The sequence below is a fragment of the Hydra viridissima genome, unplaced genomic scaffold (genome assembly GCF_058129835.1).
Source record: "Hydra viridissima isolate aposymbiotic clone 2 unplaced genomic scaffold, HvirCarnegie_v1 scaffold_5, whole genome shotgun sequence".
NCBI lineage: Eukaryota > Metazoa > Cnidaria > Hydrozoa > Anthoathecata > Hydridae > Hydra > Hydra viridissima.
The window spans coordinates 11630629-11769918 of NW_028324304.1; the positions used below are offsets into that span (position 1 = coordinate 11630629).

The 139290-nt window shown below is 30.7% G+C and overlaps 10 protein-coding genes, 1 long non-coding RNA gene and 6 pseudogenes across 23 annotated transcripts; 6 read left to right on the top strand and 11 right to left on the bottom strand.

Annotated features, from left to right (window-relative positions):
* The first annotated feature begins 989 nt into the window (after positions 1 to 989).
* LOC149888691 (uncharacterized) lies at positions 990 to 3211 on the top strand (annotated as a pseudogene). The gene is made up of 2 exons (XR_016452973.1): positions 990 to 1214; positions 1412 to 3211. The product of XR_016452973.1 is annotated as an uncharacterized LOC149888691 (transcript).
* LOC149888692 (uncharacterized) lies at positions 2985 to 5469 on the bottom strand (annotated as a pseudogene). Its single transcript, XR_016452974.1, has 3 exons — positions 5180 to 5469; positions 4902 to 4926; positions 2985 to 4786 (listed from the first exon to the last, which is right to left on the bottom strand). The product of XR_016452974.1 is annotated as an uncharacterized LOC149888692 (transcript).
* Positions 5470 to 6299: 830 nt separating this feature from the next.
* Positions 6300 to 10645, bottom strand: LOC149888693 (uncharacterized). 3 transcript variants are annotated; one of them, XM_090088754.1, is made up of 4 exons: positions 10521 to 10645; positions 10178 to 10415; positions 9264 to 9295; positions 6300 to 7372 (listed from the first exon to the last, which is right to left on the bottom strand). In XM_090088754.1, the coding sequence occupies exons 2-4, from the start codon at positions 10407 to 10409 to the stop codon at positions 6563 to 6565; spliced, it is 1074 nt and encodes a 357-aa protein (XP_089944880.1). In that variant the 5' UTR covers positions 10410 to 10415; positions 10521 to 10645; the 3' UTR covers positions 6300 to 6562. The 3 variants fall into 3 exon arrangements, with proteins under 3 accessions (XP_089944880.1, XP_089944878.1, XP_089944879.1); XM_090088752.1 differs by having other exon boundaries at positions 10178 to 10427; positions 10506 to 10619; XM_090088753.1 differs by having other exon boundaries at positions 10506 to 10618.
* Positions 10646 to 16310: 5665 nt separating this feature from the next.
* Positions 16311 to 20171, bottom strand: LOC149888694 (uncharacterized). Of its 5 annotated transcripts, XR_016453068.1 has the most exons (5): positions 19392 to 20171; positions 18044 to 18105; positions 17383 to 17564; positions 16954 to 17143; positions 16314 to 16482 (listed from the first exon to the last, which is right to left on the bottom strand). It is a non-coding gene; the product is annotated as an uncharacterized LOC149888694 (long non-coding RNA). The 5 variants fall into 5 exon arrangements; XR_016453069.1 differs by lacking the exon at positions 19392 to 20171 and having other exon boundaries at positions 16311 to 16479; positions 18044 to 18198; XR_016453067.1 differs by lacking the exon at positions 19392 to 20171 and having other exon boundaries at positions 16315 to 16482; positions 18044 to 18194.
* A 5266-nt stretch (positions 20172 to 25437) lies between these two features.
* LOC149888695 (protein GVQW3-like) lies at positions 25438 to 26126 on the bottom strand. The gene is made up of 2 exons (XM_090089105.1): positions 25551 to 26126; positions 25438 to 25458 (listed from the first exon to the last, which is right to left on the bottom strand). Exons 1-2 carry the CDS (start codon positions 26124 to 26126, stop codon positions 25438 to 25440), a joined length of 597 nt encoding a protein of 198 aa, XP_089945231.1.
* A 1695-nt stretch (positions 26127 to 27821) lies between these two features.
* Positions 27822 to 29269, bottom strand: LOC149888696 (zinc finger MYM-type protein 1-like; annotated as a pseudogene).
* Positions 29270 to 31351: 2082 nt separating this feature from the next.
* LOC149888697 (uncharacterized) lies at positions 31352 to 34353 on the top strand (annotated as a pseudogene).
* Positions 34354 to 41975: 7622 nt separating this feature from the next.
* On the top strand, positions 41976 to 63117 carry LOC145186406 (uncharacterized; annotated as a pseudogene). The gene is made up of 7 exons (XR_016452395.1): positions 41976 to 42128; positions 49382 to 49420; positions 53798 to 54526; positions 55124 to 55347; positions 55524 to 55741; positions 59697 to 59811; positions 60305 to 63117. The product of XR_016452395.1 is annotated as an uncharacterized LOC145186406 (transcript).
* LOC149888698 (uncharacterized) lies at positions 44992 to 46759 on the bottom strand. The gene is made up of 4 exons (XM_090089106.1): positions 46612 to 46759; positions 45864 to 46419; positions 45657 to 45754; positions 44992 to 45581 (listed from the first exon to the last, which is right to left on the bottom strand). The coding sequence occupies exons 1-4, from the start codon at positions 46757 to 46759 to the stop codon at positions 44992 to 44994; spliced, it is 1392 nt and encodes a 463-aa protein (XP_089945232.1).
* On the top strand, positions 49427 to 53640 carry LOC149888699 (uncharacterized; annotated as a pseudogene). The gene is made up of 2 exons (XR_016452396.1): positions 49427 to 53299; positions 53409 to 53640. The product of XR_016452396.1 is annotated as an uncharacterized LOC149888699 (transcript).
* Positions 63118 to 65697: 2580 nt separating the features above from the next.
* Positions 65698 to 66941, top strand: LOC145191597 (uncharacterized). 2 transcript variants are annotated; one of them, XM_090086971.1, is made up of 4 exons: positions 65711 to 65797; positions 65914 to 65959; positions 66264 to 66436; positions 66583 to 66941. In XM_090086971.1, exons 2-4 carry the CDS (start codon positions 65956 to 65958, stop codon positions 66631 to 66633), a joined length of 228 nt encoding a protein of 75 aa, XP_089943097.1. In that variant the 5' UTR covers positions 65711 to 65797; positions 65914 to 65955; the 3' UTR covers positions 66634 to 66941. The 2 variants fall into 2 exon arrangements, with proteins under 2 accessions (XP_089943096.1, XP_089943097.1); XM_090086970.1 differs by having other exon boundaries at positions 65698 to 65959.
* A 978-nt stretch (positions 66942 to 67919) lies between these two features.
* On the bottom strand, positions 67920 to 68492 carry LOC149888700 (uncharacterized). The gene has a single exon (XM_090089107.1). It carries the CDS (start codon positions 68490 to 68492, stop codon positions 67920 to 67922), a length of 573 nt encoding a protein of 190 aa, XP_089945233.1.
* A 566-nt stretch (positions 68493 to 69058) lies between these two features.
* On the bottom strand, positions 69059 to 69763 carry LOC149888701 (uncharacterized). The gene has a single exon (XM_090089109.1). It carries the CDS (start codon positions 69761 to 69763, stop codon positions 69059 to 69061), a length of 705 nt encoding a protein of 234 aa, XP_089945235.1.
* Positions 69764 to 78096: 8333 nt separating this feature from the next.
* On the bottom strand, positions 78097 to 79122 carry LOC149888702 (uncharacterized). Its single transcript, XM_090089110.1, has 3 exons — positions 78920 to 79122; positions 78484 to 78817; positions 78097 to 78390 (listed from the first exon to the last, which is right to left on the bottom strand). Exons 1-3 carry the CDS (start codon positions 79120 to 79122, stop codon positions 78097 to 78099), a joined length of 831 nt encoding a protein of 276 aa, XP_089945236.1.
* Positions 79123 to 90174: 11052 nt separating this feature from the next.
* Positions 90175 to 110726, top strand: LOC145188721 (uncharacterized). 2 transcript variants are annotated; one of them, XM_090087039.1, is made up of 11 exons: positions 90175 to 90446; positions 94844 to 94917; positions 96451 to 96637; positions 106296 to 106496; positions 106854 to 107261; positions 107450 to 107664; positions 107831 to 108460; positions 108727 to 109104; positions 109232 to 109456; positions 109539 to 110483; positions 110606 to 110726. In XM_090087039.1, the coding sequence occupies exons 1-11, from the start codon at positions 90422 to 90424 to the stop codon at positions 110720 to 110722; spliced, it is 3405 nt and encodes a 1134-aa protein (XP_089943165.1). In that variant the 5' UTR covers positions 90175 to 90421; the 3' UTR covers positions 110723 to 110726. The 2 variants fall into 2 exon arrangements, with proteins under 2 accessions (XP_089943165.1, XP_089943164.1); XM_090087038.1 differs by having other exon boundaries at positions 90308 to 91800.
* A 4407-nt stretch (positions 110727 to 115133) lies between these two features.
* LOC145188761 (V-type proton ATPase subunit H-like) lies at positions 115134 to 135093 on the bottom strand. Its single transcript, XM_090087704.1, has 13 exons — positions 134785 to 135093; positions 133951 to 134126; positions 127588 to 127896; positions 123259 to 123356; positions 120013 to 120120; positions 117650 to 117734; positions 117278 to 117346; positions 117088 to 117188; positions 116865 to 116943; positions 116591 to 116637; positions 116377 to 116478; positions 116163 to 116276; positions 115134 to 115401 (listed from the first exon to the last, which is right to left on the bottom strand). Exons 1-13 carry the CDS (start codon positions 134840 to 134842, stop codon positions 115368 to 115370), a joined length of 1380 nt encoding a protein of 459 aa, XP_089943830.1. The 5' UTR covers positions 134843 to 135093; the 3' UTR covers positions 115134 to 115367.
* Positions 135094 to 135564: 471 nt separating this feature from the next.
* LOC149888703 (uncharacterized) lies at positions 135565 to 136551 on the bottom strand. Its single transcript, XM_090087705.1, has 2 exons — positions 136427 to 136551; positions 135565 to 136306 (listed from the first exon to the last, which is right to left on the bottom strand). Exon 2 carries the CDS (start codon positions 136296 to 136298, stop codon positions 135813 to 135815), a length of 486 nt encoding a protein of 161 aa, XP_089943831.1. The 5' UTR covers positions 136299 to 136306; positions 136427 to 136551; the 3' UTR covers positions 135565 to 135812.
* Between the last annotated feature and the right edge of the window lie 2739 nt (positions 136552 to 139290).

Below are 139290 nucleotides of genomic sequence, written 5' to 3' on the forward strand. Positions count from 1 at the left end.
TAGTAAATCTATTTTGAGCGAAATTTTTTGTAATCTTCACAGCTTTTTAATGATAGATGAAATTTCCAAAACCTGCAAACTTTAAAAGTTCACTTAAAAAATGACAAGAAACATAACCTTTTTATTTATCCACAGATCAATCTGGCTTTCAAAACAAAAAAAATTTTATGGATTTTTGCGTTTGAAAAAAAACCATTTACTTCCAAAAGAAACTGTTCCAAAAGAAATAGCAGATGATCATTTACTTGATGCGCTATGAATCACACTGGTCAACACTGTTTTTGTCATACAAACTTTGTGATGATCTTTGATTATGCATCCTCATTAAAATATATAATAGTTTTTTTTTAGTGACAGCTACATATTCATTTCTGATCTCATTTACGTGTCTTCTTTTGAATGACTTCTTTAAAGCTACTGAATAACTATTGCATTCAGCTAACTTACATTTTATTTACGTTAGCTACATGATAAATATGCAACGAATATGTTCAAACAACCCCGACAATTTTTGTTATGTGCGTGGAAAAATAACTTTTTCATCTCAACTTCATCACAGCATTAATTGAACAGTGCAATACGACATCAATATAAATGCTGGATTCAATATATTGTGTTGTGCACGTGTAACTCCTATTGATTTATACCAACCGAACGGAAGCAAAGGATTATTTAAGGATTATTTAAGTGATTGTTATTTTTGTTTGACTCAAACAAAAACCATTACAACCAACTTCAAACACACTATCCAATATCCAAACTTGTCTTCAGCCAACAGACTCATCCTACATAAAGTTAATTGATCAGAAATTCGGAATTCTAGTCCGGAACCTGTTCTAGATTCGTCCGGAACCTGTTATCGCTTCGCATAAGTTATCTCAAGATAGTGATCCAAGTTTTAAACCGTCTTTTTTAATAGAATCGCACATGTTAATACAAAGTTACTTAAATGATTTAGTACTTGAATACACGATTTGCGAAATTGGATAGTTGACATGCGCAAATATTTATAAATGTCATGCGCAAAAATTTGGGAGGTAAACAAAACAATTGTGCAAGTTTAGTAGAGAAAATTAATGAAAAATGTCGACTCACTGTGCAGTAAAAGGATGTTCTAATGGTCAATATAAATTAATAAAATGGAACGAAGCTATTTGTGAAGAACATGGGGTGTGTAGGGACGATCCTAAATGTTCTTGTGAAGCGCCGTTCAGGTAAAAGTATATATATTTTTTTGTTGTTTACTCTTTAGAAAATATAATAGTGCAAAAGCTTTTAAAATGTAAGAACATTCCTTGTTAAAATATTTATATTATTACATATCAAATTCAAAATGAAACGAAATGTTAAATATATTGTTGCTAGCCAACAATATCTGTTTACAGCTGAAATAATTTTAATTTTTTTTTAGGTTGCATACCTTTCCAACAAAAAAAAAAAGACCTGGATAGAAGAAATATATGGAAACTACTCATCAATAGAGAAAATAACAAAAAGGTTTGGAGTCCTGGTGCAAAATCCAGAGTTTGTTCTCAACATTTTTTAAATAAATCAAGTATAGACTAACCAACATTGAATCTTGGATATGATGCTTCTCAAAGAATTCAAAGATTAGTGCCAAAAGATTCGCTTTTGTATAGCTGTAAAAGAAAAATGACTTTTAAATCAATAGACTTTAATCAAATTGAAAATACATATGAAGTTCCTGAGAGTGTGACTTTGTTACCGGAAAGAAATCAAAATGAGCCAGCACAAAAGAAAGTAAAATATGATTCAGAAATATTGCACAAGCTTAACATAGACAATATTACAGTAAAAAATAATGGGAATACTGATTCATTTTTGATAGAAAAAAATAAAAAACTTATCAATAAAAATAAACTGCTAAATGAGCTTAGTAACAAAAATAAACTTCTAGATGAGCTTGTAAATAAAAATAAACTGCTTCAAGAAAATAACAAAATTTTGCGTAGAAAACTAGCCAAATATGAATCCCAAGAAGTTTACCGAAAAATATTGAATACAAATGAAAATGTGTTATTTTACACCGGTATTCAAAATAAAGAAATTTTCAATGCCATACACAATATTGTGTTTCCAGTCATAAAAAGAAAATGGAATGGCTCTTATACAAAATTAATAATAAAAAGAAAATTTAAAAAGTTTCCTAATAAACTTGGAGCAAAAACAAAGTTATGCACTAAAGATGAAATGTTACTAACTTTAATGAAAATAAGATTAGCATTAACAGAAAAAGATTTATCTCATAGATTTAATATATCGGTTTCTCTAGCAAGTCGCATATTTGTAACATGGGTTAAAGGATTAGCTTCTGTTTTACACCATTTAATTTTTATTCCTGATAAAGGAGCATTAAATTTTACAAGACCAAAACGATTTGATCATATCAAAGATATACATTCAATTATTGATGCAACAGAATTATTTATTGAAACACCCAAAAATCCTGACTTGCAAAAGTTGACTTGGTCTGAATACAAACATCATAACACAATAAAAGTATTAGTCAGTATCACACCTAATTCGTTTATTAACTTTGTATCAAGCTCATACCCAGGATCAATTTCCGATAAAAAATTGACAATAGATTCCCATTTTCTTGATTTGGTTCCACAATTTTCTTATGTTATGGCTGATAAAGGTTTTAACATTCAAAATGAATGTTTGATGCGTAACATAACATTGTATGTACCGCCTGGAAAAAGAGGTTTATATCAAATGCTACCATCGGAAATAAAAAAAACTAAGAAAATAGCTAATCTTAGAATCCTCGTGGAACAAGTAATAAGACAATTAAAAACATTCAAGATTCTTGCAAATGAACTTCCAATCAAATTAATTTCTTCTATAGATGATATTGTTCTAATATGTTGCGCATTGTGCAACTTATTACCACCAATATTTGGTGATTGATAAATTTTTTGTGGTGTTTTCTACTAGGTGCATATGCGGCAAAGCCATTGTTAATTTTTTTTAGGAATATCAGATTTAAACAATATTCCCACACGAAAAAAATGATACCATCTTGAACACAACGAGCATGCAATAGAACTTCTATCAAAAGATTTAGCATCGTCTTCACAGTTTTCATGGCATACATCACACAGATATAACAATACTTTAGTTTTAGATTTTTTAACTGCTTTTTTATTGTTATTTTTTTTTATTGGAATAATTTTTAAACCAGTAATAGTGGTATTAATTGATTTTGCAGCAATGTTTTCAGCACAATCTGATTTGATGGCAGAATTCTGGTTGGTGCCTTTCAAAATTCGAATTGCCAAATGGTTTTCCCAAAAGTAAATTAAGTTCTTAATAACTTTATTCCAGTAAATGAAGTCAAAGTTAATTTTTTCTAAATAATGTCCATGGTGAGTGTAAACAAAAAACCAGCCTATTTGAACATTCTTTATTGCCATTTGGCCTTGAATTTGTGTATAATATGTGTGATATGGCTTTAAACTCACAATGCCATTTTTTTCAACTAAGTAATCAAGGTTTTCAACTGAAGGTTTTGTTTCACAAATGGAATGAGGACATTTGATTTCTATTATTCCATTTCCACAGCAATCACAAAAGGTTTCTAAATCTGGAGATACTGATATATAAGGATACTTAAGGTCAATTGTCATTCCAGGATTGACAGTTTTAAAATTTTTGTGATTTTTTTTCAAAATTTTTGTAACTTCAGTTTTTGCATGTGGCTCCATTGCAATACCATGTTTAGTAGAAATAGTCTCAAATGTCTTTTGTCCCAAAATTTCATCAAAAATATTTCTCAAGTCATATACCTCTTTTGTTTGAACTGTGTTTACTTTTGTGTAAATTTTATGAAATTTAGATGCTGTAAGTCTACCTTGGCGCTGGTCAAACCATGCAGTAGAACTTGATTGTTGTTTTGTTTGCATATATATTGAAGATATTTGATCACTAGTCAATTTTATTTTTTGTGTAAATATATCTATGTTAGATTTAACTTCTAGCTCGTTGTTCCAAATAAATTCTTTTGCAATGTTTAATATGTTAGGTGGAAGTTCTGTGAATGATTGCAAACTTGAATGTTTCTGGGTACATTCTATCAACTCGACAAAGCGACTGTTTGGCGCATGTTCTTTGATTGCACCATATAGCATTTTTTAAATTTTTTCATGATTTTTTAATTCTAAATCTTGTTCTTCATAAAATGGTAAGAAAGCATTAAATTTTTTCTTGTTTGCCATAGCATCTTCTTTATGACACCTTTTTCTGTAATGATCTTTCACAAATACCAGTTCACGTAAAGGTTTTAGTTCTAAAATTTTTTTATTTGTTTTTGGTATGTTCCATGAGCAAAGTTTATCGGTACATATTGGTTTTGTTACTCCCGTTGAAACTGCTGCTTCTACTCTAAAAAGCATAGCTACAACATGATTACAACTTCCAAGAAGGCCTGCTGTACATGAGCAATATGCACTGGCAATATAACCACCTGGGTTGTCTTTTTTTACTATTGCCCATACATTATATTGTTGATCAGAAGTTCTTTGTGAAGGAGTAACTCTAGCTTTAAGCATGCAAAATTTTGAGTTTTTGTCTATACCTGACCAAAATATTTCTTTCACAAAGTCACATTTAAAATAACGAAAACCTTTGCCTTCTTTATATTCACAGTCTAATCTGTGTAAAAGATCGCTTGAAGTGTTTATTTTTTGGAGGTAGTTTGAAATATCGTTGTAATAAACAGGAGGCCATTTTAACATACCGTTTTGAGATTCGCTTATCCATTCTTTTTTTTTTTAATGATAAAGGGCTGGCATGACGTGCCCATCAACAATAAGTTTTTTCTTGTATTCATTTTATGACATTCTATAATGCTCTTCTGCTTCAATGTTTACAGGAACCTTTTCTTCCCACGATGCCATAGCTCTAAAAAATGTATAAGCTAATTTTACAGATCATATTATCAATATTTATTGATTATATAATAAACAATTTCTTTAAAATATATTTCATAACATAACATATATTTTTTATATTAACATATTTTCAATTATAATTATTGAAAATATGTTAACATATGATGAGAATATGAAAATATGTTAATCATACATATATGATAATCAATTTATCATTTATTTGAATACCAATTGTATAGATGAAAAAATAATTACCTATATACTAAAGTTTCGTGATCACCTTCAGACGATTTTTTTCTTAACGACAGAAATACTTGAAGTGCTTCAATAGACATAATTTTAAAGTCTTCCAATGTCATTTTGATTAAAGGCGTAGCTTCCTCAGGATCGTTTAATACTGTTTCCGACATTCTTAAATATCCTTTTCCACGAATAAACAACAAAAATTGGAAAAAGGTGTTATCAGTAGTCAATACTTTGTTAATTAATACAAAAAATTAGAAGAACATTATTGTTTGTTTACTTCGCTAAAATGTTTGTTTACCTCCCAAAACCTAGCGCATGTCAACTATCCAATCTCGCAAATCGTGTATTGAATCAGTCTAAAAAACAACTAGAAATTTTACTGTTTTGTTTGCGAATGGGACAGTAGAGACAGAAAAAGTCACTATCTATAAAAGAAAGTGTGCCACTAGCGTGAATCAATTACACCAGACCATAAAAATGTTAAAATAGGTCCTTTAATGAACCTCGATGACATACTTTTACCACCTATATATGTAAAGCTCAATCTAATGAAAAACTTTGTAAAAACAATGCCTAAAGATGGCAGCGGATTTTTTATATCTGAAAGAGAAATTTCTCAAACTCAAAGAGACAAAATTTGAAGAGGGTAAATTTGAAGGTCCACAAATACATGAGCTGATAAACGATTTAAGCTTTGAAGAAGAGCTGAATGATCAGGAAAAACTTATCTGGAAATCTTTCGTGAATGTTGTCCAAAATTTTCTAAGAAAAATTAACTTAAAATGTCATTCAAAGGATAGAGGTGTAGTATGTCCTTAAAATAGATATGCTGGTCTCACATTTAAATTTTTTTCCGGGAAACTCAAGCGCTCTGAGTGACGAAGAAGTTTCATCAAAGTTTTTTTTTAATGAAGAAGCGTTAGTAGATTTTTGTTGGAGATTTAGAAGTAACCTACCAAAAGCCTAATATTCACAAAGCTCATTTATTGTAAGTATTTATTGTACATCAAGCAATAATTTCTCTAAGTGTAGCTGTTTTTTGTACTTATGTTTTTATGTGACAAGCAAACCTGATGCGTTAATTTTCTTTCATTGATATGCATTTAGTTAATTGAATCCAACAAATAACAAAAAATAAGGACTTTGAAAAGTCTTATTTTAATATTACAGTTATTTTTTCTTACTATAAAAACACTAACTTATAAATTATGTTATACAATTTTTGAAATTTGAGCCATTAGAAACGAAAGTAACAAACAAGGGAAACAAGATTTAAAAAAAAAAATTAATTTCGAACAAAAATTATAAAAAAATTATAAAATAATTCTTCATAAAAATAAAACTTATCAAAGTTTTTTGTAATTTTTTTTTATATCATTAAAAAAAAAAAAGCCTAATTTTCATACTATCTGATCACAGCGATCAGTTAAACTTTCGGGCTTCAACAAAACCACAAGATTTCCTATGCGCGACCACAATGCTGCATTTTTATTTTCATCTTCACCCCAAAGATTAGAAACAAAATGTTTGCGTACTTTTATCTCATCAGCTTTTCTATCATAAGGATCGTCTGAAGAAAATGGCATCTCAGCTGTCATAATTATGACAGATAGAGGAAAACTTACTGCAGAATTATCCATGTGTTCATCAGCATATGCCATAAACAAACTGGCTGCATCATACGACATCTTATGAATATCTCTCACCACAACATACTTCTGAAGCTTACTTAAACTTTGGTTTATCTTTTCATCAAGACTTTCTTTACTAATTCCTTCAGAATACAAAGTTTCATACGATTTATTTGTAAATGAGTGTCCTAATTCTTTTAAGAAGCAATTCATGGTTGAATTTGTACCATTATAACCAGCTATAAATATCGTAGATGGAACTACTGTTTTTCTACTTTGATTAAATGCACGCTTTAAATGTATAAAACCACGTGTTCTAATCTGTCGCCAAAACATTATATCTTGATTTTTAAACTTTTGATTCATTTTGGCTATTTTTAAATCAAACTCTTCAGGTTTTATAAAACTATGATCTTGTGAAATGTCAGGAATAACGCTTAGATAAAGAAATGTACACGCAAAAGTAGCGATAATGGGGATGACAATAATGGAGAAAATTAAAAAATTCCTTTTCCATGCTATTTCTGTGTTTGTCTGCTTCTCCTGTGCTTTCTGTGGTTCTTTAGAACTGTTAGGTTTCTAAAGAATACAAAAAATATCAGTTACTAAATGAAAAAACCTAATAAACCAAAAAAATGAAGAGCAAAAATAAAATTCTTTTCGAAGCAAAGCTGCGCTAACATTTATTTCTATTGTTACAAAGGTTTTGATAAACTCTGATTAAAAAAAAGATTTTTAATGATTTTTTATATCAAGTTTTTCTAAAACTTTCTCAGAATTAATTAAACAGCTGATATTTTCACCATTAAAAACATCCATTCAAAAAGTAATCGCCGAAAAATCAGAGATAAAACTCCCTATGTTTTTCAAACTACAACTGGTACAAAAGGTAAAATTTCAAACCAGAAAGTTTGCATTCTTTGTGCATCTTTTGATTTTTTATTGTTGTAAGGTTTCATTTTCGATTAAGTTTTGTGAATTATATGAAGCATGAAGTAAGTTAAAAATATATTCCTTTTTTTTTTTAATTACCACGGCAAAAAAAGTTAACTTTTTCAAATTATGATTAGAACACTGAAGAAGATTTTTTTAAAAATATATATATTAATTTTTTTTTAAACATATTTTTGAATGTATTTACAAATTTTGATTTTTGGCTTCCCCTTCATATAGTTGAGTGCATAAAAGAACAATTTTTCATTGTGTTTTCAAAAGTTACTTGAAAAATCCTATCATAAAAATTCTTTCAGTTTTAAATCCTCACCATTTTCTCACATGAAACTTTTTACCTATTAACATGTGACATTTAAAAAACAGCCACTCGATTTTTCATTGGTTGCATTGGATTCTAACTATGATTCAAACAATGCCATTAAAGAAGTCTGATACCAATATTTAAGATGATGTTTTTTACAAACTTTCAGTATTTTAATACCAACGCTTTTTGGATTTTAAACATAAACTTTTGTATTAGGATTATTTATTTAGGTATCAAATCATTATGTAAAAGAGTATCCAATTCTGTAATTATGAATTGCATGACTGAGTATGTTGAAGTGGAATTGCACTGTATATTTAAGATAGGTTTCATACGCAATATTTCTGTTTCTTTGCATCGTAATGTTATCTCAAAAATAACCGATGGTTTTATAGTGTTTTAAAATACCATCTCCCATAGCTTTGCTCTTTATAATAGCAAAAAAATCAGCTACAGTTGTATAACTAGCTTTAGCATAGAAATTTTATCAAGTTGTGACAGCAAAAAGATTGGTGAATTATTAACAGTGTTGTTTTTCCCTAGATCGCTAAAAGAATATCTCATTGAAGCATGTTGATGAATAATGTTCTTTTCTTGCTTCAATAAACCGGTTTTCTTGCTTCAATAAACCGGTTTTCTTGCTTCAATAAACCGGTTTTTTAATCATGAAACGAACTTTTTTAAAAAATTATTTAAACAGCATCACATTTTCTTAATGTTTTTGGAATCAACTTTCATTTTATTTGATAAGCAAAATATTTGTCTAACTTTTCTAATAAAACAGAACTTCTTGATAAAATCAAGTTGAACAAGTTGACATTTACAAAATGAAATTGAAAGAATAATCTTAACAAACTAATAATACATAGAAAAAAACATCAAAGTTTAGTTTAAATTACTATACTTAAAATTTTGTTACAGATGACTTTAACAATTTGTTACATGTAGAAATTGCCAGGCTTTCTTTATGAACTTCCCGAGACGTTTTTTAAACATAGCACATCCCAAAGTTTTATATTTAAAAATTTACTTATTAGGATTTCTTAAAACGGTTTGTCCTGAGTTAACACCAGGTTGTTTTTAAGGTGAACTGAATTTCCTTTATTATTTCAAACTATTTTTTAATAACCCCAAGATAATATCAGAGTTTCAACTAAAACAATTCAAACCATAAATCTGACCAAAATTAACAAAATAAAAAGTAATAATCACTTTGTAATCATCCGCTTTGTTTTCACTGGACTCTAAAACAAAAATAGTAAAAAGTTTTATTAAAGACAACAGCAACAAAATTATTAACTCTAAATATTAGGGAGAGTGGGGGTGTTTGAACAGCTATAAGTAAAAAAAATATATTAGCTTGCTGAAATTCTTTTCACAAGTATGTTTTGTGAAGAATAACCTTACAAAAAGTTGCATTATTGAAGCAGGTATTGGAGTGTGCCATTTTGTGATAAAACTGCTTTTTGAAAATAATTCTATCCACTCCTAATTTCATTACTGTGTTATTTTAACTAACAAGCTATTGTACTTATAAGCAATTTTGATTGCATGAGTAAATGAATGCTATTCACTTGTTTCGTCAAGACATTTCATTATGAAGTAATAAATCACCATAATCTAGCTTCTGGAAATATGGTAAAGAGTAAAAAAACACTAATAAACCAAATCATCTGTGGTTACTGATCAACTATTTATGGTATTTTTTTGGGGAATGGAATGTTTTTTTTAAGATGAGATATTTAAAAAATGGAACTGGGTTATGCAGGAAACTTTCATCCTAAAGATGAACAACCACAGTAAGATAATATAGAACTGTATGCATTAGTTGGACAAATCCCAGAAAAAAAAGTTCTATTTTCCGATTGAAACTTTGATCAAAGTATAAAAATTTTAAAAAGTGTTAAAATCTTTCTTAATTCTTCTGTCACGTGTCTGATAAACTTAAGGATACAAGCAAATGAATACATGGCACAACCAGCTTTTTGTTTTTTTTTTAGTTATTTAAAAAAATCTATGTTAATGGAAGTGCTGTTTCAATCAGAAAAAAAATTGTAACGATTGCACTATTTAATGTTAATCAGAGATTTTAGATATGACATATTTTAGTTTTTCTTTTTAATTACCTTTTGTAAAAGTCAATACATCATCTACATCTTGTTTTTCTAAAGCTGAAACCGTATCTTCAGAACCATCAGCGTTTCTGCTTTTCAATTTTTTAATGGCATATTTCTTTGCTCTTGAGTCTGAGAGGGAGTCAATTTTATCATTTTCTTCATCTTCAATGTCAGATTGATTTGCTTCACAGCTTTCACTTTCGAGCTTATCAGGTAACAAACCATTATTGTTCTTTGTCATTTTATCCTGAAAAAGAAACTAAAAAAATGCCAAAAAGAATTATGAATTTAATTTAATATAAAAGAATTATAAACTTAAATTCTAATAAAAACTGACTGGTTGCAGCCCTACTTGGCCAAGTTTTCTTTAGGAAAGTCCCGAGAAATCTGTTTATTTCTACAACGTGACATTCGAGTTCCTAGAAAGAAAGATGATCTTGAACAGCGTCAATGTTTTTGTTTTCGATTTGTTTGTTTGTTTAGCTACGTTTTTTATGTTTTTCAAAAGCGAAAGGTACGTCTTTGTTCTGAACTTAATGCAATCTTTTATGTTTTTTTTGAGAAAGTTTTTCAATCGTTGCTGTTTAAAATTTGTAATGATTAACTAATTGTTAAAAAATTATTTAATTCAGTTGGTTTTAGCTGAAAAGTCTTTGTTTAACTTATCAAGTCTTAAGCATAACTTGATAAATTAAACAAAGTTAAATTTACCAAGTTATTTTAGACTTGTTTACATTAAATAAAAGAATATTTTTTATTGAAGTGTGACCATCAGCTATGACTAATCTATTTACGCATGTCTACAATAGAAGCTCTTTTTGTGTTAGTATTTATTTATGGCTGTGCTTCTTTTAGTTTATCTTTCGTCTAATAATAAGAAGTTCTACTTTTTAACAGGGTGTATTTTTTTGATCCCTTTGGTTACTATCTTTAATTTAATTGTATTCTATTTAATGGTATGCTTTTATTTAAAAGTTCTTCGTGAATTTACATAGTGTCCTCTACATTTTCTTAGGTGAAAATGGAAAGGACACTATGCAAATTCACTAAGCTATTATGGGAAAGAGAACTTCCCTTTATAGTCTACACGGTTAGTAAAATATTTATAAGAGAGCCGAGGAAGGTTATAAATATGTGTGTATATATATACACCCATATACAGATATATACACTTACACACAAAATGTTTCTAATAATGCTTCTAATAAATATATATTGATTAATAAGCTTTAATTTGCCGCGCTATAAACAACCAGTAACATAAAGTATGTTACCGAATTTACGGTTGAACCGTTCGCTCCAACATTTTATTGGTCTATTATATATTTAAAATTGTATCGGGCGAAATCTTTTCACTAACTCAACTTGTGGTAATGTCCACGAATTGAAGAATTAAAAAATTAATAAAAAGTTTGTTTATTAACGATATCTACTCCATTAAGAAATTTGTATATTTGGATGAGGTCACCCCTAAGTCTCCTAAATTGAAAACAAACGTGATTTAGTTTATTCAAGTCGCTCTGAACAACTTAGTCTTCTGAGAGCTTGAGCCCATTTGGTTTTTTTTCTCAGTAATGACTCGAGCTTGATTTCTCCTCTAAGCTAGGACGAGTAAGTTGATACGGCAAACTCAAAACGTGCTATTTTTAGACAGATTAAAATCACGTACTAAATCATTAAAAATATATTGTGTCTATAAGTGCAGTTCTTTGGTCACTATCTTGAGATTTTTATGCGAAGTTAGATTAATTTCCAGACTAGAATCCCAAATTTCTAATCAACTTGGAGGCTTTTGCATACGCAGTGTTGCGCTAATCAAATCATGTTACACGTTTTGATTGGTTAGTATTGTATAAACAATAAATGTTCCCCTTGGGAATATGTTTAAATATCTTTGTTATCAAAGCATCTCTCTATTGCAGTCAACTATTTAACAACAACAGAGTCGACCCAGTAAACATCGAACAGTTGGTAAGTAGTTGGCCCGATCCTGATAACCAACTATTAGCTACAGTTGGGCCAACAGTCGGCTATTTAGTTGGTACCGTGAAAAAAACGTAACGCTTTTACCAATACTTAGCCAACTGTTTTTAAACAATTGGTTGCCATTAACGGCCCAACAATAATAAAACAGTTGGCTAACAGTTGGTACCATTACCGGCCCAACTATATGATTTTTTTTCGCGATTTTTTAAATTCGCTTTTGCGCTTAAATTGAAAGTGCAAAAGTTATAAATCATGTTTTGAATATTGCTTAATAACAAAGTATAACTTTGCTTTTTAATATTTAGTTTTCTATTTAATAGTGTCCACACAAAATATTGTATTATAGCGCGGTCGGTTGATGTTTTTTGACGTAACAATATTTCACTGCCGGACACCAACAAATCCTTTTGCACAACTAAAGTTTATATATTCCTGTATGTAAAACAATCGAGACACAAACCGTTAAGCTAATAAAATTTGTTTAATTGATCTTTAAAGATAAGAAAAATTTGTGTCTTGTTGACGCCACTATATAATATATACGCCATAATAACCAAATTCGGACGAATAAATACAAACATGACAGGTTGTTAACGATTGAACTTTGCAATGACATCGCAATTTATTACGCTTTTTATTAACGACTATAATTAATTTTTTAAAGAGTGAAAAAAGAAAAATCAATAAATCAGGAGAAGTTTTCCTTTAGTTTTTGAAAAATAAAATCAATTATAAAGAAAAAACGAAATATCTAAAAAGAAGAAAAAAGAACGAAATATTTGAAGGAATGTTTAAAATAAACTACAAAAGTAACGAAAATAAAAGTAAACAAAACAAAGTTTAAAAATGAATGAAAAAGGAAAGAAAACATTCGAAAATTTGGGAAAACTCGGCATAACAAGATTTTATGTTGTTTTTACTTTTTCATATTTTGTAATTACTCTCGCTGGTTGCCGGTTTTCATCAAGACCTTGGAAGAGCTACCTGTCCGACACCCTTATGTGTTTGGGCCACTTCACAAGTAGGAAAACTAACGCGGACTTTTCCGCCATGTCTGATGACCAGCTTCACGAACAGAACAACAAATTGATCAAAAGTGACGGAGGAGCAATCAATGTACTTCATAACGAAGATGCTCTTCTTAAGTGGATGGTGGCTGGTCCAGAAATTTCTCGAATGATCAATGAGTTTGAGAATGAAGTTCGCAGTTCTGTTTCTTTAGGTAATCAACACCGTCGCCATCATGAAGACAAAAATAGTTTTCAGACTCGTTATCTTCATCACGTGTCTGAAGTGGTGAAATCTATGCGCGATGATGGGAATCCTTTTGCGGAGCAGTTACTGCAGACAGCAGACAACCATAAGAATATAATGTCCAATTCAGCCAAAAAAAATGTTAAAGAAGCCAAGATCACAGGGCAACAGCATTACAACAAGTACTTAGCTGACCGTCTTGTGTCCAGGCAAAAGTCAATCCATAAGCCTTTGAAAAGAAACAAGTTTGAATTGTTCCACAGTTTGAAAATTCCAGGTTCCAAACATAAAACTAAAATCACTGATCTTAAACATGACTCCTTCGTACTTTTGTAAAATGTATGTAGCAAGTCAAAATCGAGGATGTCGATTTGATGTCAAGGATTTCTTTTCACACGAAAACAACCGTTATCCGCCGTCAATTTCTGAATTCGGAAGGAAGCGTAAGGCCAACAGCAAATCAGATGTCCTCATTTGTTTGGAACTGTATGGTAGTAAGAAACAATAAGACATCAGACCTGACTATAAGGTCTCTGCTCTGATTGTTGATGGTGCAGCACTCGTACACATGCTTCACCTGAGATCGTCAAAGACATTTTCTGAAGATTTAGATGTATCGTCCATATCGCCATGTAGTGCTGAAGAGGCAGATGGCCGTCTTTTGCTCCATGCTAATCATGGACTGAAAAATGACAACTTAATTATAACTATACGCACTGTGGACTCCGATATGATCATTATAGCTCTCTCTGTGTTTAGCCAGATGATTGGAGTGATAGAGCTGAGGATTGATTTTGGAGTTGAAAAAGGAAGACGAATGATAGGAGTTCACCATCTCCATCAACACATTCCAGATGGTGTATCATCAAATTTACCATTTCTCCATGCCTTCACCGGATGTGACACAGTATCAACATTCTGTGGGATTGGAAAACGAACGGCATGAAAAGCGTGGATGAACTACCAAGTAGTTGATGCTGCATTTCATAATCTTTCATTTTCAGACTTAAAAAATGATGTCTTAACTGATACGGCAATGAAGGCCATTGAGCGATTTTTAGTATTGATGTATGTTCGATCATCAACTGCTGCTGGCGTTAACGAATGCCGCCGTATCCTCTACACCATAAAGAATAGAGCAATTGAAAACATTCCGCCGACTGCAGACGCTCTTCTGCAGCACACAAAGAGACCAACACTGCAGGCACACTTATGGAAACAATGCTTGTCTGCTGTTACTCCAGGATATGTAAACACTGAATGGAGTTGGAAAGATACTACTGATGACTGCTATACACCACTTTTGGTGTAAAATATGTTCATGTAAATGACACGGTTTACCATACACTAAGCTGCGTGCATGTAACAGCTATTGTTACAAAGAAACAAATGGTGATTCTTATGAATAGCAAGAAGTTGAAGAAGACCCGGAATTCAACCATGTTCTCCAGGTCTCCTTCCATGACAAATAGTAATCCAAAAGTGTATTGTAAATATGTAAATACTTGAAAACGTTATTCTGTTTACAATACTGCTATTATACTTTACCAATTCCCTCTACCATTACACTAAAGAAGTTCGTTTATGTCTTATTGGCGACCAATCTTGCTCACTTTTTAATTCTTAATTTTAACACATCTAACAAGATTTGAGATTTTCTATAAAAAATGATGAGTTATGTAATTGTTTGATCAGCATTCCAGTGTGTTGTTTTTCCATAATTGTTAACGATACCAAGACCTGATTATCTTAAGATGCCTCCTCTGCATATTGTCAACTCCTTCCTTACCCACTGACATTGTCATAGTAATTTATCGCTGTTATCTTTTAATTGATTTCATTAAGTATTTACTGCAATTTACTTGAAGTGCATTGCTTGAATACTGTGAGTATGTAGGTAATAAATGTGACACTATTATAATGTGATGATAAACAAAGCCATAGAAAAACCGTTATTTGATGACTTATGTTTCAACAGATGTCTGTCATTAACTGGGGAATTACAAGAACCTTGGAATCCTGATGCTATATTTCTTATCGATTATACTTATTCGTTGCTGTTGACAAGTGAACGATTTCATTGTCAGTAGACTTTTTATCGGCAAGAACCAAGAACATTTAACAATTTCATTTACGAAGTACGTATGTATCATGAATTTTAATGTATTATTACTTATTCATTTCCATATAAATATGAGCTTCTTGTTATATCATCGAACAAGACGGCTTTTATTTTAAGTGGATGTCACTACTAGTTCTAAAGTTATGACCATTTAATAACTTTCTAGATGGCCGATGGCAGCCATCTTGAAATTTCAAAACATTAATTTCAGTCAGTTTTATGTAACTTTTATCTTAGAACAAATCGACGTTTATTTGGAGTGGATATCACTACTGGTTCTACAGTTATGACCATTTAGATACATTCAAAATGGCCAATGGCGGCCATTTTGAATAATTCATCTGTAAAACGTTTCAAGATGCATTACAAGTTTGTGTCTCGCTATTTTTTTGTAGCTCATGCCGTCCACTATCACTATGCAAAGTTACACGCTGGTGTCCAGAAGTGAAATATTTTTATAATAGCCAGCTGCACTATTATATTTATAGATAACTTAGTTGAATACACAAAATGAACAAATTTTTTATCATTACACTTTTATTTCCAGATCATTAAAAAAATACATTTACAAATAAAAAACTAAAAATATTCTATTATTGTAGTTAATATTATTAAAGGTTTGAAATTAATATTGGCAGCTTTAATTAAAAACAATATTTTAAAACGCTAGTATTTAAAAACGTGGCGATTTATTAGATAATTATCAATAATAATTAAGAAAAATTAGAATTATAAATAAAATTAAGATAAATAAACTTTTATAAATTTGCAAAAGAAAATAATAACTAAATATTCTTTTCATTGACTAACTGCAACTGATTTTTTATAACCTTGGTTTTCGTCTATCTATTTATTCGCCCATCTCCTTGATCAATTGCGCCCTGAAACCATCTTGAAACAATCGGGTAAATATCTTTATCCTTGGAATTAAGATACTGAATTCTTACTGCTGCTAAAAGAATAAAATGAAAATAAATTTAAAAACTCAATTTACTTTTTGTTTAAATACAAATTATTTTTAAGTTATTTTTAAGTTCTTATACATATACTTTGCAAATCGAGAATTACATTAACTGGTTGGCAGTTTTAAAAATATGTGCATATGATAACCAAAAGCAATTAGCTTATAGGTTCAAGAAAAACTTCTATATGCTCTTTAAGAATCATATAGTTGAATACTAATAAATCATAGTTTACATTGGCAATTAACATCTCTAGTTAAGAATAAAATACGACATTGATAAGTTCAAGTCACCAAGGGAGAATATAATATTTTACAAATTCACAACTAATGACAACACTGGTAATTGTCATAAGTACTAACATATTATATTCTTTCTTAGTGTTGTAAACATATTTTTGTAAATATAATAATACAGTTGACTTTAATAGACTAAAAATTTACATAACTAGTAATACTTACATAGTAAGCACTTTAACACAAAATGATAACATCGCAACTTAATCTTGCCCATTCCAGTAGCTATCATCTTACTTGAAGATCCATTTAGATTACATAAAATGCTAAAATTTTTAGAAAACATGGCACCCAACACACGTCATATGTATTCTGGATGTTCAACTTTACCGCCAATAGAACGCAGATATTCTAACTAAAAGCAAATAATGCTACATATTACAACTTTTTTTATTTAAATTATTTTTTCAAAGGTAAATGAAAATGTAATGCGGTATAATATAACTAAGGTATTATTAAATTACCTTTGATAAATTACAATTATAAGACTTATAAAAAAACTTATCTTTGATCTTATAAAATAATAATTACTAGTTTAAACTCAACCTGTAGACTGCTACAAACATTATAATATAGAAAATAATTTCAAATTACATAGAGAGCCAGCTCAGATTTCATCTGTAGCATAAGGTTAATCCTCTCCAAATCTTCCTTACTTTCAATTGGAAGGCCAGGGGGAACAACAATGTCTTCATTATCCAAAAAACTTTCAACTTCTAAAAACTTATTTTTTTGCTCCAGTTCTGTTAATCTTAACTCCAAAGCTGCTAACTTCTCTATAAACATACTTAAATTATTAAATAATATTTGATTGCATTTGAATCTTATTGGAAAACTGGTTTCAAAAACACAATCTAGTTATTAAATTGAAGACATACATGGATGAAGGTGTTATGGAACTCAAATATTTGGAGTTAAAGTTTTAAATATTCATGTTATTTATCCCTTTAGGTAAATTGATTGCTGTAAAAATGGTATTCTAGCACATTTTTGTGTTGTGTTATTAAGGTCACAGGAAAGAGCTTTATTTAAAACCTTTATCTGCATAACAAAGTAGAAATGTGTATTTTTGTAAAGCCTTCATCCATTTATGACATTAATTAAAACACAATTTTTTTTTTACAAAAAATATAAATAGTTTTCTTTTGTCAATACATGTCAGCATCATAATCAATGTATGTATGCGCAACACATATATAATGTATAACAAGTAGTAAAACAAAAAAAAACAACAAACAAATAGTTTATCCAAAACCTTTCTTTCCTGATCCCCAAAATTTTGAACAGTTTTCTCATAGTTTTTAGAAGTTGATGTCCCTTTTAATAAAATGCTATAATTATATGCATTATATGAATATGTATATATATATACACACACATATACACACACACACACATATATATATATATATAATATAATATAAATGTCATATATGCTTAACATGAAATGTTTATGCCATATTGTATATGCAATTGCATATACCATTTATTTATATACTGCATATATTATGTCAATATTGTATATATGGCATATATTTATGCAATATATACAAAATACATACATATAAACTATTTTACTATAACATATATATTAGAATATAACAACTTTTACGCATGCATGTTATATACAGGATGTCTGCCGATATTTTAAGGTGGATTTCCCTGACTTTTTCCTCATATTTTCCTGATCTTCTACCTGTTTTCCTTGATTTAATTTAAAGTTACCCAAATTCAACTTCACAAAAATTGACCTAGATTCATTTAGAAAAATGCTCTTCAACTGCAAAAATGTAAACAACAATACAACCCACACTAAATGTATCAAGTATTGATACATTTAATGTAAGCAATAATACAACCCATATTAAATGTATCAAGTATTGATACATTCAAAATGGGTTGTATTATTGTTTACATTTTTGCATGTGAAGATTCAAGATTCGCTCGATGCAAGAAAAGTTCATAAAACTATTTGCCAAATAAACTTTTATATTACATGTACTAATATACAACTTATTTAAGTTATGTAAGTTTGAAGAAGAGCCATTTTCCCTGATTTCTCCCTGATTTTTCTAAAATTCAACCTAATTTCCTAGATTTTTTGCAGATATCTGATTTCCCTGATTTTTCCCTGATTTCCCCTGATCTGGCAGACACCCTGTATATATATATATATATATATATATATATATATATATATATATATATATATATATATATATATATATATATACATACATACATACATATACACATACATACATACATACATACATACATACATACATACATACATACATACATACATACATACATACAGAAATACATACATACATACATACATACATACAGAAATACATACATACATACATACATACATACAGAAATACATACATACAGAAATACAGAAATACATACATACAGAAATACACACATAAACATACTACTATACACGCACATATACATTTTAGCTGTATTTTAACTTTTAATAGTAGTTAAAATAGAGCTAAAATGTCTAGTACAAATACAACAATGGTGTCATCATAAAAATAAATTCACTTAGACCATGCGACTAATTATTAAAATACGTTTATAAAACTTACGGGAAACTTTTACGATTCAAAAACACGCGGTACACAGTCGGTTAATGGTTGGCAAGAAATGCCAACAGTTAGCCAACTATAGCCAATACTGGCCCGTCAGTTGGACCAACTAAAGCGTGTTTAATGGGGAGTACTTCATATACTCCTAGCTGTGATCTATGGTATCTTCTTTGTGTTTAAATATACTGTATATTAATATTTGTAATAAATAATTGAATTTGTTTTACAAATCCATTTTTAAGTAAAACATTAGGCAGTTCGGCACTATGTAAGATAAATATGTTGTCCGAAGACAAGTTTGGATAGTGTGTTTTTAGTTGGCTGTAGAGGTTTTTTTTTGAGTCAGAAAAAAAAAAAACAACCACTTAAATAATCCTTTGCTTCCGTTCAAACAATTGGTATAGCTCAACCAAATATGAGTCATACACACGTGCATAACACTTATGTTGAATCCAGCATTTATTTTGATGCCGTATAGTACTGGTCAATTAATGGTGTGATGAGGGTGAAATGAAAAAGTTATTTTTCCACACACATAACAAAAACTGTCGGATGTAGCTAACGTAAACAAAAGACAAGTTTGGATACTGGGTAGTATGTTTGGACTTGGTCGTAGTGGCTTTTATTTGAGCAAAAAAAAACAACAAACAATCACTTACATGATCCTTTGGTTCCATCCAAATCATTGGTTTAGTAAATGGAATAGGTTTTGTTTAGCTCAACCATGGCCTACTCAATCATATATTAAGAATAACTAGATGTCTAACTGCCGTAAATCGGCATAAGAAAAAGTGAAGCAAAAATCGGCCATTATGGGGGGCAAAATCTTTACGCTATTTATCAAAACAAAACAAATACGAGGCTTTTGATTTGTTAAATTAGCCCCCCATAATGGCCGATTTTTTGCTTCAAAAAATACGCGGAAGTTAAACATCTTGTTATTTTTAATATATCACGGCCGTCTACATTTTAAAGGCCGATCCTGAGAGGCCTATTCATAAAAAAGATGGCTGCGCAATTACAGAGAAAAAACATCTCATGCGAACTAAATATAATATTACGAGTACAAATAAAAAGTATTCACAGAAAACTGGCATTTTTTGTTTTCATACTAGCGATTTATGTATTTATAAACATATATATCTATGTATATTATATATATTCAGGGTGGCCAGCGGTCCTTGAAATCCTTGAAATCCTGGAAAAGTCCTGGAATTTTATAGGTCCTGGAAAAGTCCTGGAAAAACACCCCTTTTTACAAAAAATCCTGGAAATCCTGGAAATTTTTTTTATAGAGTTATATATTCCTTTTATTATGAAAACAAGAAAATGGATTATTACATATTCCGTTTTCTTGTTTTCATCTTTTACAAAGTTTTTTAAAAAAAAAGTTAAAAAAATTTAATATTTAAAAAATTAAAATTGAAAAAACGCAATCCAAAAAAGAGATAAAATAAAAGAGTTGTTATATATATATATATATATATATATATATATATATATATATATATATATATATATATTAGGGTGTGACAGTTGCCCCACCTTTGTCGTATGAGGCTGTTCATAATTTTGGTATTGTATTTAGTCATAAAAATAAGATTTATAATGTTTTTTTTAAGATTAATCCACAATTGAATGAGCACTGTCAAATTTAAAATACAGAATTTAGCCTAAAAATCACTATTTTTCCTACACTCTAATACCATGGTGGAGCTTAGAAAATAAAAACGGCTTTCTTATATTAAATACAGCTATGCAAAGTACAAGATGATATGAAAAAGTTTTTTTTACATGGTGTAATAAGGTATAATTGTCTAAATGAAACTACTCGTTTTCCTGGACTAGAAACCATGATTTCTCTTTTTGTGTACGAAATCGCTTTCGCTGATTAGGAATCCGTTGTCTATCAGATTCTATTACTTGGAGAACATCTTTAAAGTGCTTCTCATCCCTAGTTACACCTAGAAAGTCATGGCACACCTTTACACTACGCTCTGCTGCCTCATTTACCACCTGAAGTTTGTCGACAATCAGCTTCATGTTTTGATAGTCTTCCCTATTAATCCAATCATGTGCTGGAGCATAGAGGAATTTATAGGGCATACCAAAAATGCTAAAAAATCTGAATGAATCCGGCCTAATTAGGTCAACTAAAGAAGTACCACATTCTATTGAAGGAGGAAGATAGGGCTTGCCATATCCCCCAAAGTTAAGCCCATCTCTCTTTGTGACAGAAATCTTTTCAAAGAAAAGAATGGATTTCCTCATTTCCTCTTTAGTTTCTACGGCTACCATAGATGAGAACAGAGCCAATGGAATCAACTCCTCAGCTAAGTACCAAGTGTGCTGACTGAATGCCATACAAGCACTTTCAACTAGAGTTGAGTCATGCTCAGCAAATTTTACCAGCTTTTCTACTAAAATCAAGTCATTAACTGGTGCACTAGCTGGTACAGGACAAACAAGCCACCACTGCACATATACTGAAACTGTGAACACAACAAATCGTTCCAATTTTCTTATTTGGTTCCTAGTAACAATTTCAGCTTTTTGAAAATGTTCTTTAATCTGTCCAGACAGAAGCACAATCTTTAGAGAATAAAGGAGTTTACTCATCCACCTTGCTTTGTGAAGGGCACCACGATAGCGCATCTTGAAGTTCTTTGGTTCAGATCCCTTAGTTATTATAAGCAAACAAAGCTGAACCAGCTCTTTGTAGTCACCTTGTGTGAAAGATTGTGTTAATAATTCACGAAAAAAATTAGCCATCTCTTGCTGGTGTTCTTCTTTTATAAACATCATATTAGGGTAATGATACTTCGCTTGTTCATCTGATGATAGTTGAGGGAAATGTTTTTTGAACCTAGAAAAGTGAAAAAGATAGTAAATAAATGTTAGCTTGTAAGTTGAAAATATAAAGAGTAAGTTCACTCATCCCAATTTTTAAAAGTAGCTTTTTACTATATGTGTCTCTTCATTGATTGAAGGTAACACTAATGGTATTTTCAATTAGACTCACCTTTGAAAGATCAAAATATTTGGACTAGCTGATGTCTCAACTTTCAAACCTTCCCAGCAATGACTCAAAAGTAATTCACCCACATGCCTTTGACAAGGAAACCAGAATAGGGCACGATCTAATTCCTTCTGTAAAGATACACATGCAGCAGTTCTCTTTCCTGAAAATGCATACATCTACAGTGTAGATGTAAGATCTTTATTCATATATTCTAAATTTAATTAATTAAGTTTACCTGTATTTGATGAAGTTGTATCAAAAACCATACCAATAACATTTTCTTCACAATTCCATTCTCTAAGAAGTTTTTTAGTTGCTTTTGATTTGATGTCTCCAAGAACTTTACCAGTTTCTTTAGTTGATTTTGGAAGTGGAGGAACGCCAAGGAGCTTTGTTCCATCAGCCCCAGACACAAGAATTGGCAATCGGTCATCTGTTCCTTTGGAATCAAGAGTGTCCATAAGTTTTCCATCCCAATGCACAAGCATTATAGGCGATGACATCCAATTTTCTTTGATCTTCAAACTTATTTCAGGTACAATTGCGGTTCTATACCGATGGGCTGTCCTTACATTTAGACATAGCTTGTAAAGGTCACCCTCACATGCCGCTACAAGGGAATGCACAATTGCACTAAGTTGGGTTGATGAGATGTTGTTACGGATACTGCATGAAACAAGATCAGGGTTTTTCAATATATCATGAGGAACAAAGATATCTACGCCACATTTAACTAATCTTCTGTGTTTCCTACTTTGTGCTATGGTGGTAACTTCTTCAATATTCTCATCCTCACAAGAGCTAGTGCCTAGTTCAAGATTTATCATTTCAAAAGTACGTTTACACAGGTTTAGTTCTTCTCGCTCCAGATGATGTTTTTGTCTTTCTATTCGCTTTTTTGTCTTTTCTGTGACTACTTTATCCAACCCAGAATATGTAGCTACTCTATCATTCAACATGCTTTTCATAAATTCAATATCAATATCGATGGCGTCTTGTTCAACTTTAATTAACCCCTTTTTCTTTGCAGCCATGTCCTTTAGAACTGTGTTCTTATAAAATTTCATTGTCAAATTCAATTCTGATTTAAATTTTATTATTCTAGGTTCATCCTCTCGTCTTCTATAATCTTTCAATTTCATCAAACTAATGAATTCCTTTTCGTAGTAATCTTTGATTACTCTACCAATATTGTTTCTGCCTTCTAGAGTTGGGATATTGGCTTTCTGATAGTGTAAGAGCACATTTCCTATAGTTGCAGATAAAGCTTGATCCCAGTGCAAATCCTTCAGGTTTGATAAAAGGCATAACAATTCTTGTCTCTGTATTGGCAGTTTAGAACCTTTAATTTTCTTGTCATCATCTGCAGGATTGGTGCCAAGTAACAATTTTATATATTTTTTGTGTACTTTTTTATCCATTATTGTATACTACAAAATACAATAACAGTAATATGTAATAACATATAATAATATTTATCTGAAAAAATATCAATATATATATTTTTCTGAAAGGAGTTCAAGTTACAGTTCAAAGTCATTAACAAATGGTAATAAACATCAGGGTCAAACTAGGGTCGAAGGGTTGGGAGTCTGGGGTATATGGTCCCTGCCAGACACGAAGGTCCTGGGCCTAACTATAAAAAAAATCAACAAGTAAAACACACAAAAAGACATAATAATAATAAATGTTTATATGCTTCAATTTTGTAAAAACAATGCAATAAATATTGTAGTTATTTCTAGAATTAAACTGTCACATTTTACTGAATAACATTATCAGAAATATCTTCTACCCTTATCTTCAAATAACCAAAATTAAACCCTTAAGTGATTAAGGGTTTAATTTATTTTGTGCTTAATTTTTTGCTACCATAAGGGCCTTATCTATGTCTTGCCTCCAGACCCCTTACTGCCAGTCGGATCCTGCCCAATATATTGGATAAAAATGATAAAAAAAAAAACTTTGCAAGGTCGGAGCTACCTCAAAAATTGCACAATCTTGAAATTTCACATAAATGCTAGTTAGACCAATATGCAATACTAAAATTATGAACAGCCCTCTACAATAAAAATTTAATATTTTAGGGGCAACTGTCACACCCTAATATATATATATATATATATATATATATATATATATATATATATATATATATATATATATATATATATATATATATATATATATGTTTCTATGAGTTTGAAAAAACTTTACATAAATATATGTATGTATATATGATTTATATTTAACACACAAACAATTATATGTATGTATGTTTGATTTATATGCATATTCAAATATAAATATTTAGTTGTTTTGTTCTAGGACATTATATTTTGCATTTACTGGTCCATTTTATTGTCGAGAAAAAATAAATATATCCTTGAATAACCCAAAAGTTCCTTGAAAAATCCTGGAAATATCCTGGAATTTTAAATTTTCTTTTAGCTGGCCACCCTGATATTTGTGTCTAATATATATTTTTATATCTGTTAATAATACATTAAAATTGACAACAACGTTGGGAATTTATAAAGAAGTCAGAGGTTAAGATTTATGTTCTTTTATATTTTTATCCATTTCTATGTTTTACTACTGTGATCAAAAAGTAAGGTGAATTTTTTTATAAAATGAAAAATCTTTCTTTATTCTTCCAAATCTGTATCGTCCCCCTCCAAATAATCCCCCCCGGCCCCAATGCACTTTTGCCAACGTTTTTTCCAGTCTTCGAAGCATGCCGAAAAGTCCTCGGTAGGGATAGCCTTCAATGCGCGTTCCGATTCACGTTGGATCTCTTCAATGGACTCAAAACGATTTCCCCGGAGTGGTCTCTTGAGCTTTGGGAACAGCCAGAAGTCACACGGTGCTAAGTCGGGCGAATACGGTGGTTGTGGAGCAACATGGGTAGAGTTTTTGGCGAAAAACTCACGAAGAACCAGTGCTGTGTGCGAAGGCGCATTATCGTGGTGCAAAATCCAAGAGTTATTGGCCCATAATTCCGGTCTCTTTTTGCAAATAGCTTCATGCAAACGTCGCATAACGCTTAAATAATATTCCTTGTTGAAAGTTTGGCCAGTTGGAAGGAATTCGTAGTGCACGACACCACAATAATCAATGAAAACAGTCAGCATGACCTTGATTTTTGAGCGACTTTGACGTGGTTGCTTCGGTCTCGGCTCGCCTTTTTCACGGTATTCACTCGATTGGTCGGTTGTTTCAGGGTCGTATGCATAGACCCAAGTCTCATCGCCAGTAATAATTTGTTTGTAGACGTCTTGATAGTCAGAAAGCATTGCTTCACACGTTTTAACGCGACGCCCTTTTTCAAAGAAATTGAGAAATTTCGGCACCAAACGTGATTTGAGTCTTCTGAGGCCCAAATGATCCTTCAAAATCGCTTGCACCGACCCAAATGATATTCCAACCATGTCAACAAGGTCTCGAATGGTTAACCGACGATTTGCAAGCACCAATTCTTTGATTTTGTTGATGTGGCGATCATCTAACGAAGTCGATGGTCGTCCGGAACGTTCCAATTCATCAACACGTTCTCGGCCTTCTTTGAAGTCTTTGTACCACTTGTAAACATTTTTTTGAGACATAGTCTCTTCACCGAAGGCCTTTTGCAACATTCGATACGTTTCAGCAGCAGAAATATCATTCCGCAAACAAAATTTAATAGCACTTCTTTGCTCAACAAAATTAGACATCGTGAAAATCGCCGAATGCACTTTTGGTACTTCAGAAACAAGCGTAAACAAAAAAAAATAATTATGAGTTTGACATGTACTTTTGTCTCTGTCTACTTTTAAAACTTTTAACAGCATCTTTTCTTACAGTGGCATTGATTAGGTTCTGCTTATTTTTAAAAAAGATATTAATTATAATTTTAGAAGCAAAACTTGTTGGGAAGTATTCTGATAAAACAAAGGTTGACTTCTTTAACATTAGCCCCTTGTTTAGTTGTTAAATTTGAAAGTTTACCTAAGACTGCAAAACATCTACATGTAAAATCCTTGAGTGAAAGTGAAGGTACTGTAAGACCACCTCTTGATAGTAATTGTAGATATGGACAAATAACTATATTGCTTGTATCTGTAGCTAGCATAGATTTGCAATAATTGCATTTGCTTCTTTTTATCAATTTCTTAGCTATATAACCAGCAATTGTTGTTGCAACCTCTTCTGTTTCAGGTAGGAGAGTTGATTCAGATATCTCATTTGAGTTTAAATGTAATATTTCCAGTAATTCTTTATTAATTGGGTTATTATGGTCTTTCTTTAGATCATGTTCCCAAAAATTTACATTCTCCTTAATTAAAGACTGACATACTAAGGTAACTTCTAAATGTTGAACTACTAGTAAGCTTACTAGAAATCTCCACCCACTCATCTGTCTATATTATGAAAATCTACGCTCAAAAACAATTGCCCCTGCTAGCACACAACGTTGAAAAAACGTTGAAATAACGTTGATCGACGTTGATCAACGTTGTTACAACGTTGTTTCAACGTTGTTTCAACGTTATGTGCTTGCTGGGGCATTACCAAGTTTATTTGGATTAAATTGTTGTTTAGAATTTGAAATAGTCCACCACTTTTGAAAAATAGTAAGAAAACCAGAAATGTCTTTTCTTCCTGGAAAATAACTTTTAAAACTTGTAATTGTTGTTTAATCAAAAATGGACAGTGGAAGAGAAACATTTTGCTTTCTGTTACCAGGGTGAAGACTTTGATATGTGATTTTTGGAACTTTTCTTAAATTACCCTGAGGTTGTTCATCTTTAGAATGTAGATGATGAAAATCTCCCTAAGTAATATAACCAGCTGGACAACTATATTAGAATCATCCTTTATATTGTATGTGAACGATGGAAAGACTAATTTTTTACAGTGTAATAAATTATTTCTGATATTTTTAACTAAGTGAACACTATCATAAAATAAGTATATTTTATTATTTGGACTATCAGTATGATAAATAAATAAACTTGATTGGTTACCAAATTTAGAATGAAGCAAACTAAAAGCAGTTACATTTGCTTGATGATTGTCAGTAACAATTCCTCGAATTTTAAAACCAGATAGAGAAAGAGAACTAATAGAATCTGATATTTGATCTGAAAGCCAATTATCACTTATAGTAACTTCAAGTATTACTTTTATAATAAAAGGAATAGATTTCTTTAAAATATCATAAATGCAACAACTCATTTGTACAGAGTACCTTTGTCATCTGCACCCACATAAACACCACTACAATATTGTGCTTGTTTCTGAAGATAAAATTCATCTACCATAGGCGTAGAGTTTTAGTTTTCCCGGATGGGGCATAAACTATTTAGTAGGAGTTGAAAATCTATAATAAAAAATAAAAAGTTTTTTTAATGGGTATAAAAATGTAATCATTTTTTCAAGTAAAATGTGTTCATGCGTATGGAGGCACGCATTATAAACTTATCGATCAAATGATCTAGATCAAGAGTGTAGGCAATATCGCGATGGCAATTTAAAATAGCGAGATGATTCAATCGCTCCTGAGACATTGTAGAACGAAAATAAATCTTTAGCCTACGAAGACAAAAAAAAGAGCGCTCACACGTAAATGAGGTGACAGGCATACATACTAAAATTTTTACCAGCTTCACAAACTCGGGAATCAGTGGAATTAATTAAGAAAGGACACCATCATGTTCTACAAGCTCATTCAAAACTGATTCAAAAACAATTAGTTGAATATTCTTGTACTTTGCATGATCCATAAATATGTCGCGATGGAGTTGTAGCCTTCTGTAATCTTCAAAGTCATCTTTGTAAAAAGCCTCAACGAATCCAACTTCCAAGCACCAACCAATGAGAAATTTTTCTACATTTGCTAAATGCTCACTGGTCTCAGTCGGTTCGAAACGGGTGGCAAGTCCCGTTATAACACAATCCAGAGATGCATAGAAAAGCTGGCGGTAGTGGTCCTCTGGAGTCGTAGCAAAGTATGGAACTCCACTTCCAGTAAATTTTGATGTAATTTTACGTTTCCGTGGCATCTCTGGTTTGTCAAGTAAACTATATTCTGCTGCTACAACGGCTGCATCCCATAACACTTTGAGGCGAGTATCACCCCGTGTTGATGGTATTTCTTGCTTTGCAAGAATTAAGCTGCATGCCTAAAATGATTTTCAATAAACGTTTAACATTATAATTTGCTTAAAATAATATGTTAAAAAAAAACACTATGAAATAAAACAAAATTTACCTCGGAGTGCTGTATTAGCACCCTCGATTATCGTGAAGATCATGCGCAAAATTTCCAATTTGAAAAATGGGTCAAACTTACAAAAAGATTCCAGATAACCCGCTGCTTCTGACTTATTTTTGGCTGAATTATCAGAATGGTTTTCAAAATCCTCTAAACAGTTGGTAATGGCAGAATAGTTACTCGTAATAGATATAATGGACGGTTTTCTAAGGATCCATCGAGTGTGGCAAAATGGCCGTAGTGTTGTTCCACTTTCTACATCCTCTACATTTCAAAATTTGTTGAAACATGCCAATCGTTTTGGAGATCCACGGGTAAATGCGATGAATGATTGCACTAAATTCATAATATTCCTGATCTCTGTTTGAATTTCAACAGAATCTTGTGCTACCAAGTTGAGATTATGAGCGCGGCAGTGCACGTAAACTGCCCGCTCTTCTTTCCCCCTCAATAAAGTCTGCAATCCATAGATACTTCCAGACATGTTAGACGATCTGTCAAAATATTGGCCCCAACAATTTTGAATCAACAGGCTAAATCGACACAAAACGTCCATCAAACAGTTTAACAAAGCTGCGCTCTAGATGTTCTCGGTTTGCTAAAATCCCATTAAAAGCAATTTTAAATTTTTCATTAACACGCCGAATGCAGATCGAAACTTGTTTTTTCGCGGACATGTCCGTTGTTTCATCGGCCATCAAACTATAGAATCGTGATTCCCTTATACTTTCGCATAGCTTACGAAGCGTTGCATGAGCAAAGTCTTGTATGATTTCGTTTTCAATTTCAAGCGAGAGCCACTTTTGCTTTTCAGGACGATTCAACCATTTCTTCAGTTCCAGAGAATCGTCTGCTCGTAGTTTGAGTAGCATGCGAAAGTTTGAATTATTTTCAACCTTTCCACGAATGACAAGGCCTTGCGTTCCCTTACACATTAAGAAGAAACATTTATTAATCCAGTAAATAAATTTAATGATTGATAGTTAATCTAAATTTTTCTTAAAGGAAATTGAGGAATAACCAAAAAAAGAAGTGTTGTAAATATTTTTGATAAATCCGTACGATTATGATGACTGTCTTGAACAAGGAGGTCTAGGCTCCTCTGTAAAAAACGGCGACTCAACAACAGCAGTTAGATCAGTTGCATAATCTAACTGAACAAATGATAAACTTTCATCAGTATTATCTTGGAAGTTATTAGCATTTTGAGATTCAGAAAATAATGCAATTGTTTCAATTTGATTTTCTTTTTTTGAAAAGTATTCACTAATCTTCTTTATTCTACAACATCGTACAAATTATTACTTAAAAGTCAACGTAGAACAATTAAAAAATTTCTTCAAAAACTTAGGTTTTTTTAATTCAAATGATTTTTAATTCAAAACTTTTAAATAATTAATACAAATAATTCTGCCATATTTATCAAAGAAAGAAAATACTGAACGAACTTTTAACTCACACAACTCTTTAGTTTATGTAGTTCCGTTAATTTGCTTTTTGTTACGTTTTTACCGATCCCAAACGCCCTTGAGACTCAATCAGAAGCGTGGAATTTCTGAAATTCGAAAAATAATTAAAACTTTTGAAAGGTTAAACTTTTGAAAGGTTAAACTTTTGAAAATCACCATAGGTATTTGCGGAAATATTACAATCGTTTTTAAATTGTTATATTTGTTAATGTTTAAGTATATTATGGTTTTTATTTTTTAAATATTTTTGAAAGCTTGGTGAATTTCCCCGGGTGGGACAAAGCCCCAGCGACAAATTTCCGGATGGGAAATTGAGATGTTTTTTAAATTCAAAGCCTTCTGGTGAATGTTTAATATTTAACATGTTCCAGTCAGTAATTTTATCATTTTTAGAAAAAGAACTAAGTTCATCTTTTTGATAAATCCGAGTTTCAGGTGGTTTTCTCATAGCAATAGGTGATGGTAGTGTGGAAGAATGTTTTAAGCATTCACTTGAAAAAACTTAAGAAATAGGATCCAGATTCCAATTTAACTTGCATTTTATACCACGGATATGGTACTTTTCATTAATATGCTTTTCACACAAAACTGAGTCAGGTGAAGGCACCCAATCACTACAACTTACAAAATGAACCCAATAATCTAGTAACTCTTCATTTTTTAAAGGAAAATGAAAAGAAGCAACTTTTTTTTATCTTCCAAAGAACTGACGTATCCAGTTTTACAACCATATGCAACACACTTGCTAACCATGATATGATACTTTTTTAACTTTTATTAACTATCTATCTATCTATCTATCTATCTATCTATCTATCTATCTATCTATCTATCTATCTATCTCTCTATCTATCTATCTATCTATATATATATATATATATATATATATATATATATATATATATATATATATATATATATATATATATATATATATATATATATATATATATATATATATATATATATATATATATATATATATATCTATACATAAGTCATACATATATTTATCATACATCAGAACGCACTTTTTTTTGCGTATTGCGTATTGAGTATAATACTCATATCATACTCAATACGCAACTCAACGTACGCAATTTCTTTGAGTATAATACTCAATATGCAACTCATAGTACGCATTTTTATTGAGTAGCAATACGCAATACGCAACTCATAATACGCATATTTTTTGAGTATTTTGCGTAAAAAATACGCAATTTTTTTTAGTGTAAAATATAAATTAGCTGTTAAAGTATATATTTTTTTACAAATAACAAACAAAAACACTAAATTATAATTTAACCATTATAATTTGTTTTTTAAGATAAATTATTAAGGTTTGCGTGTCGAAAATCACGTCTTGAAGCCTCTAGGGAGTAAGTAGCATTGCTTTTAATGACTTTATGAGCTTGTTTCAAATAACAATTTACAATTTGCTGTTTTACAAGTTGATAAACTTTGAGTTGATTTGTTTTGTAAGTTGATAAACTTCTTGCGTTTGTATTTGAAATAATGACTTTTTTTATAATTTTTTGTTACTTTTATGAGGCTATAGATGTATATAAGATGCAAGTATTTATCTTTTTATCTATAGTAAATAAGTTAGATAAATAAAATAAATCATTTTAATCTTTTATCTTATATAAACTAAAGTAATTTATATATGTAATGTAATTTAAACTAGTTTTATAATATTGCTTATTTGCTTAGCAAAAGTTTTATTTTAGATTTTTTGCTTTAACATGTATGGAAGATCCGCCAAACGAAAATTAGGTTCAGACTCTAATGTAAAGAGTTTGAGAAAAAAAAAAGAAAAAAGTATAAATAAAGAAGATAAAGAAAATCAGTCTGTAAATAAACAAATAAATTCTGACAGAAGTAATCGTGCCTTATTGTCGATTGAAAATAGTCAACCATCGTGCAGCGAAAGCATAAGCAATGCTTTATTAACAAATATAAGTATTAAACGATATGTTAAAGAGATTAATGAAATTAAACATAACTTGAAAAACAATAAATTTCCGCGTAAAATTTTCAAATTTGGTGACACTGAAAAAAATTACAGTTCGGTTTTAAACTTTTTTCATTGCCAAGCCGAAATCAATTTTAAGCCCGGAAAGAAAGAAAAATTACATTTTACCTGCATTTATTGCTATAAGGTATTACATGAACCACTAGGTAAAAGTGGTAATTTTTTTAAGCATTTTAATTCCACACAATGTAAGGGCAAAGACGATTTTATGGCTTGGAAAAAGGCTTATGATGATATAAGTCTTGATAATGATGATGACTCGTTGTTAGATGACAATATTATGGATCTAACTAAATATGTAATGTCATCCAATATGGCAACACAAGAGCTAGGTAACATTCATCTAAAAAGACTTTTAGAGCGTCATAAAAATCATTTACCATGCGAGAAGTCTTTTGTCTATAATATAGTTCCTATGGTAGTTGAAAAGGTAAAAAAAACAATCACTAACTGCCTTAGAAAAGCCAAAACTATTACATTAATAGGTGATATCTGGGATGGCCGCCAACTGGCTGATTTTTTTGCCTTATGTTGCCAGGTTACCTTTGCTGATTTCAGTAAAAAGCTAATAGTTCTTGGTCTTCAACGAATGAGTGGCCCACATAATGCTGAAAATATTATATTGGTTTCAGAAGAAATGTTAAATCAATATGATTTCGATAAATCTAAAGTTGACGGTTATGTGAGTGATGGTGGTAAAGCTTTTCTTAGAGCTTTTCCACAAATGCTCAACTATGAATTGGAAAACGGCAATTGGATTGAAGAAGACTTTTGGGAAGAATTGTTTGAGAATGACGACAGTGATGAGAATGATCAGGAACTAAAAGATTCACCTGAAAACAAAATTGTACCTGAAATTAACGAATTGCTTACTGAAGAAATAAATCCAATCCAAAATGATATTAGATTTAGCAAACTATCTAATGAGATTGATGCTGAGATTGATGCTACTGGAATTGATGATGCTGATAATTATGAATTTGGGGATCATAGTATAGTAGATCAATTAGAGTTTGAACTCGGCAGCAGAAAAGTACCTCGTTTTGCATGCACAAACCACAAATTTAATATTTCAATACGTAATACTGTGAGGTCATGCAAACGATTGAAAACTATTTTGTCATTGCTTTGTTCATTTGCTAAAAAAACTCATCAGACAATTCAAATTGCCCGAATATTTCAACAAAAAAAAAACATAGATTAAGAAACGAAAATTTAACTCGTTGGTCATCAAGTTTTTTAATGTTGATTTGTTTTTACAAAGCATATAAAAAAACATTGCTTTGAAACTATTAAATGTCCAGTTACTCAAGCAGAGATTGAATTCTATTTATCATTGATGCTCCCAGCATATAGATTTACGCTTTTGAATCAAAGAAATCGCGTACATATTGGTGACTTGGTACCAAGTTTACATTTATTAATCATGCAATATGAGGAAATGGCTAAAAAAGATGATAAAAAGAAAAAATTTTGCGAATTGCTGATAACTAATGTAAAAAGACAGTTTGAGCATGAGCTAAACTCTGCTGTTTATGCAGCTGCTGCAGTTTTAAATGTTTCTAAACTTTATCTATGGTATCAAAGACCGATTGCAAAAGCCACAGTCAGTTTGGGACTAAGTTCATTAGTAAACTTGGCAATTGAATTTAATAAAAAAAAACGAAAAAAACGATTTGACAGCAAGTGGTTCTATTAATAGTTTCTCTCAAAAAAGTGTTCCTGACGATGAAGCCTTTGATCAGTTTTATCAAAGCATAGAATTGGATCAGGTAGAGTACAATAAAAAAGAACTTAGCATCGGACACCTAGCTGACAAAGAAAGGAATAACTTTGTAAACATTTTAAGTAACCATAATTTCACCAACAAAACTCATTATGATGCATTTTGGTTTGAGAAAAGAAAAGAATTGCCATATCTTTATAATTTGTGTCTCATGTTTTTTAATATACCGACATCCTCCGCTTATGTTGAACGTTTTTTTAGCATATGTGGTGTAGTTAATCGAAAAAGAGCCAGCAACATGGCCGATGAAACACTAATAAATCGTGCCTTTTTAAAAAGTAACTTAACCATACTTAATGAAATGGCTGAGTGAAAATAATTCTTCAGTTGTTTGAAAATTTTCTTCATTACTTTTGTTTTTGTTTATGAATTGAAAATACAGTTTAGAAAAATATAATTTTTTTTTTCTCTTTCATTTCGTGTTTCTGTTTGTTCATTATATAAAAAACAATATTACTTTTAGAACAAAATTATATTTTACACTCAAAAAAAAAAAGCAAATTACTCAAAAAAAAATGCGTATTATGAGTTGTGTGTTGAGTATTCTACTCAAGAAAAATGCGTACTATGAGTTGCGTATTGCGTATTGCTACTCAATAAAAATGCGTACTATGAGTTGCGTATTGAGTATTATACTCAAAGAAATTGCGTACGTTGAGTTGCGTATTGAGTATGATATGAGTAATATACTCAATACGCAATACGCAAAAAAAAGTGCGTTCTGATGTATGATATATATATATATATATATATATTATTTTTATCCTTTTTAAACCAATAATCTTAAACAAGTTTAAAATTTTACACTTGCAATTTTACACTTTATCACTTGTAGCAGCGTCATTTGCTTTCTTTGCGCAAATAGGCCTCTTAGAATCGGCCTCTAAAATGTAACATATACGGCCGTGTACTATAGTAGGCCATGTCTCAACCTAATAAGAGTCTCACACACGTTACAAAACATTTATGTGGAAGCCAGCATTTATCTCGATGCCGTACAGGAAATCCAATAGCAAAAACTATCGAGGTTGTTAGAACATGTTTGTGGCATATTTACGACGTAACTAACGTAAGTAAAATGTAAGTTAGTTGAATGCAATAGTCATACAGTAGCCTAAATGAAGTTATTCAAACGTAAATGAGGTCTGAAATGAAGATTAGCTGTCACAAAAAAACTGGGTGTGATACACCTGCATAAACATATATCATCGCTAGTTTTATGTGACAAAAACTATTTATCAGTGTCTTTTTAATGAAAATGCAGAACACCAAAGATACACTGTTACTTAATCATTTAGAAACAAATTTTGAATGACAACCACAGATATATTTGAAACATCATAGGCTTTTGACACTTGTTTTATAAAGAAGAAAGAAAAAAATTTGGAAAGTTATTTATTTAAAATTTACATGTAGCACTCCCTTACAAAAAGCAGGTTTTAAGAAACACTCCATCAAAAAAATTTTTTTGGAAGACACGACATATTAAATCGTATTATAACTCAGTTTAGTACATTAGTGTTGGTTATTTTTACTTAACATTTTACATGGTGTCCAGAAAATTTTGGTGAAGTTTAAAGAAATGTAAAGTTGAAAATAAAAAAATGTTCAAAGAATGCTTTTTATTTATTTGTTTGTTTGTTTGTTTGTTTTTTTTTTATGTGTGATTATAGGAAAGTTGTTAAAATGGCGTCCGTTTCGTTAATAGCACTCTTTTAATCTTAAGTTAAGATTTCTCAGTACACGTCTAAACAAAGCCTTAGATACTTAAGCCAAATTTGCTGCGGTAAAACGGTTGAAATTTTTTGAGCTCCACTTAGTAATCGTTTCATAGTTTTAATACAGGAGCATGGTTCCAAATGAAGCCGTATACTGTAATTAATGCACGTCCTCCACGATCTTCAAAAAAGTTAAGTTCAATTATTCCTTTGGCAGACATCAAATTGTTGCTGTAAACATCAAACAATTATTCAAACTGCAGCGTTATGAAATTCAATCAGTGACCCTAATCGGTTCTCTTCAATTCATTGACACGTTAACTTTTATGTGATGTAAATCCCGTTTTAAAATGATATGCAAATACAATTTTCTTTATTGATTGTAAGACACGTCTGATTCTTTCTTTTACTCTGACGGCAAACGATCTTTATTTTGAATTGAAACAACAGATCCCGATAATTTAAACTTTTTAATCCATTTTCGAATGATGTGGCGTTGAGGAAGAGTTATGAGTTCATAATGAGCACAAAAAAAGCTTTGCAATGATAGAATTATTGTTTAGGTAATATGCTCGGACAAAAAACGCATGCTGTTGGAGGGTAAACAGCTCCATTGCTACTAAATTTACACAAACCAAGCTGCTTGATTTTGCATGCATCCCACCTTTCCACACACACACATCTCTCAGTAATTTCAAAAAGAAATACCACTTACCTTTTCCGAACACCTTGTACAGTGGTTTGTATCAAACACGCTTTTCTAAGTATCCTTTAACATAAATGTAATTTTGTTTTGAAGAAAATTCTACCTTAGCATTCATCAGATGCTTCACATAGTTAGAATGGTCAAGTCATGGTAGTTTATGTTTATTCTAAAAATTAGGAAAAACTCTAGGATTGTTTTCATCATTCTGCTGTGAGTACCATCACCACCATTGCTCTTCAAACAAAGATCCCAGTTATCAAACAGAACACGTGCTTTAAAATTTATGGACAAATTTAGGGCAAGATATGATGGTATAAGACTGCCTACTAGATAGCCCACATATTCCTTTACTTTTCCATTTCCATAACAACTTTTAAAAAGTTTATCCATAGCCATGGATGGTGGTATGTAAGGGACAATTGATAAAGAAACCTTTTCTTTAAGAATTAACTGGAAGCATTTTTTGATTAGCTACACAGATATTTCCAAAGACTGTAAGTAAATGCAAAACAATTACAGGTTATTTTAGGTCTTGAGTAGATCTAAGCACGATTGTATCAAGATAGTTCGACATTTTACGAAGCAGTTTAGAAGGATCTTTTCCAGCAGCTGCCACTTATTTGTCTGTTGCAAATATTGTGAATCACTCATCCTTAACTAAAATTGGAGCACAATTTCTGTACTTATTTATATTGAATAATGGTAAATATCCTTGTTGTGGTTACAATCTTAATGCCACTCAGAGTGCATACCTTTTTGCAACTATCAGTATGGGTGGTTTATTATGTGATGATGGTGTTACGCTATTCTAAACGTGAGAAAATAAGAAACAGTATAAAAGTTAAATAAGAAATATTAAGGCAATACTAAGAATTAATAAATTTATATGAGAATATTTAGGATTATTATGATCTACATGATTATCGGAAAAATGCGTTGAAAAATGTTTTTTCACCTTTATGTCCAATTAATTTCTACTTTATTAATAAATTAATTTTTATAATCGTAAAGTTCCTACAACTTTGTAATTTGTTTTCAGACACCTAGAAGTAAAAAGTTAAAATACTGGGAAGAGTTACTTTATTTTGTAAAACAGTTAAAAAATTATGAAATTGTGCCACTCTAGAACAATAATAAAGATTTATTAGCAAATTATTGATTTTCATACTTTGGTGAACTAAGCTTAAAGATTATTTAAAAAAAATTTGATAGTTCACAAGCCTGGGTGGTTTATAATACTATTCTTCTATGAACATGTTCACCAACAAAATTTTTATGTGACGAAAATTTATTCTTGTTAGATTGAGAGTGATAGCCAGGACCATTCTATAGTCAAGAATCAACTCCTAGCTTTTTACTTGATGCAGACTATCATTCAGCAAACACTTTAAGAGAAGTTGTTGAATGCTCAGCTTTTATTTTTCTAGCATAGATCCACAAACAATACAAGCATCTAATAATCAACATGTAGGGGAGAGCAAGGTTGGTTGTCACGCGGGGTTGGTTGTCACAAAGTTTAATACAGGAAATGTAGATAAGATTTAGAACATTAAAATCATACAATCAAAATCTTATATAAAAAAAAACATTTTCACTGTAATTTTCAGCTTTTTTTAGCGTGTAGAAAACAAGTTATTTGTTTTTATAGGTTTTTGATATGAAAAAGTTAAATTTTGCTAACTTAGAAATTTTCTTTTACCAAACAAAAATTATTTTATTGTGTTTGAAATAATATTTTTAAAGTTTTTTATTCATTTGAGTAACTTAATCCACAAAAAATTCTCATGAAATTCACACGCTTTTAGGTAAATTTACAGGTGTCTTGCAACTTACATAGAAGGGGTTGCTTGTCACAAAATATATGGGAATGGTTGTCACAATTGCCTCGACTTCGTGTGCTGCAAACTAAATGCCGCTTTTAGATATTCCTTGCTTATTTGTCCATATTATTGAGGAATATTTTAATGTTTAAAATATTATTTCAAAATCTAAAGTCAATGTGTTATATTTGTTTAACTAAATATCTATAATCTAAATAACTTTTATTTCAATATGTATAACTTTAAATTGTGATCCTATGTTTAATATAATTATAGAAAAAGGAACACAGAAGTTCAGCTGTTTGTTGTTTTGTTTGTACATTGTTTATATATATATATATATATATATATATATATATAAAACAACAGAAAAGTTTTAGATCAAATTTTGGCCGCTGTAGTAGCTAATTTTACTAAATCGAAAAATAAAATTTTCGCTAAAAAAAACCCAATTTTTTATAGGGTTTTGTTTCTCATGTTCGTAAATTTTTGTAAGAATGTTAAACATTTCGCAGCGTAGCTACTTAATTTTGAATAGGAGTGAAATAAAATGGCAAATTATTTGTTGCAGCAGTAGCAAAATCCTGTTTGTCATGTTTTCAAACAACTTTAAGCTTACCCCCGTGCATTTATAACATTGAATACATATTTAGTATCACCTTTTTATTAACAAGGAGGTCTTATATAAGAACTAAAAGTCATTAACCGAGAACCTGTAGCGATTGGTGTTTAAAACATTACTTAAAATTACTAAGGTTTGATGTTTTTTTAAAGATTTTTTATCGAACAAAATCAGAAATCATACTAAATAGGCGCAGAAATTATATTTTTGTTTTGTTTTTCAATTTAATTTTAGTTTAACGGCCGCTTTTTTAACGAAGATGTTTCTGACAATGTTTTTCGAATGCAGTATCGAGTCCCAAGAGCTTTATTAGATTTTTAGAAACTAGACTTAAAGATGATTTGCAACATTATACTAAGCGAAATAAAAGCATTTCAGTACGTTTCCAGATAATGGTATTTCTTCATTTTATTGGCACAAAGGTTTTTTTTCATGCTCTCTGAGACTATCATGTTACACACAGTGTAGGAGAAGCTATTTTCAATGTTAGTGTATTAAGTTAATATATATATATATATATATATATATATATATATATATATTAGGGGTGTCCACTATGCAAAAAACTTTCAAAACCACCCAAATTGAATTTTTTCCCATTCTAGTGTTGTGTATAATGTAAAAATTTTTTTATCAAATTTTAATAATTATTCTAGAGCCCCCTCAGAGCCCCTAAAGACAAGCCCTAATTTCCTGTTTAAAACAGTATCTTTTTTAGTTAAAACACTGAGAAATAATTATTGTGAATCTCATTTTTCAAGTATTTAGAAATTAAATCACAGAAATCAAGCCAAACAAAAGCAGCTTGCATAATCCCAGCCGGCACGCAACGTTGTATTAACGTTGTATATACGTTAGATTTTAAGTTTGTACAACGTTGCCGGTTCGGCAAAATGGAAAGGTTTTGTAACGTAAAATTCTTACGTTAGATTTACGTTAGATAATAACGTTATACAAACGTTATTATCTAACGTAAATCTAAATGTTAGATTAACGTTATACTAACATAAATTTAAGTTGGAAAATTATTGGCGTTTTATATTAACGTAAAATATTGATTGTAATTGTGTTTAATATTTAATATTAATATACTGTTACATTCATATAAACCTGCCAAAGCCTATGGCTTCGTGTCATGGTTATTTAATGAATATAACCGTATGTAAACGGTTTATATATACCTTTAATGTTAATATACTAACATTAAATGTTTAACACAATTAAAATCAATATTCAACATTAATATAAGGGTTTCTAATCCCTTACAAGGCGTTAGAAAAACAGTTTTGGGGATACTCTAACTAAAAATACAATAAATGTTTTTAAAGACTTTACTTAAAGATGTATTATGTATTCTTTTGTATATTATATAGCATATATAATAAATTTACAAAAAAACTCAAAATTAATAATTGTTCAACAACCACTTGCATCCTCAATTAATTTTATTTTTTCTTCCATTTACAAATGCTGAGAAATTTAAGATGCTTCCTATTTGATCTTTTATTTGTGCTTCCATCGAAGACTCGTGCATTAGCAGGATGACTTCTAAAATACAACATGGGATACTGTTAATGGGATGTTAAAAAAACAGTTAAAAATACATTTTTCTTATAACTGACTAGTTGCTTGATTTTTTATTAACGCTAACTTTCAAGATTCAAGACTAAAATATATCTAAGTATACAAAACATATGCAAGGAAGAAGAGATAGATAGAACAATATTAACATATTAAAATCTTCATTATCATCACTCATAAGAACCTCAGAGTCTAGGTCAGAACTCTCAGTTTCAGAAGTATCTTTATGATCAAACACATAAATAAAATCGTTATAGTTCTCAATTTCAATGTTTTGGAAATCAATGCTACTCTCCATTTCTTCATTTACAAGAAGATTGTTTAAGGCTGGATTACTTTGCCGCCATTCCCTCAAGTATTGATTTTTCTCTTGTTTATTCATTTTTATTATTCTGAAATAAACCGAAACTTTAGTAGTTTTGAAAATAACAAGATGATAATAAAAACTGAACATAATAAAAAAAACAAAAAATTAGAAAACCTAAAATTTTAACAATAATAAAAAGATTACTACATTTATTCAAAGAAAAATTTTACTTGCTAGCTCATTTATCTCATAAAGTTAAAAGTTCCAATCATAACTAAAAATATAGAGCTAAATGTTTTTATAGTAAATAAAATCATACAGTTAAATTTTTGTATCATAATAAAATCATACAGCTAAATATTTGTATAATAATATAAACCATAAAGTTGAATGTTTGTATCATAATTAAAATAAAAGAATTTATGTGCAATTGTCGTCAATTTCGATACTTATCACTGAATTACTTGACGCCCTTGGGCATTTTCTTGCTCAGCCTGATAGGATACAACAAAAATATGAGCGAGGGAGTCGAGAGGAGTCGGTGAAAGCCTTGAATTTGGCCACATTTGGCCCAAATTTTGACGTTTCGTATGGAAATTGAGCCAAAAACGGGGTTTTGTCGCCAATTCCAGTACTTGCCAGCCTCTCTGTTGGTTGTCTTTGTCATTTTCGTGCTCAGCCTGATAGGTTACAACAAAAAATGTCCAAAGGCTCAAAGAAATCTCGGTGAAAGGCTCCAATTTGACGAAATAATCACAGAATTGACATTACAAGCAAATTCTAAGCATTTCTGTGCACTTGTCGCCAATTTCGGTACTTATTACTGAATTCCTTGACGCCCTTGGGCATTTTCTTGCTCAGCTCATATATATATTTTTTCGCATGATATTTATTATTTTGGTTATTTTTATTTAGATTGTTATTCTTTTTATTACTGTTAATGTTATTGTTTTCCTTTTTGTTTTATCAATATGATATGTTTTATTGAAGTTCAATTGTTGAAATATATCTGAAATACTTATTATAAAAGGAGTGAATTAACTTACATTGTAGTTTTCAAATGTTTTCTATTAAGTTTTAAGTTTTAAATAGTTTTGTTGCTCTTGAATGCATTTTTACTATTCCATGTCATTAAATGCTTACTTCCATAGATAAGTTCCAAAAAAGCCGCTAATGTGTTTTAGGCAGTTTAAGTTAAGCTTTTATAATTTTTTTTATAATAGCTGTTAAGATTTCAGTTACTTTTAAAACTTATCTAAACTTGCTTTTTTTTTTTTTAGGGAACTTAAAGAATTCCCTTGACTTTGGCTTTTATAAGAAAAGAAATGTAATCCGAGGTTTGAAAACATTCAGCAAACATTACAAAAGAACAGTAGAAGCTGATTAAGATTTTAGTTGACTCCTAACACTATAAAGTGCAAATGTTAACGCTTGCAACAAAATCTCGGACGCATAAAAAGATATCAAATTACTTTGAACTGTCTGATTATCTTTTTCTAACGTTAAAAAAGATAAACATGAGCAGGGGATTTTATCATTACCAGGAAAAAATCTTGAAAACTCTATTTCCCCAGAAACAGTCAAATTTGTGATAATTTTTTATCAAAGAGATGGGTTTCTAAGAAGGATGCTAGGGAAAAAAAAACTTAGTATTAAAATATTCACACATTCAAAAAATGTTATTACTACTCAATCTTAAAGAATTACATGTTGCACATTTACAAAACACATCTAAAAAAGACAATCCTAATGTCAATGTCAGTTTGTCCAAACTTTTCAATCTGAAACCCCAATTGGTGCATTTCAGCTAATGCATCAGTTAGTCTCAATATAAGTGCATACATAAATCAGCAAAATGCAAAACTTCTCATGAATGCAATTATTTGAAATAAAAGTTGTAAGGATTCTATTCCTGTAATTGTTTGTTCTGTTAGAAATGCTGTATGCTGCACCAATATGACCAATGTCCAGGTATTCAAGAAGATGTTTAGTACAAGAGACTATAGGCAATTAACTAAGAAAAATTATTCAAAGTATTCAAGCAATAGCAGACCACTGACTATACAACACTAGTGTTGCAAATACTGCCACTCAATAAATTTAATGACTTCTTTCAAAGTAGCATTGAAACCCTTACCACAAAATCATATATTACAAAAACACAAAATAAATACTTAAAAAAACTGCAAAGAAAATCTTAAGCAAAAGAAGTGAATAATTTTAGAAGATTTTGCTGAAAGTTATCAATATGTTTTCCAGGATGAGGTTAAAAGTTATCACTGGAGCAAAAGTTAGTTGTCACATTTTTTCCATTGCACTTTTCTTTATAGAGAAAAATTTTCTCAACCAAAAATCTTTTTGTTACTTTTTCAGAAAATGCTTATCACAACACAGGGTTTTTTTTACAAAATTTAAGAATATAAAATTAGATATGTAAAAGAAAATTTATCTGATGTATCTTGTGTGAAGTACTTTTCCCATGGCTGTTTGAAAGCAATAAGTTAAAAATAACAAGCATTGATGCAATTTTTGAAGTATTCAATATTATTCCAAAAAAGATAATGGTAAAGAGATTTCATTAAACATTAAACAAGTTGTCAACAATATTGAATAATACACTGTTTTTGAAACTCAAACTTATGGCCTTATTTATTATTTAAAATGTTTTTTTAATAAAGTTTTCATAATATTTTTTCTTAAAAATTATGAAGATAATCTAGCAAACATGTGTGTTGTCTTAACTCTTTTTAAAAAAGATGATCTGCTTTTTTTTATTTTTTTATTTCTATATCAACATTCAATGTACATTTTGATAATAAATTAATCATAAGCTATTGCTTTTTGTTACTTGTTTTTAAGGCCTCTGTGTGGGAAAAACTGGAAAGAAAAAGAAACTTTATTATATTGATATAGTTCTTTTATGAAATGCATTAATGGGTAATTCTTTAAAAACTTTTATAAAATCATACTTTGAAAAATGCTGTGAAACACTTTTTTTCTTTAACTAGCAGAATTGCAGTCAGTAAAAAAACTTCTGAATTCAATTAAGCCAAGTGATAATACTACTCTTTGCCAACTAAAATTTACAAAATTATTCAAAGAAACAAACTAACAAGTTATTGTTGAAGAAGGATTAGTATAAATGCAAAAGAAAAATGCTTAACATAATACAATTAAAAGTGGTCTTAAGTTTAGAGTTATAGTTTTCTATCTGCTGAACCTTCATATTTCATTTTGGATAAACTGTGAAAAGTATGAAAATTGTATATTATTCATAAACTTTTGTTATATCCTGTCACACTGAAAATTTTTTGTTAAAAGATATGTTAATTTTAAAGATTTTTTTTTTTTTTTTTTCTAAGAGTTCTTTTATCTCAAAGCATTGTTTTTCTAATGTTAAAGTATGTCTCATTTTGATCCTCAGCTTAAGAAATATGTGACAGTTTTACAAATTAAGAAAATGCTAGTATCTGTGTATTAAAGTGATTTGTACAAAAATAGTCTTGTTATTAATGTAAAAAAAATTTACATTCATCAAGTAATTCAAAGCTGAATTACTGTAATGCTTTGAAGAATTATGTTTAATTTAATTTTTCAGACATTAGAATACATTTTTTGTGTTGCTAGCTACTTAATATATTATATTAACAAGCTTGTTATTTTTTTACTATCTCATGAACAAAGGTTTTCTAGCATAATATTAGTTATTTAAGTTATTGGTAATGGGGAGTGTTATTAGTAATATTACTATCTCTTTTCTAGGTTTATTTATGTAATTAATTTTTATATGTCAGCATTTTTAGTTAGGGGTATCAAAACCTTGCCAAAACTAACATGTTTACCTAGGACTTTTTGTAATTTAAATTAATGTTTGTTTGCATTTTTCAAAAAGGACTATTCAAACCTTGCCAAAGCTGATATAATTGCCTCCGGCTTACTTTTTTAGTGGAAACTTTTACTAATTTGTAATTATTTATTCAGAATGACATCTGACTAAAACTTGTTTTCATTGTAATTCTTTGCAATATATTAGGTGAAAACTTAATTAGAAAGGAATTTTGAAAGTTGCACAGTTGGGTGTCCCAAATTTTCACTTTTTTTTTTAATTTCAATGTGCACGCAGTTTTTTCCGATTCTCTTATGTCCCCTGATAGTAAATATATATAAAAAACATTTTCGGAAATCAATTTTAGCTATATGTAAAATTCCAATTTTACACATTTTCTTAATAAAAATACAAAAATGTTTTAAAAAAATGTGTATTTTAGGAATAATAAACTATATATTTTTTAACTGGGATTTAGAAAGAACCTTTTTAAGCTTCTTTCTATTGTCCCTTGCCACCAGCATTAAATTTTGTTGCATAATCTCAGATTTGTATCCACCTACAAAGTCCTGAATAAGGCGTATGTTCCTTTCTGCATAATCGTTAACGCAAGTCAATTTTATAACAAATTTTTTGAATAAGTCTAACAACTTCAAGGCTTTTTCCTTGCTCCACAGTTCTACTTCACCATCAGGAACTTCAGCAATTTTCAACAGAAGCCAACTTTCCGGACTTACCAATTCCCAAGGCTCAGTGGACTCTGATATGATGGGTAGCTTAGGTTTTCCAGTTTTGAACTTGTCAGGAACGTTATACTGAACTAATCTGTCCAACATCTTTTTCTTCACTTCCTGCTCTACATCTTCATCAGCCAGAGATAGCAGCACCAATTGCATACTAGCAACCAATGCTGAACCAAGATTGGGATATTTATCTTTAATGCTAAATGCATTTTTGAAAGCGGCAAGATCATTTGAGGGTGATTTTTCAACCAAATACAACTTTAGAAACCAAGGTGCATACCAGACAGATGTGAAGAATGTCTCTATCATATTTGTCTCTATCATATTTCTTTTATCTATTTCTTTTATCATATTTCTTCTATCTATTTCATTATCCGCTGTCTCTATCATATTTCTTTCCTTTTTGCTCATAATCATGGTGATCTTATCTGTTATTCTCAAGGTAAAAATGTATAAAGCATCAGCCATAAACCTAAAAATTAAAATTTTGTTACCATTAATATTTATCATATTTTTATTTATAATACTTACACAAAGTTTATAATTTATCTATAAGGTTTTATTTTTTCAATATACTTTACCTGGCTTCATGGCAGGCTCCAGGTTGATGGAAACAAAATCCAGGTACTTCTCCTCCCAAATAGAAAACAAAAAGCTCACATAGTTTTCTGTAATCACTCCTGACAAATGTTTTTGAGGCAAGGGCTTCTTTTCCAAACTCCAGAGCTTTCTTAGCAATTTCATAAAGGGGTGACCCAGTCTGAAGCTGACTCCAATCAAACGTAACTAGGTCTAGCATCTTGTCCACCTCTTTCTTGACTGAATACCAATTTTTCTGGAGTTTGACATACAGCCCTTTTTTTGGGCCCTTCGTCTTCTCTCCAGTCAAAGCCTCCATAAAGTGTGAGATGTGTATTTTTATAATATGTCTTCTACAGAGAAACCATAAAAATGGAGTGTTAAGGATGGAGCTGAGGATAACAACAGCTCCAGAGTGTATTCCAGTATTAGATGCCGTAGTGTCGCAGCAAACAGCAAATATTTGATCAACAATGTTGAAGTATTCTAGCAGATTCAAAGTTGCTACACCCTGGTCACTACCTTTGGAACCTGCTGTCTGAACAACACCTAGCAGTACGTCATATCAGGGGATGTAACACTCACCGCTATTCTTTCTACAGAAACAGTTATTTTCAGATCTTCTTCAATCCGTTTCACCCGTTTTCCATCAAAATGAACACATAGCTTTTTTCCCTTCAGAGTTATAATTTCTTGTCTGAGTTTATCTCCTACTGCCTCTATTTTGGAATCTCTTTCTATGAACTGTACTTCTTGATAGAATAATATCTTCTAGATTCACACCAGCTTTATTGCAAATAGCAGCTACTATGGAAGTTTGTGGTCGTATACCTACTCTGTATCGGGCAGAAACTGCAGCAGTACAGTCAACCAGATCTTCAGCACTTATACTTATCATTATCTTAGATTTAGTAGAATGACTGAGTCTATTAGGTAAATCTTAATCATCTAAAGAATCTAAACTTGGTTCCGATTCAGATTGATTTTCAGATGAATGCAAAGAAACTTCAAGGTCATTGGATTTTACTGCATTCATTGTGGTTCTACCTTTACCTATTGCCTCCTCCATCCTCTTGAGCCTAATATTTTTTATTTTCAACTGAATTTTGTAATACTTCATCAATTTCTTTTGTAATATACATGTTTCGCTCTCCTTTTTGATCTAGATAGAACTGAATATCCTCATCTTTGGCATTCTTAAAACAAAAACGATCCTGATTTACTTTTTGTTCAAAATTTGGTAATGAAATATCAAAGAGTGTATTGCTCTCCTCTAAAAACTCTGTCTGTATCTCAGAGAAGTTGCCTTCACTAGAGTTCCAGTTCAATGATTTGAGATGATACAAATTTATGTACTTATTATGGAGCTTCAGTATCTTATCCCTGACACTGGATCCACTGATGATAAAATCTTGAAACCCTGCTTTCTTCCAAGTGTCTATTACAGCGGAGGCAACACATCTTTGTTCAGAACACATCTTTGTTCATCTTTACAGATCAGATCCCTGTTCTCATATTTCTGAGGGCAGGCTACTATCAACTTAGTAGATTGAAATCTTATAGATCTAAAATAAAAATAGACAAGTATTAATCATTATGTTATTTTATTTTCTTACGTAATTTTTTGCCTCATTGTGTCTCATTTTTAACACTTGCAGGGGAGGGGGTGATATTAGATTAAATCTGTATTGCATAAAATAGACCATTTAAAAGTTTTATCATTGTTTTATAGTATATTTATATTACAATAATAATCATTTGTTTTACCTGGGAGATTTTAGAAACTGGATGTATCTAAGAATATTTCCAATGGTTGCCAGCTGGTTTATTGGAAGCCCATTGATTGTGTACTTTAAGAGAAAAAGTAGCCTCCTTGGATTTGTTGACAGGCTGTACTTTCTCTTCTCACTGTTATTTTTTTTTATTTTTTTGAGTACGACCCATTTAAGTTATTAATTTTAATATTACTTAATCCTAAAACAATATTAAAAAAGTTTAATTCTAATTTCCCCCTAAAAGAAATTACATTTTATGATACAATTTTCAAGTAAATATATGTATATTGAAGATATTCATAACTATTACATAATTACATATGAAAAAATTAGTTCTTATTTCAGTAAAATAAGTTTCTAGTTATTACTATAAGCTGTTAAAATCAAAATAATAAACAAAAACCAGTTAAAACAAAACAGTATACAGAAAACACAAAGGTTGTTCAAGTAGTCATTATTATCAACATTTTCTGTGAATCAGGCTTCAATGAACCTTTTATAAAAAAAAATGTCAGATGGATTGATTCTTATATAGTCTAAAATCATTGGTTTTCAAATCCTTTAGGGTAAGGGGCATTAAAAATGTAAAGTTATTAGGTCCGCATCCAAAATAGTGTTATAAAATGTCAAATTTTAACAAAAATGAAGAAATTAAGATTTTACATATAGCTGAAATTGACCTCAAAAAAAATTTTTAGTCATACATATGAACTCAGTAGACAAAACAGAATGGGAAAAACATGCATACAAAAAATTTTTTTTTTGGGACACCCTATTGCACAGTGAAACAGAAAGTCACACACAGAAAGTCACACAATATTCACCCATGGTTGTTTGTTTTTTGCAGTTCCTTTTTTTTCATTTTTATGAACTTGTTTGGTTATTGTATTCAAATAGCTGCTTTTAAATCATCCTTTTTCATTTAGTGGTTCTTGTAAACTTGTCATCAGATAGATCTAAAATTTTATGTCACACTTAAAAGTGCTCTTTAAGTGTGTCATAAAATACTGTAACTTTTTTTTTTTTTTTTTGTTCTTAATCAATGTAACTTTCTTTTTTTCTGATTCTGTAGAATTATGTAAAGTTAACTTTGTCATGGGAAAGTTGTAAGCAATTTTAGATAACATTTAAAAGATAACTTGAATGTACTTTATCTTTTTCACTATACATTATGAAATATTGTGTCAAATTTGATATTAATGTTGTCTATACTCCTTTGCAAGTAATCTCTACCCAGAAGGCAGTAACTTTGGTACAGAATCTGGATGCCTTTTGCTATTTTATGCCTGCGTTATTACTAGGATAATACTACTGAATATGTGAACTTTAGACAAAATAAATTAACACTGTTATTGATGCTTGTCAGTAAAAGCTAGAAACAATGGAAAACGAGTATAGATATAGTAAAATCTTGAAAATATAAGAAAAACTTTGCCTTTCAAATTAATACTTATTTGATGGCTAATGGAAGTGCTGGATCAGTTTGTAGAATCAATTTGTTGACCAATAAGTAAAAACAATCAATTTATTGCTAAATTAAATGAATGAAATAAACTTGAAATATTTTTTAGTATTATAGGGTAATGAGATATTGTCTTTAGGGCCACCAATTGTTAAATGATGAAAACTGTATTCCACTACAGAAATTAATATTCTTCTTACATAACTTTAAGCTTTGAATTTCTGCAGCTGAAGTGACTATTATGTTTTAATAACTAAATGTTTCTAAACCTAATTTTTTTTAGGCAGCTGGAGCTGATCTAACCAAAGAATGATTCAAAATGGTAACCATACATTAGTTATTGAAATTAAGCAAAATAGTTGTAAAGATCTTAATAGTTTTTTTATCTTTCTTATAAATTGTTACTTTAATTTGTTTTTAGGTTTAAGTAGTGAGTATTTGATAAATTTGCATTTAGTTAGTTAAATTGTTTAAACAGTTTCTACAAGCTTTAAATTTTTTTTATTTGCATATAACTTTCTTTAATGCTTAAGCTTTTTTTTCTTCTTCAGCAAATGATATCTAGTAAGATATCTGGAAGACCCTATTTTGATGAGATTCTTCATTCAACTTTTCTTAGTGGTTTGACTTAAGTGAGGGAATAAGTATAACTGCCAGTATTACAGACCGTGTAGAGGTTCTTAAAAAAGTGACTAATTTGAGATCAATTTTTATTTGTCAAATTTATTTTAAGCAAACCTCAGTCTTGTTAGGTTATGGTGAAATGATATCAGTTCTTATTAAGTTACAAGTACTAACACTCACAAAAGTATATAATTACTATTGTAGTTTTCATTAGAAAAATTTCATTGATCATTCTATTCAAAAACAGATTTTGGTCATTGTATACAGCTGTACCTGGAAGAAAACTTTTAAATTACTTTTGAATAATAAAGACCCTTTTTTTTTTGTAAAAAAAAAAGCCATGTTATCATCGTGGAATGAATAGCAAAGGCCCTGGTTGTGAACATGTTGGTAAGGTGATTCCCTCTGCATTTAAACTAAATTGTTTTTTACAACTAAGTTTACACTGGTTGAGGTATAAGGTCTTTTAGACCCAGCTTTTCTGCAAAATCTGATTTTGTGGATCGTAAACATTGTTGTTTTTTTTATTACTGCTGTAATGTTAAAAATTGATATATGTATAAGGGTTCTCATCTAATTCTAATTTTCTTTTTGATCAATCCCAGCAAACCACAACACTCGGGTCCCGCGCTGTATATGTCTGGGCTATTGTGGGTTGCCCAGCCTGGGTTCAGAGAGGTTTTTGTGTCGGTTTCAATGCGGGTCACGTGTTGATATCCCAAACAATAATGTATTATGACACAAATAAACAACAACTTCATTTCATTTTTCTTAAACAATGATTAGCGACTGATAGCAATTTAAAATGTTGTGAATTTAGTTTGTGCACTCATATATAGATTTATTTATAGGAAATTTTTTGTAATACTTTCTATTTTTGTATAACTTATGTACTCACTAGAATGATCATTGTATACGAATCAAATTATTTTTAGAATCTGTCAGATATTCTGATAAAACATGTTTATACTTTGTAATCGAACATTCGTGTTTCATCAAATATATTTGATTATAATCTGTTGTATGTGTCATCAGATAACCATAGTCATCTAATGAAACATGCAACAGATTATCTGATGCAACACAAATGAATAATGGTCGATCAATTCAAGTATGAAACACAAATGTGTAATGATGATCATGATGTTACCATTTATGTTTACATCTATCAGAATTTGATTATGATATCATTTCTCTCTCTCTTTTTATATATATATATATATATCCAGTAGTTAAGACATTTCATAGATGTCTCAACTACTGTAACTTGTCAAACATTTGGAATATGTTGACACTATTGTAAGCCATTACAAAAAAATTCTTGAGAAGTGTTTGCTTCTGTATTTTTACATTTTTAATGGAACTATTATTATTTTATTGGTTTGTTTTAATTGTTTTTCAAAAGAAACTTTTTTTCTTATCTACATTTAGATATTAATTCCAATTTTTTATTTAATAAACATTCTTGGTTTTGCATGTGTCATTATTTCAAATCTTTTGGAAATATCATTATATGCAGATGCTGTTTTAAGAATGGACCAGTTCAATATAAAATCATTAACATTTTAATCTTTCAATTCCTGTATGTATTTTGACAGCATAGTGCTTTTGTTTTTAAAAGAATTGTGGGGTGTTCTTTTGTTTTTTATTTATGTTATATTTTTTTAAATATTAAGTAAAGTTAAATATTAAGTAAAGTTAAACATTATAATGGCAACATCTAATGATGATTTCAAGTTGTGTTCAGATAGAACAAAACGAAGAAGAATTAATTCAAAGGTTTCAATAATAGTTACAGAGCTATGTATAAAAAATGAGAATTGTGTTAGTATTTCCATGTTAGATAGAACTGTGAATGATATAAATTTTAGTAAATCAAGAAAGAAAATTGATCAGAATGCAAATGTTCATGAAATGCAAATTGAACCTATAACTATTTTTGATAGGTTAAGTTCTCAAAGCGAGTTTTCAGAAAAGTTTTATGATAATATTGATGATAAATCTAGTGTTGATTTTGATTATAGTAGGGATGATAGGAGAACTGATGAAATTGATGAAAAAAAAAAAGTGATGATGCCAATGATAACTATAACTGCAATGATTGTACACTAAAAAACAAGTTGCGAGATTGGGCAATTACTTACAGTATATCACATTCAGCTTTAAAAAGTTTATTGCACATATTGAGTCCATCACACTCCAATATTTCTAATGACTCAAGAACTCTTTTAAGCACTCAGCGAATTGTAGATATAAAGCATATTGCTGCTGGAGAATATTTTAACTTTGGGTTGCAGTATTGGCTGCATAGTATTTTTAAATTAAATCAGCCTGATTCTATAGTTGACCTTTTGCATATTCATAATAATATTGATGGTATACCGCTGTTCAATAGCAATTCAATTTCTCTTTGGCCAATTCTTGGTTCACTGAAAGAGTGTCCATTAAGTGGACCTTTTCCCATTGCAATTTACAGTAGTACAAAAAAACTTACACCTCTTGATGAATATCTGAATGATTTTGTTTCAGAAATGAAGAGTTTAAAGCAACATGGTTTTCTCTTTAATTGTAAAACTTACATAGTGAAGATTGATGCCATAATATGTGATGCACCAGCAAGGGCTTTTATTAAATGTACCTCACTCTGCTTATAACTCATGTGAGAGATGCATGCAGCGTGGCAAATGGTGTAACAAAGTGACACTGTCCAATTTAGAAGCACCACCAATTACAAACCTAATCTTTACTGAGCGCCATTATTCTGACCATCATGTAGGTTCTTCACCTTTTGAGCAGTTAGGTTGTGGTATGATTACTGAATTTCCTTTGGATTATATACACCTTGTGTGTTTAGATGTGAAGCGCAGGCTTTTATTTCAATGGATTCATGGACCAAGTGGGGATTGTAAGCTATCTCAGTTACAGTTATCTATAATATCTAAAAACTTAGCAGTTATGCATAAACACATCTTCAGAGAGTTTTCAAGAAAACCACGATTTCTTTCAGAATATAAAAAATGGAAAGCTACTGAATCAAGACAACTTTAATTGTACACTGGGCCTGTTGTCTTAAAAACTATTTTAAAAGACACAATGTATTCAAACTTCCTTGATTTATCTGTTGCCATAAGGATATTGCTGAACCCAAATTTATTGTCAAAAAATATTGCCTATGCTGAACAACTCTTAAAATACCTTGTGGTTACATTTTCTAAGTTGTATGGTGAAAATCAACTTGTATATAATATTCACTCTTTAATACATTTTTCTAGTGATGCTAAACATTATGGTGTTCTTGATAACGTATCTGCATTTCAATATGAAAGTTACCTTGGGAGATTAAAAAAATTAGTTCATAAGCCTCAAAATCCAACTGGTCAAATAGAACGCCGAATTAATGAAGGGCACTGCAACATCAATGAGAGTTTTTCCAATAAAAAAGAGCCAATGTTGAAGAGAATTCATTTAGATGGTCCTATACCTGTTGATTATTGTTCTTATTTCTAGTTCAAACAACACCATGGGCCTGGGTATTTTATCTCCACATCCATTGGAGGCAATTGCTTTCAGATTGAAAGTAAGTTAGGAATTGTAAAGATTATTTTGCACAGTTCTAACTTTGCTGAAACCAATACTGCTTCAGTTGTATTTGAAGAATTTGAAGATGCTGAACTATTTTTTTTCAGATCCAGTTAGTTCAATTTCACTTTCAATATATTTTGTGACCAAACTTACTGGAATTAGACGAACTTTTCCTGTTGCTAGTTTGCTGACAAAGTATCTTTTACTTCCATTTAAACAAGGATTTGTTGCTTTACCACAATTGCATTTATCTTAACTTTTAAAATATTTTTTTCAAGTCAATTTAATATTTCTATAGTTTACAAAAGAAAGTAATTTATTACTTATACAACTTTAATATTACATTTTCTTTTGGTGGTGCTTTGAGTGATTTATTTTGTTTAGAACTTGTGAATGTACAAGTTGTTACTCAATCAATAAATAAATACAAAAAAATTTTACTTTGATAAGTTTAGTTGTGATATTAGTTTGTAATATTTTCATTTGGTTATAGAAAATTTAAAGAATGGTGAGAATTATGACTACATGACTATTAACATTGATTACTAAATTTCAGCTGATGCAGATTTGATTTTACTACACTAAAATGTATGCAATTGTTGAATATGTTGAGACTAAAGAGATTGATTAAAGTCTTTTGCCAATTAATTGGATGGTTGATAGAAATAAACAGAATTTTAAAAAATTAATTACAGATAAAACTGCATTAAATTTAAGTAAACCACCAGTAAAAGCAGCAAGTAAAGTGTCAAATGGCAAAAAAATATGCAGTAACCCAGAAGAACACTGGCTTTTATACAAAATGCGAATTCTTGGAACTGCAAGTTAGTACTGTTGTTGTTTTTAGAGATCCTTCTCTGAAATCCTGTCTTTCTCTCTTAATAAGATTTTTAGAGGTCCTTAAGGGACTCTGAATTAGTCATCCATAAAATGGTTTTGCAATGGTAGAAAGGTGAAGCACTCTTTTCTCCCATTTCTAAAACATTAAGAGTGGTCTTCATGTTTGCAAAAAAAAAAGTTGTTTAGAGCATACTTAGCTATTGGCGTGTAAAATATTTCACGGACATTGCATGTAATCAAAGAAATGTACACAAAATATAATTTGTTCTATACACTCTTAAAAGCACAAATGAAAAAAACAAAACAGGCTGAAGACACATCTAATGTTGACTATGACAGATAATTACAATAACTGTAGAAATTTGGAAACACAAAAAATCAGGTTAGAGAATTCAAATATAATTTGTTTCACTCATATTCAGAGTTAAAATAAATGTAAATATATATTAATTTTTTAAATTTAAATTTAACTGTAGAAAAGTTGTTTTTTGATTTACAGATCATTTTAGGATTTTTCATTCAAATTATTTTTAGCCTGCTGTCTATTGTTTCGATAATAAAATCAATTAATAAAATTTTTTAGTTTAATTTATAATAATATTTGAAAATAATAATTTTCTCTTTTGTTTACAAAAAGAAAGCATTCTTTTGACTATGAAAAAGATGTTGTTGATGATGAAATTGAAGACTCTTATTAAGAAAACAGATTGATTACATAAAAAAATTAAATCTATAATGTCCTAAATTGTTTATCTAAGATTATGAGACACCAAAAAATTTTAAATAAGTAAAATAGTATTATGGAACGGTTTTTGTTACTTTTATCATCTCATATTTTCAGACATGAAGGTTTTTTAATAAATGGCAGGTGTGGTTCTTGGTTCTTTAACAGATGGATTGCCGTAGTAATAGTTTTAAATGTGAATATAGTTGTTAAATCTAGTACATTTATACCTATTTTGTTATCTTGTTGTTTCAGAAATACAAGCATCTCTATGGTTACAAAACCAACACCACCTCAACACTTAAGGACAATACAATCAAGCTCATGCTCATCTTTGTCTCAAAATGTGCCTGTATCAAATCATCTAACACAATCCAGTACCTCTGATTACCAGCCTAATGTAATACAACCTGATGTTATCCAGTCATTCAAAAGTATAATGGAAACATCAGCTCAGGTGTTAAATTCGATAAACTCAAGTAAGCTTGTATTTTAAAGTTACTTAGTTTCATGATTATTAATTTTTAAAATAAAAATTGAAGTAATTCAAATTATTGAAATAGTGAGGTTATAACTTAGATTTTGAAATTGAGTTTGTGACTGTATTGTATAGTAAATTGTAGAGTATAAAACCAATATTTTAAATATGATTTAGCTGTTCTTATAAAGAGGTTATTAACAACTCTTGAAGAAGTAAAAGAAACTCAAAAGACTCATTCTGTTATGCTACAATCTATTATAAGACAAATAAATACACCTCAGTTGGAAAATGATAATGAGTTGCCAAATGACATTCACTTTCCCCTTTCCAATATCAAAGAAGTTAATGATTTTGAGGAGCAGCGAAAAGATCAATCAATAAAGAGTACACTGGTGAGTATTTTATTTTCCATGTTTAACAACATTATTTTTCATAACTTCATGGTTTATTTTATGTTTTATGAAATAAGTGATGTGTAAACTAAATGTTTTATAATTATACCCTAACCCATGTCCTGGTCATGATGTTTAACTGATCCTATATTGGCCCAGGTGAGGTTCTTTAGCTGTGGTAAGGTACCTAGTTAATTTAGCTGTGGTAAGGTATCAAAGTTTTCCATCTCCTAGCAGATGGAAAGCTGTGAGATTAAACCCCCAATTTAATTGAGGAGTTTGTAAATCTTGAATGTTAATCCTTCTAGTGGTTAAAATAAAAATACTCAGTCTTGATCTCCAAAGCATGTTAACGCTAGGAAACGCATCCGGTTATAAAACGTTGTTTGAACTCTTTCATAATGTCATATGTAGGTAAGAAAATGGTATTATGGAAACCCATCCAAATCACTTAAGTGTGGAACCATGGACGCTAAACATGAATAAAGAAATAGAATAAAACATGCGTTAGAATTGTAACGTTTTATGTTTTTTTTTTTTTTTTTTTTCAGCTTTAGGTAGGCGAATATTTATTTGCCTCCTCAAGGCTGAAGGGCCACTGTAGTTATGGGGGCCTCTCACTTTTTTATTAACAGTCTCTCAACTCCTAATTTTGACACACGAGCCTTGTCACAAAATTGCTGCATGGAGAAACAAAATGAGCGTGGTTCTTCCTGAGGTGGAGAGTGGTGGGATTGAACCGCAAACCTTTTATTTACAAGGTGGACACTCTACCATCACTCTACCTATACTTAAAAGCCTTATCATATGTGTTACCCTAAAGTCTTTGAAAAATGTTACATTAGCAAATGTAATTGGCTGTAAAACAGTACATGCATAATTCAATCATTTACTAATATAATTCAACTTGATACTTTTTTCAGACTTGTATCCAATATTGGTGGAAGCTCATTAAATGATGCCATTAAAAGAATGATGAAATTCATTCTCCTCAATAACTTTCCAGATTGCCCAGAAAGATTACGGAGTCTTCCAATAACCTTGAAAGACTGTGTACTCTTTTTTTGTTGCATTAACAACTAATGCAACCCAAAAGGAGATCGAAGGCAAATTGCGCAGGTGGTTCCCTAACGCCCGAGACCAGGGCCAAGACAGCTGAAAAAAAAAGGATCTGCAACATCTTCATATTCTTTATTATCAGAAATATAGTTAGACTTCAATATATATTTGACTATTAAATAAAGTATAAGAGGTTTACTAAGTTTCAAATACATGTGTGTGGTCATATAGGCCGTAGATTGGTTCCAAGATGCACAAGTTAAGCTTAACAAACGCTCTCTGTGGGTCACATTCCATACAGTTCCCTTGCGGGCCCCCTGGACAAAACCTTGTGTGTCCCGACTGAGATTCCTGTGCGGGACCCATACTTTAACAAACGTGGGACCCGTGCGGCTCCCGACTTGTTTGGCTGGCTGGGATGTACAGTAGCGTGCAAAAGTTTATAGATAGCTAAACTTTTCATGTTTTTTTATATTTAACTTTTTGACTTATCAGTGAAAATAAATGAAACTTTTAACAATTGATCCTATAATGTGATTACATACTATAAATTACTCAAAAAAATGATAACTTGTAACGAAAGGAGAAATTAAAAATTTATTAAAAACATAATCGTGCAAAAGTTTATTAACAAATGAAGAAAATTCAAGAAAGAGGTACTATTCCTAAATCCTCCACGATATTTCATGACAGCACATAAGTATTGTGTTGGATAACTTCTAGACTTCAACGTTGCTTAACAACAAAGTACAGATTCAAAACCCCGTTTTTGGGTCGATTTCCATACAAAACGTCAAAATTTGGGCCAAATGTGGCCAAATTCGAGGCTTTCACCAACTCCTCTCGTCTCCCACGCTCATATTTTGTTGTATCCTATCAGGCTGAGCAAGAAAATGCCCAAGGGCGTCAAGGAAATCAGTGATAAGTACCGAAATTGGCGACAAATGCTCAGAAATGCTTAGAATTTGCTTGTAATGTCAATTCTGTGATTATTTCGTCAAATTGGAGCCTTTCACCGAGATTTCTTTGAGCCTTTGGACATTTTTTGTTGTAACCTATCAGGCTGAGCACAAAAATGACAAAGACAATCAACAGAGAGGCTGGCAAGTACCGGATTTGGCGACAAAACCCCGTTTTTGGGTCGATTTCCATACAAAACGTCAAAATTTGGGCCAAATGTGGCCAAATTCGAGGCTTTCACCGACTCCTCTCGACTCCCTCGCTCATATTTTGTTGTATCCTTTCAGGCTGAGCAAGAAAATGCCCAAGGGCGTCAAGGAATTCAGTGATAAGTACCGAAATTGGCGACAAGTGCACAGAAATGCTTCGAATTTGCTTGTAATGTCAATTCTGTGATTATTTCGTCAAATTGGAGCCTTTCACCGAGATTTCTTTGAGCCTTTGGACATTTTTTGTTGTAACCTATCAGGCTGAGCACAAAAATGACAAAGACAATCAACAGAGAGGCTGGCAAGTACCGGAATTAGCGACATGATCCTGTATTTTCCTTTTTCATGGATTTTTTTAATTTATTTTGTCTTTTTATTTATTCTTTTTACACGAATGATAATGAGGTACAACTATATATTTTGTTTGTATTTGAATTTGTTTTTTATTTTATTATCTTGTCTTTTTTATCTTTCAAATGCTGTATTTTTTTTAATAAGTATTTTTTTTTTAATGATTTTATTTGTTGATTTCTGTTTTCTTAAAAATTATATCTTCATTATAATTTTCCTTCTCATAAAGTAATGATCTTCCTATTTAAATGAAGATCGTTCTATGAAGTTTTTTTTTAGCTAATTAGTAACAGTTAAATGAAAATGTATATTTCTTAATGTTTTTATTTTGTGTATTTATAATTCAGAGAGATAGACTGTTTCTTCTCGGAAAGGTTTTATACTGTCACATTTAAAGGTTTCGTTCTTTGAATCCAGTGATGAGGAAATTTCTTAACTACCATGACGTTTATACCATAATTATTTTAGTATCTCTTGTTCAATGGTTTTCGTGATTACCCATTATGAGTAAAAATGGATCCCCGTTCGGAAATCCGTCTTAGGATAACTATGGCCCTTTCATCCAGCCACTTGTTTCATAGCATAATGAAATCCCAATTTTTTTGCTTGTTTACATGGCAAGTTATAATTTTACAGGTTTACTTTTAGGTTTTAACATTAGTTAATTTTTTACATTATTTCATATATATTTTATTACTTAACATATATTTATTGTTTTATTTAATATATTATTCACATTATCTTTCTTCACATCACAGTAAAAATTATAACGCTAACATAACAGTTACATCACGGTAAATGAAAAGTTTGGCGTTATGTTTACCGTAATGTAAGTAATAAATACATCTAAAGCGTTATGTTGGCCGCAGTTATTTGTACGTTTGTATATAAATGTAAGGCGTTATCTTTAACCGTTATGTTTACCATTATATTGGTTGGAAATATTTCATCGCATAACTATATGACATCATAAAAGTATTTGTAAAAAAAACGCGAATTGAAAAAATATTTGAAAATTTTTTCATTGTTGCACGAGGTTTTCCTATAAGAATTAATATAAATTGACTTTTTGTCGCAAAATTCAACGATGTATAAATTGTTGAAATATATACCATAATGCATTGATATATTATATATATATATATATATATATATATATATATATATATATATATATATATATATATATATATATATATATATATATATATATATATATATATATATATATATATATTAGTTAATGGGTCTTATTATAATTTTAATTTTATTTTTTAATTTGACTTGTTTTATTCTGCCTTATTATTAATAAAAAATAATATTTATACAAAAACATGGTTTAACACCATTACTTTCTTAATTTATATTGTAACTAGAAAAGAAATAACAAAGAAGAAGATGGAATGGTCAAAGCTGTTCTTGTTAAGTACCTTGGCGAGCGAAAAATTGTTATTGTTGATAATAACAGTATTATTGATTTTTTAAATAATGGTATGCATGTTTATTTTTAAAAATTTCAGAAATACACATTTAATAATGTTTATAGATTGTTGTTAAGAATAATGTAAAATTTTTAATATTTTGCCTCAGTAAAATTTTTGAAAATTTATATTTATGCTATTTAATATTTTGATTTCAATTCATAAGGTTTACATAAGGTAACTTTAAAAGCTGACTGCAAAATGCTAACTTTAAACAGATACATTTTAACATAAAATAAAATATATCTTTATTTATACACATAAATATAGATTTTATTTTATTGTATGTTTTATTTTAAGTTGCTGCTTTTAAGTGAGGTTGTCAAATTCTGGTGTTAAAGTTACCCCGCATTACCTTTTTAACTTTTTAAACTCTTTTTAAATAAACTTGTAATATGCTTAGAGCCTACAAAAGAGACATACTGATCTGAAGAAAAATTATGTTTTGTGTTTATTTTAGCTTCTATGTTGTGTTTTTATTTAAAGTAATGTTTTTACTTTAGTTTCAAAGAAGTTTGCTAGTGCAAGTGGGAACATTTGTGGAATCACAAGGAATGGATGTAATGTCGATGAAGATACTTTTGTTGCCATTCTAAATGAGCAAAACCTGGAGGTTGAGGCCTTGTCTTTGCCAGTGTCTAAACATTATTCAAGCTCTTCCTGCCAAAGTTTAAATGGATTTTCTCTTGTTAAAAACCCTGTATACACCGACCTTGAAAATTTTCATGCTTCTTCACCACAGCAGTGTTTATCTTTACCAGTGACAAATCTACTTGGTCAGCCTTATATGTCATCATGCTCACTGGCAGAATATTGTTCACAGCATTTGTCCAATTCTCCACTATTGACTTGTGATGAGACACCTACTTCACAACAACAATCTAGTGACCAATCAAGTTTAGAGAGCTCAGCAGATGTATCTGAACCAGTATTTGTTCAAGATGATTTAGCTCAAAAATGTGCATTTTCACAGTCTTCATTGACAGGCATTTCCAGTCAACTATCCTATACTGCTCAAGTGGCTTTTGCATCTAATCCACTAACAAATGCAATCCAAAAAGTAAGAATAAATTGTTGTATTTGTGATTTTAAAACATATAGACCTCATGTAATGATATCTCATCTTAAATTACATGGTCAGGCAGGTTCAGTAGATTGCGATAACTGTTTTACTAAATTTAAAAGTGTTAGAGGTTTTTCAACTTCATTATAAAAACTGTTTCATTCCAATTACTATGATTGAAGACGTTGAAGAAATTGATGACACTGTTGAAGAAATTGACATTGAGATTCCTTCAGAGAATAGAAAGCTTGGTGCATTAGCTCTACACCAGAGAGGAAAATATAGATGTTCTGAAAATGTAGTCAATGTTATTTTTTCGAATTTAAAAGATATTTTAACTGATAACACACCGAAAGAGGAGCAATCTACAATTTGCCAGCAATTATCAGCAGAATATTCAAGAAAGCAGTACTTTAAAAATCCTTTCAATGTACCAAAAGTTAAATCTATTTTTAAAAATGGCTTACAGGGATGCTATATTTCATTTAAAGAAAAACTTAAGTTTGTTTTGATATCCCCTGAATATGAAAAGTGTTTAGAGAATTCTTCTGAAATATTGATTTCATTGTTTTCAGATGATTTAGGTATTACCAATCCAATAGGTAAATCGAGAGGAAACCATAAGTTGTGGGTTTTGTATTTTCAGTTGTTAAATGTACCTGATTATAGCCTCAGTAAAACTTTTTCAATATTTCCCTTATAAATAACTGGCTCTAAATCAGTTAAAAACAAAAGCTTTATGAAATCACTTTGGCTTGATTTAGTTCAATCTCTAAATAAGCTATCTTAATTTGATTGCTCAACTTTAACCAACACTAAAGGTAAGCGATTCACAGTTAAATTGAAGAGCTTTATCGGTGATTCGTTAGCATGTAATGCAATTGCTGGTTTTAAGGCAGGCTTTAACAGGAAGGTTCTTAGGTGTTGTCGAGTTTGTAATTCTACTCGTTCAGATATGCTTAATCAAAATATACATTCTCAGTGTATTGCTCGTGATATAGAAAAACATAAGGTAAGAGTCCAAGAAATTGATAATCCACTTCAACCTCCCAAACAACGTCAAAAATGGTCAAAGTTGTACGGTGTTCATTCTAAAAGCATTTTATCAGAAATTAGAAATTTCGATGTCACAAAACAAGTGCTTTTTGATCCCATGCATGATTTGTTAGAAGGTGTAATACCTTTACAGATAGAACTTTACTTATGTAACGCTGTTTTTAAAGGTTTATTTACACTAGATAGCCTAAATGACTTTGTAAAGTTCTTTCAGTATCCACAGGACAGTGAAAAACCACCTGTAATAGTCGATTTAGTTATTAAGGGCAAATTTGGAAGTGCTCAGGTCCTATCTCTTTGTCGTGTTTTGCCTATTTTTCTGAGAACAACTGCAATGGATCTTCATTTTTCATGCCTAATTAAACTTCTTCATATACTTCAATTATGTCTTTCTCCTATTACAACTGATGCTTATTTTTTTTGCTTAGAGGAAAAAAAAGCTGCTTATCAAACACTGTTTATGGAATTATATCCAGAAAAATTTATACCTAAGCTTCATTTTCTCATACATTATCCACATCAACCCAGACATTTTGGTCCTCTACGATATCACATGTGCATGGGATTTTAGAGAAACCACCAAGTAATTAAAAATATCAGACACTTTAATTTTAAAAATATGCCATATACTGCCCTAAAGGGGATGATTTTAAACACTGTATCATCTTTTTACACTCCTACTGGTGAGCTGAATAATGGAGTTCTGTGAATTAGATCAAGTAACTTTTACGAAAAATGTAATATCTTGTATTCAGGTTTATGGTATTAAATATTGTCTTGGGTCATGTTTATGGTTTCATAGTGGTTCACAATTTCTTGTTTATATAATTAAGGAGATACAAGTCAGAGGTGACAGGAAGTTTTTTATTACAACACAGCTCCAGTCTGTTGCATATGATGAGATAAGAGATAACACCTATTTCACCAGAAAATATTCCTTTTCCTTGGCCTGCATTTTACTTTAAAGAGGCTGGTAACATCTATATTGTACCCCCAGCACCATGTTAGTTAAATAGCTAAATACAGTTTGGAGTCATTCAGTATTGGACAAAACATTTGCAACCAAATAATGCTAGTTTAGTTTCTTTATATAAAAGTGCTGCATTTTTTCAATTTAGAGAAATAACTATGGAACTGTTTAGAGACAAAGTTCTTCAAGTTTTATTCATCACAAAGTTCATTATTTGTACACAAAAATTAATAAATTAATCAAAAGTATTAAAAAAAGTTGATTTCCTTCTGGACAAAACAAGTGCAACTCGACAAAATGTTGACCAAGCTGTATTTTGTTATCAATATTTCGTGGCGAATCCTTTGTTGTCAAACACAGTCTTGCATCTTCGAGGCATAAATTCGATCAGATGATCAATGAAACTTTGTGGAATCTCTGCCCAGGCCTTTTAGATTTGTTCAAACAGTTGATCCTTATTACGAACACCTTCACGATTAATTCTGCGGTTGACGATCTCCCACAGGTTCTCGATAGGGTTGAGATCCGGAGATTGAGGCGGCCAATCCATCACCGATAGGTGGTTGTCTTGAAACCACTGCTTGACTACTTTTGCAGTGTGTTTCGGATCGTTGTCTTGCTGAAAAACCCATTTTATTGGCATATTCTATTCAGCATGAGGTAACATAACATCTTTCAGGATATTTTTATGCGGTCCATTATTTCATTGTTTCAATGTATTGGACCTAGACCGTTAGCAGAAAAACACCCCCAGACCATTACATTGCCTCCACCATGCTTCACAGTCTTATGACAGTAACGTAAATCGAGGCGTTTTCCGGCCGGTCGACGAACGCGGCAAATGCCATCGCTCCCAATGATGTTGAACTTCGATTCATCACTGAACAGGAGAGTTCTCCATTTCTGCACAATCCAGTCAATATGAGATGTAGCAAACAGGAGTCTTTTCTTCTGGTTTTTTAGTGAAATCAGCGGTTTCTTTGCATGGCGTCGAGAAAACATTCCGGCTCCAACAGCACGTCGTCTGATTGTTCGGTCCGATACAGGCAGCTCTAATTGCTTTTGTATCTCGAGTGATGATATCCAGCGATCCTTCTTGAGGGATCTGATGGTCATAGAATCCTCTCTAGAAGTGGTGGAACGCGGTCTTCCACATTTGTTATCTGCTGCCAACTTCCCCGTAGAACGATATTTGGAACATAGTCTTGATACGGTCCATTTTTTCACGCGATATTTATCACAAATACTTTTTTGTGACATTCGACTTACGTAATCGCCAATAATTTTCTTTCTTAGTTTCAATCCAAGACTGTCGGGAGCCATTTTTGCACTTGAAGTCATAAAAATAATAAAAATAAATAATCACGCTTCTCAAGGCTTACCGTGTTACATTTACCTTGTGATGATACAATAATGCTCTGTGGAACACAACGTCTTGGTTGGATGTGGACTGTATTGATGTAATGAAACACTTGTTGTATTTCACTTCTTGTATTTATGTTCTTCGATAAAACACTTTGATAAAACTCACTTCGATAAACTGTCTTTATAATACTGACTGATTGACTTCCATATACTGACTGAATTACATGTCGATTTACAGTGGTGGCCAAAAGTCTTGGAACAACATATTTTATGTTATGATAAATTTTTATACTAAAAATAATAAACGATAACAGTAAAATAAATAAAAAAATAAATAAGTTGTAAGTATTTTTTTAAACAACATTCTCTTTAAAAATATACCTCAAACCTTCAAAATTTATACTTTAGATCAAAAATAAATTTTTTTGGTCGTTAAATGTTTTGTTCCAAGACTTTTGGCCACCGCTGTACATGTCTCTTATATAGTAAAATGAACCTGTGTGAACCTGTTCTGGAAGATTCTAGATGCTTCTTTTCGATGCTTCTGGATGCGTCTGGATGCTTCTGAATGTTTCTGGATATTTCTGGATGCTACTGGATGCTTCTAGATACCTCTTCTGGAAACTTCTGGAAGCTTCTGCATGCTTCTGGAAACTTCTGGATACTTCCTTTAATTATTAAAAAACTTCCGTGACGTTGACACGGACCAGACTTCAGAAAATGAAACAAAACAAAGAAGTTGCACTTGTTTTGTCCGCTGAAAAATGGCACTTGTCAACGAAATTCTGCCCGTGTGCTGTCACCTGTCAGCTGATTGCTCATGTCATGGCATGCTATGACTCCAGACTCCTGAACTGTTTGCTGTGGTAGTATAGTTCGTTTCGTTTTTAAGACATGTAAAATTAGGAACACTTTTTAGCATTGTTCGATGTTGGTTGCAAATGTTTTGTCCAATACTGTATGTATATATATATATATATATATATATATATATATATATATATATATATATATATATATATATATATATATATATATATATATATATATATATATATATATATATATATATATATATATATATATATATTTGTATAGCTTTTTTTCAATACTGGGAATTTATATTGTTTTACTACTTTTTTTTCTTTTAAAGTTAATTATGTTTTAGGAATTTAAAGCTTTAGAGTTTTAAATTTTTCAAAAATTGGAAATTCCGCTATATAGGCAGTGCCATTGTCAGGCTTACATCCTGATATTGATGAAAAACATTATTTTACTTACGAAACACTTGATCATTAAATGTTGTAGTTTACAACTTGTTTTAAATGTTTTATTTTAAAAATAAATTTGCATTTTTTTATTTGAAGCTTTTATGGTGTCTATTTTAATAACGGTTATCTCCTAATATTATGTTATTAATATCTACTTGCATATTGATTTAGATTGATAGAACTCCTTTTGTTGGCGACGTTAGACAATAACTCATTAATTACTTTCCCCCACATATCAAACAATTTGTTAGCAGCAACTCTGTAGTAGAAGGTAAGATTGTGGCTAGAGAATTAATGGCTTGTCTGTTATCATTCTGCTTCTCCCATATCCCAACTCATGCTATTGTTGTAAATAGAATACTTCTGCACAAAATATTTTTTTCAAAGCTTGTCGACTTGTCTCAGCTTATATCCTTGTTATGGTCAACGATGGGTAAGTGAAATAATAAGTTTAATATTGTATTTGTTAGTCCAATTTGTTCATACTAAAAGTAATAGTATTAATTTTGCATTTAAAGGTTTTATTCTTTTTAAGTTCATATACTTTTTGGTTTAAATAAATAATCATTTATGCAATATATATTATAAATACGAAAATTTTAAAAGTAATTTTTTTTTAAAGTTTTATTTGACAATTTATGCATTAATGTTTGTTTAGCAAACAGTCTCATCAATTTACTATTTCGTTACTTTTTTTTTTTTTAATAAATTATAAGATTATATTTTGGTTATGTTAGGATCATTTTTTAAAAAGTTGCCAAACAATTTTCGACAACGACAGTATACCAAGTGTCGCAGCTTAGGGGTGAAAAGGCTTCCACAGGTTTCTGTTTCAAATAGCAATAGGAAACTCAAACCTGTTGTGACTGAATTGGTAGCTAATCAAGAGCATTTATTAAACGATGTTGAAGTAAGAAAAATATAATTAATGAATTTTGGCAATATTTATATTACTTAAATATTCTTGTAAATAGTTTTTCTTTCAATTTATTTTTATTTCATTAATTTTTATAGCTCTTCTATACGTTTAAAATCGACTAGTACTTTTCATTTTAGAATGAGTTAAAAAAAAAAGCAAACCTTCACAGCCAACCTTGTCCATTTTAAATAGACAACTATTTAATAATGAAACATTTAGTAGGATACCAAAGAGAATTAGTTTTTCTCCTACACTAATGCTGGAGTAAGCAATTTGTTGTTATGCTGATTTCAAGGATGCTACAGTCAAGATACAAGCAATGTTGTCTTGGATGTCTCCAGAGTCTGGTAACCACATTGACAATTTGTTAAAGCTCCAACAGAAACTTATTTCCAAGAAGGCATGTGATAAATTGTTTATGTAACGGGTAATTACCAGTTATAAAACACGAAAATTGGCGTTATGTTTTTAAAAAATATAACGGGTAATTTTTTTACTGTGATTATTTCCTCATCTTTATTAAATACTTTTGCGACAGCATATTTAGTTGTCAAACGTAGCTTGGTCTTAGATATTAAGTTCTTATACTTGATATTAGAACTCAATGCTCAATGTTATTTTCGTCACAGAATTTAATTTTTATTATTTCTTTGATTGGTAAGTTAGATGCTTCTAGTGGGTAAAGCTTATTCACTGGCTTTTCACATAGGTTATTTTTCCATCAACAACGTACTTAATACTTGCGGCGCGGACAAATCCGTCTGATGACTTAATAAGGCTTTGAATAATGCCTGTCTTCCAATAACCGCGCTTGATGTCTGTGTCATGAATTAACACAACATCGTTGACAGCTATTTTGTGTGTCCCTTTATTTTTCTTATATTTGTGGAATTCTCTAAGTTCGGTCTCGTATTCTTTTTTCCATCTTTTCCAGTAATGGTTTAATGTTTTTTCTACATACGAACTTCTGGTGCTTAAGTTTGCTTCGTATGTTTTGTCAATAATGGCTTTAAAATTTATTGATCTTCCATATATCAAATGGTTCGGAGTAAGCGGTGCATCTCCAGGAGACTCTTACATGAAAGTGATTGGTCGATTATTTAATATCGCTTCGACTTCAGCAATAAATGTTAGTAGTTCTTCATATGAAAGTTGAGCATTATGTATTATTTTGCGGAGACAACGTTTAGTAGATCTAACTAGCCTTTCAAAGAACCCTCCCCACCACGGAGCAGCGGGGACGTTAAAATGCCAAGTAATACCACGCGAAGAAGCGTAACTTTATTTAAGATTAGAAGTGAATTGAGATCCGTTGTCCGAGATGATTTCTGAAGGTGTGCCCCTTTTCGCGATAAATCGACGTACACTTTTTATACATGATTCGGCCGAAGATGCAGGAACAAGATCTAAAAATAAAGCGCGTGTAGTAGCACATGTAAATAAAAATATCCACACCTTTTATAAATTATTTCCTTCATATTTGTTCTTGACATAGTGGACCTGCATAATTTACACCCGTAAATTTGAATGCATGGTCATTATTAAGATGACTTAAGGGTAAAGGAGGAGGAGAAGGATAGGAATAAGGCATTCCTTTAAATCGTTTACAAATATAACATTTTCTGATCAGTTTTTTAATGTAATTTCTGGCTTTTGGTGTCCAGAACTGAGTTCGAATTTGATTTAATGTCTCTTTAACACCATTGTGCATAACTATGGAATGAAAATAAATAATAAGTAGGTTCGTAAAATCGGTATCTCGCGGTATGAAAATAGGATTTTTTGTGTCGTAGGTAACCGGTGCGTTTTGTATTCGACCAATGCATCGTATAATTCCATCTACTATTTGTAAGTTAAGATCAAGTTGAAGTTGTTTATAATTTTTATCAGTCGTTATTGATCTTTGTGTATATTTTATCCAGCTTTTTAATGCTTCTTCTATCTCAACAGAATCTAAGTAAGATAATATTAAACGTTCTTTATTTCTTTTAAGCTTTAAATTCTTAATAAATCGCATGACTAATGCTGTGACTCGTATTAGACGCATATAGCTGTTAAATTGAGTAATATCAATCACATTCAAGTCTATATACAGGGTGACCACAAAGTATCCGCACAGATAAAGAGCTTAATAAAAAGCATGTAGAAAGTATTTGGAACACAAATTTTATTTTAAAACATTTATTGAACTATAACAATTATGATTCAAAGATTGAATTCGAATTTTCCTCCATCAGCAAAATAACAGGCCTGTAGGCGTCTCGGGAATGCTTCGACGGTGGCGAGCAAGTAGGCAGGGTCCAGAGAATCCCAAGCTTTCAGTAGTGATTTTTTTAAACTTTCAATATTTTTATGCGGCTTTTGGCATGCCTTTCCTTCTAGGACGCTCCAGACTGAGAAATCAATCGGGTTAAGATCGGGGCTCGATGGCGGCCATTGAGAAAAGTTGATAAAATCAGGAAAAGTTGCCGCACAAAAATCCTGAACTGTCTTCTTTTTATGGGCTGGAGCTCCATCTTGCATGAACGTCCAAATACGATTTCCAAGTTCTTTTTGAGCCCAAGGAACAATTTATAAGTAAATAAATAAGAAAATACATAAGTGCTTTTATGCTTATATTTTCACAAGATGAAACCGTCTCGTGTGCGGATACTTTGTGGTCACCCTGTAATTCTCATTTAAAACTACACTAGTTATTGCTTCTTCTACTTTATTCGTTATGTTTTTCAAATCAAATTTTGGCCATTCTTTCGAATTGTTGTATAGAAGTGGTGGTCCATTGAACCATAACTTATTATCGAATAAATTTGCTAAGCTTGTGCCTCTGGATACTATGTCAGCTGGGTTATTGTGGGATTCAATATATCTCCAAAACGAAGTGGGAAATGTATCTCTAATTTTTTGAATTCGTTTTTGTAAAAATGGTTGTTTTACTTTATCAACATTATTAATCCAGTGTAAAACTATTGTTGAATCACACCAACAAATTTTTTCTTTGAACTTGATTACTGGGAGTAATTCATTTTTGATAGTTGTCATTGTTTCAGTTAATAATAAAGCTGCCTTTAATTCTAGTTTGGGAAAAGAGGTATTTTTAAATTGGACAATCCTGGACTTAGCAGTTATAAGTGAACACCCCCTGTGATTATCATCAAAGGAACACAATAAGTATATACAACAACCCCAAGCATTATTACTAGCATCGCTGAACCCATGTAATGATAAGTCAACAATATGATTTGGATAATGACTATGGTACCATCTGAGAATGACAATAGGTTTAGATAATTTAACATCGTTGATTATGGTCTGCCACATCACCAACGATTTACCCTCAAGAGGTTTGTCCCAGGGAAGTTTATCAATACAAAGTTTTTGAAAAAATATTTTACATTTTACTATAAATGGATTAATGATGCCCAGTGGGTCAAAAATGCTTGCAATAAATTGAAGAACTCTGCGTTTTGTTGAATCTATGCTGACATTGTGTAGTAAGTTTTTAAAGTTAAATATTATTTCGTCTTCTTTTTTGTTCCATGTCAAACCTAATACTTTAGTTAAGTTAAGAGAGGTAAAGTTTTGTTCATCAACTAAAGTTTCGAGTTCTTTGCTGTTTTACTCAAATTTTCTAAGTGTAAAGCCAGCTTCTTTAAGTCGACTTTGGCATTTTCGATAAAATTCAATAGCTGTGTCAATTGAATCTGCTCCTGAGCTAAGATCATCAACATGTAAAGAATTTATTAATTTATAGACAAATATTGGATCGTCCAGAATGTATTTTTCTGCATGTGTAATAAGAGCAGCGGAAAGAAGAAAGGAATAAGATGTAACACCAAAGAGGACCCTGCATATTCTATATGAAATAACTTGTTCTTTAAATATGTTGTCTTTGTTCAGGGTATCAATATTCTTGAACCATAAAAATCTCACATATTCACGATCTTCAGAAGACAAAGCTATTTGCAAGAATGCCTTTTCAATGTCTGCTACAAAGGCAATTCTTTGAGCGCGAAAGCGTAATAAAATTCCATATAGCGATGTAGTTAATGACGGTCCTTGGCATAGACAGTCATTTAATGAAGGACCTTCGACAGAACTGCTTGCATCGAAAACAATCCTAATTTTACTAGTAACTTTATCATCTCTTAATACTGGTTGGTGTGGTAGATAGTGGACTGTTCCATTAATTCCATTTTCTTCAAGTAATGGTTCTATAACGCCTCGTTGTATTTGGTCTTTAAAAATATTGTTGTACAATTCAAGGAGTGAATCATCTTTACTCAACTTTTTTTGGAGACTTTTAAATTTTTCGTTTAATGTATCTTTTAAATCACTTAAATTTTGATATTGATTCTCATCAGTATTTTCTATAATATCCAAAGATTTTTCAAATAGTTTATTTAAAAGTTTTATGTTAACAGTTCTAATTCTTCGTTTAGCCTGAATGTTAGACATTTTTATGAGAGTAAAACATACAAATATATCTATTTGCAAAACAGTAACTATCGCATATCCCTCCTGATTGGGTAATGAATATTTGACCTCATGACAAGTGTTAAGAATGTTATAACTGACTTAAGTAAATAATCTCAATGAATGCTTATGCAATAATCTAAGTGCTCAATTCAATGACAAACTGGATTAATGTCCACCCAATAATTGCCAAGTAATTTAACTTTAATTACGACAAAATATATAAATATAAAATAGTAAACTTAACTTTCTCTAGTCTTTAAATCTGTTTATATTTCTTGCATCAAAGATTATACAGGCGTTATCTTCAGTTTTCCGTGGGCTCCATTATTTTAGTTATACTTTCGACTAAATCCTTTTTTGTCTTCTTGTACAATAGTAAATAACACGAGGCGTTTTCAACAGAACAATATTTTTTATGTACTTTTACAAGGAAGGTAAAATGAAAGATTTACGGACTTATCCGCTAACAACGTTTTACATATCACAATAAACAAGAAGCATTGTCCGCGCTAGTGAGCGCGACATTCAGCAAAACATATTCGTTTCCGTAAGTTGTGTTTATGTATCTGAACGTCCTCGTGTACAATTTAACGGAGGAAAGAAGAGGAGGGATGGTTGTGAATGTGGAAATAAAGGGTTGAATCCAGTAAGTAACTAGATTTACTGTTTCGATGAGCAATTGGATGATTATGTTTGTCCTGAACGGCATGTCAAGCGTAAAATATCCACCTAACGAAGTGGTGCTGAAAACGTTGCATCCTTGCAAAGAATTGGAGAATAACGATCCGCCGAGAGGGGAAAAGAGCAAGTCGCAAGCAAGGGCAGTGCTGTCCACACCAATTCCTTCAGTGGTTGTTGAATAATTCCCAACGTTAATTTCTCCGTCTGTAAATATTCGAATAAAAACATTTCCAGGAACATTTAATCCTCCTGTAGCGGTTCCATTAAGAGCCAGCCATAACCTTCTCAGAACTCCAGGACCGTCCGAATAAGTGAAAGCGGTAACTGCATCAGGCATCCTCCTGCTATAGTTTGCTGTTTTATCCCCAAGGATGAAAAGCTTGAATTGGGAACAAGTCCTAAAAAGTTGGATTTTTGTGACAAAACGTCTGCGTAACTTTTTGTCGCAGCGTCTTGCGCGTTTGAAGGATCAAGCACATTGATCAATTTATGGGAATTTAAATCCAAGTCCGTGGTGCCCACTGTAGTTCCGCCTGAAGCATGTGTGTCCACATAATTTTTTTGTAGCTGAATCTGAGGCTGAAGTGGGCTCAGCCAGATTGGTCAATTTGTGTGATGTCATGTTAATGTCTGAGTAATTGATGCTCGAATAAGCCACTCGAGTGTCCACGTACCCTTTTGTGGCGGCGTCGTGAGAAGTGGTTGGATCAGAGACGTTTAGCAATTTGTGGGAATTTAAATCCAAGTCCCCAGTGATCGTGCTTGACCCGTCCGTTTTGATGCGCATGCTCGAGCTGACGTCGACGTAATTTTTTGTAGCGGCATCATGAAGATTTGTCGGTTCGTTCAAATTGATCGCTTTAAATCGCTTGAAAATTTAAATCCAAGTCTGCAGCTCCAATCACCGTGCCAGTTCCTCCCGACGAATGCGTGTCCACATAATATTTCACATAAAATACACCAAAGGGTGTTGATGACGTCTTGAAAGCTGTTTCCCTCTTCACATTTTTTCAAGACGTAAAGACACAAGTGACCACAGTAAGACGTGTTTCCAAATTGAACCCTTTCGCTGTTGTAAAAGACGGGACTTTTTAAATAGTTGACGAGCTCGATGAGAGGGGGTTGGGCGTAAGAGTCAAAGCTGAGGTTTTTATCCTCGTCTTTGTACCAGCACAAACAATGAAATCCTTCTGTGCTTGAATCCCCCGTGTTGACAATTCACATTCTTTTTTCATTGCCTTTTTTGGCAATTTGTCTCTGACAAAAACTCCTCTAAAGTTTTTTAATTTCAGTTTTTTTGCTGTCTTTATCAATTGAAAATTAGTCAAAGCCTCGTTTGGCAAAACGGTTCCTTCCACATTGGTTTTTTTTGTTACTCATTTTTTACTTTGTTAAATTTTTAAAAATTCGTTTGTGGATCTGTGTCTTCTGGACCGAAAAACTTCCAGTAGTTGATCAAGTTAAATCTGTTTTTGTAATGACCATAAGCCAACGTGTGAAATCCATCTTCCAAAATGATTCTTTTGTCGTCGGCGGCGCTGAGAGAGACTTTGTTAATTTCTTCCGTGTAAATTTCGTGTAAATGGGATCTGATCACGTTCATTTTACTTACCTTTTCTTTTTTAGTTTCGAGACAGTCTTTGTAATCGTCGTGGGTGATGTGTTTTTGGACGACATTTCTTTTGACTCCTTTGCATTTTTTGTGTTCTTTTTCATGGATCTTTTAAGAGTATAATTTCGATCGAAGCCCTATAAATTCTTCAATTTGCTTTCCTCCTGTTTCCTCTTTGAACATTCAAATGACTTTTTTATTTGCGCCAACCTTAAACCCAGCGCTTTGAATGGCGGGATGGTTTTTATCGAAATCGCTCGTGTTAAATTTGCTTTCCACATCCTCAGCAATGTCTTTGTAAAAATCGTCCGTTTTTATTTCATAAATCAATGAGTCAGTGTCTGTCATCAACAATTTTGTCCGATCTGAATACATTTTTTGATGTAATTGTAATGGAATTCGAACATTGGAATTTTGCTTATGTCTAAGATGCACATTCCTGAATAAATGGGTTTGTTCTGGACTAACTTTGTTCTTTTTATATGCACTGCAATCAAGTTTTCATCGAAAATCGTGTCGGACGTAATTTGGTTCGGACGACAATTTAGTGGCTTCTTTCCTTTTTGTAACCAGTCTCACGTCCACTCGCTTTTCAATAATTTCCATGGTTTTTTCAAACACCGAATTGTTCATCAACTTGAAAAAATCCTTCTCAAAGTCGTTTGTGGCTTTTGTTCTTAAATTGGTGTTGAGGTCGATGTATTCTTTCATCCAAGGGCTTTCTTCAAATTTAATGCCTTGATGTATTTTTGTAATGACCAGCCCCAATCGCTCATACAGTTTAAGGTTTACGTGATGGATGAAGTAATTCTTTTTGTTGTTTAAAATTGGAACGAGTTTTTCCACTTTTTCAATGGTCATTCCTTCCGGAGGCAAAGGGTAATCGTTGTGTTCGTCGTGAAGAATTTCTGGATAATCCAAATCGACTTCCAGAATGCAAGGCATTGATTTCCAATTTAAAAGTTCGTCTTCAGTCATCCATTCAAAACCATGATTGGGAAGAGGTTTGCTCATGGCCAATCCGTATAAGTTGTTGGCGTTCAAGTATTTAATGAATGTGCATTCTTTATTAGGGTCGTAGGAATTGCCCATGTATTTATTATTTGCAATTTCAAGTCGGTTTGAAATCATGCTGACTCCTCCGCGGATTCCTTTTTAAACCATGAGCAATATGTCAGGGTCGCTCAAAAGCTCCAATTCCACTTTTGTTAATTTTAGAAGGGCGTCCCAAGACAGTCCGGGAGAGGTGTAATACCAAGCAGGGTAAAGTTTGTAATTTTTTTAACAAACGTCCCTAAAGTTTTCAAAGACATCTGCTAGCATTAGCACGTCAGATACGTTGCACAGGTCGTGGTAGTCTCTGAACGTTTTATATCCAAGTTCAGTCCAAACCGTTTGAGCATGTGCATAGTCTTCGTCGATTATTTTATCATCGTTTAGTTTGGAGAAAAACGCTTCTATTGGAGGCAGTTTTGTTTCAGAAAACAATTCAATCGAATCCATCCAATCATAAGGGTAAACTCCTTTTCTTCGTAATAAATCAAACTGCTTTCCAGAGTAATATTCAGCAACGTTTTTGTATTGATCATTGGTTAGATTTTTAGCTAAACTGTCTAAACTGGAAGACATGAATTTGAAGCTGTCGACGAATCTGAGCTTTCTTTTAACTTCAGCTACCTTTCCTTCTTTATTAGTAAATTCTCCCACTTTGATTTCTTTGGTGAAGCTTATGTATTTTTCCTTGTTGTTAGGTATGCAGCTTAATTTTCCACCGGACAATTTCTTGATGAACAAGTGGCTGTCATAACCTGACAAATTGTGAAACACGACAGGGATGAATTTTGGAATTTGATATTTTGCGTTGCAAGTTTTGTGTGCAGCTCCTCGGTACTTTCCAGTTATATGACAGTGGTTGCGCAGTTTGTCATCTTCGAGATCTTCTTCGCAAATGTGACACATGGTTGCAGAATTGAAATTCTTTTTATCCTCTTTGGTCATGATTATCTTTTTTGGAAATTTTGTCATTTCACAAATTTCCTTGATGTCTTTTTCGAGCATCTCCACAAATATTTGGGCAACGTCGTCCGTTTCGCTCGTCGCGGTAAACGTCACTGGATTTTTTTCATAAACGGTATCGTCAAAGCATTTGATGAAATTGCAGAACGAACTCGGAGTGTGTTTTTGGTACTGTTTTGTGTAAGACTGTTTTGGGTCGGGGACGCAAGTGTTCATTGGCTTGATGAAACTTTCAAAGTCAGCATACACCACAAACGGAACTCTAAAAGTCCTGTTTTTATTGGCAAACTGAATTTTTGTACCTTTTTCGGAAAGTTCGATTCTTACCGAGCTGTTCTCTTTACAATCAGTTGAGTGCTTCTTCATGGTCATAACATTGCAAACAATTTCTGCAAAAATATTTCTTTCCTTGATGCGTAGATGCTGAAGAGGAGGCAAATCGGCTGAAGATTTTAATGAGGCAATAATGGTTGTTGTCTTCGTTTGAAATGAGCAGCAAATCTATTTCATGCTTTCTGTTTAAATATTTGGATATTCGTAAAGGGTATTGTTTTTCGTTTTCGAATCCAAAAACGTTAACGGCGATGTCTGTATTGTTTTTCTCAAACTTTCCAATTTGATCGAGTTTGACTGGTAATTCAATCCCTTCCCAATTCAATTCTTTCGATTTTTCAATCAAGTCTTTGTTAATTCTTTCAGCGTGTTCCTCTTTCATGTTTAAAGCCCTGGTTACTTACCAATTGAAACATTTGTTGTCATCGTTGCCCATGTTGATGATTGCTTTTTTGCTCGACAAAGAATAATCTAGAGGAATGAATGACCACGTACTGAGTGGAGTGTAATCAATCAAGTTGATGTCCATCTTCAAGATGTTAGACACTCTGAAATTCGAGCCCATTTTGTTGTATTTACCAATGTTTTCAAGGATTTCATCTTCCGCTGTGTCGTAAAATTCTCCCAAATCCGTCGACTCCAAAATAATTCCAGATTTTGACGAAAAAGGGACAGTTCGAGACACTTCATCTCCAGTCATAATGCTCACACTCATCATCTCGCAAATTAAAACAATGTACGCTTTCTTATTTTTTTTTTCACTACGGACTTTCATCGCACCGTTTTTAGCCGATTCTAAAAAGGCAGAAGCATCATCATGATTTCCTTCGACTTGATGCGAAAACTGTGTGGCAACATATCTCAAAGCGTGATTGGTCAATTAAAAATGAATGCGGGGTCTGATATGATGCGGAGCAGGAACCGGTTTTTGTACAATCTGACGCGGAGCTGGAACCGGTCTGTTAAATACGATCGACTATATTTTTTTTTCAACTCCGCCTCTGGAACGTACGGATCAATTGATTCAAGAACACTGTTAAAAATTTCAACAACAGCATTTCTTGCAGCAGTCACAGTAGTTGAATCAGGTGTTTTTAAGTGAGCTTGTCTTGGAGCAAAAGAAGGCTTTAACATGTTAGACCTTACAACAGGTCTTGGTGGAATAATGGATGGTTTTGGAGCATTGGTAGGTTTAGTATCAGGTCCAACAACAAACCTTACAAAAGACCTTTGTGTAGGTTTTGCAGGAGCCAGTCTAACGACTGTAGGTCTTGCATCAGTCTTTTGACGAGGTGCAAGAACCGGTCTTTGAACAATCGGTCTTGGTGCAGGAACCGGTCTTTGTACAATCTGACGCGGAGCAGGAACCGGTCTTTGTACAATCTGACGCGGAGCAGTAACTTGTCTTTGAACAATCGGTCTTGGTGCAGTAACCGATTTTTTAATATCCCATGAAAGTATGCTCCTTTGAGATGATGCTGCGTTTAATTTTTTCACGAGATCATCCTTTTGCATCGTTGAATAATTTTTTATTTTTTGAACTTTGGCGATCTCTCGCAATTTCTTTAACGTTTCGTTTTCCATTTTTATTATGCCAAGAAAATTATTTAACTCAAATTCATTTTTTTTCATTTTATTATATCAAGAAATATTTTTAACTTTTTTTTTTATGTTAAAAATATTTTTGGACTTAGTCGTTTTTTAAATACTTTCGGAAAATTGAAAAAAATTTTAAGCAGCAAGAGCGCAAGTTCTCGTTTCATCATATTTAAAAATTTTAAGAAATGTTTCATCCAATTCGTATTTTTCTTCATAAACTACATATGCAGAACCAAATTCATTAAATTTGATTTTAACGAACCTCCCCTCTTCATGCCAAAATGTCTTAATTTCAGATTCAGACGAATGAATTTCTTCGCCTTATTTATTAAATATATGCGCATAACCCGATTTATAATCAAATTCAACAATATATCCCATTTTTATTATGTCAAGAAATTTATTTGACTCAAAATCTTTTTTTTTTGACTTTGTCGTTTTACGGTTTTCTAGTTTTTCAGAATTTAAAATTTCAATCTTTATTCCATCGTCCACTTTTCCATCTTGACGCTCAAAACATCTCCATCCGTGCCCCGTTTTTTTCATCGCTTTGTAAATAGATTCGTATTCAACAACCTCCCCAGTTTCAATGTTGGTTGTTTTCACAGTCACAGGTTTTTTTCGAATTAAACCAAGTCTCTCATACTTTGTGTCGAACGGTTTTACTATTTCCGTTTTCACTTATTTTTTTGGTCGACCTACAGGCCTGTCTTCTTTTGTACCTTCCAAAAGCAAGTCTTTGCTGATCAGATTGTTCTCAACCGCAATTATCATCAAAGTCAACAAATTGTTTGAGGTTTTTGTGACTCCATTTTCCCTCAGCAATTTTTTCAGATAATTTTTTGTGAATCTCATGTTTTTATTTTAAAAAAGAAAAAAATTTTGTTTAATTCATTTTTTTGCCAAGATTTATTCATGTGGATTCTTTAAGAATCTAATAAACAGCATTCATGTTGGTTCCGTCTGAAACAAATTTAATTATTTTGTCGGAAATGATCACTGCGAATATAACGGTGCTATCTGGCGTTGCTGTTCGAAATTTAAGTTTCACAACCAATTCGGCCGTTTCAGAAACAACTCTTTCTTTTTGCTTGCTGATATCGACAAAGAAGAATGGAAACAAATTTTTATATTCAAACAGAGACAAACCAGATTGACAAACAAGTTCGTTTGTGCCGTGATATTTTTCATCAAAAGAGAACTCGTCAGAATGAGCCATGACAATTTTCTTTTCTCCAAAATTCAAGTCGTAATTGTAATTTGGATACTTTATCCCATTGACGGTCACGTAAAAATTGTTGACATCGCAATGATCGAATACGGCTGGATTTGCAGTTTGACTGGAAGGTCTGTTTGTCTGAAGTCCGAATATGATATATCTAGGAACGCTTTTGTCTGTGATGCTTCCGAGAATCCAGGTAAATTCTGTAAGACCAGCTGGAATAGCTTGCCTTTCTATTTTTTTTGCCTTACATGCCACTGGAACAGAAATTTTCTTCGTCATGAAATCCATAAATTTGGCTTTCTTCAAAATATCTAAGTCGATTCTCGGCATAAAAAGTCTGAATTTTTTAATGTCGATCATTCCAGCAGCAACAGTTCCAGCTCTATAAATGGCGTCGTCATATTCTTTCTTTGTAAAGGTGATGGTGTGTCTGAACCCATAAACAACTTTGTCATAAGTTTCACAAAAACCAAAAATGTGTTTTAAAGGTATCCTGAACGAAAAAGCTCCAATGGATGTGGTGTCGTTTAACAAGTTGTCTCGTTTGACGTTGAATCCTGGATTTCCAGTTGCATTTGAAGTGTCTTTGTACCACATTTGCTTCAAACCATCTGCAAGCTGAAAACCATAAGGGTATTTTAACAATCCAAGCATGGTTGTTCCTTGACCTGGATACATGACTCTTTCCACTTGTTGTCCTGATAAGTTATAAGTTACGTCGCTGAACAAATACATTATGGCGTTGTTCACCAAGGCAATGTTGTCTGTTGTTGTGTAAGCAGTTCTGTCAGCTTTTTTCAGAACTCCTTCGACGAGGATGTAAGCCTCTGATGGAAGTGTCTGCACAGACTGACAATCAATCTCAAAAGTGATCTATCCTGAAGCATTTAAATCGTGATTTGTTGGAAGGTACTCGAAATAATCAATTTTTTCAATGTCAGTGTCATACTATGGCATTTTATCAACTCTTAATCTGTCGGTGTTTATCATTTTTTAAATACGGAAAAAAATTTAATATCATTTTGATAAGTGAAAAATTCACGCAATCAAAAGTCCACTCCCCATTTTGACTAGATCTTGAATTCTGGCTGCATTCTTTTTCGTCATTTTCCTTTTTCCTTGAATGGACGAACCAAACATTTTGTTATGCAGCTCTTCCATCGGATTAATAGGCACATACTGATCTATCTTTGCCTCTTCGTTCGCAATTGTGTTGACTGATTGGTTTGGATTCACCGTCCCTGTCTTGGCGTAAACTTTTTTAATCGCTTTCTTGCCTTTGTCGATGGCGACGTCTTTGGCTGTCAATATCGCGGAAGAGGCCAATTCTTTTCCGGCAGACTTGGCTGCTGTGATCGCTTCTCTTCCAATTTCGCTTGCTGCCGCCTTTCTCAATAAATGAAGAGACGATCTCAACGCGTTTGAAGCTGCCATTCTCCTCAAAAAATTCTTAGCCGACGACGTCCTTTTTTACATATCTTCTTTTGTTAACAATGACCATTTTTTAAAATGAGAAAATTTTTTTAAATCATTCATTGTGCTTTTACGACTCGATGTATTTTTGAATCGACTTGTATTCTTCATTATTAATTTCCCCTTGTCTCAACAACTTATCACAAATTGCTACAGCCTCGTTTCTCGATGCGACATTTCCAGCATGACCTGCGGCGATGCTCAAGTTAAGTCTTTGCACAAGCGCATTCGGATCGCATGGAAGTATGATCACTCGGTGAACTTTTTTTCCCCTCGTTTTAATTTTATTTCTATCCCAAATGGGTGCAATGATTCTAACATAATTTTCACTTCTCAAAGCTTTTGGTCTGTTCGGATTTACATCAGATTCAATCGCATGAGTGCTAATAATAATTTTTTCATAATTTTCTAAGTCCTCTTTTGTGTAAATGTTTTTATCAGGTTTGGATCTTGAAATAAGCTCCCAAAGGCCTTTTGTTCCCGTATACTTTTCTCCACCAACAATGATGTGTTTTCATTGATGTTAATTGGTTCTTTTCCAATTACATTTTTCAATCTTTTGCGTGAATTCCAAACACTCTATCTGAAGAAAATCTGTTGGATGCGTAATCGGACAAATAGTACATAGCAATATTTCCGACATTCATTTTTTCAGGAGGCTTTTCAGTAGTTTCTAAACTTTTAAAAGTCGTCTCACTTTTTATATAAGTCAAAGCCAGTGGATTGTTGTCAACTGCTCTGTAAGCAATGCTCTTCAGCTCGTTTTTCACCTTTTCATTGCTCTCGATCAGAGGCTTGAAAAACTTGTTCAAATTAGTCTGATAATTTGTATCTGAAATGTTGTTGTTGATGCTGTTATTGTAAAGCTTTTCTCTGTTAGCCATATAATTTTTAACAATCTCGTCCCTCTTTTTCGGGTCTTGTATTTTAAAAAAAGACATTTTTAAAATACGTAGAAAAAAATCTTAAACTAAAACACGAACGAGTTTGCGTTTGTGTTTATTTTCCCTTTTTAAACATGTTGTTAAACGCTTGAATGGCGTCTTCTCTTCCTTTTTGGATCAACAACTCTTTGGTCAATTCGTCAATGCTGTTTTTGGTCTTTGTTCGTATCTCCTCTGTCATTGTCTTAAATTTTCGAAGCTCGCTAAGAATTAATTTGTACTCTGAATCGCTCACAAAGCCATCCATGAGCGCTTCTGAAATGTGGTTGCTGATGGTGTTCAATTTGGACTCTCCAAGAACTTTTAATTTCTCGTGCTTTTCAGCCTTCAGCATCAGTTTTTTGTTCTGTTGATTTCCGAAAATAGATAAAACCCCCATTCCAATAGCAACACCCTCGCACGCAATCGATGCTGGAGCGGCTACGATGGTTGACAAAAGTGCAGTTCCTGTAATCCCCAAAGCAATGCACACCGTTTGTAATCCATCATCTGTAAAACGAATAATCTTTTCAGCTCGATGGTACTTTTTGCTAAGAGCCATTCTCTTCGTCTTTTCATCCTCCATTTCTTTTTGGATCTCACTTATTTTTTGAAGTCGATAAATGTGACCTTCATCTGACGGTGCTGTTGGAAGAGTCGGATAAATTTTATCTGTGTTTTTTAATATTTCCATCTTTTTAACAAATTCATATCTTTTTTAATTCAAATTGATGTAATTTCTTTTACAAAGCTTCTCTCCTTTTTTGATGGTGACTTCCTGGTTGCTGTAATTGTGTATGGTCATAACAATGTCATCCACAGACTCTGAAAGAATAACATCATATTTGTAATAATTCAATTGATCACTGATTTGGTTCATTAAAGTGACGACAGCAATTCCCTTTCCCAAATTCAGTCCGACTGAAAACGATATCTGCTTGTGAGCTAAAGGAAGAAATTTAATGTCTTATTGAGCAAAAATCTCATGCTGTTTGTTAACGTTGAAATAGGTGGGATGGCTCAATTTTTTAGTGACCACAATAATGTTTTTTGGATTTTTTCGTTTCAATTCTTTGATTCTTTCCTCCAAATGACCCAAATGCAAATCCAAACTGTGGACTTCTGCTGAGGCGCTGTTTTTAAACAACTTGTGAGGGGCGTGCATTTTTTTATATGAAAGGAAAAATTTTTAAATCATTTTATTTTCATGAATTTTATGTGAATTTACAACTCAGAATTTCTCAAAACTTCTCCCAAATCCAAATCGTTACACATGATGCTTTGAAAAGAAGGTGCAATTTTTGTGATGACCACTTCTGAAATCTTAAACTGAATGGACTCGATCTTCGCTCCGATAAAAACACCTTCAATTTTTAAAGAAGCGATGGCGAAACACTTTTGTCGAATATATTCCAAAGGATTTGCTTTCACGATCTTTTGACCACTTTTTGCAAAACAAAGAAGTGATGTTCTTTTCTCTTGTGAACAACTTTCCGAAAAAAATGGGAGCTGCGTTTGGATTTTCAGATCTGCTTTTAAAAAAGGACAAATCTTCTGTCATGATTTTTTTTGCTCTTCCTCCTTTTCTCTAAGCTGGCATCATTTCATTTACTTGCTCGCGAAGAAATTTTGATATTTTTTCAGTCACCTCGATGAACTTTCTTTCTTCTTCGTTCATTCCATTTTTTTCGTTAAAACCAAGAAAGGACATGGAATAACCATTCAGTTCTTTCGTTTGAAAATTGCAACTTTCAAACACACCCAGAGAAAACAAAACTGGAGTTCTCAAAATGACAGAACCTTTTCCAGACGGGTAATCATAAAACAGCGGAATCTTTTGGTACTGAACTGGCTTGGTTGCTGAATAAATTTCTCCAACTGATAATTTGCTCTCATCAAAATTTTCAATCGTAACAAAATTCATTTTTTTATAAAGAAAAGAAAATTATTTTTATCATTTTTTAAAACGTATCAATTCTTTATGGTCCACCCAGGAGTTGAACGAGTCTGGATATCCTTGCCATTTGACCAATTATTTGCTCTTTGTTTTGCGAATTTTTTTTTTCAATTCTAAATATCTCTTGCTGTGTCTTTTGCATTTCCTGTTCGTAAAAAGTGCCTTGAATTTCTTCACCGTTGGCGTCGGTGACTTGGTACGTGGGCGGATCAGTGTACTGACTTTTTGACACTGTGAAAACCTCCTCCGTCCATCTCGGCGTGTACCCTTTTTCAAAATTAGACTTCTTTTTTTTGATCCTCACATTGTCACCCATGGAAAATTTTGGTTCTTGTCTTTCTGTTTGCACCTTTCCATTCAGATTCATCCAAACCTTATTTTTATTCTTTTCATCGCTGGCTTCAACTGGAGTCATTTTTATGGAAGAGTGTTTTGCGTTGTTGTAATTTCTCACCATTTCATCTAAAACATCAATGTATTTATTGGTTTTGTTGGCTGAAAAGCATTTAAACATTTTCTCTTTTATCGTTCTGCTCCATCGCTCGACGACACAACTTTTTTCTTCGTTTTCAGTGGAATACAATTGCATGCCCAACGCTTTCACATGCTTGTTATAAAATTCTTTTCCTTTGTCCACCCATATTTTAGATCACCTTCTTTCTTCAAAGACTTTACTCAACGCTTCAGCCACGTCAAGACCTGTTTTGCTTTTTAAAGGAACAATCCACCCATACTTTGAAAAAACATCAATCACCATGAGCAAATATTTTACGCCGTTGTTGAATTTTGAAAATGATTGCATGTCGACCAAATCTACAGCCCATATTTCATCAACGTCATTCACAAACATTTTTCTTCTTTTGAAATGATGAATCACTGGTTTGTGAAGTTCCTCTGCAAGCTGATCCGTCCATTTCAGGTTCTTCGTTGAATTTTGTTTTTTTTAGATCCTTCGGATCCATGAAAATTTTTTGAATTTTTACCAACACCCAGTCAGAATTTGGCTTCGGCTTTAATGATGGGAGTGATGAGTTTTCTTTTGTTAATTTCTTTTTGAGTGGAGTTTGGAATGGAATTCATTTTTTCAAGCATCATTTGATCTGCCATACTTCTGTTTTGTATGTCGTTAAAATATTTATAAGCTAAATCGTGATGGTATGCTGCATTATCCACTCTGTCCAATTGTTTGCTCCACTCCTGATACATGTCGGTTGAAGTGAGCCTTTTGTCCAAGTTTGTGCCAGGCCCTGCAAAATTCATGCCCGGAAAGTGCATTTCTCTTGGGAATTTCGCCCAAGGTAGTTTGATTTTGCTTGACAGTTTGTTAAGAGATTCAACCAAGTCTCCCCCTTTTTGAAATGATTCATACGAAGGAGCAAACTTGCTTTTTGTCGTTCCGCAAATGACACAAGTTCCTTTGATCATATTTCTGTTGTTTTTTGAGACTTCGTTTCTCAAATGGATCGTCTCTGTTTTCCTTTTACATTTCACGCAATACATTTTTTAGTTTAAAAAAAAAATTTTTAATAAAAATGGAAGTTACTGATTTGTCATGGAATATTGGAAAGACCAAAAGAAACAAAAACAAACTTCTACCGAGAAGCATTCGAGGAATCATCGTTGGAAAGTCAGGTGTGGAAAAACAACTTTGCTTCTGAATTTGCTGTTAAGACCTTGGTGGTTGGATTACAACCACTTACAAGTTTTTGGAAAATCTCTTTTCCAGCCCGAGTACAAAATACTGAAAAGTTCGTTCGAGAGGAATTTACCAAAAGAGGTTATTCTCGATTTGTTCAAGGTACAAAGTGAAATCGAAAATTTGAATTTAAACCCTGAATGCGTTATTAATGACCTTTCAAAAAATTATATCGACAAAGAGAATATGGAGTGCCAGTTTTTCGAAACAGCTGACAACGTTCCTGAACCTGAAGATCTCGATTCAACCAAAAACAGTTTGATGATCTTTGACGATTTGCAATTGACCAAACAAAACAAGTGCGAAAAATATTACATTCGAGGAAGACATTCCAACGTGGACTGCTTTTACCTTAAAATTATTTCATGCACCCAAGACAAACCATTAGAGTAAACACCAATTTTATTTGTCTGTTTCCTCAAGATTCAAAAAATGTAGACCACATTTATCGAGACCACGTTTCGAGCGACATGGGAAAAGAAGAGCTTAAAAAGTTTTACAGACATTGTTGGTCTGAGCCTCACGGATTTGCGGTGATTGATTTGTCATCAAAAAAGTACGATGGAAAATATCGAAGCGGATTTAATAATTTTTATTTTCCAAACTCGTGAAAAAAAATTTTTTTAAGGAGCCAATCGAGTTGGATTCAAATAAAAGATATGACATGGCAATGGCTGAGTTTGTAAGTTACAACAACGTTGATTCAAAAACGATCATATTGACGAACGACATTATCGGATCGTCTTATTCGAACGGAAAAAGCACAAAAATCATTTATTCTTTTTATCCAGATGTCGCTCCAGGACACAAATTTATTGGAACCCCTCGTCACTTGATATATTTACCATTAATGGTGAGCAAAATTTCAAAAATGGAGATTGTGGATGAAAATGATGATTTGATCGACTTTAAAGGAGAAGAGATTGTTGTGAGATTTCATATCAGAGAATCTATTTAAAAAAATTGCGCATATTAAAAATGTCAGGAATAATTATAGACGTGGATGGAAATTGCAACGTAATGATAACGGATTTTTTGGAAAAAATCGTTTTTGAAAAAGGAAAAGTTACGAAATGGTTTTTCTCGGTCTAGAAACGTACAACAGCTTTCCAAATATCACCAGCAAAAACAATTCTTTCAGGTACAGCATGAACAACGGGGGCAATTGGGAAAACATTGCCATTCCAAAAGGGAGTTACGACATCATCGACATTACTTACAAAAGTCCGTCTCAAACATGATAAAAAGTTACGCGTCACAAAGTGCAAGTTACGTCACTATAAATAAAATCAGCTACTCCCCTGAAAACATCAAAATCGGATCCAATTCCAACACTTTAAAATCAACCATTAAACTTGGTTTGAATTATTTGATGGACTTGAACGTGGAAAATAGCATCGCGTCAGTTTTGGGATTCACAAAAAGACAGTTGGCTTCCAATTCTGAATACGAGTCCGATGTCATTATCAGAATTTCATGCGTCAACACGATCAGAATCGTCAACAACGTCATAGGGTACATTAATGGCTCCCAATTAAATTGCATTTACTCCTTTTATCCCGGTGTAGGTCCAGGTTTTAAAATCATCGAGAGACCTCCCCATTTGGTTTATCTCCCTGTCAAAGTACCCGAAATTTTCACGATGATCACTCGCATCATCAATCAAAAGGGAAACTTAATCGACTTTCGAGGGGAAGACATCACGATACGATATCACATTCAAGAAGTGAAATAAATATTTTTCAAACGTTAAAAAAAAGAGCAGATATATCAGTTTCAAAGTAAATGTGTCTCAGGGACAGACCGAAAAAATAAAAAAAATCAATGATGGAAGGCAAGCCAGTAAGCATCAGGATTTCAAAAGAAGATTTTAACGGAAACGATGTTTTGCTTGTGACGGAAAGACAACATCAAAAAATTGTGGACGCTCTCCGTCGAGGAGTAGGAGTGACCATTAAAATGAGTAAAACTCAGTTAGAGTACAACTCAAAAGTGAAAGGATGATTTATTGGAGCTCTTTTGCCTTTATTGGGAATGCTTGCCGCGCGAGCCGCTCCAGTACTTGCCACTGATCTGTTGGGAGGAGCTGCCTCTTCGATTGGGTCCACTGTGATCGACAAAATTTCAGGAAAAGGCGTCGTTTACGTCAAAAGAAATGGAAAAGGAATGAAAATGAAAACTCTGAGAGGAGATGGACTTTTTTTAACACCGTGGATAAAAGGAATCTCAGTAAGAGATGGACTTTACGTCAAAAGCGGAAAAGGATTTGAATCTATCGGCTCCGGATTACTTCTCGGACCAAACTCCCCATTCTCAAGCATCCCATTTTTAAATTTAATTTTGTGAAAATTTTGCAGAAGCAGACTCCATGCCAAGCGTCGCAGCTGAAAGAAGACTCGCATCTTATCACGCAATTAAAAATTTTTTTTTGGAAACAAAAATCACAAAATTTTTAATTCAAAACATTTTTTGCAAACAGAAAATAATTCGCAAAAGTCGCCAAGAAAATTGTTTAACTCAAAAATAGTTTTTGTCCTAGAACTCGCCAAGAAGAACTCGACAAGAAAATGTCCCAAAACTCCCAAATGATAGTAGTTAAATCCTATTAAAAGAAAAAAGTTCCTCGTTGTGAAGAAAAGCAAGAAAATGTCGCAATTCGACGTTCAAAGTAAAAAAATCTTGTTTGATTATTGACGATGGAACTTATTGTGCTGCATATTTCTGATATCTTCCAGGGCACCATTATTATTCAGCAATTAATTGCAAGAAACTGAATTCCAATTGTAAATGGATTGGAATGCAAAAATTCGCTAAAAAATTTTTAGCTTGGCAAGCAATTTGTGAATGTGGTGAAAGAAGCTCTTGTTTTGTGACTATGGGAACAATTAACACCAAAATATACATAAATGAAAGCCTCAAGAAACGTCTTTTGCCATTTTTAAGAACACGCAGGTATTTATTTCGGCCCGATTTAGCATCATGTCGGCCCGATTTAGCATCATGTCGGTCCGATTTTTTCGATTTAGCATCATGTCAGCCCAATTATTTCGGCCCGATTTAGCATCATGTCACTACTCTGGGACAACTTTAAACTGGCTTAGACAATCCACCAAATAGTCCCGAACTAAGTCTTATCGAAAGATATTGGACTCTTGTCAAAAGAAAACTAAGGTTCAATGTAAAAGAAGCCAAAAACATTAAAGACTTCAAAAACAAATGGATTAGAGCTTCCAAGAAAGTCCAATTGCAGACTGTGCAAAAGATGATGTCGAGTGGAAAACGCAAGGTGCGTTCGTTCTCACCTACAAAACTTAAGTAACTTTTAAGTGAAATTTAATAATATTGATTTATGTACTTTTAAAATATATATAACATTCAATATCGAAATACAGTAGTTAAATAAATATCTTTTATAACGTCTGCGCAGATTTTTTCTGGTACATATCTTATATCGAAATATTTACGATTTGTCCTCAAAATAAATCAATCATATATTTTGTCAAGTTTATGCCAAATACCAGGAAAGACAGGTGACAGTTGCGAGTGTATATATATAATCTTCACAAAATATTCAGTTTTATTAGTTTTAAATATAAAAACGCTTCAAAAATGCATTTTTTCAACGCTGCCCTCCTCTCTCTTATATATATATATGTGTGTATATATATGTATATATATATATATATATATATATATATATATATATATATATATATATATATATATATATATATATATATACATATATATATATATATATAAATATATATATACTCTCTGTAGCATAATAAAATGATTGGAAGCATTATTAATCTCCTCTCTCTTATATATATATATATATATATATTCTCTGTAGCATAATAAAATGATTGGAAGCATTTTAAATCCAAATAATTTTTATAATTTGCTTTTTGTAAATTGCAATTTTAAAATCAAAATGTTTATACATCTTTAAATATATACAATTACATAAAGTAGAAATTTTGTGTCACAATAAAAGAACACTGAAGTAATTAATATTTATCCTTTCATCTCATTAAGTTCATAACATTTCAGCTTTGTCAGTCCAATCAAAGATACAAGGCCTTTCTCGATCATTCGGTATGGTACTACATATAATTGATAACTACATAGATTAGTTATAAAGATGCAGAAAATCTTATTTTAAAACGAGAAAAGCAAGCAGCAAATTACCACAAATGAGATATTAATTGTAAAGTGAGAACATATTTTTAGGAGAAAAATATAGCAGAGGAAATTTAGCTTGATAAGTTCAATGCTTTTAACTTTTCTACATAAACTTACCTGGGAAAAACACAAAAATGTATTTCAGCCTTTATTTTTACATTAAGAATAAAAAAGAAAAAGAGTGGCAAAGTTTTATCAACTCTTGTCTAAAATAATAATATAAAATCATTTAATATTGTGCCATTAGGCTCACTTTATAAGTGACCACTAATGACGTTTTTCAAACTTAATTCAAAAAGGCTTCTTAAGAAAACAACGGAATTGGAAACTTAAATTGTATATCTTTCTCGTAACGAATTTAAATTGGAATTAAATAAAAATAATGTATCGAGCAAAAATTTTTGCTTAACTTTAGAGGGCTGGAGAAAAAAAAAATTAAAAAATTCGTTTCATTGCTGGTATAATGAAAGGGTTCTAATGAATGGGAGAATTAAGAAACTTAAGCATAACTTTAATTGCCAGTTATTATCGTTTTATATTTCTTTTCATATTCCCATACTTTGTAACACAATTCCGAATAAAAATTTCTGATACGCAGCTGAAGCGCAATGAAATTGAGCTATTTTTCAAACGTGTCATAATCGGTGATGAAAAATGGATCACGTGTATCGATGAAAAGCGTAAATTATTGTAGATAAGGAATAATGAGTCGTCCCGAACGTTTGCGAAGAGAGGATTGACGTCTAACAGGGTGACGCTGTGTGTGTAGTGGGACTGGAAGGGAATCATAAGCTACTTACAGTTTTTCAGACTTGTGATTCTCAAGCCTACTGTGAGACATACTAGAAAGATTACCCCAAGGAATTTAAAGAAAACAGTCCAAGTTGAATGATAGGAAAGGTGTTTTCTTTCATCATGACAATGTTCGCTTACACACTTTTTTAATGACCCTTCAAAAATTGCGAAAGCTTGAATGGCAGTTTTATGGTTTTTTAGTGGTTTAGTTCCTAAAAACATGACTTCATAGCTACAAATGCATTTCTGATTAGTACAGTAAAGATTAATATCTAATAGCTGGAAAACCTGGTGAGTTGCATCGGGTATTCCCGTTTGTATTTGAATATCATATGATCGACAGTAGAAAATACTTTTCATAATATCTGAATTAAATCTGCAACAAAATGGAAAACCTTTATGATTTTAGAGAGATGCTTTGAAGTTTTAAAAAACGAAAATAAATTTAAACAAAGATGTTTAGTTAATCTAAAAGTAAAAGAAAGATGAATTTTTTTTTTTTTTTTTTAAATAAATTCTCATTCACAATCGCAGACCTGTTAATGTTCCATCAGTCTTCTTGATGTCATCCTTGTTGAAAAAACAATTTTATTTTTGATTTTAAAAGCATTTTATTTGGAACCTTTTATTGGACATTTAAATGAGTAGCTTTGAATTTCTTATGATTATATTTTTTATTGAAACGATGAAACGATGCGAGTCTATATATACTTAAATATTTTACTACAAGTTTGTTGACAGAAGAAAAAAGCTGCGAGTTTCGCATTAATTCACAGTTCGTGGTGTTTCAACAAAATCTTTAACTTACAAAAAAAAACAATAATTTGCACATAAACAAATAATTCTTCATTCTATTTGTTTATGTGGAATGAAAAAAAAATACAAAACACATGGATTTTTTATGGCTTTTGTGCGCGACATTTTTCTTGTATTTGGTTTTTGCTGTAAATAATGAAATGAGCCAAGTTTAATTCTATGAAAATGGTAGTTACCTAAAAAAGTATGGAGTTTTTCAAAGAACTAATAAGTAAGTGAATTGTGTGTTTAATAGAAATGATATAATTATAGTGTTGGTATAGTATGAGCTCTCTACCCAACGTATTCCTTGGAGTAATTAGTTCCCAGTTGTTTTTACAGTTAAAAAACTTCAAATATTTCTTTTGATTCTGCTTAAAGTTAACATCAAAGCTAAGATAACAATCCAATAAATTTTAAAAAAGAATTTAAGTTTGATAAACTGTCTTTTCAATTAAAACTTTGCCTCAATCAAATAAAATTTCTAAAAAAAAAAAAAAGAAAAGGGTTATTATTTAGGAAAAAGTTAAGAAGATACGAGAAACAAGTATAATTGTAGATGTTTTATATATTAGTTTATATAATTTTTTTAAATAAAGTTGGTAAAAACGCCACAAATGACATTTATAATGTTACGAATCTTAAATTATACATTATTAAAACTTTTGGAGTAGCTTCGAAATGCTAGGTAAACTCGGCGCTCTTACTCTAAATTATATAATGGAAGGATTAACTATAGATTAAATTTTAAAGTCTAAATATGAAAATAATTTGCTGCTGATAATAATTTGCAAGTTCTTATGTTTATTCATATTATTACATTAATATTAGTAATAAACTTTTAGGGGGAAAAAATAGAGAAAATCTTTTTTATATTCAGTATAAAAATAAATCAGAAATTGCGCATGAGCACATTTCTTACACTTGGTTGAAATTCAAACAACGTGTTACGATACTTTTAATTGGATATAGCTTATAATTTTTAAAAAGATTTTGAAGAAAACGATAAAAACCAATATTACGAAGATTAAATTATTCTACTATTTAAAAAACTATTTTGGGAAGAATCTTTCTTAAATGTGATGATCAAGTATACTGTGTAATTTAATGTAGGAGTTGCTGTAGTTTTAGTTATTCATAGAAAAATATTGTAAGTTATTTCTTTTTCAAACAAATTATCTCAATGATTAATTACCAAGAAAAAAATATTACCTTCATTGTTTAAACAAATATTTATTGAATGGAATGGACGGCCGATGATGGCAAGAGGATAAATCGCATCAAAAAATTGATGACGCATTTCAACAGATTTTAAGTTGAATATCATTACTATAAGGGAACAAATATGGCTGACGGTTTTGTGGGAAGCAGCACTGTAACCACGAAGGAAACTTGTCAAACTTTTATGCCACAGCAGTGGCGTAAAACAAAGTGCAAACTTTGTTTTGGTGATATAATTGAACACACGAAACAACTTTCGAAAGAAGAGTCGGAAGAGTTTATAAATTCATGTTTAAATGGTGAGACTCGTAAGATCTCGCCTCGCATCATATCACATCATCTTGATCAGATTCAACAAAATCAAGGTTTGTTCTGAATCACAGATTTTTAGACTTATGTTTCAAATTTTTAGAGTTATGTTTTAAGGTGGAATTTTAAAAAAGCGTATTTATATCTAATTACAACTACTATGCTATCTATTATTGAGTTTTTTAAAAATTTTATACCTGAATATAAATATATACATTATCAATAACCGAGAGTAAACGTGTGTGTGTGTGTGTGTGTGTGTGTGTGTGTGTGTGTGTGTGTGTGTGTGTGTGTGTGTGTGTGTGTGTGTGTGTGTATTTTTTCTAGAACAAGACACCCTAATGCTCACTCATTTTTTAATTTAAAGACATGCGAGAATTATTAGTATGGTGCTTAATATTAAAAACAGGGAAATGATTTGGAGTTTATGCATTAATCCCAAGAGCAGTTTTTTTACTTCTGCACTTCTACATTTAAAAATTGAGCTATAAAAACTTTTAACCATTTCTATTTGAATTAAATTGGTGGAAAGCATGCTCAAAAAAACATTTTTTCATCATTTTTTCGTATGACATTATCATATACATATTCTGAATATAATACACCCTTTATCTTTTTAAAACAGCCAGCCCAAAAGTTTGTTAAGGAGTGGCTGTCAAATAGCTGACCCCCAGAAAAGCTTGATGGCTTAACCTTAAATCTATAAAATTTGTAGTTGTACTTAAAAAATAGTATACAAAAGTTAGCTTGATGGGATTAGGCAACCTGAAGAATTAAAAAACTTGTTCCCTGTTTGTATGTGATAACTATTAATTTTAGTTATAATTTTTCAAATTTTGAGTTTCATAAGTACTAGGTACAGGATAAGTGACAATAAAACAAAAGCATTAACTAGTAATGTTTGAAAATATCTTAAACTTTTATAATGCAATTCAGAGAAAAGGAATTTTAAAAAGTCTTCTTAACTAGCACAAATCAAATTTTTAAAAACTTAAAATGAAAGAGCTCTAAAAGCTGCAAAAAACTACCTCTCAAAAGATTGAGTAGAAAGAGAGAGAGCTAAATATAACTTTAACTTGAACTTAACTTTGTCATTATCAGAAGAGTCTCATCAGGAATTAGTGGATTGTGCTTTGAAGTGCCTAAATTTTTCAGACCAAATTTTATCTTTTCAATCTAAAACTAGACTATTAGGCAATTTAAGGAAATCATATTGATAAGAGCTGATCCTCAGGTGTGTGGTGACAACTGTTTAATCTGATTTTTTGCTGGATCAATTCAGCAATCATTTTGCATCCCTGATAATATTTGCAATTAAGATAAATTGTTCCATAAAGCTTTCCCTAATAGTTTATGCATCCAAAAAGAACTGTTTGGTTCCATGATTTTATTTTACAGCTTGTGTTTAAAATTTTCAGCTGTTAAATGTCTGAATAATCCAATTATCAAACAATCCTGTCAAAATGCAATGGTTTTGTTTCCCTAAAGAAAAGGTTTCAGCCTTGAGTCATTTATTGACATGCTTCAGCATGTCATCATTTTTGACTGGTAGCTTGCAGAATAATATTACAATTTTCTGACTTTTGTAATTAAAAATTTTAATTCAGGAAGAAAGTCAACGCTGTTTTGATCTTTTGAGTCTAAATCTTTCTTCACAAAACTTCATCTCAGAATTTTTTTCTCTTATCTTAGTTGTTGCTTCTTCAAATTTTTTCATAAATAAAACCTTGGCACAATCCCTGCTCTTTAGAATGTTATATCCATCCACTCTAAATGCATATTTGATCTAAACACTTTTGGAAATTTGGTTAAAAGTAAGGCCATCAAGAACAACAAGTTTGGCAATAATCCAATTGATTTTTGGTCTTTTTTGAAATAGTTACTTATCTTTGCAACTTTTGATCTTGGCTCTGAAGTAGTGCTTTCCATGCATGACTAGATATAAATGTTATACTTGGATTTGTGATGAGTCATGAGACTTGTGGTACTAGATCCTGATGATTTGATACTTTTTACACTTTGCATTTTCATTTATTGAGCAAAAAGTTTTGCCATACTTTAGAATTTCTTAATTGGCTCAAATCTGTGTAATCTTCCATCCTAAGAAATACAAAAGCTAAGCTGTTACAAAGATCTCTGGAGCACTTAGATAAATTGGCTGTAAAAGCTACTCCTAACTTGTTAAGAACTGGCCATTTTGAACTTTTAAAAAGTTTGTTTTGTTTATTTTTCGCTGTTTTTTTTAGTTTTTATAAAGTTTATCTGAGTCTTTAGTTGATCTTTAGCTATATATTTTGTCCTAAAGTTTTTGCAACATATTCTATTATTCCTTCTAATGAATACTTCTCAAAAATCTAACCTATTTAAAAAAGATCTAACCTACTTAAAAAATGTACTATAGTTTAAGTAAATTTTACAAATACTAGCCTATTGCCAAATTAGACACATTTGGTGCAACAATTTTTTTTAAAAAAAAATCACAATTGTAGTAAAGTGTTATATTGTCTATAATGATAATTTTAATCTAGAGTACATTAAGTTAAAAAAAAAATATTCCAACCAATTTTTAATTGGCTTTAGGTCTGGAAACTGTTTTGATGTATTATACATGACCCATCCCATCACTACCTGGAAGATCTTTAGATTTTGGTTATGCCTCGGAAAGCCCTGGCTTTCCAAAGTATACCATGTCAACAGATACCTGTAAACTACTATGCACAATATGTAGGTTTATACCTCAATTGTCACATTCTCATGTTTGTCTGAAAAACTTCCCAAAGTCAACTTTAAGTTTTTTGGGTTAATTTATTGATTTTAGAATTGCCAAACATTTCCAGAGTCATCTCTTTCAAACATGTTGTATTTAATTTCATAAATTAACTAGATAATTTTCCAAAACATAAGTTCAATATATTGATATATTATGTTGTTCAGGTTTTCTCTTGGATCCTCTTCTGTAAAATCCTTCATTTCTGAGGATCCTTTAAACAGTCTGACTGTATTTATGAGATAGTTTAAATAAAATTATTGCCAGATGTTGTTTATCATTTTGTTGTAACCTGTTTTTATGCAGTAGAGTGGTTAATCTTTTAAATTTAGATTCTTTTGAAAATAAGGACAGCATCAGTGAAAAAAATAACCAAATCGAAGAAGATGAAGAATCTGAGGATAAGGTAGGAGAAAGTATCCTGATATAACTTAACAAATGTTAAAAGTAAAACTGGAATATGTTTTTCATTATGTTAAGTTCTATATCTGAGGTACAGTACTGTGCAATAGTTTAGAAACACCAATTTTTTAAAGCATTACTTTTCCCAGACTTTCTCAAATCATCTGAAACTTTTGTCATGTGTTCTTTGTATTAATTCAATTCATAATACAAACTGTAAAAATTGAAAATTATAACTGTTAATTAAAACTTCACTTTTTTTAAAAAAAAGTTTTCCATACAAAAGTTTATAAATAACTTTGTTTTAATAAAAATTTATTTCAAAAATCATTATAATATCAATTTTTCAATAAGATAATCTTGATAAAACAGTATTTGGTGGCATATTCATATGCCTTTAAAACAGCATCACAGCGAAGAGGCATTGACTCAACTAAAGTAATGAGAACATCATGAGGAATGTTATACCAAAGTTCTTTAGTCAAAGCAAATAAATGGCCTTTGTTAGTTAGTTTTATACCAACAAAGTACAACAAAGTATAGCAGACTTTTGAACAGCCATTAGCTGTCCAACTAATAAGATCTATTGCAAATTTTATTGTCTTTTGAATTGCTTGTAGATATCAGTAGTTTCTTAACCAGACAATGACCTTACAGATTATTTTGACATAATCGATGCTCAGTTGTATTGATGCTATGGTTTGTGCCATACAACTGATGTATTGTTGATGTACAACTGTATTAAGTTTTGAAACATTGTAAAGTTCAGAAATCTTTCTGTAAGACATTTTTTTCCGCAACTTTTATGATTAATTTTTATTTCTTTTGAAACTTCTTTAGCCTTCACCATGCTTTTGGAAATATCACAAAGTAATGGAATTATAAATGTTAAAAAATATTTTGGGCTTTATTGCTTTTATTTACAAAAATTTGATTTACTTGCAGGGTATGAAACTCTTTCTAAACTCTTGTATGAAAATTTTTTCCAAAAAATTTCACATCAATAAAATATTATATTTTACAACTTCTTTGGTTTGTATTATAAATTGAATTAATGTAAATTAATGAAATTAAATTAATGAAAATTGAATTAAATTAATGAAAATTGAATATAAAAAGTATAAGTTTGGTGAAAATTTCAGCTGATTAGAAAAATTTTGTGAAAAGTAATCCTTTAAAATTGAAAAGAAATATGGTATTTCTAAATTTTGAACGCTATTATACCTAGATAAAACTTAAAACTTAATATATTTTTTTTAGGGTAAGTGCATCTGTACTAACTGATATCACATGACATTAATATCATTTCTACATTTGAAAACTAGAAAATGAAGATGGCTATAACATAGTTCTCCTTATTATCTTTATTTAGTTTTTTTTTTTAAAGATATTTTGTTATAATTAGAGAATCATGTTCTGAGATCCATGGATCAAGTCTACTCCAATATGATTAACTGTACCATAAAAACTATGCAAAGGTTATAAATGCTCATCCAAAAATAAATTATTTGGAAGATTTACACTTTTTTACATTTAGGTTTCTTTATCAATTGATAACCCAGATAGCTGTTATGAGGTTGATGATAATGTACTCACTCCATTAACAAATCAAAAAAGGCGACCACGTTTTGATAAGAGGAATCCATCAATTTCAATGCAACTGCCTTCAATAATCCGTTCATCTAATTCTTCTATATGCAGTCTGACCAGTGAATTAACAGATGGTAATATTATTAATAGTTCTATATCTAGTTTACTTCTATTAAGATGATTAGTTATTGCTTTGCTGTTTACTATTATTGAATATTATAGAATCAGTAGAGCAATAACTAAGCATCTTGATACATTAGTTCTATCAGGCTACTAGATTTTTCAAACTTTTCTTTGGAAATCTATATTAACATTTTTCACAATACAATTTTCCCTTGTGATGTTTGTTTTTAATGAATGTTTCGTATAAAAACTAATTTTTATTGGTTTTTTAAAAAATAAATTTATTAATAAAATCTATTTCTGTAGAATATTTTTAGTTGAAAAGTTATATTCCTTTAAGGAGGAATGGATGCTACCACCTCTGTTGTTGTCATCATATGACTCAGGGATTTCAGGCATAAGTAACCTGTTAAGGCAAATTTCTATCTCATAGTGCCTTTTTTCCAAAATTAATTCGTTCATTGATCAGCAAATTTCAGCTTTATAGGATCTTTGTAAATGGCAGCTAATATTTTATTCTCAAGCAAAACACCCTCTCTTTTTTTTAGGCTCCACAATATATTTGCCTATTAATCTGTCAGGGATTGGTAGAATATTTACCTTTTTCACTCAATCAAGAATGCATTTGAAGTTAAAAACTCAGCTTATATTTTTCTGTGACTTTGAAAGTAATATTCTGATTCTGTAACATGTGTCTATCGGCTAACTGAAAAATTTGGGTTATCTATAAGTCTGTTCTTTTTAATTTCAAGATCTTTTAAAACTTTTTCCACTAGCTTTTGTAGGAGATGAAATATACTGAGGCACAACACAAGTGTGATGTGCCTCTGTATCCTTCAATCCTAATGTTCAAGTCACTATTTGATTGTTGTTATCAGCAAATTAAACATTAATGTTAAAATAATTTACTTAATGGTGTTTACATAAAGATGACCTTTTTCAAACCCTTTGATTTAAACTATCCCTGTATGATTCAAGAATGAAATTGTAATAAGACATTAACGACAAAACAAAAACAAATAAACAAACAAAAAAAAAAAGGAAAAATGTCTTCAAATGACAAAATCTTAATCCTTTCAGTAATATTTTTTTCCTGTACCACTTTCAATAGAAAGAGCTTCTAAATTTTTTTTTTTTTGCAAATTTTTTAACATATAATATTTTCTGTCAAATTGTTTTCCATGAAATTGAATTGATCAGTTTTCTAGAGAAACTATAAGTTGAGTTTCTTTTCTAATTTTTTAACTAATTTGAAAACAGATTTATATAAACTAGGTAAGCTAGGAGTTAAAAATGTTAGTTCCTTAATTTGACAGTTGCTTAAAAACAACTTTGGATGTGTGAGTGGATTAATGCATATATGCAACTTACATATGCACAGGGTGTGCATGGTTTTAACAATCACATTCAAACTGCTTGCAGCCTGCAAGACAAAGTTTGTTAGTAGTTGTAAAATTTTATTTGTAAAACAATTTTTTTTAAAAATGTTTTCAAGAAATGAATTTTTTATATCACAATCACGGAAAAGAAAAAGTTATTTGCTATTCTCACTGGACAAGACAATGCCAGTTTTGTAAAGTTCTTAAAAGTATGTTATTTGCTATTCTCACTGGACAAGACAATGCCAGTTTTGTAAAGTTCTTAAAAGTAGACAAAAGTTTGGTTTTGAAAGTGAAAAAAGTGTTTGAAGAAGAGTCTGAAGGTGACTATAGCTGAGAGATCAAACTTAAAAAAGATGGTCTGATTGTGTCAGAACTCCTGAAATCAAACTAAAACTTTAAAAAATGATTGATATTGACCCTGGTAAGTCAATAAGGTAGATTGCTTGTGACTTAATAATTAGGAATTAAGTGACAGAGGACTTAAGGTATAAGTTATGCTATATGTGAAAGGGTCAGTTGCTAACAGAAAAGGCAAAAGAAAAGCAGCTAAAGAACTCTGTTGAACTTCTCAGAAAATTGATACCAATTATTTAAATAAATTAATACCAATTATTTAAATATTTTGAAGAGTTACTAATCACGCTTAAAATATGTTGATTTATATTTTATTGTTATAAGCCACTCTAAATGATAAATTGATTAAACATTAAAATTAAATTATTCTTTAAAAAAGTGCTCTTTATTATTTTAAAAAAGCTGTTACTCTTAGTAATATTCATAATGCATATTCACCTTAAATGAAATAAAAGTTTGTTTTAACTTTTTCTAATAACTCATCATGCCTCTGTTTCAATATTTAAGATTCATGCAAGAATCTTTAGGAAAAAAAATTTAGGAAAATACTAATTTGAAATCTTAGCCAGGTTGGGACTGGCTAAGATTTCAAATTAGTATTTTCCTAAATTTTGTTAGTCTAGAATCAGTACGATGTTCTAACCTTGTAAGTAGGCTTTCCTAAGAGTTATTTGGAAAATTATATTCACTTGGTCTACGTGTTTGTCAGACTTATCATAAACTTATCTTGTGTAGAGATCTCTAAATTATGATTTATAAATAAGAAATTTACTACATTAGGCCTAAGTTAGACATACATGTAGTTAACTGATAGTTAGTTAAATATTGTTTTCCTTCCCTAAGCTTTAATTATTCTTATTTGGGTTGATAATTGGTAGTGGCTACTAAAAAACTAATTTGAAACTCAAAAAATGCAACCTAAAATGTTTGTTTTTTCAAAAAAAAAAATGAAAATTGCTTTATTAAACTGGAATAAAAAGTAATAAATTCAAATTTTTATTTTCTGCTAAACCATTGAGATGGACATTACCCACTCTTTTTTTACTTATTTATTGGCTTTAGGGATAGTTTAGTTAAGTTCTAGGGATTTTCTTTAAATAATACTTGATTCTACCAAATATTTTCTCGATATTTCAGGTTTTTCACTTTCCATCATAGATAAGGTCCTTCAAATAACCCCAGAAAAATTCAATTGCCCAAGTTTCATGACATCTACAGGATTGTTTTTCTTAGTTACAAAGTTAATGTTTTCAGCATTAATATAAATTTGAATAATGATGGTAGGTCAGGCCAAAATACAAAATTGGAAAATAATGTTGAAGAATAAAAGGTAACAATTGTGACTTGATGCAGTCTTTTATATATGTGATTCAACTGATAGAATAACTACATGGCTTAAATAAGGCTCTATTCATGTCTCTTGGAATAATTGCTAGCCATACTAAAACTTTGCTTTCAGATTATGCCTTTCTTTTGAATTTTGATGTTTGAGGAGAATTTTTGAGTCACTGGAGTAAAATCTATCATTTCCAGCAACTGGAGTTGTTGATTTGTTGTCTGAAAAAAAAAAGGTTTTTTAGGAAATTTTTATAAAGCTGTCCTCATTTTGGCTGAGCAACAGCTCTTTATGGCTTATGTTTTTGGTTGAGTTAAGCAATGCTGTTGTTTTATTCCTGCTCTAGTTTTTATCAATTTATGAGTGTAAGCAATTGATATAGTGCCTTTTTGCTTTTCTAAAGCATTGCCTTTGGATTATTGTCAAAATATCATTTAAGCTCCTTGATTTTGGTTTCTACCATTTTAATTCCTTTTCTTTGTGGAGTTTCTTCACTGTACTTGGTTTTTTTTCTTCTAAAAGAGGTTTTCACAGATATGCCTCTCTCTGAGATATTTTCTTATAAAATTTGTACACTTGTTTTTTCACTTGCACTTTTTCAGACAACATTTTTATCACCAAAAAAATATGTAACCCTAAAAAGCTATGTGAGATGAAATCCTCATTTTGTGTCACACAAATTAAAGTACATTTTGTTTGTTAAGAAAATGTACAATGAGTATTTTGTACAGATACCAATCAAGTCTCTCAGCACATTTGTTGCTGGCATTTGGCTAACAACAAATGTGTCACCATCTTAGGGGGGTAATGTATAGTTGCATTCTATATATAGTAAAAAACCTTTTTTTTTTTAATAAATGGTATATGAATTCAGAAAGATGATTCAAAAAGACACTAATGGTTACTTGGGTTTACAAAACTATTAGTAATGATAATTTAACACAATAAATAGATCTTTTATTTTGTTCATTTAGTTTAATTTTCAAATAAATATTTGTTTTATTTGGTTTTGTGTAATTTTAGAAGGCTGAAAAAAATATGGAATACAATCTGTAAAATACAGAAAACAATAATCTAAGCCAATATAGTCCAAAATATTTTAAACAATTTGAATTTTGAAACAATACTCTTAAAATGTAAGATTTTTTTTTTGTTTCTGTGGTGAATTTGTTAATTTTGTTTACTTTTTGGTGTTGATTTAATAGGTTGCTGTATTAAAATTGCTACAAAATTGTAAATTTTGGCTGCAAATTTTGGTTGTTTTTTTTTTCAGTGAAAAATCAAAATATCAAATGAAATTAAAAGTGTACTAGTTAAAGAAGTTATAAGTTGTTCAAGATATTGATTCCTGAAAAGTATTACATATCAGGCACAGATTTTTATAAAACTATGAGAAAGTCCTTGTGTTCTGGTACTGTAATAAAAAATTTGGAATTGGGAATCAATTCTCTTACATAGGTCATGATAGTCAAATAGTTTATTGCTTTTTTCATGTCAGTCTAATGGGTGAGTGGTCAAGGAGCAATTAAACTTAGGTAAATCTTAGGAGTTATTTTGATTTAGAATTTAAAAAAAAAATTAAAAAGTTGCTTTAAAAAATTTGTAAATATATTTTTGAAAAAATTTAATATTGAGTAAATTTAAGATAAAAGGTTTGAAGAAAAGACAAAAAATCATTATACTTGTTCACACAACTCACAGTGAAGCATAGGAGAAGGTCAGTAAAGGCTTAGAGTAGTTTTTCATGGAAAGGTGTTGGTAATTAAATTGAAATAGTAAAAAAGAATATTGAGGTATTATACATTAAACTTTAAGTAGAGAATCTTAAGCGATCTGCAAGAAAAATCGAAATGACTCTTCTTTTTAACAAGATGATAACCCTTAACATGTCCAAAGTTGCTAAAAATATTTTAAAATAAAATGTTTGATTGGCCACCACAATCACCAGATTTAAACAATTAAAAACATTTGGGAAATTTTGAATAAAAATATTTTGATATTTTTTATAAAGTCTTTGGTTTATCCAAATACTGAATCTGTTTTGAAACCAGTACCTCCTAATCCAATCACTAAATTAATCCCAGTTCAACCAGAATAATTCCATCAGATGTGAATGAATCATTGATAAGTGATAGTTTATCTGGTTTAAAAATTAAAAATTAGTTCTGACTGAGGTTTTATATTCTACAAGAACAGGATTGAGTTTTCTAAACATTCAGAACTTTTAAATTTCATTTAAAAAGCACCAGCAGAATTACTTAGTCTGTAAATGGAGTATTTTAGCACCCAATACTCCATCATATAAATTTTGTTATAGACATAGAGAACTTGTGCAATATACCACAACCTATAATACCTATAATATAAACCTATAATATACTGAGGTGGTTGATGATATTTGCTATTGAAAGAATGTAAATGGTATTCTTAAATATTGAGCACATAGTTGACAGTTGATAATTTACTTTTAATTCTTCTAAAAGTAGTCTAAAATCATCAGTTCCAAACACCTACTCTGTTTATATGAAAGAAATTGATAATATTTATACATTTGGAAAAGTAAAATATTGCCATGATGAAGCTACATTAATAAAAATGGCAGAGCTTAGCCACACTTGCCAAATACTGTTGAATATTTTATTGTAATTCTCCACATGCTTTTTGCTGATTAAACTCTATGCCAAAGAAATTCAAGCTTACATAATTGTTAGATTTCTGGTACAAATATGCTGTAATATTGTGTGTGCTTTATCTAAGACAAAGCAGATTTAGCAGCACATTAAATGTGACCAGAAAGCATAAAAAGAAAAGAAGAAATACTTTTTTTTGGTTTTTTTTTTTAAAAAAAACCATTAGAATTATGGAGTGCCTTCATTTATATATCTTTTATTGGTATTTGTTAAAAATGTAAAGAAATATTTATAGAAATGAGTATGGCAATAACATAAGAAAGTATAGTATGACCATGGCCTACTTAAAGTATACGGCCTTATATTCTGCATATTTGCCGAAAAAATAGAAGGCCAGTTTAGTATGCGGTTCTAAATAAAAGTGTAACGAATCTACATAAATTTAAAATTGAAATATTGAAAATAAAGAATGGTTAACAAATGTTGTGTTGTTGGCTGTTTTTCTAATTATTCCAGACATGATGTGGTGCCAGTGTTTTTATTTCCTGTAAATGAAGAATTAAGAACAAAATGGATAAAGTTTGTAAATAGACTAAACTGGATACCAACTAAGTCATCAGTTATTTGTTCAAAACATTTTCAGGAAAAATATTTAAAACATGGAAAACAAGAAAAAAGATTTCGTTTAATAAAGAAATTAAAACCAATACCAACTATACATCCAAATGTTATACCAAAATCTTCTATACCGACAATAAATTTGGAAAGAAAATCTCCAACAAAACGTATTTATCAGAATGATCAAAGCAGTGAATTTTTTAAAAATGATTTAATAAAAAGTTTAAATTGCATTGCTGATATTCCATGCCCAAGTGGCTACCAAATGCTAAAACATAATGATCATATTGTATTTTACAAAATGTTGTTTAATGAGCTTTCTATACCAGAAGTTATTGAGTGTATACGAGTTGACAAGAGTTTACACGTAAAACTATTTTATAAGGGTTGTTTAGTACCATTACCAAAATGGTTTCGTAATGGTCATAATTGTACATTAACTCGTAAAAGTATGTTTGAAAACTTTCCTGCCTATTTAAGAAGTCAAGCAGAAAAAAATTTCTCAGTTTTTGAAGAACTTGAAAAAATAAAATATCTAAAAAAACCAATTTACTCTGGGAACCTAATTCGATATGCATTATTATTGCGCTATACATCTATGCAATCCTACAAAGTACTTTTGGAAGAATTTCGATTACCATCACTTTCCTTATTAAATAAAATTTGTTCTGGTAACATTGATGCACTAAAAGCTGCAAAATTATTACTTGAAGATGGCAAAATGTCACAAGATGTCTGCATAATATTTGATGAAATGTATTTACAAAAATGTGCCGAATACTCTAGTGGAACTATAACAGGTGTAAACAATGTTGGTGAACTCTATAAAAGTGTTGTTTGTTTTATGATAAACAGTTTTAAGGAAAACATCCCATACATTATAAAAGCTATTCCAGTTGTAAAAATTGATAGTGATTGGTTAAAAAATGAGATTCTTGAAACTTTGAATCTTTTGCTTAATAGTGGGTTTGTTGTGCGAGCTATTGTGTGCGATAATCATGCAAGCAATGTTTCTGCATTTAATAAATTGTTATTAGAATACAAAAATGGCTTTGATAGCTTCTCAATTTTATATAACTGCAGAAAAGTTTATTTATTCTATGATGCAGTACATTTAATTAAAAATGTGAGAAACAACTTGTTAAATCGAAAGAGGTTTTTGTTTCCCCCATTTGAGTTTATTGGGTTTAAAGATGATATTACAGTTAAAGGTGGAGAAGTATCTTGGAAACTGTTTCATGACGTCCATGAAAAAGATCTTGCTTTAGATGCAGATTTACGTAAAGCTCCAAAACTAACAAATAAAGTGCTACACCCAGGAAAATATAAACAAAATGTTCAAGTAGCTCTTGACTTGTTTAATGAAAGTACAATAGCTGGTTTGAAATCATACTTTCCTTTACGTGAGGATGCTGTTGGCTTTTTACAATTGTTTAATAAATGGTGGATTATTGCTAATAGTAAAAACCAGTTTTGTTCCAATAACTATTTAGGAAATGCTGCTATCTTGCATGATAAAAAACCAGAATTTTTACGAGCAATGGCATTATGGATTGATAATTGGGAAAAACAAAAAATCTTGAACTGTGAGAAATTTGTTATGTCTACTCAAACTAGTTCAGCATTTAAACAAACACTTAATTGTCATGCTTCTTTAATTGAAGATCTTTTAAACGATGGTTATAAATTTGTCATGACTGCAAGATTTCAAAGTGATCCAATAGAGAGAAGGTTTGGACAGTACAGACAGATGAGTGGTGGCAGGTTTTTGGTGAGCTTAAAAGATGTTTTGTGTTCGGAGCGAATTATGACATTTAAAAGTTTAGTTAAAGCAGGCATTGACATCCGCAATAACGATTTCAAAAAGACTAACGATCAAAAAAATATTTTAAATAATGTTTTGGAAAAACTTCAGTGCACTTCTTTAAATAATTTGTCTTTGTCAGGAGATAGCAGAGAAGTTGCCTTTCATATTGCAGGTTATATTGCAAAGAAAATTTCAAAAAGATTTGGTAAATGTTGTAATGAACTAATGATTGGAGTAGATGAATATGATTCTCTAGATAAACAATATATTGAAATTTTATCAAGGGGAGGATTGACTATACTATCTACCAATCTGGGTAATTATACTTGTGATGCTTTTGCAATTTTAGACTTTACTTTTGATGTAATGAACAACACCGATTTGCCATTAAGAACAACTGCTCAGTTTATTTTAAAAAAATTTTTATTCAAAGAAAATATCCTTTGTTCTGATCACCAAAAACTTGGGATAAATCTCATAAACAAAACAATCAGTAATATATTCTTCAATAATAAAAGAAAAATAATTACTGATGGAAATATTATGGACAATATAGTAAGTTTTAAAAAAAGGTAACGAAAAAAGCATGATTAAACATAAATAAATAAAATTAACAAGTTTTTAATGAACGATATTTTTTTTTTTTTTTTCTAGAAAAATGTAAGAAATGAAAAAAAATTCTTAAAATGAAATTTTGTTGTTGTTGAATAGAAAGTATTTTTAAGAATAAACGCATTTTGTTTGTTTATTTGCTTTGCTTTTTATAGCGCAGTAATTCTTTCTTAATGGCCTTCTATTTTTTCGGCAAATATGCGGAATATAAGGCCGTATACTTTAAGTAGGCCATGGTATGACTATCATAAGTTTCAAAAGTATTTAAAGCTCCCACTTGATCTGTATTTTTTTTTAGAACTAAAAAAATACCATTACGTTTTTTTTTTGTTTTACTGTAAAGTTAAAAGTTCTATATATGCTTGCCCTCAGTTATGCTTTTGCCTTCAAAAATGGTTTTGATTTGTAATAATAGTTAATTTTAAACTAGCATTATTTTTTATTCTACGTTGTCATTACTTTTTAAATATTTAATGTCTGTTTTACTTTAAATTTATATTCACAATTTAATATATAAAGCCCAAAGTTTGTATGTGGGTGTGTTCTTTACACAAATTCGCAGTTTTGATCCAGTCCTCACCAAATTTGGTACACTGGTCTAGTTTTTCCCAGAGAAGATTTAAGGCCAGGTTTGGACCACCCTGGACTCCATGTTCAGGGTGCTTATGGCTGGAACCAAGTTCCAGTCCTAGCCCTAGCAAAGAGGTGAAGGTGGGGTATGACAGCTCTGTGGGGATCAGTCAAAAAAGAACATTGAGTTACCACAGTGTGGTTTAGTTCCCAAAAACATGATTACATGTCTTATAAACTTTTGAATTTTTATCTAAAACTAGCTGGAAAACCCAGCGAGTTCATTAAAATTTAAAAGTTTAACAGACATTCCTAACAATGTTCTTAGATTTAACATATTTAGAGCTATAATCTTTTTAGGTTATTCAGATTATGATGCACCTAGTGTTACTGATGATACAGATGATTATGTAGAAATTCAAGATGTAATTAAAGAGCGTAGAGACTCTCGTTCGAAGATTTTTGACCTTGAGCGAGAGCTTGAAGGTCAACAAGACATTTACAGAGCCATTGAAGTGGCCAAAGATAGACAAATTAAATCTTTGATACGTGAAATTGAGGGTAATGTTTATCATTTTTATTTTTAGATCTTGAAGATAGTTTTCACATCATTTTGTTATTTTCAACATCTTTAAGTTCAATGTTAATTTTTTTAGGGTTAGCTTTTAAAATTTTATTTTACTTTATTTTAAAATAGTATTGTATTTTAAAATACTTAAGTTACCAGAGTAAAATTTTATTATTATTTTTTTTTTATATTTTGGGAAGAGATTTACGAAATAATTTATTTTTGAGAGATTTATTCTGATGCAATAAGTTTTACACTTATTTTTTACTTTAATAACATAATGTATATTTAAAACAAAGACTATTCTTTTTACCAAATGTTTCTTAACTCTTTTACTGGCTATTTTTTAGGTCTTAAATTGGAGCTTTCAAGTGTTCGTGCTCATGAAAATATGCTTGCTTTAAAATGTCGTTTGGAGTTGGAAAGTAAAAGTATGCGAATCGAGGATTTGGAACAACAAATTAAATCATTACAAAGTGAAATTCATAAGTTGTCTTATGTATCTGACTCGTCTGATCACCATCATGAAACTCTTGCTAAAGAATTAGAACGAGCACGTCAACGGTATACTCATCTTGAAGAAGAAAACCGCTCAACTGAGGCACGATTAAAACTTGCTGAAGATTTACAGCAGAATGACCGTGAGTTGTTAGAAGTCTTAAGGAATCAGCTTTCACAAATTGAACAAGAATTACAGACTTCTCAGCAGTGCAATAAACTTCAAGAAGATAGGCTTAAACTTCATGAATTAATTAAAGGTATATTTTTGCGATCTACTTTTGTTTAATGGAGAAAGTTGTTGTGCTAGTAATCCACAAATACTGATTGTGTTTTTACTTCAGCTTTGCTGTATTTGTTTCTATGGGAAATTTAGTTGAAAAAATTGAGCATAAATTTGAAAAAAATCTTTTTGAAATTTATAAAATATTGTATGTTTCTTCTTAAGGAGACTTGATAAAGGAGCAAGATAAAGTGATGAAGCTGACAAAAGACTGTGATAATCTTCGTCAAAAAATAAAGCGTAGAGATCGACACATTGAAGATCTGGAGGATGACAATGTTAAGCTTTTACAACTGAAGTCTGCACTGGAGTCTCAACTTGCAAAAAAAGAATATCAGATGAAAAAGATTGAGCGCAAACTTTCTAGTTTACAAAATGATGTGCGATTCTGTTTATTATATGATTCTTTTCTGTATATTTATTCACACGAACTGTCATTAATACTATTGAATAAAATAAGAGTAGTTAAAGAATTTTTTTTGTACAGATATAAATCTTTTGCTAAAAAAAGTCAATTGTTTAATGATTTTTTTTAAAAAAATTTAGGTTCTGCGGAAGAATCGTGAAATTTCAGATTTGACTGGGGAGAAGCTTACACTATTACAGGTTCGTCGTTTAACTGATCTTAAATTAAACGGCCAGTTGAAAAATGAACCTGCTACCGAGATACGTGACGGTGAAAATATATTTATAAACACTCTTGAAGACAGACTTGTGCATAGTGAGTCACGTGTTAAAGAGCTTGAGTTAGAGAATGACAATTTTTTGAAAGAAATTCGAGATTTTTGTGATAACTTAAGTGTTGCTGAAAAACAAAATAATGAATATAAAGCACAACTGGCAGACTTGGATGGGCGAAATATTAAACTTCGACAAGAAAATAAACATTTTGAAAAAAAAATAGAAATTCTGCACAGAAAACTTAAAAAATGTGAAAAAGAAAAAATTCAAATGTCATCCAGGCAGCATGATGCGGAATACAAATTGACTCAGTACCAAGAAGAAGAAGAGTTTTTTAAACATTCCTTTCGTTCGCCTCCCGGTAGCGAATGTTGCGAATGCGGGGATAGTTCTCGAATGTTGAGGCTGAAACTACAGTCTACTGAAGCCAAGCTATCGATGATCGAAGGTAACAAAGGTTATCTTGAAGCAAAAGTTAAATCATTGGAAAAGAAGGTTTATTGTTATTTTAGCTTGTTTAAAAATAAATATTAATCCATTCTAATATTTGCGAAAATTTTCAACGTTAAATAATTTTTATAAAAATAAAAGGTGGGTACCAAACTAATGTCAGGCAATATCACTTTCTTTGATTTTTTACATTTTTTTGATATTGATGAAAGAGATACACTCGAAATTTAGTTTAACAAAGTGGGTTTCCACCTTGAAATTTGAGTGTAAGATTTCTATTTAAGTTAAAAATTTGATTTCCACTCATTTAGATAATGGAAAAAGATATGGAAATACAAAACTTGCAAGATTCAATGGAACGGGATTCAGGTGCTCCTTCACAAGATTATGACAGGTTAGATGCACTTGAACAAGAAAATGTTTTGTTGCAAACGCGTCTTGATGAAGTCATTTTGGAAAACTCTAAGCAGCAAGAGGTTCTTCGCGAATTAGAGAAAAATAACATTCTTCTTGAGTCGACTATTAAGAATTTAAACGGCAAACTAGAGCAATGTACGCAACGCTTAAAAGGACTCGAGGAAGCTAACCATATACTTGGTCGTGAAGCTCTGCGTAACTGCAGCGACATTGAAGGAAGCATCATAAATAATAATATAGAGGAGTTAAAAAGTCAAAATAAAGAGCTTCAGGTTGATAACAGTTTTTAACTTTATTACTGACATTCGATTGTGATGAACTAAACACAAAAAGGCAATTTTGTAAAAACAATTATTTTCCGACTAATGTTAAGATGTGTTATTTTTTATCTTTTAAAAGGAAAAGATTCGTCAGTTCAGAGATGTAGAGGAACTTGTTGAGCTTCTTGAGCGTGAAATTAGCAAGGAGAAAGCGACTACACAGTGGTATTCCGATCAAAATGAAGCAATGAAGTATAAAGTTGAAAAATTGTCTGATACGATATGTCAGCTTGAAGAAAGAAACCAACGAATAGAAAAAGAAATGCATCTATTAAGTATTTCCAACCAAGATTTACAAAATGATGTAAGAAATGCTTTTTTAACGACCATTTTCATCGACTTTATTAAGAACAATTTTTTATGCAAAATATTACACTCTTTTTAAGGTAAAGAGGCTTGAGCAAAAGTTGGAAATTTATTCTGATCTATTCGGAGAAAATTCGACAATGCGCTCTTCTTTAAAACGACTCTCCTTCCAGACTGATCGTCTAGATGAAGAGTTACTGATTGAGAACGCTCTTTCTCCACTTACAGAAGAAATTAAGGAAAAAGACGAGAAAATCAGACAACTTCAGGCTTCTGTTCATGAAAAAGAAAGCAGCGTTAATGCGCTTATCGCAGAAGTTGAGTTGCTTGAGGCCAACCTTGCTGCAATGGTTTCTGAAAAAATTAAGAGAGTGTACTCTAATGATGAATCTAAGCTTCGTAAACGTGACAATCTTTTTATTTTTAACAACTTTACAAACTCTTTAGACAAGGATCTAAAAAATATCGATATGTCCGCTTTTGACCCGGCTAAAGAATTAACTGTAACTACCGAAGAATTCTATAATATATTACAAGAACATGAAGAGCAGTTGAAGCAGAAAGACGAAACACTTAAAAAGAATTTAAACAGTGATTCCTCCCTACATAGCCCTAATCCTATGTTTCAAACGAATGATGAATATGAATATCCTAAAGATGATGATCATCCAATAATGGTATCAACATTGTTAGGTAATCCTAAAAGAAATACTGAACTCAATCCTAAAGATCTTTCTAGGGAGAGGCTACCTACTGGCCGAAATAATAAAGATGATACAAAACAAGGTCTAGAAGATGACATGTATGAGCAGTTAGAGCAACTTGAAGATTTGGTGAAGGATAAGATCAAACCCCGTGATAATTTAAAATTGGCTTGTGCACCTTCAAAATTAGAAGAATCCCTCAAGAATGGCTCAGCAACAAATTGTTCAAACAGCATAGATTTATCTGGTCTTGATAATTTAATATTTGAGGTGGCGCAAAGAGGAAGTAACAACTCATCAGACAACCCTGTTAATGATCAGGTTTAACCCATAGTTTTTTTTTATCTCTGTCATTTCTGTTTTTATTTCTGTTATCGATTGTTAGCTAAAACTAAGAGATTTAACGAATAAAAGAAGTACTTAAACAGCAAAACAATTTTTAGAATTCGAATCACATTAAAGGTGGCGTAGAAGTTCCTTTGAAGCGTCCAGTAATGCCATCAATTATTACAACTAAAAGAAAAATAATACGTTTGGGCAAGGTTAAGGAAGGTCACTGATTATGAATGAATTGCGTTTTTGCTTTTTTTTTTTTTTTTTTTTTTTTTTTTACTTCTTTTCAGCTAAAAATGCAGTAAAAGTTTTAAATTATTCAAACGTAATTAATGAAAGAGTAGCTTTTTGACAATCCGTTTATATAATTGAAAAGAAACTTGTTTCTGCCACTTGTATCTTATCAACTATAAAGTTGTTAATTAAATAGATACGAAACTTGCCTAACTTATATCCAGAAGGAAAATTTAATAACGAATTTTATTAACTGAATTTCGATATATTTTTATATTTTTACTGTAATATATTAATAGTTATATTTTAGAACTTTATAAATGTTTTAGGGAAATGTTTCCGCCGAACATAGTTGAAACCCAGAGTGTCTTCTCGAGTTCTAATTTTGAAAATAACAGTATAAATTGAGCTATTAGTAATGTTCGTAGCTCAATGTAATTTTTTTTTAATTATAAAAAACACTGGTCAACAAGGTTTTTGCTTCCAGGAATCCGAAAATTGCTTCTAATAGCTCGATTTGTTCATCGAGATAATTTGCTATGTTTTTATCATTGTGACGTATTGAAAAGGGGCTGGCACCCAGAACCCGCGATCTTAACTTAAAATTATTATTGATGTAGTGCAAAGTTGTTACTTGATAGGCGTCATTAGAGGTAGTGGCCCAATGATTCATGGTTAGGGTCACCTAACCTTAAACAGTTCTGCATCCACAGGATTTCACCAAAGCGACCTTTTATGGCTTGGTACAGCTAGGGTAGCTTGATTTTTAGAGTAGAAAAAATTGCTTTGTGTTTTGACAAGATTAAAGGGTAGGTTACCACATGCTGATTATCTAAATAAACTTGCTGACTTGTTTGTGTCTCATAGTGCTCATGTTGCATGTGGTATACTTAAAGCGGTACCGTTTGCCATTCCAAGGGTGATTTGCTTACCCTTAGGTCCCGAATTCTTTCATTTGGCGTTGGCCTGACCAATCCTGTTAACCTTGATTTGTTATATAATCTACATAATCTGATCTAATCTAACTGAAGAATATTTACAATAAAGAATCATAACGATTAAAATAAAAATTATGAAAAGCAAATTTTATTATCAACATTTCCAAAAAATCAACAATACAAATAAAAATATGACTTTAAATATTTACAATTTACTTGTCTCGTTCATGGAACAATTCTTTAAAAAAAACATTTTTAAAGAGGTCCATATTATATTACACATCAATTTTCAAACAAATTATTCACAGAGTTTTCCTTACTGAAGAAAGCTTTGGCGTTTGGTTTTCAACTGTTGTAACTTTGTTGATTGGTCACTAGAACAGGTCATTCGTCTCCCAAGTTAACTGTTGTTCAATATAAGTGATATATTTGAGAGTCTATATGCTCAAGTTTGAAAGTTTTGTTTTGACAATAAGAAAATTTTTTTTTTTAATTCACTATATGAATTAGGATCGAAGTAAAGGATACGCAAAAAAATTTTTGTATCTTACTCTCAGTTTTTTGGGAAACAACTAGCGTTTGAATTTACACACACCGAAGTTAATTTTTCCCCAGAAAGCAACTCAACAGCACCAAAAGTAGTTGCATACTGTATTAGTGCAAAATCACTTCTAGAATAAACTTTTTAAAACGAGGAAATTTAAAAGATCAACTTATGTAGGTTGAAATTGATGGAGGAGGTGGCTTTCTCAAAATCAGTTTGGGTATCATGAATTTCCAACAACCTACTTAACAAATCACAAAAAAATCTCTGACTCGTCAGACCTTAAAGGATTCAGATGTAAAACTTCAGCTTCTGCTTGCTGTCTGAAAGGTTCTTCCAGAAACCTATGAGAATGTCAAAAGCATCTTGGAACTTGTCCAAGTGCATTGAATCAGCTTCTTCTTGTCTTGTGATATGAAACTTGTAAACATGATATTTGGAATTCATTCTCTTGCTAGTTTACATTCCTGTACTTGGTGTGATATTGACGTAAAGAATCTTGCGTGCTGTGGAGCTCCTAGAGCATTTGGTTCTATCAAGAAAAACCATGAAGCATTTGTCTCATCTGGTGTTGATAGCAAAAAAGCAAAAAAAAAAAAAAAATTAACAACACTGTTTATTCTCCAATTATAAGTATGCCTGATGATTCTCTCATTATTGACTTTATTCCTTCAATGGAACTTCACCTGCTATTGGAAGTTGTGAATCATCTGCTTAAATAACACAAAAAGTCATGGCCTAATACTGACACACTGCGAAAGTTCAATTCAGTTGTTGAATCTTGTTTTGGAAATGAGCTTGACAAAGCTTACTCTGAAAAAATTCAAAGCTCAAGGAATCTACATTACTCTCAAAGGACCATCTATAACACCAAAAGTTCAGTCTTTTATCTTAGAATCTTTAATATCTATTCTTCGATATTTAGAGTACTTGACTAACTGTCTGGTTGAATGCAACAGCAAACACATGTGAAGACTAAAAACCTTAAAGTAATTAGAATTGTGATTATTACTCCAATATGTAAAAGAATTTTCTTTCTCTATAATTGTAGAAATTTTCTCATCCTTTTCTTACTGTCTTATTATGAAGTGTTTATGAAGGAAAATGTACTTTGGAATTATAAAAATGAGTTCATCATTTTGTACTTCGGTAGGAAAAACGTTAAATGCAATTTTTTCTCTCGGGCGATAATAGTGGATTTTGGGGTTAGTATCTGTTTGATCCTCTAAGTACCAATCCTCCAGAGGGTTTCTCTGTCTCAAAAAGGTTGGGTAGAAAGCCATTTTTTGGAACAAGGAATGGATAATCCCTCAACCTTGAACAAAAACAACATGATCGCGAAAAATCATGGATCATGGAAAAATCAAGGAAGGCATAACTCTGTCTGAGAAAAACAAAATAAAAATTTATTACCTCAAACACTGTACAGGGTGCGGCAGCAATTAGCTAATTAATTTTTGGTTGGGTCTTGTGATCTAAATAAAATACTTCCGCTCTTTGTTTTTGTTGGTTAATGTTCAATGAACGTCTTAGATTTGAATAAAATTGTGAATGAAAACATTTTAGTTAAGTTTTACAATGGAAACCAAAAGAGCAGAAGTTTGAATTTGATTCACACGGGTTTGCCTGCACGTGAAGTGATTCGTATTTCTGGATTGTCTAAAACTACATTTTACAAAGTGAAAAAACGTGAAAGTGCTGAGAGAGCCTAAATGCCCTCTTCAGTGAATAAAAAAGTTGATAAAAAGTTCACAGAAAACCTTAAAAAGCATGTTGAAAAGACTCCTTCTGTATCCATCAGAAAGACATCAAAACTGTTTAATGTTGATGAAAGGACAGTCAGAAGAACTCTAAAAACACTTGGAACAGTCAGTGTGGCCCGACCTACATGCCAACTTTTAACAGAAAGGGTAAAAATTTTGAGAATAGAGCGATCAAAGAAGCTTCTAAATCAGCTAAAAAGTCATGCTTCGTCAACAGTTAAAGTTTTCTCAGATGAAAAACCTTTTAGCGTTGACTGTGTGCTCAATAGGCGAAATGATGTGCATATCAGCTTACTAAAACGTTATGTGGTGCCATGACTGAAAAAGACATTCCCAGAAAACAATTACATCTTTCAACAGGGCAATGCACCTTGTCATGGACCAGAAAAACTCAACAATATCTTCAGAACAATATGGCTAATTTCTAGCCCAAACACTTTTGACCACCATCCAGCCCTGACCTGAAACCCCTTGACTAAAATGTGTGAAACGAAGTTGAGAATAAAGGTTGCAAAAAGTCTCAGTCAAGTGTCAAGTCACTAAAGTCATCAATTACCCGTGCTTAGAACTCAATGTTAAGGGACTATATAATTAGCACCTACCAGTCCTTCTGTTCTAGGCCTGAGGCAGTGATCAAAAAAAGGAGACCAAATTGAATGTTAAGGTGGGAAAAGCATTTATCTTCAACTTTTCTTTTAGTAATATTCCATGAATATAATTTTTAGTGCTTTAAAAATTCATTTTAAAAAATATTCTAAAAAGTTCGCGAATCGCTGCCGCGAACTAAAATCTCTCGCTCTTTTCTCAGACTTAATCAGATCCATGAGAAGAATTGCATTAAGCTCAATGCTGTTTGAACCATCAGTCTATAGGGTTGTCAAAGACAAGTGTAGTGCCCGAATTCAAACAAAACTTTTTGTTTGAATTCGGGCACCAAATAGTGCCTTAAAACTCATAACGTTTTTTTGACTAGTGTTCGTATTTTTCCTTGCTTTTATGATGGCGGATCAGCAAACATAATACTAAGTAATAATACAATTTGCTGCTTGTTATATATTTTTTACTTGTAAAGAAACTAAATACGAATGTTTAGACCGTTAAAAGTATTGAAACTTGTATTAGAGAGTTCTGTATTTAAAAAGAGGAAAGATACATTAAATTTTAACGTTTCTCATCATTTTTTAAATAACAATATTAATACAATTTAATTTAATTCTCGCAAAGCACTTAAAACTCCGGGTGTTTTTAGATCTCATTTTTCTAAAAAGTGCAATGTGGAGAAGAAAGTTTTTCATAGTAGTTGTAAAAAAATTCGAAATGCAACTTTGAAAGTAATAAGTATAAAAAACAAAAACAAAAAGATAAATAGTTCTTAAAAAAAATATTTCACTTTTCACTCGACTTTGATTTGTTTGCCAAGAAACTCCCTAAAAAAAAAACCACCCAAATAAAATAACTAACAAAATTATTATACATTATTTTATATTTAAAATTAAACAGCAAACGATCACAGTCCCAAAAGTTATACAAATTTAATTTTACATTTTCGGTTAAAATTTTTGTTTTTTCGCTCATCTAGATGAGTGTTTTGGCTGCATATCGTTGTTTTATCTTCATTTATCATAAGCGGTCTCCTTTTAAGAGGTATGAAATATTAGATATAGAGGTAGCGGATATAGATAGAGGTATAGAGGTAGAGAATATAGATAAAAGTTTATGATATATTAAGTATACTGGTATATAGGTAGAGAATATAAAGGTCTGTGATATATTAGGTATAGAGATAGAGAATATAGATAGAAGTCGAGGAGATATTCAGCAACTGTAAGAATCCCGTTATAATTTGTATTTTACACTTAGTCCTAAGTATTTCTTTAATAACTTAGATTACTGTTTAGGAAAAAACAGATAAATTTACTCAATAACAACTTCATTCACCTAATATTTCGAACTGTTTCAGTTGTAGATAAAGTTGCATTAATTGTAAAAATATTAGCTTGAAAGCTCCATTTTTTTAACTCGAAAAGACAGGTGTTTAAAATCTACGATTTTTTAAAAAAAGTTCACAGCTTATATATGCAATTGGAGCACATTTAAATTTTGTTAAAACCTAGAAATCTCTACCTGTTACCCAATAAAGTAATTCAGTCTTACCAGTAATTCAGTTTTATCAGTAATTTAGTCTTACCAGTTATGAACCATTAATTTTTGTACACTGATAAGCGCTTCGTATCTCACTTGAGGATCATCATGACCCATGCAACGCATAATTAAATCCTTGCAGCCCAATTGATCAAAAGCACTAGATAATAAAAGTTTGAATTTCCATATCAATGAGATTTTCTAACAGTTTTGTCCAACGAGGTTCATCTAACATTGATAATAATAAAAAAAGCACATACGGTCTTCCTCTTGGATAATGCCTGATAAATTCTCCAAGGTCATGACATGCAACTGCTTTTATTATAGGATCATCACTTGACTCTAATAAACGCACTAACATCCTACAATAAAAAAAATATACACTTAAAACAGTTAATGCAAAACAAAAATTTCAAATTTACCCTTTCATCAACTTGCAATGTTTTCTCAAATAAAATGTTCGAAAATTCTTACTTCAATAACTCGTAGTTTGCATCGGTTATTTTTATAGCATTCTCTCTCTAGAATAAAATTAATTATCTAAGAATAGATGTGAAAAGTTTATTGTTTTTGGAAGGGAATACTTCTTAACTCTTAATCATGTTTTAATGAGTTTTAACAAGGATTTACTAAAAACTGTGATCTAGGAAAAATTGAAATGTAAGAAGGGTTTGTATGAAAACGATTTTTTCAGTGGAAAAGTTACATATATTAAAAAAAAAAAAAAGTGCTTAAAAACAGAGCTCACCCAAAACTTTTCTTGGCGATGAACTGGACTCCACTCCAATCTTCCAGATTTTACCTCAGCCACATACTCATCCCAAGTACTATGTAGAAGAGATTTTTAAACAAAATTGAATTTAGAAACATTTTGTTTAACATGATGAAAGACAATGAAAGTTTTTTCATGTTGAAGTTTAACAGCTCCAATAAAAATCCAGCTGAAATAGACTTTTAACTTAAATAAAAACCTTAGATCTTGCACGCTTGCATTTAGTTTCTCAGTGATAAATTCAATATCCTCCTTTATATCTTCATCTCCCCAAGTCTTTTTAGCCATCACATCAAAAACCTGGAGGGATATTGAACACAAAACTATGTAATTACTAGCATTGTAAACATTTTTCAAACAAAATAAATTGAAAAATCTTATGAACTTACTGGCAATAGTTTACATTGAATAAGTGATACAGAGGCTGTCTTGCTATCCTCAGCTTTTTCAAGAAGATTCTAAAAATTTTTATTTGATCAATAACGTTAAAAAGAAATATTTGCACAAAATTCAAATGAAAGCCTTCTCTTTTTCTGATGCTTCTAAAAAACAACCTTTTAATATCAAAAATAATCTCATAATTGTATGAATTATGAGATTATAGCACATGAAAGGTTGTACCAATAATCTTTTGCACTTAAATAAAGTACTAACATACCAATATAAAAGCTGTATTTTTTTTTAAACAAGCACATTACAAAAATACAAGTTTCCTCAAAATACATAAATCTAAAATATTCATAACAAACTTAAAAATATACCCTAAATGTTGCAATTATAATTCGGGTAACTTTTTCTTTCTCTGAGTTTTTCATGATATCAGCTAGCACTGGAATCACATTACCACTATAAGAGGACAACAACAACAAAAATTATCTAGATATAGCAAAAAAATAACTCCAACAAAAACACAGAAAAAATAGAAAACGATGGATAAATGGAATCATACAAATCTACTAGCAATGTAGATCACCTGATATTCACAACTGAATCAGGTGGAACTCAACTTTATTTTGTAAAACATAAATTATATTTATTTTAGTCTATTTTAAAGCAAGTCATATTAAAATAAATTAGTAGCAGGATTAATAAATTTTTATAATTCTTAAATATCATTAATAAATGTGAATCTTTCAAATAAATCTTTATTTATTATACTTTTATCTTCTTTAAAACTTCAAACTAAATACCTAAAACACATTAAGCTGCTTAAAAAATAGAGGTAAAAAAGGTAAAAAAAAAAAGATCTCGCTGAATTGACCCATGTTTTTCCCAAACAGTTCAAAATGATGAAATTATCAAAGCTCTAGAGTTGGATAATACAAACCTCATACAACACTACAGCTTTGATAGTTTCAAGTATTATAATCAGTACAGGATTATCCTTAGTCTTGAAGAATCTTGAGGAATCTATAAAGAACTTTTTTCCATTCCCATAATACAATATTGCAGATGGAGGATAAGAGGACATTCTTATTTCTTGTTTTTATATAAAATTTGTTTTATATACAATAATACGTAAGTTAAATAGTTTGAGTTATAATATGAATCAATTTTGATTAAGATAATTGTTTAGTGTCCTGTATTGAGCAAAAATTGAAAAGAAGAACCCACTTAATTAGATGACTTGTTAATAAGTCTACTTTTCAAAAAATATTCTATTAATATTACAAAGTGTTTCTCTAGTGAAATGAAATTTTATAACAACTTTTAGGCTTTCTTACTTTAAAAAAAATCATTAACTAAATAGTGCAACTCAAGTTAAGTTTAAACTTTAAAATTCTAAATGAATGTTTTTTAGTCAATCAAAATTCTTTATGTGTATCAAGTATGCATGTCATTTATGTATATCAATTATGTATATCATTCTTTATATCAAGTTAATCAGCATTCTATATGTACACAGAAGATCAATCCAAGTTATCATTTAGGTCTAGTTTTATATCTTGATTAAACTGAAGTAACAAAATATCTTTGATGATGCTTATACAATTGTGTTAATCAATTTTGCTTACAATTAAGGGTAATTTTTAATTCTATGCATCTTATTTAAGCATTATTTATATTTGAGTAGATATTCTAAAGTACATACATGGCATTGTTTCCTTCCTAAAATATGAAGAAAGGGTTAGGTAATGATCAAAAGGTCTATATGCTTTGCAGTGAGTAAAAATTTACCAAATCAGATGAAGGAGTCTGGAATGGAAGGTATGCCATTACAAATTTAGAAAAAAAGGATTAGCCAAATTTTTTATCAGTAAATTACTATTTTTTCTCATTAAGCTTAAGAGGTTTAGGTTTACTTCTTTTTTTTTTTTTGATTTTGTCTATAAATGAGGATTATTTTTCTAAGTAGATTGAAGAAAAGAGTCCTTTTCTCTATTCTAATACTTCAATTAAGGATAAAATCTAAAGGTAAGGCTAAAGGTAAGAGAGACATTACTTTTTTAAATCTGGATGGAGGGAAATATTTAATTGATAAAGTTATAACACTATGATGCAAATTCATATGTAATTAGTATGTATGAGGTGTATTATCCTAAAACTTGATTTATTGATAAGGCTTTCCCAAATGACTACCTGCTGTGCTTTTCACAAGAATATTCAAAAAACAAGATTTTTTACTTTAAAGATTAACTTTTTAAGGTCAAATTACTTAAAGAAAATATAATTTTCAAAAAAACATTAAATTTAACTGGACTTATTCCAAAAAGATAATTATAGTAGTTGTGCTACAATTAATTTAAAAATCATCATTAATGAAAAAACCCTATCTACTTACCAAGCATTATTTTTTATTTATTTCTTATCAACTGGAAATTTTGTTTATTTTTAAGTAATGAATGAGTCTTACTTATAAATGTATAGTCCTCCCTCTGTATATTTATATAAACTATACACAAATATATATAAACATATACAAATCCACATTGCAAATACATAAACTTAATGAAATGATTTTAATGATAACTTTTTATTTCATTTAAGCTGAAATAACTTATAAAATCATTAACATTACAATTTAGAAAATAACAAAAAAATGTTTGTAAAAAAAAAAATTTAGCCCCAATTTCTAGTTAAAAAGTTACTTTATATAATGTGAGTATTCTCCATAAATACTTACTCTGCAATAATGCCTGCAATCTTCACCTGAAATGATAACATCCATAATGAGAAAATCAACTGATATTGAAGTTGAAAGCCAAGACTGCTGAGTAAAACCGAAACAATACTGAAAGCAAAGTAGAAAAACAAAATTTTTTTTTTAGTAATATTAACTACAAAAAAAAACAAAAAAAAAAAAAAACCATGTTTCCAGTAGAAGAGATGTTTTTGAAAATCATCTTGATAATTTGATTTTCAGAAGAAGCTTTAATTGATGGTAAAATGAAAAATGGTGTATAGGGTTAAAAACTCATAAAAATCTAACAATACCAGTTTATTTTAATAATGCACTAAAAAGTGGCAAAATGGTACTGATGACTATTGCTCTAATAGTTTTTATTTAGCAAAATTAAACAAAACTTAGTATTCTTTCAGATGAAGCAATTTAAAGGAAACAAATGTGGTTTTAACCTTAAAAAAGTTTTTCCTCGATAAATAAATTGCTTTAATTAAACTGAAACTCAATCAAATTAGGCTTTTTTCATTTACCTGAATGCAAAAGCAATTTATGAACTCTAATAACACCCATTGTATGAACATTAAAATATAATTAAACATAATCCAACTTAGTTTTTATGGATTGATAACCAAAATGCATTGATGTTGCAAGTTTTTTTACAAAATCTTCAGAGAACTGCTTTAAATACTTGGCAACAGACATCTTCAGCTACCCAGTTCACTTGGACTGTCCTTTAGTTATAGAACTAACAACTTACACACCTTTGATGATTTGGTGTATTTGTAGCAACTGATGGAATAGATTGTGTACTCAGCATATTTTTTTATGCCAAGCTAATGCTGGCCCAGCTAATGAAATATTATCTTACATGTAATTGTTTAAAAATGTCTTTAAAATTTTTGCCAATTTAGTTATAAAATTTAGTTATAAAATAAGTTTTATGAAGAAATCAATCTTCCTTAAGTTATTTAATTTTTTGGGTCAAAATCTTTTTTTAAGCTCTGTCTCATTTTATGTGGTGAGAATTGTGAAAAATTAATTTTTGGCAAGTATTAGCCCATAAAAATTGTTTTTAGCAGATCTTTTTTAAACACTCAGTTTAAAAAAAGTTTTTAAATTTCTCTGTTCTTTATCTAAACTTAGTTTGGACAGTTTTGGATTACCATACTCACTGGTAACTATATCACACTCTCTCATATCTTGTGAAATATCAGCTATTTAATGCTCTTCCTCTGCTGAGACTCATCTAAAATGCTGAACAGAGTATTAGATGAATGTAGATAAGATGCATAGTCATGCTTGTTGAGCGATTCACAGAAATTTTAAAAACACCTGCTTCATAGTTCATTTCCCAGATGGTTTTTAAAGTCTAAACAAAGCCTAAACACCTCAAAAATAACTTTGCATAAAACACTTCCTTAAGATATAAAGCATTTCCTTCTTTAGAGAAAGTGTGGTAACTAGCTTCCATTGGCTGTTTGGCATTTTAATTTTTAAATAGTAGTTTGCTAGGCACATAAAGATTGCATGAAAAACAGCTCCTGCTTAATCTGAACCTCACTTTGACCTGGTGAAAACAGATCAATTTTTCTCTTGAAGTCATATTAGAAAGTAAAGTTAAGAATTATCAGGAATTTCTAAGTTTTACTGTCTAAACTTGGATTTTTTTCATATTTCATTTTATTTAAGAAGTTGAGAGATGCCAATCTTTAAATTAAACTAATCATCCTTAGGTACTTGAGTAGCGGATGAGTTGGCCCTCAAAAATGTTCATTTAGTCTGATACAAACTCGTTTTTTGAACTAGTATTTGAAATTGTAGTATCAAAACCATACCTAAAATTTTTCCTTTTATTTCATGATTTCAGAAGGTCTGTTATTAATTCAAGCTGCCATTCTCATGCAGAACTAATACAAATGGGTTTTTCTAAGGATTATTTTTGATTATACAATTAATATTCACTGCTACTCTGAATCTCTACCCTCATTTGATAATAAGAGTTTATCTGTTGGCAACATTTTACAAAAGGGCATTATTATTGCCATAAGTCAACATTAAAACTAGATGTTCTTACTACTTTAAACTTACCTGAAAAGTGTTATCCTTTTGCCTAAGAAACGTTCATAAATCTGCAAAAAGTATAAATCAAAGTAAATTTTACATGCTACAACAGCTGTAGATGTTGATTAAATGACTTTATAGTTAGTAGATGACAATGATAACCACAAAGAAATTTAATGAATTTTACTAGAGTTTTACTTCAGTTCACAGTGATCTGGCTTTCTTTATTTTCTTTTTTTTTTTAAATTCATTTTTATTTATGTATTTTTTTTTTACAATAAAAAAAATCTGTGTACAAAATAATTTCTAATGAACTTAAAGTTTATAGCTAAAAACATATCGACCAAAGATTATACGGTTGACACTTTCTTTCTTTGTTTAAATTGGTGAGATTAAGTCAACAGCTCTCTATTTCACAATCATGTAAAACAGAACTTTGTTTTGAAAACTTTTAAAAACAGCTTCATCAAACATGCATTTGTAAAATTTAAGATAAAATCCTTATTACTGCTAAATTGCTAATAATAACATAAATTAAATATTTTATTTGCAAAGAAACTTTATATATTAGAAATTGTGCATGCTAATAGAAATACAGTGATAAATTACTTTTCATCATTTAAACTTATGCACTTTTTCAAAATCAATGGATTAAAACAATCTTATGGGGTTTTTGTTGAAGATTTATCATGGGATTGTTTCACTTTTGAAGAATATTTCTACATATGCAACACAACAATTCTGCAGCAAGAGGGTGTGCATTCAACTCTTCAATGATATTATTTACCACAAAATCTAATTCTTCATTTTTTTCTAATGATATTAAAATAATCAAAGTTATCACTCATAAGCAAGCTGAAGATGCTGAAACCATAATGCTCCCTAAAGTGTGCACTCTCACTCAGGCTTCCTAAAGTGTACACTAAACCAAATAAGTTCACATTCCTTCATATGAAAATATATATACTAATACTGTTTTAAAAATACATATGGTCAAATTATGTTTATATTTTCTTACTAACTATTAAATAACTTTTCTGGATTGCATTTTGATTACTTTTTTATTAAAATAATAAATATGCTTTTATAGTAACATATCAATACAAATAAATTTTATCAATTAAAATATTAGCAGTTAAAATTAATACCAAGAAATAAGAAATTTACACTGAAAAAAGAGAGTACCTGTTAATACCATTAGCTTGAACAAAGGGTAACCTATATTCATCTACTTGTAATATCCATTGAACACATTCTGCTACACTTTGCAAGTGCTCATTTCCCTGTAATATTACATATTTTTTTATTTACACATACAGTACTGTGAATATGTTTTAGAACACTTGTATAATTAGACATATTTACAATTTTTTTTAAGTACACTTTAAAAAATTTTAATTTTTAAAGCGTACTTAAGTTTAATAATATGTAAGAAAAATTAAAAGAGTATATTATTTTGAATAAATAAACAAAATTGATGAGGGAACCATGAGGGATTTGTTAGTTTATTTATTAAAACAATGTGTCATAATAACTACTGGCCAAGCATTCATCTAAATAAGAAATAAAAATGAACTGGTTTAAACTGATTCAGGTTCATACTCCTTCATTTTTTGTTTTTGACAATATAAAGTGCAGTCATAGAATGAATTTAGTACAATAATTATGGGTCTTGGTACTTTTTTTAAAAATTTTTTATAAACACAATTAAACAAATAGTTAAAAATAATTAAACAATGTTATTAAATTGCATTTTTAGAGTAACTAAATGTTTGTTTTCATTTTTAAATGTTTAGTTTGCATTTTTAGTTTAATTAAATGGGTAAAATATATTTAATAGAGAGACAAAAAGTTATTGTGCTTCACGAAGAAGGTTATTCGCAGCGCCAAATTTTGTTCAAAAAAGGATATTCAAAGACTGCTGTTACAGAAATCATTAAAAAGTTTAGAGAAACTGGCTCCCTTGAAGATAGAAAGAAAAGTGGTAGAGCTCCTAAGCTAACAAAAGATGACAATATTTAAAAACCCTTTCTTTAAGAAACAGGAAAAAAACATCAACCAAGTTGGCAAAGCACATAAACACAACAACTGGGAAAAATGTCAGCTCTTCTTGTATTCGACGACACCTACTCAAATCAGGATTAGGAGGATGTTGCAATTCGAAAACCATTATCATGGCGTGGCAATAAAGAAAAATGACTTAAATATGCGAAATAACACAAAGATTAGGCCCAGGAAATGTTTAATTGGGTTCTGTACACTGATGAGTCCAGGAAATGTTTAATTGGGTTCTGTACACTAGTGAGTCAACCCTCTATTTTGATCAAACCACCTACTTCATCTGGAGTAGGTGGTTTGATCAAAATAGAGGGGTGACTCACTGGGGATCGTTATGTGGATATCCTAAGGCAACATGCTGTATCATCCAGAATGAGACTAATAGGTCATAATTTTATTCTGCAGCAGGAAAATGACCCAAACATTGTTCCCGAGTGGCAAAAAATTATTTAAATGAAATGGAAGAGGAAGGAGTACTGGAATTGATGACTTGGCCTACCCAGAGCCCAGATTTGAATATAATTAAGCATATTTGGGATTACCTGGACAGAAAGAAGGTCGAATATGCTCCCCAAAATGCTGAAGAATGTTTTGAAGTACTTCAAAGAGAATGGCACAACATACCCCAGGATTTTATTACTAATTTGTATGAATCTATTCCCCGACAAATATCAGCTGTGATTAAGGCAAAAGGAGGACATAGTAGATATTAAGAGTTTTTTATGAAGTTCGACATTAAAAAGTTTTTTATTGTTCCATATTTTTGTGTGAAATACATGTGTTTTAATAACTTTTTAATATAGAACTACAAACTTAAATATTTGAGAATTCTCCGGGATTTTTTGAAAAAATGTAAGTGGTCTAAAGCATATTCACAGTACTGTATGTACAGTGATTTTAAAAAATTAAACACATTAAAAGCATTTTTCATCATAAAATGATAATCATATTTGATAAAGTCATTTTAGCATGACAAGAAAAGTAATTTTTTACAACTAATGTCAATAAAGAGCTTCATATTTGATTACTTTTTTATTAATTCTATCTTATCAAGTGCATATGTTTTTGAAAATGTTCTTTAAGTATGCATTTTTATTAATACTAGTTTGACTTTTCATTCACAAATGTTGCGTAAAATTGCAAAAGAATTGCTAAATAGTTTAGTTACATTTAAGATATTGTTTAAAAGAAAATTTGAAAGTTAATATACATGCGCAGAAAAAGCAGTAAGGAAAACAACAAATAATAGGTGGATAATAAGTAAGAAGGATGGCTGCAGGATCAACTAAATAGCTACTAGGCTATTAATTTCAAAGAACTGCATCAGAAAAAATTGAAAATATTTAAATTGATGTGGCAAGATGGTAAGTGGGAGTTATAGTATTTAGGGCTGTTTTAATTTTAATTGAGTATGTTTGAGTAATACCTATGAAGGTCAAAATAACTAACACACTTACATAGATGCTAAAGAATTGCATGGTTCCATTAGAAGATATGATTATTAATCGAAATGAATGCTAGTAGTTTTAACAAGAAATGGTACCTGCCCAAACTTAGAAGCTTAGATAGAAGAAAATGAAATAAGTTTAATGCCATGGGCAACATAATCAACAGATTTGAATCCAATTGATTCTAGTCAAGGCCCAAAGAGGTTTCATAAGTAGACTAAAATAAGAACTAGAGACCATTTGAGGTTGAAAAATGATCAAAGAACTGCAGATAAAACCTTTATAACAAAATCCAAACTTACAGTTAACAAATAAAATACCTGTAATGTAAAAAAAACTTTTCAAACAGGGATTACAAGAATAGTTTGTTTAATTAGAAAAATCAGTTGGAAGAAAAAGTCATCTTGTTTTATGTTAAAGGGCATTTGCTTTGTATATGAAGTTAAACTCAAGTGTGAATTATTGTATGTACTTTAACTATATAACTATATAGTTAAAGTACATACAATTTTTCTAACAGTTGTTTAACCAATACAGCTATGCACAAGTTTATTGAGATGTGCTAGTTTTTCTAACATTAAAGTTTATTGGATATAGAATTTAAGTTTATCTTTTATGTTTTTTGTTATTTATGTTTGCATTGATAAAAAAAAAAAATAATTGAAAATTAGACAACATATTTTACTGATGACATAAAAGTTTAATTGAGTTATTTAATTACACATTTTTCACACTTCATAACTACTTTTATACTTTATTACCTCTTTAAATGATATATATATTGAGTATTGTGATTCTCAAAAAAATTATTTTAAAATTACAAAAAATATTTTAATTGCTAAAAATTATCTAAAGAATAACTACAATACTTTAAATTTCAATTCGCTTGCAAATGGGTAGAAAAGCAGTGTCAGAGAGCATCAAATGGAAAATTATTTGACTGGTCAAATCAAAGAATCATAATAATGTTGAAATTAGTAAACTTATGAGTATTTCTGAATTTGGCGTACGAAAAACCGTGAGAACCTGGGAGCTGACAGGTAACGTTGTTGACATGCCTTGTTCTAGAAGACCACCAAAGCTTAGTGACCATGACAAAAGTAGCATATTCAGAATCAGTAGAGAAAATCCTAGGCTCAGCAACAAAAAACTAGCTCAAATATTCAACCAATCCTTTTCTAATCAAAGTGTAAGCAGAGAAATCATAAGAAGAACATTAGCAAAAAAAGGTATTGGGTTGTACATTGCAATGAGAAAGCCTATCCTGTCAATCACGGATCAACGCAAAAGATAAAAATGATGAAAAGAATGTTTGCATTAGGCAGTTAAAGATTAAGTAAAAGTGATTTGGACTGATGAGTCAAATTTTCAGGTTGTGAACTGCAAATGAAGACTAAACATTAAAAAATTTGCAACTGAGTAATATTGCGATTGCTATTTACAAGAAAGACGACAAGGTGGTGGAGGCTCAGTAGACATATGGGGATTTCCTCCTATTAAGGCCTTGGTATTTATGAGCTGTATAATGGCCGTATCAACCAATATACCCACAAAAACACACTTGAAACATGTTTGATGGAATCAATTGTGTTTAAGTGTGTTTTTGAAGGTATATTGGTTACATGCAGAGACGAGTTCTTCTTTGCACTCAAGCCAAAGAAGGACACTTTAAATATTAAACTTGCATATTTGTTTAAATTTTTTATATTCTAAACATTAACTCAATTAAACTTTTATGCAACTCATTTTGTAATTATATAATTACTTAATTTTTTAAATTATTTTTTTTAACTATCTTATCTTATCAATGTTAAGTGCATAACTAATTGATTGTTCTTTTAAAAATAAAAAAAAATTAAATTCATTTTCCTGATTTTTTTTTAGTTGAAAAAACCCTAAAAAGTTTGCTTGGAATTACCATCTCGATTAAACTTTTTAAATCTAAAAATGATTTCACACAAATATATTCAATTAGAATGTAAATAAAGGTACTTTTAAAATTACTAACAGAGACAGCCAATTGTGTTTTTAACCAATTTAAATAAAACATGAGATCAGAGTCTGGAATACGATATTTATTGAGTCGAGCAAGTTTAGCAATTAAACGGCTTGCCATATGCATGATAATTTGATCATCCCGATTTAGTAAATTAATAAGTGGAGCCCAAATATTAATTGAATGCTTCTTTGCTGCTTCATGGAATAGCTTAACATTTGCTTTAGAGTTGGATAGAATGTCATCAATCATAACAACTGTATATTGCAGAACATGTTCTTTTGCTACATGATTTAATATAGACCATATTGCAAGAATACACTAAAATAAAAGAGAAAGTTTAACAAAATAAAATTAGGTTAAGTAGACAAATTCTTTTTGTAAAATAAAGCAATCTCAAAATTTTAAAGCAATATAAAAAATTAAAATTCGCGATAAGTTTCTATAAACACTTATCAACCAATTATAATTTTATTTTCAAAAGATATTTAAAAAAAGGTTAATGATAAAATATTAGAACATCAAAAATGTTGAAAGAGAAACCAATCAATGTTAATAAAATAATAATAAAAGTGGTAGCAAGCTAACAGATGAAAGAAAATAATTCCACAACATTTACCTCTCACAAAAAATCAATATGACAAAATGATTTACTTAACTGTTTTATGAAATTTTAATGGTTTAGTTCAAAAGGTAAGCTTTATTTTTTTTATCTTGAGTTCTTTTAAATTTTTCATAAAACCGCTTTAGAAAAATACTCATTTCCACACTGTTTAACAAAAAATATTTAGTTAAATGAAGAAAACTAAATTTTTTTCAGTTTACAAGTTAAAAATGTCTATTTCAAATTATCAACTAAATGCTTTAATGGTTCAAAAAGTTATATATTAAAAGCATTTACAAATTGAACAGTTGAAAATTTATTTGGCTTTGATACCTAGTGGAAAGTTACCAGTAACAGAAAATATTCTTTCTGCAGATGTTGATGTGGGGTGAATTGAAAGTAGCATCAATCTTATTTAAGATCAGTGTTTGAACTCTACTTGCTTCAAATAATTTTTGAAGTTTTTAAAGATATTAAAGCATCATACTACTTTCTAAGTGATTATAGCATCAAAACATATGTAGGAGGTGGGTTCTGATTTTTTAAGAAAAAATTATGAACACCCTCACTGATTAAATTAATTTAATTATCCTTAATTAGCTCATTTACGTAAGTTCAATGAGTTTAAACACTTTTAAAATATCCTCCAAAATCATCTGTACAAAACTAGTATTGCACTGCAGTTTTGGTATTATTAAAATTTGCAGAACAGTATTAAAAATCTATAGAAAATTATGGAAACTTTAAATATTGCTTTATTCATTCTGCAAAAGTTTGCACTTCATCTAGTCCAAGAAATACTTAGCATACTTTAACTTTTTTGCAGTCTAACTATTACACACTTCTTTTTTTGTATCCATTGAAGTATATATACTGCTAGTCCAAAAATTTTTGATCCACTCTTGCATAACTTTATATTTGCTGTCATGTAAGAAGTATTGGAGAAAATTACTGAGTTAGTATTATTAAGTGTTCTGTTATCATCAGTATATATACTATGAATTTCAGCTTTTCAATTACTATCATTCTTGCTTTATTGACAAAACAATATAAGTTTGTTCAAATATCACATACAAATATTATTTGCCCAGAGGAAAGAAAAATATTTTTGTCTGTTGTGAAACACGTATTTCATCAAATCTAGTATGATGTCAGGTAACCTTTGACTTTGATGCATTTTTGTAACCTACTTGGTACTGAATCAACAATTTTTTGAAGAACAGACAGCTTGACATTATTCCATTTGCTCTCTAAAAGGTCCCCAAGCCCACGGATATTCTCCAACTTTTATTTTTTCATCCTCCATTCGATCTCATCCCCTAGATCTTCTATTAAATTGAGATTGGACAAGAAAGAAGGCCAAGCTAATGTTTGAATATTGTTTTGCTTGAGCTAATCAATGGCTAAACCTATAAGTATGCTTGAGATCATTGTCGTGGACAAAGAAAAATTCTTGTCCTAAATTAAATTTTTAGATCGATGGTAACAAATGCTGCTCTAAGCTATCCTGATAATAAAATTGATTCTTTATGTTTTAAAATATATAATTCTCCAATTTCATTTCACATAAAACAGCTCCAAATGGTAACAGAAAGTATACCTTGTTTGACCTGGTTGAATAATGGTTTCAAACCAAAAAACCCAGTTTCATGAAGTCTATTTCCAATGGTATTAAACTAGGACTGAACTAGGAATATCATTACACACCATCTGTATAATGATTCCTAGTTTGGTCTCACCCTTGATATCCACAGCATTGGCAGATTTACTTCAATCAAACTTAACTTTACATACTATTAATCAATCCAATGTTTTGGTTCTTTTTCTTTTTTGACCAGATCCAAATAAATTACCAACACATTTTGTCTGTTTGTATTTCTTATTTAAGAACCATACTCTCGAGGAGGTAATATCTTAGCAGCAATTTTTCCGTTGAGAATCACTGTTCTGATGGTGCTGAATTTCTCAAATTTGAAGATCTTTACTATGTTCTTTTTAGGTTCCATTTTATTTGATTGTAATCTAGTCAAGAAATCTATGAGTATTTATACTATGATTAGTGATTCTAGATATAACGTCACACCTTTTTGTAAAATTCTGAAAAAATTACAAAAGTTCTAGGACTTTTCAGGATAATTCTTTTCTTTCCTTTCCTTTGGGCCAATAATTTTTGTATGTGATATTTGAACAAACTTATACACTATTTATTAATAAAACAAGAACAAAAGTAATAGAGAAGTTGTAACTTGTAGTATGATAATAAAAACGAATGATAACAGACCACACAATGATACTAACACTAAGTAATTTTCTCCAATAATTGTGTGTGATGTATACATACGTACATACATACATACATACATACATACATACATACATACATACATACATACATACATACATACATACATACATACATACATACATACATACATACATACATACATACATACATACATACATACATACATACATACACACATACATAAATTACATTACATTACATTACATTACATTACACTACACTACACTACATTACATTACATTACATTACATTACATTACATTACATTACATTACATTACATTACATTACATACATAATGCGCAGAATGCCTTTGAACAGAGACATTATCAGAAGGCTTTTGGGATTTGACCAAAAAAAGAAGATTTTTGAGGAGCTGTTGAAGCATTAGGAAAAGCTGAGCTTCCCTTTTAATTCTATCAACAAGTTTGAGCAAAGGTTGACAAGCTCATAAAAATGTTAAGTGATCAAGGATGCAGACAAAGTCAAAGTATGGCTGAAAAAAATTAATACTGAAAAGGAATTCTGCTTGAACTTTGACAGGAAGTGAAATGACAATAAAAAATCTCAGGTGGTTTTTTTGAACAATTCTGCAAAAACTCTCAATCTTGGCACTTTAAGTTGTGCCAGCAGATCAGCTGAGAGTATTGTTATCCTAATACAAAGCCTATTTGATAAACGCAATACATGGAAGAGTGTCAAAATGATTATTTCTGATATATATATATATATATATACTATGACTGCTTAAATGAGAAGCTAATTTAAAATTATCCAATTTGCTTAAATAAATAAAAAAGTAATTTTGAGAATAAGAATTTCATATTTTTAAATAAATTTTGGTGTTAAATTTACACATATGCATTATATATTGTTAACAATTGTTTAAGTAAATTTATTTTACTTATTGTATTAATTTTATGGAAGTATCCTATTAATGCAATATTTCTCATTTGTGTAAATACAGGGTGGTGCATTAAAAAAAGTGATTTTTGAGTAATTTACAAATTTTACATTCAAAATTGATTTTTTTTTTAAAAAATTAGTGTATAAGTGTGAAAAAATTTTCTCAGTTAACACAAAAAGTAAGATCTTTTAAGTGTTATCAATTATGAGCTTTGGATAGATGTGCTCTTTTTAAGGCAGTTTCCATAACTGTTCAAAATTTCTAGTTTTATTTCTTGAATCTTGAATATTGAATTTACACAACACATTCTTTTAAATATCCCCAAAGAAAAAAGTTAGGTGCAGTTAAATCTAACAACCATGATAGCCAGTTCAAGTTACTCCATCTTGAGATTATGTAATCACAAAAAATATTCCATGACAACACCATTTTTTCTCTTGATATATGCGCTGTAGGAGCATCTAGTTGAATGAACAATCTACGCTGTGGATTGTTCATCGAAAACAGCCTCACAAAATCATCCAGCATGGTACAAAAACAAGCATCAATTACAGTAACTGCAACAGTTTTATTCTGAAAGAAATACAGTGCAATGATTCTTTTAGATGATACATTTTTTACCATGAAATTGCCTTCTATAAGTATTTCTGGCATTTTCAGTTACCTTTATTCTGCAGTTTATTTTATTGAGAACTCCATTTAATAAAAAAATGAACTTAATCACTTATTCAAGGTTACTAATAAAATTAAGATTTTCTTCAGTTTTTAGTGAAAAAGCAATTGTAAAATTAAGCTGCTGCCAGAAATGTTGCTTTTAAATCTTAATCAAGCTGTAATTTGTATGGCTAGAATTTGTTGAATTGACCTAACATGGCTAGAATTTGTTGAATTTACCTCTGCAATAACTGAAGCTGTGTTATTATTGCCTAATTATAATGGATTTTTTACTCTATGTTGCACATTTTCTCATTCAGAGCAGTTTTTGGTCTTCCAGTCAGCAAAAATCTGCTAATAATTGGTTTGTTGTTGACTGTGATGGTCCAGCTCTCACATTAAAAAGTCTAGGATAAGTGTGTTGAGACATACAATAGGCTAATGATTTTCAAAATAAAGCTTGATAATTTTTGTTCATCGTTACAATGTACCTGTTCATTTTAATTTCAATGTTTTATTTATACTAACTTAAAAATAATTAGATTCAATACAAATGCTCAAGTTTTATTTAGACTTCCATTTGGCCTACAGTGAATCCTAATCTGCCTCTTATAACTTAAAAATCTATAACCAGGAAAATAAAAGATCTCATTCTTGAGAAAAACAATAATTGCAAGCACAGTAGAGCAAGCACCTAACAAAATCCACATGCAAACTTGGATGAGCTCTTCAATATATCCTACCTTAAAGTGATAAAAAAATATCATGTGATAAAGTAAAATGCACAAAAGAACATAATGTATGTTTTTACTCTTACATTATGTTCTTTTGTGCATTTTACTTTATCACATGTGGGACAAACTCTCTCAAATGGTGCTTGGTGAAACATAACCTCTTATATAAAATACAAAGTCATCTAAAGAAACTAGCAATTTATTTAAAATTGAAGTAAACTTATTACAATTTTATTTAAATATTTTAAGTACACTCAAATTGTTTCAGGAAGATTTAATGGATCTTTTAGGAGACTAAAACTTAAATAAACTTTCCAGATTTGACTCATAGAACAATTCTTATTATTAACACAACTAGTTTAGTATTTGCAAAAGAAACATTCAGTGTTCTACAAGAGTTAAGCAATTCTCAAAGTATTCAGGCAGTTCTCTTTATAATACTGGTACCAATACTGGCCCAATAAGTGGTTTAATGATAAAATCTGAAGAGTTACTAAATAGAAAACTACACCTGATTAGATGTATGCTTCATTAAAAAGAAATCCCTTTGAGATCTTTTATTAAAAAACTTGATAGTATAATAACAGGACTATTAAATTTCAGCCAACGTCGTGGCTCAACAATAAACCAATTAATAGCAGATTTTTGACAACAAGGCTCAGTCTATGATATCCTTGGAACTGATAGACCAAAAACTGCTCTGGATAAAGAAAATATACAACTTATAGTAAAAAATCCAGTGTAATCTAGCAATGTTAACAAAAGATAAAAAATAAGCTAAAAATATTCAGGATACACATTAAATTTTGTTGTGTTCTCTTTAAACAAGAGACATTTAATGCATCCCATCATGTTAAAAAACGTTTTAAAATCAACACAACTGCACCTTAACAAAATTACTTAGCAGGAAGTTGCATCAACTAAACGTCAAAAGGATAATATTCCATTATATGATGATACATCCCATTATATGATGATAATTTAGAATAGATTCAAAAAATAGTTTGCTTTTTGTACATCGCAGGAATGGTCACTCCCATTCTTTTGAAATTAGGACTTAGATTTTTGGAGTAGTTTAGAAGGGATTAAATTTGTTTTTTAAAACAATTTTTTTAAATATAACTGAATATACAAGTTTAGATTTATGAATGTAACATTAATACCACAATTTACCTGCTCAGGATCTTGCTGAAATAACTTCTCTCTTTCTTGAGAGTTTTGTTGGGAATAATGGCTAATAAATTGGTAATCTGATTTTGATATCACCTCTCCTTGTTGATAAGACTCCCAGTTCATACGGTAAGCTCGAATTTCAACAAGCTTCATTTCCAAGCGAGTCATTATGACTCCTAGAAAGCAAGCAATAAACAACTGAGAGGTTTGAGTAAACAATATCATATAAGTAAAAACTTTATTGAATTTTTATTATAAGCTTTACAGCTTACTTTTTCAAACTTCTAAACCGAATTTTAAACAGCTCATAGATCAGTATAGGTTGGATGAGAGAATGAAAATCATAAAACAGCATTATCATGGGCATAAATCTACTGCAAATTGTGGAGGAAGGAGAGTCACTGAGGAAGTAGAAAAAGGAAAGAGTGTATTGGTCTCAAAAAGATACCCCCAAGAATTTTATTTCAATAAATAAATAAAACTTAATGTTTGCTTAATAAGATCTAAAATGAAAAGCTATGTTGACTATTTTAACTATTATCCAAAATTTCACATCATGAAATTATACACAACACCTCAAAAGTGAAGGGGCCCAAAACTGTTAATTCAAAAGTACACTGCCTACTACTTACAAAAAAAAAAAAAAAGGCTGTAATACTTGCTTTAAAAAAGGACAAGACTAGAACAAGATTTTAAGTGATTGTTAAAATTTTTATCACAGTAGCCATCACTGTTTTTTTAAGCAGAACAAAGTTTTTAAACTTGCAGAGAGGTTTTGTTGTACAAGCAGAAAAAGTTACTGATAGTATTAATGCAATAGATTTTTAAAGATACCTATTTTACTGCCATCTGGTGCAAGATCCGTATAAATTGAAATGTCAGCAGAAGTCATTTTACTACAATATAGGTAACTCACTATATATTAAATTTAACAAATGCATCTATATCACATTTTTAGGACATTCTCAGAAAAACTAAAACCCTATAAACCACTGAGCTTGCTTGTTAAAATTATATTTGTATACCATTTCAAAATATTAGCTTAGGAAAATTTGTTATATTAGAGACACAAGTTGTAAAAAATGCTTTATTATCATCGATTAAGCCCGTCAGTAATGTCAATTTATATAAATTTTGACTAATGTTTTATTTTTCACGCATAAGAAACCGTCTAGCGAACAATTTTATGCAGTTTTAAGTATTTTGTTAAAGCTGCCGAAATGAATTTATAAAATACGGGTAGTGGCTAACCCATCGACCATTATGTAACTGGATGGTGGTAGCCAACAATCTGATTAATCCACATCGGAATTTTAAGATAATTAGAATTAAAGTTTACCTCTTTTAGAAAATTAATAATGCATTTGTTGATATATTAAAGTATTCACCGTAGAACAGTGAACTAACAAAACATATTATTGGACAAGATCAAGGCTGGATTAAGCCTTTTTAGTGCCCAAGGCACAAATACCCACATCGGTGCCCCCTTCTGCCCGGGGCCCCTTATTTTTCGTTGACTGTGACCGCTGGTATGTTCATTATTATGCAAAGAAAACAGTTTTTAACAAGTATGTTTGTAGTTTGTACTACTATCACTCATATAAAACCTACAATAAAGTATTTCTGTATTAAAATTAATAGTTAATAAATTTAAGCCTTGTCGACAAGTTAGGTATACTAACATGCAGTTTTTATGAGTAGCGCTTTGTTCGTGATTATCAACATAAATGTTATTTTTCCAGTCACTGAACCCATTTTTATCAGCAAAATTTGTGGAACCTGTAGATGCAAAAAATTTACATACAAAGCAGTACACAGATCCCGTGGATGGTGAATACAATAACCACTCTCTCCTGTACTGCTCACCATTCAATTTGTGCCAAAAGTTTTTGGGAACAATATCTTGTTATTTTTCCTCCAGCATAAATGCGGCAAGATTTATCAAAGGGACCAAAATGATGCTGACAGCTAGTAGGCCCACAGTCAACCCAGTAAGCCACATCATAAGCGGAAAAGTCAATCCACAGTCCTGCATATAATGCTTGATTATTTTTATCATTTTCATCTTTATCATCTGCATTTTCATCATCTTCAGCAGATTGAAGAGGGTTACAATTACAACAAATTTCATTATCAAACTCTATTGCAGTGTCTGGATTTGCAGAACAGCCTATAGTAGACTTATCAATAGGGCCGATAGTGTAAGTAAAATCCTTTATTGCCTGTTGCTGATCTAAAACTAAATAACTTGTTAATTTTCTGCTCATAGCTTTCACAACAGAAATAGTGTGCTCTTTTTCTTTAGCTTGTTTTCTCTTTTGTGCACCACTTAACTGAACACGTTTCATTTTGGGATCTGAAATTGAAAAAAGTATGCGAAAAGATGTAAATAAAAATGATTAAATGATATAAAACGAAAGTGTAATTTACATAAATATTAAAAAATTATGCAAAATAAGGCTAAAAAACAACAAACTTAAGGTGTAAGCTCCTATAAATAATTCCTTAATATCAGAATCAATAAAAATGATAAAACAAATGATAAAACAGCTTTAATAATATTTTCACGTTGTTAATTAAAAAATATCCTCAAGTGAAGTCGTTAAAGCTCAAAAATAAAAGTCATTAAAGCGCGAAAAAAGTAATTAGATTAAAAAAAAGTTTTTTTTTTTTAATTAAGCTTGACGGAAAATTACGGGAAAAAAATTAAGCCCTTATTAAGGAACGAATTTAATAAATATATACATAGGGGAAAGGTGCCTATGATGGCATAGCGCTTATGATGGCATACTGGTCATATTTCCAAAATATTGGTTTTGGTGCATAAATGATTAGACCAACATGTGTGTATTAATAATTCATTACTTCTGGTGAAAATTCGTCCCTCTGTCATAAATAATGCTTTTGTAATCAATAAACATAAATTATCGCATGTGGGATTGTAGTTTTAATGCCCTTATATATTTAGGATTACGATTTTATTATACATCATACAGAAGTGAAATTTTTTTGCATTTCATTTGCAGGCTTTGTACATTTATTAGAATACTTCTTTTAATGCTATGTGTAGAATAAGGTAGACACAGCTTGTTTTAATAAATATGGTGACTCTTTCTTAAGATGGCATACCGAGGAGTTGCCATCAAGGAAAGTCTGCAAATGAATTGAAAAAAATGCCTGAATTATATTTTAATGCGCAGAAAAAGGTGATCAGGTTAAGAACAAAGATGAAATATAAGAACTTAAGAAACAAACACATTTGGAAATGAGATCTCCCCCATCAGAAGCTTCCATATGCATTGGATCTTCTGTTTCAACGAAAAGATAAGATCTAGTATAAAAAAGTTGGGTCCGGTGCCTTTAGTAACCCCTAAAATCGAATTGAAAAGGGCATGAAAAAGTGTAAAAACTGGACCTCTGAATACCACACCGGATATCCAAGAATTAAAAGATTAGGCAAAAGAAAAAGATAACAAAGAAAAGGAAAAATTTGTTAGAAAAACAAAAAGAAAGACGGTTGTTGAAGAAAAATACTGCAATGAGGAGATTAAAGGAAGTAATAATAAAATGGATTTTGAATTTGATACAGCATTTTTGAATTGTGATGAAAATTATTCGCTGTCTTGCTCTAAAGAACCATGGATTTGTTGTCAAAAATGCAGATCTTGGTGTTATTGTTTATGTGCAGACATTAATAGAGGTAGAACAAAATTTATATGTGAACTATGCTTATAGACCAAATATTTATTTTTAATTTTGTTTTCTTGATAAGTTGTGTTTCCATTAACAAAAAACAAAAAAAATTTTTGTTTGTCTTATTTCTTTAAAGTGTGCCATCATATATGATGCCATCATATATGTCATCATAAGCAACTAACTGCTCCTATAGGAGCAGTTAGTTGCCTATGATGGCATACTTGTATATCTTTTTTTAATGGTATAAACTTGTAAAAAAGCAAAAAATTAAAAATTCTGAGGTTCATTATTATTCTACAATACACCCATGCCAATGACTCAGAGAAACGTTAAAGTTAAGTATGCCATCATACACATTTCCCCTACAAAATAGATTTGATTAGAATTTAAAAAAATAAATACGCTACTCTAGTATCTAAAGATAGTGCGGAAAGGCTTAGAAAAATTTTTTGGACATTTTTATCATCATCCTCTTCATTTTGTTCAAGTATAATGTCAATATTTAAAACAAATCCGTTAATATCATCATCAAAATCTAAAGTATTTACCCTAGACAAAAACTTATAAAAATTTTTAATATGCTTAGAAACCAGCTTGATAATGTCTTTAAGGTCTTTTACTTTTTCTATTGATAACACTTTTCCATTAGGTCATGAGAAATGTACTCAGACATCTCAAAGTATTGGTTTTCGTCTTTCACAACCTTTTCCTACGTTGACTTCTTGTGCTTCCATTTCATAAACCTCACCCTTCATTTATAATGTAGAGGGTCCAATCTATTTTCTACTTTCTAGTTTTATTTTGTTTTGAAATCTTTGCTTTCTTTGTATAAGTTCGATTTTACTCATAATGTTTATGTGGGTAATAAGAAAAGCGCATCTGCCAGAGAATGGCCCTATAGTACGAAATATAGTACGAAATTGCATAAAAAGTTTTTCTTGAGCCTCTCTGCTCACCATTTTGCAGCATTTCTTTTTACAACAATTTTTAATTGCAGCGTTAAAAGATTTTGATTCGACTTGTTTTCCTCCAGCTTTTATGTGAGGTTTGTTTCATCGGATAACTTTTAATTATTTAATTAAGCTCACGACTTTGTTTAGAAAATATTCTATTTCTTCTCTTTTAGGACGATTCTCTGTGCTCTCAGAGTTATGTTCGTCTCTACTATTCTGCCCAATTCGGTTTAACAATGATGTGAAAAAAGGAAATGTACTATTTTTCAAGCATCTGGGTACATTGGGGGATAGATATTATCATCACTATATGATCCTTGAAATGGTTCATTTTCATAATTAAATAAAAAATTTCTAATGCACTTTCGTTTTTTCCTCTTACGAGCTTGACAAGTTCTCTCTGAGCTGTCAGGAAAATATGAATTTCAGAATGGATTCTGAAATACGCATATTGCAATAATGGTTTAATCAGCAAGACTTCTTGAAAAATTATGTTTTAATCACTTCTGTCAGGTAGTGATAAAACAAGAGTTGGAACTGCTAAATTAATTTATGTAGAAGTAAATTAGGACACAGACTTTTAGGTAAGAAACGAGTAATTATATTTTTTTTAAACCCGTTTAATACCAAGAAAGAAAAGTAAAAGGAAAATTTAAAAGCTCATCTTTTAAAAAAGAATTGGCAACTATTA

What these genes read in the sequence shown, in the direction of transcription:
- LOC149888701 (XM_090089109.1), bottom strand. Translation starts at nt 69,763, where the DNA reads ATGTGGCAGACCATAATCAACGATGTTAAATTATCTAAACCTATTGTC.
- LOC149888698 (XM_090089106.1), bottom strand. Translation starts at nt 46,759, where the DNA reads ATGATAAGTATAAGTGCTGAAGATCTGGTTGACTGTACTGCTGCAGTT. An exon ending in AGATATTATTCTATCAAGAA is followed by an intron (nt 46,420 to 46,611) that starts GTACAGTTCATA and finishes CCTGATATGACG; the next exon opens with TACTGCTAGGTGTTGTTCAG. An exon ending in AAATATGATAGAGACAGCGG is followed by an intron (nt 45,582 to 45,656) that starts ATAATGAAATAG and finishes ATATGATAGAGA; the next exon opens with CATTCTTCACATCTGTCTGG.
- LOC149888695 (XM_090089105.1), bottom strand. Translation starts at nt 26,126, where the DNA reads ATGTCTAATTTTGTTGAGCAAAGAAGTGCTATTAAATTTTGTTTGCGG. An exon ending in AAAGTCGCTCAAAAATCAAG is followed by an intron (nt 25,459 to 25,550) that starts GTCATGCTGACT and finishes ATATTATTTAAG; the next exon opens with CGTTATGCGACGTTTGCATG.
- LOC145188721 (XM_090087038.1), top strand. Translation starts at nt 91,560, where the DNA reads ATGGCTGACGGTTTTGTGGGAAGCAGCACTGTAACCACGAAGGAAACT. An exon ending in TTTGATACGTGAAATTGAGG is followed by an intron (nt 106,497 to 106,853) that starts GTAATGTTTATC and finishes GCTATTTTTTAG; the next exon opens with GTCTTAAATTGGAGCTTTCA. An exon ending in ACTTCATGAATTAATTAAAG is followed by an intron (nt 107,262 to 107,449) that starts GTATATTTTTGC and finishes TTTCTTCTTAAG; the next exon opens with GAGACTTGATAAAGGAGCAA.
- LOC149888693 (XM_090088754.1), bottom strand. Translation starts at nt 10,409, where the DNA reads ATGACAAAGAACAATAATGGTTTGTTACCTGATAAGCTCGAAAGTGAA. An exon ending in TGTATTGACTTTTACAAAAG is followed by an intron (nt 9,296 to 10,177) that starts GTAATTAAAAAG and finishes TTTTTGTTTTAG; the next exon opens with AGTCCAGTGAAAACAAAGCG. An exon ending in ACAAAGCGGATGATTACAAA is followed by an intron (nt 7,373 to 9,263) that starts GTGATTATTACT and finishes TGTATTCTTTAG; the next exon opens with AAACCTAACAGTTCTAAAGA.
- LOC145188761 (XM_090087704.1), bottom strand. Translation starts at nt 134,842, where the DNA reads ATGACTTCTGCTGACATTTCAATTTATACGGATCTTGCACCAGATGGC. An exon ending in ATCGCCAAGAAAAGTTTTGG is followed by an intron (nt 116,638 to 116,864) that starts GTGAGCTCTGTT and finishes ATTTTATTCTAG; the next exon opens with AGAGAGAATGCTATAAAAAT. An exon ending in GCAAACTACGAGTTATTGAA is followed by an intron (nt 116,479 to 116,590) that starts GTAAGAATTTTC and finishes TTTTTATTGTAG; the next exon opens with GATGTTAGTGCGTTTATTAG.
- LOC145191597 (XM_090086970.1), top strand. Translation starts at nt 65,821, where the DNA reads ATGGCTTGTCTGTTATCATTCTGCTTCTCCCATATCCCAACTCATGCT. An exon ending in CTTGTTATGGTCAACGATGG is followed by an intron (nt 65,960 to 66,263) that starts GTAAGTGAAATA and finishes TGGTTATGTTAG; the next exon opens with GATCATTTTTTAAAAAGTTG. An exon ending in ATTTATTAAACGATGTTGAA is followed by an intron (nt 66,437 to 66,582) that starts GTAAGAAAAATA and finishes TTTTCATTTTAG; the next exon opens with AATGAGTTAAAAAAAAAAGC.
- LOC149888703 (XM_090087705.1), bottom strand. Translation starts at nt 136,298, where the DNA reads ATGAAACGTGTTCAGTTAAGTGGTGCACAAAAGAGAAAACAAGCTAAA.
- LOC149888702 (XM_090089110.1), bottom strand. Translation starts at nt 79,122, where the DNA reads ATGTATTTGTTCAGCGACGTAACTTATAACTTATCAGGACAACAAGTG. An exon ending in AACGTCAAACGAGACAACTT is followed by an intron (nt 78,818 to 78,919) that starts GTTAAACGACAC and finishes TTATGGGTTCAG; the next exon opens with ACACACCATCACCTTTACAA. An exon ending in GTCAAACTGCAAATCCAGCC is followed by an intron (nt 78,391 to 78,483) that starts GTATTCGATCAT and finishes TTTGGAGAAAAG; the next exon opens with AAAATTGTCATGGCTCATTC.
- LOC149888700 (XM_090089107.1), bottom strand. Translation starts at nt 68,492, where the DNA reads ATGCGTCTAATACGAGTCACAGCATTAGTCATGCGATTTATTAAGAAT.